This window comes from Strix uralensis, chromosome 7 (genome assembly GCF_047716275.1).
Source record: "Strix uralensis isolate ZFMK-TIS-50842 chromosome 7, bStrUra1, whole genome shotgun sequence".
NCBI lineage: Eukaryota > Metazoa > Chordata > Aves > Strigiformes > Strigidae > Strix > Strix uralensis.
Window position 1 is genome coordinate 35,858,581 of NC_133978.1, and position 144,179 is coordinate 36,002,759.

Consider the following 144,179-nt stretch of genomic DNA (forward strand, 5'->3'; position numbering starts at 1 on the left):
CATTAGAGTAACCTTAAAGGAAACTGCGTGTCATTATCAAAGTATCACTATATATTAGTTTGAAATGTAAAAATTACCTAAGGTTAACTGTAAAATAAATACTTCTGGTTTTAAATTGCACTTCCAATAAATTTGCTTTAACCAAAGTAAAAAAAAAAATGTTGTTTTCCAACTAGTGACTAAAATTTGATAAATAATAAATTTTTCAGGTTTTGGGGATGAACTTTGGAAAATGGTTTGTCTCCAAATAAATCAAACTTGAAATTTTTCTTTTCAAGTTGTCACTGAGACAAGTAAACAAAAACACTCTGCTTGGAGTCAGCCTACAAAATTGTTTGACTTGAAAGGTCATTTAAATCCATTTACTAACATTTGCTGTTGGATCAAATTTTAAATAAGGGAAGCTGTTCAATAAAAAGTCAGTGTTTCAAATAAAAAGAAAGTCAGGTCTTCTAAATAAAAAAATGATTATTTTTTCCTCTCAACTGAAACAATCCACTACCTTTTCTCTAAATTCACAGCACACATCCATTTTTTGGGGTCGATTCCCTCTGTTGAAAACCCTTCACCTAGACTTAGATAAAACTACTTTCAAAGAGATTCCTCACCAGTTATCTAAAAGCATTGCTTGAGTATCATCCAAATTGAATGGATCAGATGAGCGTGGTGGCTATAAACCTCTACCAAAACACAGCGTGTTTCTCATTCAATAATGGTACCCTGTATTTGGCTGAACATCTCCTAGGACACTGCCTGCAGCAGAGGTGAGGGAAGTGAAGGCAGAGGGAAGAGCCAAGAGCCCCAGGGCTCTACCCAGCCCCTAGCCAGAAGGCTTTTCTCCACTGGTGCTCACTGCAGCCCAAAGAAGCCAGTGGATCCTCCTGCAGACATTAATCAGACTATAAAATCATTAGACTGCTTACTGCTCGGTAGGCTTGCTACAGAGATAGTCTAGCAGGGGTGTACTGTTGGCTGTCAATACTTTATGTAATGACAAGCGCTCATAAAAATAAATTAATATATTTAGAATAATTTTATAAATACATATGGGAAATATTCACTGCACCTGCTCTCATGGAATGGAACTGCACTTAGCAAACATCTTCTGGAATCACATTTTCAGCCTAAATGGATTAGTACTTAAATTTATTATCTTCTTAGTCCAGACTGGACAGGACCAGACCTGAGGTCCCTTGGGGAAACTTGTCATCCCCAATCATCTTATCAGCCAAGAATAAGACAGAGTGCAGATCTCAAACTAAATGTAGCTGCACAGCATCCCAAGGACTGGTTTGCGTCTGACTTCAGGCCTGACAATCAGAAATACTCACTCTCCTGTTTCCTGATGAAGCAAGCTTCCAGCAGCTAGACAAGCCCTGGCTAGTTTCCTGCTGCTGTGAAAATTGACTCCATATTCACATGCCTGATGAAAATGTATTCTGTCCTTGTGACAACCCAAGGTCAGTGAAGGTCATTTACAAATACCGATGACTTAATATAAAAATTAAAGCAAACCTTGCACTGAATTTGCGTAAGTTTGGGGCTTGGGGATTTTCAGCCTGTTCCATGAAGCAAGATTCCCTGTAAATTCCAGTTCAGACAAGTTCCCTCATCAACAGTACCATCCAAAGCCATGCAGGATTAGAAGCAAAACAATATCTGGAAAGCAATGTTATTCATCAGCATTCCCTGCAAACATTCATATGTCTAGCTATTTCCAAATCACAAGCCTTATCTACCTCCCAAACAGAAGCCAGTCATGGCCAGCATGCAAAAGCTGTGGGCCATTTATCATCCTTGCATTATTCATCTGGCTTCCTCCTTTGAATAGAGGAACTCCAAAGCTGCCTAACACTAAAGCGAGGACTGTAGGCACAGGATCCACCCTGTGCAGGAGGAGCTGTTGTCACCACAAAGGTGAGCTGCTTTCTGACTCCAGGAAGGTGAGCCCACAGGCACAAGCAAACTGCACAAAAACTTCCCCCTCTTCTGTTGTTCATCCCCTTTTTAAGAACTAACTTCAGTCTTCAGCACAGGCCAGACAGGGTCTGCCCTCTGTACCCACTGCCAAGAGGAAAAGGTCTCGCACACTTGACCGCAAAAGCCAGCCCACAGCCAGAGAACAAAAGCCCAAATCAGACCAAAAGTACGTGGGCTGGTGGCATTAGCCAAGCCTGGCAGTTCAATGCTGTGCTGCCACTTACCAAGTCAAGAAGAGGAGGAGGTGTCTGTTTTGAACAGATAAAAAGACCCAAGAGGAAGAGGCAGCAGAACACTGTTCCTTGGAGCTTCCCTCCAAGCTGCTGGGTTATTCTTCCTGCAGGAAGAGAGGATGCTCATGGTGTAGGCATGGGTCCTCCAAGCGCAGCAGGGAGGGGTTGTAAAAGAGTCCCTGCAGGGGCAGGGAGCACCACTCACCCCCACCCCACCTCCCACCCCATGCCCCAAGGAGGAACTGTTCCTCCTTGAGCTCTCCACAGTTGGGTGCTGCCATCAGATGCTCCCAGCAGGGGCACAGGGACAACACCCGCAAACGAGCACTGTCTGGGACGATGTCAGATCATCCACCTGCACATTATTGGTAAAACCTTTGTGATTATTCATGCACCATTGCACCACCTCATTTGCATAGATCTATCATGGCCCTGAGGTCAAATTAGGGAAAACAGCTCTTTGCATACAAGACTCCCCAGGTTGTGTGTTCGAGAGAGAAGAGCACCCAAGGCAGCAAAGAAACTGGAACACTTCACAGAAAATGCAGAAGAAATGAGAGACTAAAATGAGATGCAAAACAAAAGAATAAACGTGCACAACTCCTTCTCCTTTTGGGTTTTATAGAAATACCAGGTTTGTCTTGCTTTCAGACTCTGAAATATTCCTTACTGCCAAAGGCTGTGGCTTTTTCTTATTTGTTTGTTTTTAAATAAGGCTAGGGTTTTTTCAATGCCTACATATCCAGCCATACATTTATATGAAGTGTTTAAGTGAGAGATTTTCCCCAGACTTTGTGAACTTGTCCCATTACCTCAGAATCAGGAAGCAGCTGGGTATCTAATGTCTTCCTGCTTGAAAATGCATCCCCCTCAGACATGAAGGGCAGCAGTCAAATCCACTACTTGGATTTGACACTGAGGGGGTCCTCCAATTTCTCTTGGCTTGCTTTGCCAGTGAGAAGTACACAATATTGATGTTAGGCTGGTCTTTGATTTTTGAGGCGTTACATCTATTTGGCTCAAGCAGATGTTTTCGTGTTAAGGGTGAGTAGATGATCTTCTCAAATACAATGCACAAACTCATGAAACCTTGGGGCTAACTTGGGCCTTTGCTTTCAGCTTGGTTGCATTCCCAAGCTTGGCAAATAGCACATCTTGTGTTGTGCTTTTTGCAGTTGCTCAAGAGCTCATTGGAACGGTCCAGGCGCTCTGCCAGACCTAGGTGGTGGGAGGGAGAGAAACAGGCAGATGCAGAGTCATTGCCCATCTGTTTTCCCCTAGTAGTTTCTACTAGATGCCTGGAAGGAAAACACAAGGCAAAACAGCTATCAAACGTGATGTTCTTCCTTCCCCTCCTCACCTGTAGTCCACCATCTCCTCTTTTGTTACCTTGAGAGTCATCCCCTCCCTCGAGGAATCCTCTCTAAAATGGGGGTGAATAAATCCACTTCTCCAGCAAAGTCAAGGTGTGCACTAGTTGCAGACTCACTGCCACCATTCGCACCCCTTGTTGAAGCCACTGGATCTGCACGTGCACCCAACCTGACTCCCACCAGAACCCCCAGCTGCTGAGCATCACGCAGAACCGGTGAGCACCTCCTCTTTGCTGCACCCAGGGAGCAGGCAGCAGTCCCAGGTCTCCTTCATCTCAGGAAAGCTGTGCAGACTTTACAGAGTGCAGAGGGCTTCCTACTTAAAGAAGGGAGGTCAGTTGTTACAACTTGTCTCCAAGTCCCACACCCTGGAGAAACTCCTCAAAAGCAGAAGACAGGTCCTTGCCCGGGGCACAGGACTCTTCACATCTACCCCATTCCCAGCACAGGGATTTTCTGCATCAGCTTCCCATGCCCCACCACAGGGGACAGTTGAAGTCTGTTGTACCAGAGCTAGACTTCATCAGTACCACCATCCTGGTTTTGTACACACCCAAACTGGGCACTGCCAATGTAAATGTCAGTGCAACTCATCCTCCCCCTCAGCACACGTCTGCATTCCCAGCGGAGGCACCCAGCTGCAACAGGCTGATCTCATGCTTGTCTCCTCTAGCTAAAAAAAAAAATAATTATCAATCAGCATCAACACCAGTAACAGGAAATTCACCTTAAAGGATCAACAACCTGATTCAATACCAGCCTTAGACACCTCACCCATGTGACACAGCTCATTAATTACAATTCGCATGATTGCTATAGGAATTTCACTATATATGTCAATGCATGGACCTACGCAGAAGCCTGTAATTTGCCATATGATTTAAAGCACAGGAATTTTTTACTAAAACATCTAAAATTCCTCTTGGATATGGTTTTTTTTTTTTTAGTAGGATTTGTGGGCAGGACCAAGCTCTGCTACAAGTTATTCCTGCCTTACCTGGCTTTGGCCCATTGAGATGGGGGGGATGTTTTTCTAAGCTGATGCTTTAAAGCTGAAGAGCTGGGTTTGCTGCAGAGAAAAGCTGTTCCCCAGAGCCAGTCCCTAAGCGGGGCTCATGCAGCACCTGTGGCCAGGCAGGGGTGGTGATCACACAGTCTCTGCTAAAACACCCTAACATGCAACTCCAGCCTGCCTGAGTTGGAAACAGAAAAATCTGCATCTGACTGAAGCACAGTCTTTGGCAAAAGCTTAATTTCTTAACAAGAGCCAGTCTAGACATGGAGACATCTGGATATGGAGAACCTGCTGACCTCTCAGCAGCTTCTTCCAGCAGTTGATATCTTAAAAAGAAATTGGTCTTAATTTGTCCAGATTCACTTCTAATCAGTACCTCTCACTATTACTTCTGTTGCTACATAAAAGAGCCCTTTTAACACCAAGAATCATCTCCATGAAGGCATTAGCATGCTCTAATCAAGTACCCTTGCAGTATTTCCATTAGCTAAACAGGTGTGTCTGCTTGACTCTCTTGCTGCCAAGTTGTTTTCTTGTCTCTGGTGCTTTTCTACCTGCTCTCTACTTTTTCTACTTTATCTTAAGCACACAGATGGTGACCCTCTCCCCAGTGGTGGTCCTACCAGCAGCATGCACAGGCACCACACCTGCTCCCTGCTCCCTCACCTTGCTCCCCTGCTCAGTCACCCAGGTTTGCCAGTCTGTTTTGCCAACTAGTTTGCATCACGATTAGAAAAGAAAAATAAAAGACACCAGCAAGAAAATAAGCACTGTATGAAATATTCCTGTTCATCTCAGCACATTTCTCTGCTTTTTAGCAATTCATCTCTGTATTTACAAAAAAAATGAAGTAATGACCATTATCCCATCAGTAATTGCTTTAATCCATCTGATCAAAATTCCTGTAGTTATCAGTCATTACAAGTTCTCATTACCCTTTTCTCTTTCTGATCTGCTATGCCAGAAGCATCTCCACCACCAACATGCAAAATTTTCTTTTTTTCAAAGAGCCTGTTCAGGACCTGAATATCAGAGTTACCTATTTACCAGACATACAGCAAAACCACACATTTTCATGAATGCTGAATCAATCACCTCAGAGCACTTCCAATGATCAATTAAGGTTCATAGCTTGTGTGCAAGATAGTGAAAAATTATTGTTTTCCACTTTAATAGATGCACAAAAAGGTGTGAACATCTGAACATGACATTCAGATAGCAACAGATATATCTAAGGACTCCTGTCTTCAATTAATAGTTCAAACAGTAGTGCTACGCTCCTAGCCACAAAGAAATGTGTTACACGAATAGTTGCTGCAGCCAGATTGCTGGAAAACTGGAGAAGTTTATGAATATTTGTTTTGGTGAACTGTATCCCTCAACAGTGTAACATGCCAGGCTGTAAACAACCTTCTTTCAAGCAACAAGTGGAATCTTCTATGAACTTATGACCGTGGGAAGGGTCTGCTTTGCAGTGTGTGATGCCCACAGAGCAAACAGAAAGGGATGCAGTATTCTCAGGAGTCTCCAGCTCAGTGCCTTAGCTGGGACTCCACGAGGCTGCCTTTGCAGAGAAACACTTGCTAACAATAAAAACAAAGCCCACAGATTTTCTCGAAGCCTGTCCTGGAGAGCAACCACTTATTCATGACTTCGAATGGTTTTATCGTGGCTGCAGCAACAAGCCCAAGGGCGTGGATGAAGGTGTGACAGTGGCAACCTGGAGGAAATGAGTAAGTACAAAGGAGCTGCATACAGCACAAAATTTAAATAGGGGAGAGACAGTGGGAATGACCCATCCCAGACAGCCCAGAAGCTGACTTCCCACCATCAAAAGGCATCTTTAATCTCTTAGTGCATTAAGGGATTCATCAGTCCTTGCAGCTGTCTAAGCATTTAAAGGTTAATTACAACCAAGATCTTTCAATGAAGCTATGCCAGAGAATAAAGGTTCCACGAAATGAAACCGCTGTATTTAAGAGATTGATATTACAGATTAACATCTCCCAGAGCTTTATACAATGCCTAACACCGACTCTTCAGTTTTTCTCTGGGATTCAAAACAAAACAAATAAATACATGTCTCTGTGAGGCTGAAGGTTTCAAAATCCAACAGATCCTTCCTGCTGGGTCTAGTTACTAAACTCAGGGCTATAGTTGGAAGACTCTAGCCATTTCTTAAAACTCTTGTATGAATAACAGCACCCCAGATACACATATTTGAATCTTCTTTCCTGTGGCTACTTTGTTAAGAGCTTTACTTTTGCTTCTCCTGCAGATTATCAAAGTCCCACAGTGACCCACAAAGGGGTATGCCATGAAAAGCTACATGGATTGGGAGTTGCTTCTCTCTACAGCAGACATGATTCTGGTTTGGTCACTTGTGGTAGCAATTGGCTTCATCATGCCTGTAGCTTTGTGGTTCTGTACTGCCTGGGTTGGTTTGTGACAAGGCCCTTGTCTGAGATTAAAGTAACTGGGAAAGACATAGAAAACTCCTGGATGTGACAGGAGAAATTGCTGGACATGATAGATAAGAGTGTAAGAAACTGATGAGCGTTAGCACAGTAAGGAATGGATGGATTCACAGGTGGTGGCAGGGGAGTTATGTGAGAAATGGCCAAATTTCACATAATTGAAAGGGAGTACCGAGAGCCTGGTGGGGAGCAGAATCTTGCAAGGCCAGCACTGCCTAGGTAATCACATCAGTAATATCAGCTGCAAACCCGATAGCCATGACATTTCCAAGCAGAGCCGCATAACAATTTCATGCCTTAGTCCCACCAGAATCAACTCATTCATTTAGTTTTCAGCCCCTTTTGTACAGGGGGAGTTCTCAGAAGAGAGTGTTTGGGAGCAAAGCAGTCAAAAACCAGATCATCTGCAGATCTGCCTGCTCAAGATAACCTCTGTGTAAACCTAGAAAATACTCTCGTAATCAGCTGGTCTCACAGCTCAAAGTCTCCTACTTTGGGACAGCATTTGCCCCATTGAACGGAGCAAGGACATGCTGATGTGTGGGGCTAGCATCCCAAATCCAGAATTTATTATTTCTTGGTCCAGTCTCTTTCATATCAAGCAGCTTCAAAGCCCAAGACCATTTTAAGAGCAAAAAGAGATGTCCCAAAATGGACACAAGAAGCAGCTCTTAGCCAAGCATACAGGATCACTTGGACTAAAAGCTTGAGTACATCAAGTCCAGTTTTTTCCTCCGCTGTCTTTACACAAGTGTCTAACAAGAGACCAGAGAGGTCGTAGATGCTCTGTCCCTGGAGACATTCAAGGCCAGGTTGGATGGGGCTCTGAGCAACCTGATCTAGTTGAAGATGTCCCTGCTCATTGCAGGGTGGGGGTTGAACTAAATGACCTGTAAAGGTCCCTTTCAACCCAAACCGTTCTGTGACTCTACGTAAACCATTCTATTCTATATAAAATCAGAGCTTTTCTAATTCAAAATAGTAGAATACCAAGAATGTAAGGGAAGGGGAAGGAAAGAAGCATTGCTATTCTACAAAAAAGCATGAGAGTTGGGCCAGTGACATTTCACCTGGATGGAATCAGATCTTTGTTCTATTTTCAAATTGAAATCAGAAAGCAGGGTTAATGTCATGCCAGGAACATCTATATTTTCAAAGCAAGTCAGGAAATAAGTTGAATTTCCTCAGGAATATTCATGACTCAGAATCTTTCCTTTGACATCCTCTGTGCCAGTGGTTTAGGACTCTACATATTTCAAAATGCTTTAAAGCCCAATTACCATGGTAATATGTAAGTGCTTTGTTCCAATTTCACATTGTAGGGGAAGAAGAAACTAAAGAGGTAAGACCTTTTCCACTACTGAATAATCAACTTTAGGAATTGCCCTTTAAGATAGGGATTTTTTTACCTGCTTTACACAGTTTTGCCTCACTGTCAAGTTCAGTGAGTAGCTTAAAACTGAAACATGAAGGTACAAATGCACCCTTGCAACATATTCTCTTACTAGAAGCCAGGCGGTTTTCCCCAGGTCTCGTAAGACTCCAGACACCTTCTGTGTGAAAACTGCCCAGATGGCATGAAACCAAAGTCCTACTTTTTACTGCTTATTATAGTGAGTATTGGTCAATTTGTTGTCCCCGGGAGGAAAAATGCTCACTTAGTCTCGATCTCATTTCTCATTAGGAAGGTTGCTAAGTGAAATACCTGACTTCAGATCCAGAAGGACCAGCTGCAAAGGGAAATAGGCTGATAAACAACCAGCAGGAAGAGTCCTCAGTCCCTAAAGGTCACAAGGCACATGCAGTGGAAATCCCAATAATGATGTGGGCTGCTGAAAGTTAGGATGAATCTTTAAATCTGGGAGGCATCAGAGAGGGAAAGAAGCAGAAATGCAATTTGGCTGCTACATTTGGCATTCAATTCACCACTCACACAACAAAGACAAGACGTCATTCTTCCAATTAACATTGCAAGTAAAGAACCAGTGATTAATACTAAGTGTTTGAATGTTCTGTTGTACGATGTTAACAACCGTTTAAAACTGAGAATTGGTTCCAGGCACTTCAGGTACTCCAGACGCTTCTTCAGAGCTCCAGAGCGCCCTGTGAGAGATATCCAGATCAAACTCAGGAAATTAGCTTTCATCTGTAACACAATAGGAACACAAAAAATGTATTACTTCAACTAAGCCTGAAAAATAAATGCCATTCCATTTCACTAGCTTTTGAAAAGTGATTAGAGCAGCATTTTGGAGCAATGGGTTCGTGGAAGCCCCATTTGAGCTCAATTTTAGAAATGCAGATGATCACACTATGAGAAGACAGAGCACTAAAAGTTAAGGGTATCTATCTTAAAAGACACCTATGATGAAATCCAGCCTAAGTTCAAATGGGACAAGATTGCTTTTATGCGGCTGTTTGAAGTACGAGACATCTGGCATCGTACACTCACGCAGCATCACGGGGAACAGCGTCGCTCTATACAATATACAAAGCAGAAAACTGCTTCAGCAGGGATTGCTGGGAGGTAAATAGGAATGGCACAGTATAGAAAGAAGGTATGAAAAAGACCGAGACACAACAAGACTGCTGCAACATTAATTTTACCTAGCATCTGTGGAGAATGTCACATCTGCACACCAACACAAGGAGTCCCGGCTGCTCGGCTGATAGGGGAGAGGCTCTGCCATGGAAAGAATCTGCTTCACATACGTGTGCGTGCACGCAGGTATACATAGGGACTGATGTACGAAACTCAGTCTCTTTTCTGTAGGGGAGCCACCGCAGAGGGCTCTCCCTAAGCTCAGGCTTTGGGGTGGGTGGGCGAGAAGGGAGCACAGCCCAGGCAGCATTGCCTCTGCAAAGCTGGGAGCAGCTGCTGCCGGCAGACTGAGCTGAAAGGCTTCATGTCCTGCAGAGACACATTTGCCATGAGTATCAGAACTCCACAGGCTAGCAAAGGTGAACCTAAAACTTCATCTGTGCAAGATGGAAATCAAGAAGTGTTTATGCAATCTTCCCCTGACAAACAATAGCAAAACAACCAGCCCATGGCAGACATGAGAGATGCTCCTTAATGCACTTCTGGAAAGTGCTCTGCTATTGTACCAACAGTACCTGCTCAGCTCAATAACTCACACAGAACAGAAAGCAGGCAGTGGGAAGGTCATTTGGAAATTAAATTCTAAAAGAGACACTGCACATTTAAAAATTTCCAGCCTCTGGAGGACAGAATTGAGTTGTTTATTCAGGAGGAAGCATGTCTGGCTAACGTTGAGTTTGCATTTAATTGGCACTGATGAACAATAAAGTTGCAAACTCCTTTCACTAGTGCATGAATGTGCAGAAAACAATCTGCCACGGAACATTATATAGGAAATATTGTCCTTCAGCATCATGCAGCCTTCTGCCATGTGAATCACAGCCCATTTAACAATGACATTGATGCTAAGTTTCTCAGAGGAAGGAAAGGCAGCTCTGACCATTACACACCACCCAACATCATTAGGGTCAATTACCCTATTAGCACTGAAACAGACCTTATGCGTGAACAGGGACCTTCAATGATCTTCAAGTACCGCTTTCAACTAGAGATCAAAAATGGGCACATGAAAATATTCAGCTACTAACAACCAGCACTCAGCACCTAGCAGAATCGGGTCCCTAATTAGGATTTAATAAGCCGGTAATTGTAATGGCAATGGTCTCATTAGCCTGATGCCTCATTACTGTGAGCACAGATCAAGTTGAGAAAGCCAGTCAACCTTGTAAGCCTTTCCAAACAACAAGACTAGAGCTGATTAAAGCAAGCACTCCTTTTGTGGCAGTTCCTAATGAAAAGTGAATTCATAGCCAATGGGAAACCAACAGTAATTTGTGTCACTCTTTTTAAGAACATCTTTAGTAAGAGGCATGGGACCAGGAAGTTTGTTAATACTAAATAAATGCCAAAAATAGAAAGGAAGAATTTGTAGTCAGCACTACAAAATCAGGAACACTGGACTGGAACAATGTTTGCTCTAAAGACAGTTCATGGAAATTACTAATGACTGCTCATTGTAAAATCTCTAAAGCAGACCAACACGTTTCTGAATCACAAAGAACTTAATGGCTTTTGGTTACCCGTTATGTTTATTTAAGCTGTCACTTCAGGTATACACTTGGGCACTGCTCAATAGCAGGTGAAATCATGATGGATTTTCACGGCAGTGTTCAACGTGCCTTTGATCAAACAAACACCTGTCTAGTGATTCTCATCTGCCTCCGTTTGTACAAGATCATAGCTACAGGTCAAAGATATAGTTGTGCATTTATCAATAATAGAATTGCAATGTGCTTTATAAATATATTTTCTTTTGATTTCAGAAATTTAGATTAAAAGTCAGACAGTTCCATGAACAAAATTGGAGTATAGCTGCCATCTCATGCCAGGCAATCCCCTAGGTGCCAATCAATTAAGTATTTCTGAATGCAAATCAAGAAGGCAAGGCCTCTTGGCTCTATTGCTCACCTTCTTTCAATCAAGAACATTAAGTTTACTGAGGCTAGGATTTTGCAGCAAGTCATTTTACATCACCTTTCCACCACAAGGCAGCAATGTGAGCAGAGAGCTGGTAAAATGAATTCAAAAGAATTGACTCATTAAAAATCAATATTGAAATGGCTTCAGCAAAACCAAATCACTAACAAAAAGGACACTTCTGGGCTTGATTTCTGTGTATTCAACTAGAGTTTTGAAGCTCCTGCATGCGGTTACCAAGGCATAGACATATATGAGAAGTCTTGTACAGAAGGGAATTGAAACTCTTCAAGTTGATAGTGCTGTAATGGATTAACCTTTTTTTTTTTTATGGTGAAAAGATGCCTGCGGAACAAATCTTTATATAGACAGCCTTTCAGTCAAAAACCGCAATGACCTACCACAGAGAGCAAACTGTGCTGTTACCCTCGTGAATCATTTAAGGCTGGCACAGGATGTATTTGCACCAAGGCCTTGGAGCAGCAGATACCAATTACACACCACATGGATCATCACCGATATCACTCAGCAGCTGTTATGTGACTGTTCAGAAAAGTAGCAATGCTCACGGCCACCAAAAATGGGAGAAATCCCTCAGGAGCTTGAAAATGTGATTTTTCAGCAGTTAAGGGGATCTTATTAAGCTGACTTTAGCACTAGTGCTCCCAAGAGCTGTTCTGCACAGGTGCTGGTACCTACCCAGTTCTGGTTCAGGGAGGGCACGAAGGGGAAAACCACTCACTTGCCTGGTTTTGCTGGGCTGTTTCTTTGTTTGTTTAGTTTCCTGAACCAGCTCACCTCAGGATCAAAAAAAAGAAAAAATAAAAGCACCACCAGTGTCATCACTTTGAACGTCAGTCGTGTGCTTACAGAGTTGACAGTGAATAAAAAGTACCACTTAAAGCTGCTAATATACACAGAGACCCTTAAAGATGGCCCAAGACCAGTATAAGAGAGTAAACAGGAATTTCACACAGGGAGTTAATACAAAAGAGGAACAAAGAGCCATGACGCGAGGAAGCCTTGCTGCCTGCTGTTGCCTTTACAGCGAAGGCAGTAAGAAATCCGGCAATGAGAGGATTCAATGAGAAAGTCTTTGTGAAAGGTTCAGTCGGCTTTCAGAGAGCTTGTTTCATCCAAAGGTGCTGCAGCAACCCCACGACAGGTCTGAAGAAGGGATTCCCACAGTGAGCTGCCCTAGGCCCACGCTGCCAGACCAGCTATGAGAGCAGCCCCCACGGGCAGCGAGAACCCCGGCTGCGGCAGGCAGAACACCGGGGCACCCAGGCAGGCTCGGTTTCTGGTCTGCCTGTGCTTTTGTCTTGGGAAACCACTCATTATCTGGGATGATCTCAGGAAAACACTCATTGTCTAGGATAACTGTGCTGGTTCAGGCTCTGGTGACCAGCTTCTGTTGGTGTCCACATCTCAGAAGATGAATGTCCTTCTCCTCTGGGCAGCTTCAGCAGAAAAGATTCGGGGGGGGGGGGGGGGGGTGCAGGTAGGGGTGCATCAGGGGTGCTGCCTCTGCAGCAGTGCACCCCCAGGCCACCCTTTACAGCAGAGATTCCATCCCCAGTTCCTCAGGGTAGAGAAATGCAAATGTTACCCCACCTTTCTTTTTTTTGTTTTAGCACCACAACAGCTGAGCGCAAAGCTGTAGTTTTGTCTCCTTCGGCTTCTCCCCCCAAACCAGAGGGATGGAAACTGCCACATCCTCAAACTCCCACCCACACTCCAAGAGCGCTCAGATGAGGCACACGGACCAGGAAGGCTGCCAAGGCACCAGAGGTTGAACATCAGGTGATGTGACACCTCTAACAAAAACCTTTCACTGGGTGTTGGAGGTCAGTGCAAGGACCTGTCACGTTCCTCATTCTTGGTGGAAAAGGAGGAGCTTCGTATACAGTGCCTTCCTCCAGCTACGGAACAAGAGGCTGCACTGGTCTGGCCCATGAACTGACCAGGATGTGCCCATCAGCCTCTCTGGTACCCTGCCCACACGTTGCACATACTTTTCTGGAGTTTTACTAGTGGAAATTACACCCAATCCTCTTAATTTCCTGCATTGAACAAAGCAAGGAAGGAGCAGCCTGTATGGCTTAATACCTCCTCCTGGTGTCAGGTGACTGTTTTTTATTGCATTGGTATGAAGCCTCCAGGCAGCAGCCAAATCAACTGGGCAGCACAGGAGTGGTGAGAGGAACATCCGAGTCAGGACAGGATCTGCACATCTGGCAGCAGTTACCACCTCCACATCCCTCTGTGAGGCAGAAACGCAGAGGAAACATGATCCAAGACAATTCCAGCAAATGAACATGCTGTATGGAACACTGCCAGCTGTGCTACCCAACTGCTCGTTTGAAGGAAATAGATGCCTCATTACCAAAAGCACCATTTCTAGAGACCAAGCAGCACCAGCCACAGCTGTATCTGCTGCAGTATTTAGAAGGTGCAATCTCCATCAAAACCCTGCTGTGCATCGGGGAATGCACAGCCTAAACCAGACAATGTGATGGATAGCAAGGCAGAGAGGAAGTCAAAATCCAGCAACGACTACCTCAAGCTTGTAAATTATTTAATGAAGCAAGAAGAGCCTGCATTTGTACTCTGTGCAGCATCAGCCGAGGAAACAGAGCTGGTAGGGCTGATAAGAAGACAGACAGGTACCCTGCTCTGTGAAAGATCCAAAACTGAGATGAGGAAAAGCAATTATGTCCTCTCTGTGGGTCAGGAATGGAGGCTTAGCATGACTAAAAGTCACCCTTTAAAAAAGTCCCTCAATACATGGAAAAGCATCTAGACCACTAGAGAAGAGGGCTGAAAAGTATCTGGCACTGATTTCAGCAGCATTTCCATACTCAGATGCTTTTTTAGCAGTTGAAGCGGATACTGAAGCAACTGGTTAGGCTGAGGTGCATCAAGAAGGTAAATACAAGTTTCCAAAATCACTGGCATCCTCCCTCTTACCGTCCCTTACCATACTGCAATTTCTCTCCAAAAATTGTATCGCAGCCTCACAGTCTGTGCAAATTCAACAGTTCAGGGCATGGGGAGCTCTCACATTCCCAGGCTCCCTCAATGGCCAAAGAAATGGAGAAGGGGCAGCAGAGAAAGAGCAATTTGAGAGACTGCAACCATAAATCGGTATCACAATAACAAACAAGGATGGCCCAGAAAAGCCAACCTGCAAATAAAACCGGGGGCAGCAAAGAGCAGCAGTAGGATTTACAGCCTTTGTGGGTTCAGCTCTCCGAAACAGTCCAGACTTTCACCCAGGAAACACAATACATGCAAATATCAGTGTACAGCAGCTGGGAAGCAAGGACCTGAGCCCACAACACCTGATCCATGCACTCCTCCTGCGCTTTGAGCACTCCTGATGGCTTCACAGCAGGTAAGCAATCATGGCAAAACCAGGACTTGCCTTACTCCAAAAGGATTTGTGGAACTGTTGTGTGAGGCACTGTCAGAGCAGCAATCTGTGTGAGGAAAAGCAGAGCTGGGGTGGTTTTTTTTAAACTCATAATTCTGTCATAAATGTAAGTGCTGAATGCTTTTTTAAATTGCTCATAAATTGTATTACTCGAACACTAACATTAATTTTGATGTTAGTGAATAATTGTACTTTGTGAAGTTCAGTGAATTACACCAAGCAAAATCTGATTTTTAGCAAAGGAAAAGATCTTGCGACTGAGTCTTTATGCTAAAGCTATAAACTTATTTATCAAAAGTCACTGGGGGTTTTCCCACAGAGGTATACATTTCCTGATACAGAAGGTAACAACCAGCTTTTGACCTTGATGCGGTCACTGAAACTAGAAGCAACTTCTGTTAGTTAACTGTCCCTCAAACTACCCCCAAGAAGAGCCAGCCCCTCCAGCTGGAGCACAGCCCAAAGACGCGGCAGAGGTCAGAGGATCCCTTCTTGCAGAGCCAAAGCTGTATTTGCAGAGGGAGTTCAACATCCTTTTGAGGGCCAGGGCGTTATGGCAATCTAATATAAAACTTCACCCATTCTAGGTATCTGCCACTGTACTTGAAGAGATGGGGGCCAGGAGGGGACCGATGATGATCATGTTCAAGAATGTAATCTAGAAACACCAGCCAAGAGTATTTCAGCGGTGGGAGGGAGGGCCTAAGAGCATGCAGGAGGGGGAAGCTTACAGAGAAGAAAGGTGCTTCAAGGCACAAGCTTTACACTCTGGAGATGCAGGTTCAGATCCCCACTCCCCAGCAGAAGTCCTCCATGAACCCACAAAGTCAAGAGTATGTTTCTCCCCAGGAGATACTATCACCTCCCAGGTTCAGGGATGTGCGGAAATGCTGAGAATTACAGAAACATCTTAACAACAAGAACTCATGTTGTCCTCCCAAAGGCTGCCCCACACCATAGCACACAGGCAGCCACTGCATCTGGAGGCTTGCGAGGAGCGGCTGGATTCTTGAGGTGGTTCAGACAAGCAGAACCAGAGATACCAAACCTGCAGCTTCCCACACATAAAGACCCCTCCAGCCATCCCGACTCACTAACTCCATCCCTGCAGACAGCACACCACCGCTGTGGGACTGACATAATGGGCAACAGTAAGTAGCCTTACTAACACTCGCAAAGTTGCCGTTAAGCTCGTGCTATAAAGCTCCTGCAAACAGCACTGGTCTCCTTCTCCAGGCTCTATAAGAACACATGCACGTGGAACAGAAAACAAGAGGAAAGACAAGCAGGGTCAGGCTAGGTGACCACAATCTCCTTCTGGCTGTCTGCTATAAAAACACTACCATGAATGCAACTGATGTTTCCTGCTTCCTTCCATCCTTCCTCTCTGAAGGCACATCAAGCACAGTGCACACTCAGCACGTGTAGGTCTGCACGCTGCTTCTGCTCGCTAGAAAGAGAGCAGAGAAGTTTCCCATGTGGCACATGATTGGGATTTTTGTTTTAAGACTAGACAACAGCTCAGACAAGTAAGAAAGCAGCATCCTCTCGCTGTTGAAGAGTATGCCAGGAGGCCTTGCTCTTCCCAGCAATCGTTGCACGAGTTCAGGTCAGACAGTACATGCCTATGTTAGATCCGATGACCTTTAACAACATTTTGTGCAACACTAATGCTATGCAAACCCACAGGTTCCCCTATATTTACCCAGAGGCCAGTCAACTCTGTTAACCTGATGGAGAAATCTATCTATTCATGCACTTTGAGGCCTGACAAGATCTGATAAAGTTTGCCTCTTCTGCCCAAAGCAATTTGCTCCTCAGCAGCACCATATTTGCTGGCGGGGAAGAATAAATAGCCAAAAGAGCACCTAACAACCGAACACGCTGTGTTTGGCAGATATCGCGCACTCACCACTCGCACTGCCACACCGTGTATTTTCTTTAGCCTTTTTGGTACTGCCATCCCTCAAAGGGCCATTTGTTTCGGATGAGCTTTTTCACCCCTCCACCACCAATGCTCAGAAAACACTGCAAGCAAACTGAGCCCACACCATTTTCTTCACCATTTTTTGGTAAAGGAAATGATCTGTCATGAGCTCTCCGAGGTCAAAGACCCCAGTAGACTCTAATATCTTGCCTAATTGATTGTCTAACCAGTTTCTGTATGCCTGGATCCTTCACTTAAGCCAGAGTTTAACACAACATCCCTATTCGGTTTGTGCATAATTTAAGGAACAGCTGAATGCCGTTTCCTTCCTTGCGCAAGAGTGGATGCAGCCACATGTCTGAGCACTTTGCTGCACGAACACCACAGCCCTCGGTATTTTGCAGGGAATCTCCTGCCAAGTTCAGCGGGGACAGAACTTCAATCTTTGTACCATCAGCATCCTTTACCGCTCATTTTGTGCGTCACCTTGTTTCACTGTTTTCCTTATAACCGCTGCTTCATTTTGTGGTGTGAGTTTTATTTGCAGCTCTATGATTTAAAGAAATTTAAAGTAGTTCTTATTAAAATACAGACAAGAAAAATGTTACTCTGCAGTGAAACACACCTCTGACATACTGAAGTAACATCTGGCACTGCCTGATGTCTAGATTCATTCAACCAATCTTCCAGCATACACACATTCCCCAAAGAATCACTCTTAGTATTTTTCAGTAATCAGGCAGAAATCAGTTTTTCATTCTTTCAAGTTCCAGGAATTTTCCACCAAGTAGTAATAAGATTTTTTGACAGCTCTGACTCAGAGTGAAAGGCAGAAGTGACAGGTTTGGATGGCTTGAGAATAAAACCAGAGACAACACACCTGCAAATGCCATCAACTTCAACATACTGAAGTAAACTACAAAAAAGTGACAGAGAAAATCATACACTGTAGGAACCCATAAATCAGGATAACCTGATTGGCAGCATAGCAACACCTAGAGAATAACAGACTACAGTTGCTGGTAGAAAATTTAAATATATTTAAATTAATTCCCCCATTCCTGAGAAAGCAATTATGTTGACACTGGAAGTACCTAAGATTTCCATCTGTTTTGAAACATCAAGCTGCCAATATTTTCATCTTTTCTGCAATACGACCATTAAGGAGAATTAAAACGCAACGCTGCTAAATGATTGCCAGTACATCATCCAGACAGCAGAGAGAAATTAAAACTGCTTTGACAACTGCAGCCTCACTCAGCTGCAGGAGAACATTGCTTACGATAAACGGCCAACTCCTGAGCAGCACTCAAGGACAGCAGCTCAGAAGGCAAAGGGTACAAACAGCTCTAACACAGTGCAAAGGCTCTTCAGAACGCACGTGGACAGCCAGAAGCATAGACTGCCGAGTGGTTAAAACAGGCAGGATTACTAAACCCAGGGGAATTCAGGTGACGCTATTTCTCCTTAGAAAGGGACAAAGGGACCACCTACCTGCATTGTTGTCCGTCCTTAACTGAGCAGTCATGTCCTGTCCTACCCTTTCTCCTCACAGCATCTGCTTTTAGAGATGCACAGAGCAGCCCAAAGACCATTCCCTAGGGCTAGGAGGGAAGACGGGATTTGAAGGTGTTCAGCATCTCCAAGTCAGAAGACACCGGATAGCCAAACTATTTAACAACCACATGAAAAAACATACATTTCAGACACAATTCAGGCAATACACTAGAAAAGCTAAAAGATGCTGAAATTGTGCATTCAGCGGCACACACAGGTTTTGCACAATCTTAGTATAGGATCAAAGACAAGTGCTTCCAGGCAGTGAAGTGCTCCCTCCTTTCTGTTCATGAGTTGTCATGTTCAACGTGACCTGGGAGTTTTATTATTAGTTCTTCACGATTCTGAAAATCCTCAGAGATTAGTATCTAGGGCTGAGCTGTTTTCTGAAATTTATCTAGCCAAGAGAAGAATTATTTCTTCTGTACAAATATGACTCTTTTGCTTTAAATTCAGTTTATTAGCCTTCATTTGACTGATACAAAGTCACAATTGCTCAACTAAAAGCAACCAGATATGTTGGGGTTTTTTTCTGTGCATATGTAGCCCATAGAATAAATAAAGACAACAATGTAATAATGGCCAAAGCATTTGTTTGTATTCAGCACAAGAGGAATTCATCAGACTAAAGTAAGCTTGAACTAAGTCACTCTGAGGATGAAGACTAACAGAAAGTTAAATTAGCTCCACTGGGAACTAACTTCACATGCATTATTTGTCAGGATGCTTTTAAAAATCAATAATGCTCTCGAAATACTTTAAATACAACCAAAGCCTGGCTGCAAAGTAGCTAAATCAATTTAAGAGTGGTGGTTTATTCTGCCCTGAGAATTGCTAAACTGAAACACAAGCACCATTTGGTGGTACAAATAATAAGCTCCTCCAGACCCAGCACACCCCCTCAGCCTAGGCATGTGGCTAGCAGTTCTCCTACCGTCAATACCTACACAAACACTGGGGAATCCTGCTCTCCGCAACATCCTTTTTTCAGCACATAGCTCTACACTTTGGGACATGTGGAATGGTGGGTTCTCTTAGCCAAGGGCACAGTCACTGCTGCTCTGGCAGGGGACTGGTTTTGTAGTTTGGCCAGAGTGAGTCAGCTTTCTACTCCCCTCTTCCCCAGTGTCCAAGGGAAAGTTGTCTTTTCTGCTCACTTATGAAAATACAGAGCAAAGGACAATCTTTTGTTTCCCTGTTTATTAGACAAACCCTCTATCAACCCCAAAGGTTAGCCATGGGCCAGACACACACTGTCATTACATCTTTAATTAAAAATTTGACTGCAATGCACAGGGCACACGCATGAGGCCCTTGGGTACCACTGCACACCCAGCCCGCGCAGAGCTGAGCAGAGACCCTCGGGGCAGCCCTGCCAATCCCACGCAGGTTTTAGAAACAGAAAGCCACGATTTTGTTTTCTTACAGAAGAGCTCAGAGATTATATGCTTCACGAGGGGCACAGGGGCTTTGGTAAATATGACTCAAAGGTGATTCCTCAAATTTGCAGATCACTGACTGTGGTTTATTTTAATATAACAATCAAAGAGGCAAGTGTCACAAAGGGCAATTTCAATAACAAGGCATTAAAGAGCCCTGTAGAGGAAAGAGACCATTCTGCAGCAACAACTGCAGATGTTAAACCTCAGCCAGAGCAGCTGAATTGCTGCCGGACAGCTCTGCTCAGTCTCCTTTGCTCAGTTTGAATCTTCAGATGCAAATAGGTTCTTAGAAGATGAGTAGCTGTGCTGGCAAGCAGACAGGAGGACCTGGCAAGTTATAAGCTTGCTTGCTTTCTTCTCCTATTTCAGTAAATCATGAAGTGGTTGATGACCAGTTAATCTGAGTTCAGAGAATTTACAGCAAAGAAATGGTCACAGAAACTCTTTGCTAAGTACAATAAATATTATCATGCTAAAAGTCTTTCTTGTTTCATTTTACCCAAGGAAATAATCTTGATAATTCCCAATTCATCAGCAGGATCAGAGCATGACATCACAAATCCCCATTTAAACTCTTGTCATCTGTGATGTCAAGAGTTCAGACACTTAAGCAACACCTATGTGCTAAAACGGTGAGCTATAAAATATGAGTGATAAGGGCTTCTCTCAGTAGTTTATAGCATGGACACATGGCTTCATACAACAAATGTAGCTGAGTTACACTAAGGCAGATCACCCAACAAGCATGTGGCAAGTGTGATCCTTTGATACAGATTTCCACAGGGTGTTTGGTGAGCTCTCTCATCAAAAGCTCTTTACAAAGCTACCATGAGATAAGGGAGAAGCTTTTCCACATGAATAAATTGCCGCTGGAAAGCTCACAACAGAGAGGTCACCAGCAGAATGCCACAGCGCTGGGGTCATGCTAATTGCTGTGTTCATAAAAAGCTGAAAAGGAGGTGAACAGTGAAACCCAAAGTTCATGTGCCATCATCCAGGGAAGTAAAGAAGAGAATTGACTACAAAGAGCTACAGGACTTCATTTCACTAAGCAATGGGATGAGAGATCCGTATTATCTATGTTTACATTGACTGACAAAATGATGCATTGGGAAAACACAATCCTAATTTTAATTTCATAAGGAGGAGCTACTATTATCCACAAATGACATTTGGGATTATAGAAGATAGCTCCAAGAAGTGTTAGCTTGATATACAGTGGTTATTAAGAAAAGGCAAATTCAACACTGGGAAGTATTAGAAAAGAGATAAAACATTATTATGCCAAAACATGAACAAGGTGAAGGATTGTGTGTGCAGTTTTTCAATTCATGACACATCCCCGACGGGAAACATGAAACAGAAGTATGCATGGAGAATTTCATTTTGCTCTATGGGTCTCTCTCCCCTGCATATCTGTACTCAGTAACTACAACATTCTCTGAAGTAGAAGATTGGAGCCATAACTGGAAAGCATATTACTACTTGAACAGGCTTTCAGAAGTTGTAACTGAGAGAGCAAATAGGATGATGAGATTATTTAGATTACAAGTAGATAATCACCAGGTATGATGCATCTCTGTATTTTAAGGGAAATGGTTTTATAGCTCAGATGAAATTCTGCCCAAGATTCATTCCAACAGACTAAAACATCAAAACTGTGTACCTTGACTAACTCAGGCTGTCCAAGCAATGGAGAGCAGCAGGTGCCTGTTCAGTAAAGACTTAATACAAAAGTCATTACGAGAAAGAACCAACGAGGCCTGTTCTTCCACTCTTGCACAGGTAGGACAGGTCCTGTCTGGCAAGGTCTGCTTCCAGCGCCTTTGATGAGATGGGTTTAAGTACCAGCAGGCCATGGCCAGTAACAGAGACCCAAAAATGGAAACCTTGAAGTATATCCATTTAGCGCTGTGCGGTACCTGCTGGAGAAATCTTTTGCTTCACGTTAACCACATAGGGAATTTAAGTTAGGCACCTTAACATATAGGTAATTGTAAGATTTCATGCCTTGACCCATTCCAAATATGAGTCGTATGTCACTGCTCAGCCATTCCTGCCACAGGAAGAGGTTCCTATGAAGAGAAGACGTGAATTTGTAGTCCCTTAGCTATCCCATGGTAATTGACCGTGGAGACTTTCTGGGTATATGCTCACAGCCCAATTCAATTCACAGTTGCTGTGCGCTTCTACAGGACAGCAGCATGAACCTAACTAGACAGACCACCTCTGAAGAGGTGTTCTCATCCTGACAATGCACCTCATCCACTGGGTAACATCCACTGGCCATCTTAAGATATTAATTTATGAACTGTTCTCCGTACAAATCCTTCAGTTTGCTGATAGATGACAAATGGTGCAAAAAAAAAAATAAAATTACCTGCTACCCTCTAACAGAAACCAGTGATGATCCAGGTCATCTCAGAAACTGTAACAGTTTTTCTTAAGGAATGACTAGTTGAAAAACAATACTAAAAGAGGCAGTAAGTACTATTACTAAATCCATTCTGTTGTCATCATTAGGGGAATCAACTTTCCTGTTCTGTGCTAATTAGATCAGTTAGCAACAGCTCATAAAGAGGAACATTAACCAAGTGTACCTGGGGCATCTCAGGGACAGATGGAGACAGCCCGAAGGGATTTGTCCTCATTGCCTATGAAATTTTGGAATCACCTTAAACCAGGCATTCAAGTTAGGTCGAGATACATGGGTTTAATCCTTCCACTCCCTCTAGCAAAGTACAAAGCGCTTTGTCAAGGAGCTTTCAACTGAGGCCAAATCAGCAAGTTTGTCTTGTTTTGCTAATGCAGTAACACTGATCTTCTGTGCCTCCTGACAGAGGTAAGGCTTCCCCTCACACGTGATTCTGCTGCCCATTCAAAGCCAGTGTGTTTCAGGGCTGATAAAGATGAAATTTAGATTCTCCAAACTTTTTCTGTTAATGGGCACTACAGGTATAGAAATACCTTGTTGGGCCAGTGTCAAACCAATTTCTGCTATAATAAGTAATGTCCTCTGGGACTAAATAACTTCCTCTGACTTGCAATTACTAGAATGGCACCTGCCAGAGTAAGTCCACCCCTGGTTCACTCCTGTGATTACCAATACCTGAAGTTCACAAGCCTACCAAAAAGATCATTGTTTATCCTAGATTAAACCCAGAATTAAAGTCTTGCAGTGCTATAAGCATAGTGCACTCTAATATGATGGACTGTCTTGCACCACGTTGTCTTGGGAGACCAGCAGACAAAAAACAGAGACAGATGACCCATAGTCCTTTTCCTTGGAGGAAAGATCCCTCTCCTCTACCAGCCAGCGAGCATTTCCCAAAAAAGCTCCAGAATGAAAGATCAGACTCTACCTGCAAATTCTCCTTTATGTTACCTAGAAATAAAAGATGGAATAGGGCTGAGACCTCCATTTCCTTTCACAAAAGTCATAATAGTTACAGACTGAGATCAGATTTTGTGCTGAGAATGGGCATGAAGGGACACAAGTACGTGCTACAGCCCTGACATGACTTGAATGCTTTGGCCTAGCAAAGCAACTGTGCTGCAGGGCTTCACCCTCTCCTGCTTACTCTCAGCCAAAGGAACAGCACAAAGGCGGCTTAACCTTGTACTAGCGAGGCATGTGTATCTGTTACTGCAGACAGAGAATGAGGTACACGCAAAGCCTGACCATCTATTATATTTTTCCTGCCCAGTGGCAACGTTGGGAGCACTGTTTGCAGCTCAGTATTACACCATGTAAGCACCTCCACAAAGGCACATCAACTTTTAATGTGCATTTAAAGGTTTCTAGTGGAGGTGCTCTAAGAGCAGCGAAGGAACTCTCCAGAGCAGCAAAGCAAACACCACCAATGAAAGCATGTACTATCATTAATAGACTTATATGCAGTGTTCAGCTGTGAAAAGCTATTTCAAGAGTTAAACGAGTGGTCAACACAAGACAACCATCAAAAAAAGGAAGCTTTAACTAGAGCGACATCACCACAGTGACTATCCCCATGTCATCACACAGTCCCAGAGGAGCAGAAAGGGAAGTATGCTAAGCCAGGCAATGACCAATCCTCCCTAGAAGGACCTTTTCATTGTGGTCAAGGACTATATTGATCCTAAAGGTACCATAATTTGCACCTTGTGAACTGAACTAAGTGTCCTCTGTGTATGTGGTGCATGTCAAGCCATCAAAACATCTTTGTTTTCTCTCATCTGGAGCTGGGTTGAAGACAGGAGTCAAATTCAAGCAGTTGGTTTTTATTCCGTAGTTCTACAGAATAGTCCTTTCACTGGGGTTGTCATAGCATACATGGAAACATTTTTCAGTCACTCAGAACATGGCCTTTGTGGTTGGTTTCTATGTTGGTTTTTTTGAAGCCTGCAGAAAGTAAACAATCACATTAGGGAAAAATTAAAAGGGATGAATCTGGATCATCATATTTCTATCAAACAACACAAGTCAAAAACTTCTGCTTCAAAGTATCCATCCACAAATACTTCCTCAACAATTGCAGAAAGGCATCAAGGAGATTCAACTGTAGAAGAGTTGAGTACTTTCCTAGTTAGACCCCCTCCATTTGTGTCAAAGACCATCTTGACCATATATTGACAATTGCCTACTATTACAGTAGTCAGCAGGATGAATTTAAGTATTTTGACTTTCCAAATCAAGAAATGAAATTAATCTAAAAATATTTTAATGTAGCAGGTTTGGCTATGGAACCAGTGCAACGTAAAGAAGACACCCATTGTATAACCAACTTTACTGCTTAATCTTAACAGAATAAGCTACAGATGCAATGGATTTACCACAAGTTGTTTGGTTAAATTAAATACTGCAGTTAGGATCATGCTGTTGGTAATTGTGGCTTTACAGTACCAATGCTCAAGTTGGCTGAGTTAGTTTTACTGTAAGTAAAATGCAAGTTTACAGAGAAACAAAATAATTTAGTATAGTACGCTGTATTCTGTTTCATGCTCAGTCACAATGATAACGTCTTTGACAGATCAACAATATTTCAGCATTATGTTAATAATGCCAAAACATACAGGAATTTTAATGCCAAATTTACAAGATAATACAGTGCTTAACAAGCAGATTTCTCAGGTATGGTGGCCAAGTGGGAATGCTACACAGGACTGAGAAGCATCCAAGCACTACGCAGTGCGTACGAAGTGAACCACGCTGACAGGAATCCTTTACCTTTTGATGGAATTATTGTTCTAGAAGTTTGTGTCCCAAACATAATGCAACGTAAAATGAACGTTGAACCCTTGCCTCAAACATGAAGCAAAAGCACTACATGTTATTTACAAACTTGAACCAGTAAAATCACTTTAAGAACAGAAAAAATGTTGATACTTGACAAAGATGACAGAGCTTGATTACTGTATTATGTGAACTAGAATGGTAATGAAGTTGTAAACATACTTTAACCAAATTAGGTTAATGCATCTATTCTTAACTGAAGAATATTGTCATTTCAGCAAATAGTGATTTTTAAAGCGAAGGAAACTATCAGAGGTTTTATTTTTGTTTAAAGCCAAAACTGATAAAAATCTGGAAGCCAGCAAATCAGTTTCGTTCCCTATTAGCCTTCATTAACTTCACTGCGTACTTCAGCAAAATTTTCAAAACCCCTGTTTTTATCTAATTCTGCTTCAACTGGAGTAGCTGGTAGCAAAGTTGAAGCAAACGCTATCAACATGAAAAATCCCTACTCAAGAGTGGTTTGGTTTTCCACTATTGGGGATGAGATTAGACTGCTAGCATTGTTCTACATAAGAAACAAAACACTAAAGCATTCATTTTTGATTTTAAAAGAAAAACTTCCTCAAAGTTAAATAAAAGAAATATATAGGTAAATCAGATTTGAATCTGTCAACCACAGCATCCTCCTCCTCATTCTTCCTCCTCCCCACCCTCCAAACTAACAGCATTGTCAAACTGGCTGATGTGAAACTGATAGAATTAAACTCATTTATATGAAGGCTGGATACAAAACAAAAAGAAAAAGAAACTTTGTCCCTGCCGCATCTATTTTTTTATCCTTTTCCTGCATTTTGTAATGAACTCATGAAAGCATAAAGGGGGTTGTGTTGGCTTTTTGTGGGTTGTTTTTTTTTTTTAAACAGGCATAAGAGTTGTGCAAGACAAAACTGAACAAAATTTTGTTTCACTTCAGAAAAATTTTGTATTACTAACTCATGTCTCTTCATAACTAAAGGTGATAAAAAATAAATTCATAGTAATAAAAAAACCCAAACCTGTAGTCAAACTGCTTTTTCAAGTATGTTTCTCCCCTCACAAAAGAATTGCATTACCATACTACTGATTAAAGACCATGTCACAATCATTAGGATTTAGACCATAGGTCCAGATTTCCTGGACTGGGCTCCGCTGGATCTCCAGCTGAGTTTATACAAGACTGGAAGCGGGAGGCCGATGGGTACACACGCATGCATTACACCACTCCTCAACTCCCCGATTCTGACTACATCCACTACCACACCCCCATCACATCCCCGAAACAGGAGAAATGGCACAGGAGCCACAAAGTGATCTTGGACAGGTACCATTGTTTGCTGATCAACCAGGTGCAAAGCTGGTTCGTGCTGATGGAGATGCACTTTGCAGACCTACTGGACTGCAGAATTTTTCCCACAATGTTTCTACACAGCACAGCATAAAACACATCTTAGTATTTCATTCAGTCTGGAATTCACATCTCAATCTATTGCAATTATGGAAGCCAATGAAAAGTCAATGAGAAAGGTTCTACAAGAGTTGGTCCCAGCATTAAACACTAATACTATGAAAAATAAAAGGGGACAAACTTCCAAGTCACTATTAGTGATGGTGATAGGTTCAACTTTTCTTCCTTCCTCCTTAAATTCACCTCCCATTAATGCAAGAGAAAAGTGCAACTTTGCAGCATGTTTGTTCACATCAAGTTTTTCCTCAAGAACACATTTTGCAGTAACAAAATATGGTCTATAAAGTTGCAAAGTGCACAGCTGAAGGCACAGAGTACAAACACACAGGAAAACAGATTTCAAAATACCAAGTAACAAAAAAAAGATAAAAAGACAAATCTGGAAAACTCCCTGACAGAAGATATGTTTATATGGGACCAACTCTTAAAAGGTGACAATTTTTAAACTAACAAACAAATACTGCAAAATAATGAAAATTTATTCTTATTATTTAATTAAAAGCTCCAGAAAATACCTTGAAGTTTAAAAACTAATACACTGACGTGTTAACTAGTTTTAAGAATGTCCTTAATATTAAGAAAAGAGTGCAAAAAAGATTCTTCCATTCTAATGCTTTTGGAAGCTGCTGATTTCGGCTGCCCATTTCCACTTTGAAAGGATTGTTTTTCAATGTGCATTCCTCACAAAAATCGCAGAACATGAACTTGTTGATAGGCTAGACCAAGGAATCATGTCTTTCAAAGTCATCCCAATTGTAGCAGCAACTGTCATTTTATTATATAAAGAAGAAAGTCCAAAACTCTTCTTTGAGGCATAGTTCATGTCAGAGCTCGAGTATCAGCAGTTGCCAAAGGAGGCTCCGGATACCACCTGCGCTCCTCCAGTGTCTGTTCTGGCTAGGAATAGAAGCTGATCCAGTATATTCACTATCTGTACCCCCTGGAGCTTGCACAAGCTGATGAGCCATCTGAAATTAGAGAAAAAGTTCAAGAAATTCTCTTATATTAAACTTCCACCTTATGTCCTTTGCCCCCCTTCCCCCCACAGCCCAAAAACCAGCATTGCCTGCAAAACATTAACAATGTAAACTGATATACCATGTAGACATCCATTCATTCATTTCAGATTGTAGTAAGAGTTCGTCATAAAACTATATGACATTTTATGGTAGGAAATAAAGCAAACATACTCAGCTGAAAGCACAGGAGGAAACTTGGTGGAAAGAATGCAATAAAATGAACTAAAGTCAACAACAGTACCAGAACAGATACTACTCCCCAATCCCCAAGGCTATTTAATGACAATGAGGACCCTGTACTTTAATCTAGAATGTATGAGACTAGATTCTCTCCTGGCCAAATATTGAGTCAGCACAGAAGATGGGACCTTTGACTGACTGCACCCAAATTAGGGCTGTCTGGAGTAGAGCAACCAAGAATGGACTTATCATTCCTCCCTGTGTCTCTTCCCCCGACTCCCTAATCTATACTGGGGGAAATTAAAGGAGTGACAAAGTAAAGAACCTAACAGTTAAACATGCAGCAAGAGACTTCATCTACAAACAGAAGAGAATTTCCCTGCTGCATGACTCGAACATTTGTAGCCAAATACTGCCATGAGGATCCGGGGTTGTATTAGACACGTAACTGAGGGTTCCAAGTTGAAAAGCACAACCCCTCCAAACTCTCTGTTCTGTCAATAGACAGAAACACGCATCACCAGTGGGAGATTGATATCAGAGGTGGACTGGCTCATCATTTCATTGCCCGTTACGTCTGTCCTGATCAGGGAGAGACTTAGGACAACTATGTTCTTTTTCCTCAAGACCTCGGCTTCTGCTTAAATGAAGTGGAAGTATCCTGGCCTCAGTAACTAGGATATCTTACTACCTTACAGGCAGCTGTGAGACTCTAGCACAGTTAGCCAGGTTCTAGGTCCAAGAAGTCTGTATTATTACTTAGAATGGTAAAGGTTACATTGGCAGACAGCTAGCTACATGTGGAGATGCAGTCTCTGAAACCACGCCACGCCTGAGAACCCAGAAGTCCACCACTACCTGTACGCCCAACCCATCAGGGACTGCAGCACACTGGAGGGCAGGGTTAGATGCATACTTACTGTAAGTTAACTCTTCCCCAGCTCTCTTGCGTGACTGGTCACCTCTAGAAAAGAAGGGGAAGAAAGGTATTTTCATGATAAACTGAACGAATTGAAGACATCCCTGCTCACTACAAGGGGGTTGGACTAGATGACCTTTAAAGGTCCCTACAGACCCAAAGCATTCTATGATTTTAAAAAAAGAAAAACAGTGAAATACCTCAGCAAAATCATCAATTTTTACAGACATTAGAAACAAAATGCAAACATAGTAGCAATAACACATGACTGCAGGACTCTCAATTTACTAAAACAGAAGTATAGTCTGTATTTTATAGATTTATTTAGTTCATCCTTTTGTTAAAGATAGTAGGTTTGATTTTATAGGATAATTTTTTACAAAATTAAGATGAGGACAACTGCTCATATTCAGTGTAGTCTCAAGTCATGTACAAAATTGTCTTCCTTAATTCAAACTCCTCAACCAAACTTTACAAAACTGTGAAAACTTTCCATCTATCAGTCTAAAAAGCTAAGATGCTCCTGAAACCCAACAATCAGACTGTAAGCAAGTCTGAGCTGACAGCACTCACTCTTCAAGCAGAGGATTTAAATAACTAACTAAGGTTGTATAAACATCATTTGACATCATTGCTCCTGAAAACCCAAAGTCAAATTCCCATCTATTCGGAAAACATTTTTTTCCTTTTACTCTTGTGCACACAAACTCTTAAAGCTGGACAATCTTGCTGCTTCAAGTTTCTCGTAATGATAGATATACTACTGATACCATTATATAAGGAAGAGAGATTCCAATATATTTTCATCACAGTGGTTATAGTTTCCAATTTATCTCCTGGAAGTTGGTAGAAATTGGGGGTTTTTCTAATAATACAAAGTGTTCTTCCCTGAAACCACTCTTAAGGTGATGGACTTGCTGTGTGTGCCTTGATTAAGGTCTTTCACAAGAGAAATATCGCCAAGCAACTGGCTTGTGTTCCCACTTTCTGCAACAACAGTATTTAATAGTGCTGATAAGCTGACTATTTCAACTAGAACCTGACATGCCATTAATGCTGCTGAAGACACCTCACTGCGCTGTGTTCTTCATGGTTTTCGTTGTAGAAAATGAAGCAGCAAAGACATCACCATTTTTGGTGCAATTAGAGGAGAACAGATGACATTTCATACGAACCCAGATGAGAACAGACTTGGCACACTACTTGGTAAAAGAGAAAAGCAAGCCTTTCATACCTATAAATATATACATCTATACGTGTAGGAATATAACCTCAGAACAATTCTGAAAAGCTATAAATAAATATAACCTATGTTCATAAGACAGGAAGAAGCATATCACATCTTGAAATACATTTCAAGGAAAAATGCATTTCAAATACCACTGCAAAATGCCATGTAGCAAATATATTATCTGTACTTCATTTTTCTTTTACCTCTGTCCTTTTAATGACACTAACATTTTATATAAACTCCATGTTTACCAGACTGCACTGACTCCGACGGTACAACCACATAAATTACGTTGTGCAAAACACATTCATCAGAGACTAAATGCCATCAATCAGTTATTCCACTGCAAAGTTTTATTCTGCATTTTTATTTAATAAATTGAAAGCAAGCTACGCAGAAATGGCAGTTGCACAAAAGCATAGGCTAGGGTGGGCCAATTTTCTAAACCTACAAGGCATACCAAACCTCTTCATATGTCTCCCAGAAGATCCCATACTGCAGAAAGCCAAAAGGAAGAGGAACTTTTAGAAATTAGACTCTGCAAACACCATGTGACACAGAGACCTTTACTTAGTTCTTCGTTGTATGACTATCCTCAAGCCCTAATCTCCTCTTTGTTCCCACCTATTACACAGGACAGAAAGAGTTTCCTATGGATTTACATTAGTTCCAGTGCTATAGAATTACTTTTCTGCATAAAACAGTTGCTAAAATATATTGTGAGGATCCCACCAAGTCTCTGACAAGAGAGCACCACAGAGGCATCTAGGCTTTGCAATGGTCAGGATCCCTCCTACTACCCCTCCTAGCCTTCTATACATTACCCTCCTCAGTACCAGCCAAAGAACTTCACAGTCAAGCTGACAAGCCTGTCTTATTTTCAGGTACCTAGGGAAAAATGTTTTTGAAACCCACTGTTTTTGTGGATATGAACTGTTACTACTTGAAGCTTCATTTTTAATTATCTGTGAAGTGTGAAACAGGTAAAATATAGTTGTAAGCAGAACTATTATAAGCCACATGTGGAATTAGTAAGATTGAAAGTTATACAAAACTAAAGTGTTCCTTTTTTTGTTTTATTCTGTGCATTACATTCTTTTGTCAGCATTATATGCCTACTCAGTCTCAAAATTCTATTTCTTGGTCCAAATGCACTGCTTTTCTCAGCCTAAGCTCTTATGGCTTTGTTTTTAGTGTCTTAACTTAAAAAATTGTTTTCCTCAGAAAGCCTTACAAGGAGTGAGTCTACAATACCATTTGCATTTGGGTCAGTAGCAGAGTTTTGCAGCTCAATAATTTACCAGGATTTGAAGAGAGAGATTACCTTCGAGAAAAACCATAGAAGAGTCTGAGATAAAGGAGTAGTACATCTAACACTAACCATTCCCACATCCAGTGGGTGTTCAAACTACAGGGCCAGATTCTCAGCATTGCACAGGTAACAGGAGAGATGAAGACGTATTCAGTTCATGCAGAAACAATCCTCTTGGGAACAGAGCACGATAGCTTCCCCAGCCTGATCTTGGTGTGTCAGACTACTGCAAAAGCGGTACACTGTTGCAATGAAAGCGCTGTGCGCTTCTGTCTAGGCAGTTAAATAGAAGAGCAGAGAGCAACAGGCACAGCCCAGAGTGAACAATATAGGTTATGAAAATTTTCCACTGTCTTTTACAGTTTGTTCTTTTTTTTCCCCTCAATTCAATACTCGGAAAAAAGAAATGCCTATTTAAAATAAACACCTTAACTATATAAATAGCTCTAAAAGTGGAATAAGGAGAAGTCATCAACTGACATTTTCAGAAGCATTATGAAAAAGTCATCTTACAGAAAATAAACAGCCAAGATAAAGGCTGAACAAAAGCATGATCATGTAGCAGAAGCATAATCAAAACACAGGGAGGCATGAACTGTAAGCCATCTGTTTCAGGAAAATATTTCAAGACTTCCGATCATCTACTTTTTGGTACCATCTGCAGGGTTGGTAGTGCTCAAAACATGTGGAAAATAAGGCCATATTTCAGATACTGAGTTGTGAAGGTTCTTTATTAACTCTTAAATTATTTCTTCAATATTTTTAGGTGTATTCCTTGTTACCATTTCAGCACTGTCCAGCACAATGACTACTGAAGACTAATAATTATTACCTAGTAAATCCATTCTGCATAAGCTCTCTTTGAAGTTTCTGGTCTTGAGCAGCATATTCCTGAAGCTCAGATTCCACAGCAGGGGGTAGAATATTTGGGATGAATTTAGAAAATAAAGCTGGTGCCATCTGTACCCATTCTGTAAAGAGAGGGAAAGCAACAACAAAACATGTACTACTCTTTGACAAATGTAACTTTGCTCTATTTTAAATACATTTTAGGATCTTGAATTAAAAAAAAAAACCAACAAAACAACAAAAAAACAAAAATCCAAAACCATCCCCCAAAACCCATAGAAACTAAGCCTTAAAGCAGAACAAATAATCAGACTGTTAAAATCAGATTTTACATGTAAATAAAGGAATTATTTTTTTGGTCGTCAACCTCATCATTTGTAACACTTGTAACACTCTGGGAAGCATATTCACAAAAATTTACACCTCTCTTCCCTGAGCCTTACTTCTAGAAAGCACAGTAATAATCACCATACAACCCTGCTTCTCCATCCCCCATTTCAAATGAATTAATACAATTCTCTCACTGATCTTCCAAAGCTTAGATGAACACTTTTTAATGTTCATTATATAATTTTAACCTGTATTAGCTCGGCTTCAGGTTAGAAATGTGCTTTAATTTCACTACACTGAACATTGCCTTACAGAAGCAAGAAAGCTGCTTCAAGGCTGATGATAAGAAACACAGAAGACTGAGCAAAAGATGAAAATTGCGTTTCTAGCAACTGTGTAAGTTCTAAGAAAATAAACACTCCTCAAGTATTTCTGAAGCCAGATTTTCCAGAGGTTGTAGCAGTTGCCTTAAACTTAATCTTTACTTGGAAAAAAGGGGTGCTTTTAAATATATTCACTAAGGCACATCATGAGTTTTTATCCAATTCCCACATATGATTAGTTGGTACATACCAAGCTTCAACAGCCTTGTCTTTAATCAGCAAACTCACTAAATAACCATTACTAGTGTACAGGTGGTTTAATCAAAAAACAATGCAGTAACCTCCCTCATCATAGAATCATTTAGGTTGGAAAAGACCATCGAGTACAACTGTAAACCCAACACTGCCAAGTCCACCATTGAACCACGTCCCTAAGTGCCACATCTACACGTCTACCTCCAGGGATGGTGACTCAACCACTTCCCTGGACAACATCTTCCAATGCTTGACAACCCTTTCACCGAAGAAATTTTTCTTAATGCCCAATCTAAACCTCACCTAGCACAACTTGAGGCCATTGCCTCTCATCCTATCACTTGTTACCTGGGAAAAGTACATCTACCTCGCTACAACCTCCCTTCAGCTAGTTGTAGAGAGCGATAAGGTCTCCCCTGAGCCTCCTGTTCCCCAGACCTTTTCTCCAGCTGTTCCCTCAGCTGTTCCTCACAAGACTTGTGCTCTAGACCCTTCACCAGCTTCATTGTCCTTCTCTGGACACACTCCAGCACCTCAATGTCTTTCTTGCAGTGAGGGGCCCAAAACTGAACCCAGTATTCGAGGTGCGGCCTCACCAGTGCCGAGTACAGGGGAACAATAACTTCCCTAGTCCTGCTGGCCACACTATTGCCGATACAAGCCAGGATGCCATTGGCCTTCTTGGCCACCTGGGCACACTGCTGACTCATATTCAGCTGGCTGTGGACCAACACCCCCAGGTCCTTTTCTGCCAGGCAGTTTTCCAGCTGCTCTTCCCCAACCCTGTAGCACTGCGTGGGGTTGTTGTGCCTCAAGTGTAGGACTCAGCACTCAGCCTTGTTGAGCCTCATACAATTGGCCTTGGCCCATCGCTCCAGCCTGTCCAGATCCCTCTATAGAGCCTTCCTACCCTCAAGCAGATCAACACACCCACCCAACTCGGTGTCATCTGCAAACTTACTGAGGGTGCCCTCGATCCCCTCGTCCAGATCACTGATAAAGATATTAAACAGAACTGGCCCCAATACTGAGCCCTGGGAACACCACTTGTGACCAGTGCCAACTGGATTTCACTCCATTCGTCACCGCTCTTTGGGCCCAGCCATCCAGCAAGTTTTTTACCCAGCGAAGCATACGCCTGTCCATGCCATGAACAGACAGTTTCTCCAGGAGAATTCAGCGGGAAACAATGTCAAAGGCTTTTACTTTGTAAACATCATCCATAGCCTTTCCCTCATCCACTAAGCAGGTCACCTTGTCATAGAAGGAGATTAGGTTAGTCAAGCAGGACCTGCCTTTCATAAACCCATGCTGACTGGGCCTGACCACCTGGATGTCCTGTATGTGCCATGTGATGGCATTCAAGATGATCTGTTCCATAAGCTTCCCCAGCACCAAGGTCAGACTGACAGGCCTGTAGTTCCCCAGATCCCTCAAATCATAGCAGCACCCGATTAAAAATAAAATAAAAAAAAAGCAAAAACCAAAAAAACCCAAAACAGCAACGAAAAAAACCCACAAAACAAAAACCACCCCACCACACTACATTTTGTAAATGGAGAGTCCACCACATTCCTGGCTTGTACACATGCGAAACACTGCACTACAAAAAAGGGCTTTTCTGTAAAGCTTTCCCATCCTCAGTTCTATTTCTATAAGGGAGGATTGAAAAGCAAAACCAGACTGAAGCTCAGACACAATCCTTCTCTCGGTCACACCAAGGTAAGAAGAAAGCATCAGTATTGCAAAAGGAAGGGAAGCAGGTACCATTTATTTATGGATATTTTGAATACTTCCTGTTTCTAAAGTCTTTTCAAACACAGATTAGAGCTCTACTCAGTTCTCCAAAACTTACAGAACCAAACATTTTGGTACAAAATTGATTAAAATCTGCAACACCATTTTCCTCTCAATATAATTATTGCACAAAATGTCATGATGTACTCATGAGTTAAATTAAGCTCTTCCATTAAATAATACCAACCAAATAATGGCTTCATAGAATAAACAGTCATTAATCTCATGTCAAAGATCTGGCTGTTTGAAGTGCAACTCACAACATAACTTTCACCATTTCAATACTTCTAAACTTCTGCCATGACTGACTCATTAAACATCCTTCTTTCTTTATTTCTACAGAGCAAAAAAAAATAGGTCTTCCCTCTGTCTCCAGAGTAAAGAGTTGGGTTGCTTTTTTTTTTTTTAAAATGAATTTGGTATTCACATGGTACCTTATGCAGTTCACAGATGGGCAACAAGAAGAACCAGGGCCTCTGCACAGTAGAACTAAGCATTATGAGGGACAAAACACAATGCAAATTTGTTTGTTAAATGTGAATTAGATAGACAGTAACCGCATACATATTTAGGAAAACATATCACAACCACAGTATGAGAGACTCCTAGAAACATTCTTCTTTTTTACCTGGTCGTAGTGTATACAGGCCTTTCACAATATTTGCCATGGTTGAAGGAGTTATTTGAAACGGCGTTGACTGAGCTTCCAAAAGTAAAGCTGAAATAAAATTAAGAGAATTAGACGTTTTTCTAATCAAGAAACATAGGCTCTTACACATACATTTTTGTATCAAAGAAATAAAGTAGTTGTGCTTTTTTTGTTATTTGATGTCCTCACAAAGGAAACAGTCAGGTATCTGATTGGCAACTATTCTCAAGAGTAATAAAACATCACCTTTAAATAGAATTATGTATGATGAAAATGTGAAGTAACTTATTTTTCATCCATTTTCAGACAGGCAGCAGTTCTGAGGAAAAAACCAAGCAAGTGATGGCTCTAAGTATTCAGATGCAGAACTGAAGTAAACAATTTATTTTTAGAAACACTGTCATATTGAGTGTGCTAAACACCTGGAGATCCACAAATCCTCACTTCACAGTATTTAGCATCTTGTCCACAAAGAGAAGGCTGGATTAAAAAAAAAAAAAAATCTATGAATGAAGTCCAAGTAGTGTAAAAAGAAGTAAAAATCAAGTAAGAGAAGTTGTTTGTTCTCTTAAACACAAGTGAACATTTCTATTTCATTTTTAGTCTCTCCTGTAGTAAACACTGAATAATTGCATCTTCCTCTCATTGAAAAAACCTGGCAATAGCAGATTTACTGCTTATATTACAATAGCCAGGCCTTTAGCCTGCCTTGTATTTATCTGAGGTTTGTACATCCATCTGAATTACAGGGGGAAAAAAAAAAAAAGTCAATAAGGTTTAAACCAACTTCCACCTTTCAGTTTTTATTCCTCTACAAAGGAGTTGAGCAGTATACACACCTTTCTGTACCCACTACGTAGAGGAGAAATTACTCTTACAATTCTGCCTAAAAGGAGTATTTTTTGTGCTTACATTGCAGAGACTCTGGTTTTTAAACCTCAAAGTTTCTCCATTTCTGTCTTCAGCATCTGCCACTACAGCACTTACCATAAAAAGAAAAATCTTCGGTAGCATGTTCTTCTCTCAGTGAAACTGTTTAAGGGGCTCATGTAATAGATTAAAAAGAAAATTTTTTTTTCTAATCTTCAGGTAATCAAAGTGGTTATATTGAACTCTTATAGATTAATTTCTTCTACAGAGAACCATCTTAAAAGTGCATGCTCCTTCCAGCTGAAGCCTTGAGGGGGTGAGAGCCTGTAATTTGTTTTGTAATGACATATTTACAGCCTCTTTCCTAAAGATTTTTCAAACAGCCTCTTGGCAGCCAGGAAAGTTGCAAATCGTAAAATTAAAAAAGGAATAAAGCTTTGTAAGGAAGATATGCAGACAGTAATGCACAATTCATACAATGTGTGTGCATATACATATATATATTTGATTAGACTCTAGATACTTCATCATAAGATTCAACAACAGATTTATAAAGCAAACAGAGAATTCTAAATTTGTTATTCATGTATAGATACCAAATTATGTTCCAAAGCTATGTATAACAAATTATTTAAAATGGAATAAGCCTAAAAATTAATACTGACTTAAAACACCATAAAGTCTAGAGTTAAAATCCACTTGAATATTTTAAGTAATTCAATTAGCAGAGTTTCTTGGTTTTATTCCTGATACACTGAAAACTGTGCTCTCCCGTAGTATCCAAGTTATAACCGGCAAAAGCAATTTAAAAATATTTCAGAAGCTACTTATATAATTGTGTATGTACAGGGCATACCATGGAAAAGAAAGAAGCTATTAAGAGTTGCTTTGGGGACAAACCCAAGCATTAACAGAAGCTGCCCACAACTACATAATTAACTATAGGGCATCTGACTATTTGGATATCTCTGAGTAAATGGAAAATTGCAGGTCACACTTCTTCCGCCTACAGATGAAATCTGAAGTACAGTGCCTATACCCTGAGCACAGTGTCATATGTACTGTCACCTTTCAATTGTATTTTTTTCTAAATAACATAGAACAAGTAGATGGCAGAGACAAAGAAAAAAATTTATTTTATGGTATGTAAGGATTAAAGACAAGAGGTGATGAGCACACCAGACTGGCAGCCCACCTCATTCCTCTCAGCCTGTGGTACTGGGGCATGCTAGGAGTCCAAGATGCTCACCCTTTCTCCTTTCCTTCCAGCTAATGAAACCCCCACAGCACTCCCACAAGTGGTCCCTTAACATGTTCAAGGTGCTGACCAACAGAATTACTTGTATAAGCAATAGTTTAAGAGGATAGTCCACATCTTGAGTATAGTTCACCATTATAAACACACAATATTATCACTTTTTCAAGGTAATATTCACCCATGAAGCTCATTTCAATTATGATCCTTTGAGGTAATGTGAACAGATGTATTTGCAATATAATGCAAGTAAAATGAGCAGCCACTTGCTTCTGTTCTAGATTACTGACTACATCACCTGGCATTAGAAAGGGATTTCATGAATAAAATCAGTGGAAGAATTCACCTGGAGAACAAGCCTACAGAAATATCTTCATCACTACACTGCAGCTTCAGAAATTAACATTTCTTATCTTTGTTTCTGCAACTGCTTCCACCACATGCTACAATATGAATGTAAATCACTCCTGATTTACAGTCAGTAAATACAAATATGATGGTATTATATTTAACAACAATATAACTAATGGCATATATTTCCCGTTTCTCAATAAAGAAAACTAAAAGAATATAGTATTCATTAAAACCATAGAGTATAAGATAATCCAGCCTACAACTTTTCCAAAAGCTAGCTATCATTACCTGAAGAATAAATAGCATTGCTGTAGGATATGTATTTTCAGACTGATTTCCATAAGAATGAACAAGACTTCTTTCGTTGAATAGATCCAAAAAACCTCAATGCAGGTTTATAGACAGAAGTAAATAGATAAAAGATGTAAAACTTTTTCGCACACAAATTCATCTCCTGCTTTGCAATGAAACCTACTTAAACATTCAATCCTATATTACTTAAGAAAGGGTCACTTAAACTCAAGGAATAGAAACAGCTATGCCAGAAACACTGAAGTTACCTCTGTTGTTATTTTACAATCTTACAAAAGACCTCCAAATATTAAGGCTTTGGCTCTTGCGTTATTAGAATAATTAATGAGACTCTACAACACAGAAGCTGCACAGACTCCTACCTACTCCCAGAAGCTCTACCTGCGGCATTTACAAAGACAGAGAAGGGTGAGGCAGAATAAAACTAAACCTCAGGTGAGTGACAAAGGTAATGACACTATGATACTATCTGACCATCTCCACAGTGTTTATGAACTAATATTGCATTTGACAGACTAAGTAACCAATATGCAAAGAAGTTAATTAACCTGCAAATAGTCTTGAAAATAACTCGTGGCAGAATCAAAGAGAAGTGTGGATTCCCCTGATGAAATGCTTTAATTGCAGAAAGATACAAGATGCTTTGAAATACTGTTGAACCGAGATAAGACACAATATCCAGAATGGCCTCAGGATTTTTTTGAGGAATGGTGGATGTTGGAGTAAGCGAGGTATGAACCAGCAGCACTCCAGCTACCCTGCAGTAACTGAGTTACTCCATTATTGCACAGTAACACTGAAGAAGCTTGTCTCTCGATGGAAGGTTTAAGCTACTTCCTAATTCCAGTGGGGTACCTGGGGCAAGATCCAGGACCCCAGTAATTCCAGGAGTGGCAGATGATATCTTACAAACTCACTTATTCATAATGCAAGATTCAGTTACAAAAACTAAGAATTAGCTATTCTAAAAAAATCTTCTTCTATTCTTCAACATTCCTTTCAAAATAAATTTTTTTTGCTTGGCAAAGATGCAATTTTTCTGTCAGAACAGTGAAACTTTTGCATGTTAGCACACAAGATTTTTTTTCCTCCCTTTGCAATAATCTAACTGAACTTCAAAGTAAGATATTTTAACAAATCATACATAAGTATGGCTTAGGCAGAATTATTCAAAGTTGTAATAATTCAACAATGCACTTAAAATTATAAAGTGTATTCCCATTAAAAGCAATACCAACAGCTTCCACAACTAAGATACTAATCAGCTGTTGATCTCCAGTCTGATTGCTTAACAAAGTTACAAAGTAAAATAAATGTATTCTGGAGATCTTTATCCCATTGTACAAACTGTGCTCTTTAGTACTTTATTCCAATATATATGCAATATTTATATTATTTTGCAGAACAACAACTTTGATATCTCCACAGAACTTGAGCCCTTATACAACTGAGGGAAATACCGGGATGCACAGCAGTAACGATGGAGCCATCAGCAGTGCACAGCCCGAACAAACCTCAACAGCACAGGCTTCCCTGGCAGTTCCACCCTTTAGGAATATCATCACATCACAATTAGTCAAATTTATAGTATAATAAATTACCTTTCTCTCAGTTAAATTATATCTGGTCCATCTGACCATATACACCCTTCTATTTCACTGTGATAACATCGGGTTCACCTTCTATATGGTTCCTGTATCCCAGTCTTTACTCCCAGATCCCGTCCACCCAAAGCACTTCATTGAAGCCCATGTGCCAGCTGCAATTAAATAGGAGAGGAACCACTACAGCTGCCGTCCCCAAGATATGGCTGTAGGCTTTTGCTGTCATTGGTTTGGGTTGAGGTTTTTTGGGAGGTTGGTTGTTTTTCATGGGGTTTTTTTGTTGTTTTTGTTCTTTGGGGTTTTGGTTTCTTGGGTTTTTTTACCTGCTGCCTATTTTATTATTGACTGATGAAGTTTGATCAGGTATTACCTTTTCATTACTTTAATCCAGGTACAATTTGTACATGTTAACTATCGATCTAGAACTTCAGAAGCCTTTTGCATGAAAGCTGACCTTCCCTCTCGCTTAACCCTCACATTTGCAGTTACAAACTCCTCATGAGTCTACATTTTTATTTTCTTTTAAACAGAACTAAAAAGAAATTCTTAGCAAGTTAAATTCTTCAAAAGCTTGTAATGAATTAAAATATAGGTTAGAAAAAGCCATAAAAAGTTGTATTTATTACTAAGCATTTGCCAACAGGCATTTAATGAAGCCACGGACTACTTTTGAAATATTCCAAAAGCTTTATTAAGTATCTAATAAAAATGCAACAAAATAAAAATTCCAAGTCTTAATTACATGGAAAATATTCAGTGTTGTAACAAGAATAAATAAATATAAAAACCAAAGCTATAAATACAGAAATAGAGACTTTTGGATTTCTATAACTGGAAAATAAGGTGATATTTTCATGTTTATAATTTTATGAAGGTTTATTGAAATAGGAACATTATTCCTATTTCTTTACTAAGGAGCCAATTAAACTTGACAGTCATAATTTGAGACTGTTTTCCAATTTAAAAAATTCCCTTACTTTGAGGTGCTGCAACTTAATCAACGTGAAACAAGAAAAATAAGAAGTACTGCTACAACATTTTAAAATAACTTAGTTCTTTGATGAAGAGTTTAGTTCAGTGACAAAATCTGTGTGGAGATTAAATGTTATTTAAAGAATAAGCGTATTCTAAAATACTTGGTAAAAGTACTGTTTCCAAACATGGTTACAATACAACTATTTAGCCTTGTCAAATCACAGCTACCACTTCAATATTAGTGATACCACCCTTAAACCGGTGACTGTGTTATTCTTGACTATTCCATCAGATCTGCAGAGCACAGAGGATGTAAGAAAGATTAATAACTACAAAAGATATCCTATACAGCCCTTGAGAGGGTAGGGGTACCTGCTGAGGTCTAAGAACAGACTGATATTAATGTGCCAATTCAGTGTTTTGAAGGATGAACGGCCGATTATCCTGCAATAGCAGCATCCCAACACACTCCCCACACACTGGAAAAGAAATGGAACATACTGCAGTTGACGTGCACTATCAGTTATCTCTGTCTACCAATACTCGGAATGAAAACAGAAAGGAAGGAAAGGAAGGAAAACACTGCTTTAAGGTTAGAATGGAAATCTGAAGTGGAAGTAATAGGATTAAACTATTTGCCTATGTAGAGTAAGCCAGAAATTCAACACTGAACAGATTCACAATCTTATAGATGCACAAAAATATTTTAAAATTACTTTTAATGAAGAACTTGATAATAAATGCATTCCTTCCCTACATCTCAAAAAGGACCCTTATTGCTATAGGACCATCTTGCCTCCAAAAACATTTGCTATCCAAAGCTAGTATTTCAACAGCTTTATAGCTGGGGGAAAAAAAAAGTAAATTAGCTTTTTGTCGTAGAGGAATTCTAACAGAAATCACCCCATTTTAGTCTGGTACAAATACACCAGAATGAATCAATATTTTCTCCTAGTTCTCTGTTACCTTGCTTCATTTTTAAGGCCCTCAGGAAGGACTCTTCTCATTTCATTTTACCTATCCAGACACAGGCTAATTCTAAAGACAGAGAGCAAGTCACTCCACAGGCAAGTAATTCTGGCTTTTTTTTTTTTTATAAGAAATATACCATTTTATTTTTCTGCACCGTTCTTAAACTTAAAAAGCAAGAAGCATAGCTTTATGAAGGTGGCAGAGTAAGGTTGTGCAGGTTTTTTCTCATACTGATTTTGCATACTTTAAGGAAAACAGTAAGTGAAGCTGCGTCTAGGGGCTGAGCAACATCCAATATATTACAGAAGGAAAGAGCCTCAGCAATCAAACAGGACTTTTTTTTAGCAACATATCGCTTCTGTCATCCCAGTAGTCACTCTGTGTCTCAAAGAAAAAAAGAATAGTGATTTCAAATGCATAAAGCCAGATTATATATTAATGCTTTAGCTCAGATTAGAACAGTGCTTTTGAAGCAAATTCACTGATCATCCCTACTTACTGCTCCTTGGTACATAGGACAGAGCTGCCTTGGAGCATATTACCTTGATTCCTTTGGGGCAAGATTAAACCAGATGTGTTCAAACTCTAACTGGCATTCTGTCTACAGGACCAGACATTAGCAAGCATGAAATAAAACTCTCCAAAACACGTGTAAAGGCGAACACTGGGTCCTCAACACCAACATGTACATCTTTCATACTCTGTAGATCAGCTCCCTTTACACCACACCACTTATTAATGCAGACATAGCCTAAACCATGCAAGGAAACCTTGAGCTCTTCCTACAGGGCACGTACCTTTCAAGATACAAAGCCACGGTCATCAAACTTCTGCTGCACCAAACCTGTAATGATACTCTGTGCATTTTTGCCAAGACCTGGGCTACACTGACTTTTGATATTAGTACAGCCATTCAAGAACAAGATCACTTACAAAACTAACTCCTATCTCCTTATGAAACATAAGCATTAGATCTGACATAGAAATGAGAAGCCCAAAGAAGAACAACTTCTTGAATGTAAATCCAAAAGGGCAGCATACAAAAAGGGTGGGAGCAATGCTTTCTGTAAGAAGCTGAAAGATAACAGCAGTGTTTTCCCCTCTTTTCAGAGGATTTTCTCTGCAGTTTGTGGGTCAAGGCAACGACAGCTTACTTCTCATATGCATTTGAGACAGATGTCAAAATGGGGGGGGGGGGGGGGGGGGAAGAAATGCCAACTAGAGCAGGGAAACGTCAATCCAATCCATCTTCTTGCCTATCTGTGCCAAAGGGTGAGACATGGGGAGTGAATAAAAAAACCCAACAAATCAAAATAAACCCTGTGTTCTCTGTTGTAGCTGTACAATCAGGCTATAAGCTTGGCATCAATCACAGTCCTTCTCTCGGCCTTTTGCACTGCTCCTCCCCCGGGGTATTCACAAACAAAAGCTAGATATGGAATTTATTAATGAAAGTCATTATGTCATAGCAGTACAGAGCCAAAGAGATGAGGGTCCCTTGCTTCACTGAGATCAACACAACAAAACACATCTGCTAAGTATGTAGGCCTGGGTGGCCACAGAGCAACACACACTCTCCTGCTTACCCACTGCACAAACAACAGGAAAATCTCTGCACAGGAGACATGCTCCCTGTTACATTTATCAACCTCTAACAGTTCTAACTTGATTCATTCTCCGTAATTTTGCATTAAATTTGTACCTGCTGCAACCAAAAAAAGACAGATGCAGAACTTCATTGTCAGAAAGCAACCTTTTCCAACTTTCAAGTTAACTTTCCTGGTACTTTTCAGAAAGCATCAATGCACTGCAAATAGGTTTCATGACATCTTTACAAATGAGAACCTTTTCCAATATAAACAGCCCTTTCACTGAACTATAACAGACCTCCAGCAAAAAAATAAAAGTTAAGAAAATATAGCAGCAAGATCTATTTACCACAGCTGAATCCAAGTGACATAACTGGGAAGAAACAAAGCTGTCATATATAAGAATCTTCAGAGAAAAGTTTTTCCCAGTAACTAATTAGAAACTGCAAACATAATGAAATAGGATGTGATTCCTCCCCCTCCTCCAGACTTTTCACAAATAATTTTTTCTTGGAAAACCATGAGAAAAGCTACTAGTTTTACACGTGATACATTTTTGCACTGGGTTTTAGCTCTGAACTCACACAAGCACTGACCTGGAGAACTACATTCAACCATTGCCTACATGCTATTAGAATCTACATACAGATAACTGCTCTGTATGCTCAGGTTTCAGTAGCTAATTCTGTAAGTATCTTGATATTATCATGAACAAAAATCTGAGACAACCAGAAGCTGAGATCCAACACAAATCCTCGATAATAATTTTGCCTATATTTCACATGTTTTCAAGTCCATGCTCTAGTTCAGAAACAGTAAATTTCAAGGAATTGCCTCTTTCACAGGCCATGTTATCACCTTGGATCCTGGTAACAATTTTAAGACCCATGAAGTCTTGGGCACTATTTATCCTATAGCACCTTCACCATGGCCCAAGAAGTTTCCTTTCCTCTGGATAAAAAGGACCTGTTTCTATGATCTATTCTTGACATGGTAGATCAAAGATAAGAACACACAAATATTCACTGCTTACCCCAGTCAACAGGAACAAAATCAGAAGAATTTCTGTTAAAGAAAGAAGTTTTCCCTCTGATAGAGTTCATTTGACTTTCTAGTTGAGTAACTTCCACCCAGAAGTACAGGCCGATGCTCCTTTGGGAAGAACCAGCATGCACTGAATGATATCTGCCAGCACATTGCTCCTACAAGAGTAGAAACCACTTCCTGACCTCAAAATACTAACATGGAAAGAAAGAAACAGCTCATACACACACAGATACAAACCGCTGAAGTACTACAGTGACATGCTAAGGCTATCACCTACTTGGAAGTGCCGTAATCCCACACTTCCTACAGTCATCCTATTTCCCCCACAAACACCATTGTATGCAAAGAATAAGGAGAATTCTCTTCCTCAGATTGCCTTCTAAAACTGCTTCCACCTTTTCTTCTCAATATCGAGATGTTGAGAACCTCATCAACCCTCCCAGAGCAGGGCTCCAGCCTAGTGCTCACCTTCCTTTCTTTAGTTTCTAGAAAGAGAATAGGTAATTGCAAACTCTTGTAATTGGAAACCAAGTGATTATCCACCAAGCAGAAACAACAGTACCCTGTTAATAGCTTTTCTCTTTTGTTAGATTCAAAAGCAAGCTTGTTTTAGGGACTAAACTGCCAATATCCAAAAAGAGAAGAGTAGCAGTTACTTGCAAATACTCTCTGCCATTGAATTTTATGTACTGCAAGAACTAGAAAGTTTCAGGAGCTATTACTCATTTTCACCACTGAAGAGAGTTAAGATTTGCAATCACTGCTATTCTTCTAGACACAAGAACAAACAGGCAGGATGTTTCCAGGGCACTGAGATTACAGTCCAGGAAACCTAGGTCTGACCTAGTGGAAGGAACAGTGGCTGTGTAAGGAGAGAAAGTGCATACTTCTGAATTTTACTGCTTAAAGTCATCTCACGTAGGACTCCAGCAGGAACAAAGATAACATTCTCCACCACTCTTCCTACTGACAACGGGGTATTATCTGCATCTTCCCCACCGCCCGCTATTTCCAAAACTTCTTGTAAATAAGATGCTGTGTCTTTGCTTGTCACATTCAGTTAAGTAGTTCTGCACATAACACCTCCCAAGCCATTTAAGACAACAGTCTTATGAGCAAGAGCCACCTTTGGCTTTGTAAGGACAATAATCAGGTTATATTCATTTTGTTCAAATGTATCCACTTTAATTTGAAGAGCATTGACTTGATAAACATGTGTCAGTGTAAAAGTGTTTCAGAAACACAACCGTGTTCATGGATCTGTGTATTATACAATTTTTTATGTAAAAAAATTTAAAATTTAACTGTTCATAAGTGCTCTAGATAGTAGAGCTTTTTTTAAAAGAAAAAAACTTCCTCTATTAAAAAATAATGGAACCATATCTGTGTTTGTGCAGGCAAAATTTGTCCATGTAAAGTTCACTTTAGGCAATATTTCTTCTGTAAATAATGAATTCCCACCTTAATCACTATTTTCTGCATCTAAGTGCTCAGATAAATGCTCCCACAAGAGACCACTGTACCAGCAGCTCATTTTGCATCTTCCTGCCTTCAACCACAGAGCACAGGACAAGGGCCGACTCAACCAGTGGGAGTTTGAGCAAGTTCAAACGCTAAGGAAGAGATCTGTCCTGCACTTCACTTCTTTTTTTTTTTTCTCCATCTTTTGAAGTGGAGCAGGAGCTTCTTCTTAGATCAAATGAACCTGAAATGTACTTACAGTCCTTCCTGAACACAACTTCAAATAGAAATGCCAGCTTCCAGGCTCTGATAGAATGACAAGATACTACAAACAAAAACCCCTTTGTACAAAAAACATAGCAACAAATTTCAAGAGCAAGAGCAGATGTTATTCTTGTCCTCCAAGTCTAGATCACAAATTCATTAAGCCAATTTTTTTGTTTGCTTTTTAAAATAGAGGGAAGGCATGCTTCTTCTCACTGAAGTGGCAGCTGCAGCATCTCTTTAAAAAACAGCCCTAGGATTCCATTTCTCTATGTAGACCACAATTTCATTGACTTTAATTTCCTAAGCACACCCACTCAAAACCTTATTTTTCTTCTTCCTCATAATACAAAAAACACTCTTCTGTTGAACCAAATCTGTATCAAATATCAGGAAACAGTACCACACACTGACAATGACATCAGGAAGTAATTAACAAACACTGACTTATACCCTATTTTCATAGAGCCCTTACACTGCCAAAAAGGTAATATTCTTAAATGTTATGGTCAGAATTCCAGGAAGCTAGAAAGAACAGCTGAGAATGGCAGAAAATGATACAACGCTAGAGCTTTTTCAGCACCTTTACAGTACTATATCATGTGCTATGTGTCTTCAATTACTTCTCAGGAATCTGTTAGCAAGTTTAGAACTTTATTTAGGCATACTTTAACTGAATTTATAGAGCCTATTATCCAAGATTTAACCAAGTCAGACCACAGTTAGGAGTTTATACATGTCAGTATACATTATCTTACTGACAGCGAGACTGAAATGAAATCCAAGGAAGTTGCTTATTAAACAATAGCCCCATATACAACACCACAGTTGGCTACAGCTGATTTTTATCTTTCAGTGTTTTCTTTTAATTTTACTTTTGCAACTAACACAGAGCTGGGGAGAAGTATTTTGGATTTACACACACATACAACCACAGGTCTTTTCCTTTCAATAGTTCATCTGCAATTTCTATCTGATTCTCATATCATCCACATAAAACAAATTAGATAGCAACACACTTCTGACATTACTTATGTTCTAAAGATTTGACTGGTGTTACCTTTGCTTTGTCATTTAAAAAAAAAAAAACCACATTAATGTTTTCATTGCCTGAAAAATGCATACACTTAAAATTAAACGTATTTAACTAAATATATTTAATTTTAAGGCAATATCAGCTGAATTTTCCATGATCCTCTTGCAGCAATCATCTTACCAGGTTTCATGATACCATTAAACTACTTTGGCACAAAACAAACATCAGGGCCATGGGTTGGCATTCCTCATTGTCCTACTATTTCCAAGGTGATCTGAACTGCTACATGGCTAAAAGCTCCTAGGGAGACTTTTCACAGATGGGAAGAACAGGATGGCATCAGAGCTGATGATCTCCCATCATTCTAGTACCAGGCTCCCTGACTCCAGAGTAGTCACCTAGTTCACCCACCCTTCTCCCAGGATGCCAACTCACAGTGACACTAAAAAAAGATAACAAAGCTCCTTTCCCCCAGTCCTTTGCTGGAGAGAGAAGGGCATTACAACCCAAGTAAAGGCAAAAGGAGAAATACACTCAACAAAATCACCCATCATTTGGTCTCCATTTAGCATACTGATAGCAACTGCTTCAGAGAAAAGAGGAGAGGAGCAGCTGCATGAAAACAGAGACAACTGCAGTAGGGCTGCTTCACAGAAAGGCGTACACCAGGCTAGATACTGAACTCAACATGGGGCTCAAACTATCCAGCTGTGCAAACCACCTATAGTTGCAATTCTCCCAGCATGCTGGTCAACTGCTCACCACGCTGGAAACTTTTTCCAGTTTGAACTCCAAGTCTGATTATCTCTGGCTTTGCTAACTGCCCCCTCGAGAAACTAACCAGGCCAGCAGCAGGGTCCCTACACTCACACAAACACACACTGATGATGGTGGCAGGCTGTAGTGGCTCACCACAGGAGTTACCCACAGGAGCACTAAGCAGGAAGCATATCACTTAAAGTATATTCTATTTGCATTAACCCATTAGCTTAACAGAGAAACTGCTGTCGGCATTATGCAGTTCATTGACTAGCAGGGAGTACTCGAGTACACCACAATTAACTCCAGTGGTATCACAATTCTTTGACCACACCACATTCTTAATGATACCTGTCAATATTTTGATAAAGAAATTAAAGAGTAACAGCATAAGCAACAGGACAATAAAACATTTGTTATGTGATAATCACAAGTCATAAGGGGAAAATATACATTGGTTCCCCCAGATACTCAAGAAAACCATGACTTCATACAAAGTCATATTTTTGAAAGAAATAAGTTGAAGTATGTCACATTTCTTCACATGGATGCCTTAAAAACAAAATTGTATTTAAGTTAGCTAATCATTTGCCATTTTTTCCCTATTTGTCATGGATTTCTGCAATATCTGAAAGCACTGAGGTTTTCCAGACTCTCATTATAAGAAAAATTCAATAGGTTTACTTACGCATTAGGTTGTAAATGTGCTTTTCTGCAACATGTTCCGTAAACAGCTTTATAAGGTCATCTTTTAAGTCTCTGTTAAGCTTGGTTTCTATGTAAAATTTATTCTGGAAAATAAGACAGAAGTTTAAGTTTGTTTTTCATAATAGCAAATAAAGTAAACTTATTTTTTCCCTGAATAAAAATAGTTCACAATTTTAAAGCTGTAGAATATTTGACCTGTAAAGTGCTTCCTTGGTGACTGCCATTTACACAAAATAGAACATTCTTGTACAACCAAAAAACATGTATTTAAAATTAAGAATGCATTGGTAACAAACCTACATACAGGCATTCATTTTTTTTTTCCCTGTATCTATAGATATATCTCTACATTGATCCAGACTGGGGAGTTTGTAGAAAAAAAGACTCCAATTTAGAGCTTTATAAACACTCTAACACCAAAACAGGGCTGGACATCACGTTTATTACAAGAGAAAGCATTTTTACTAATGTCTAAAAGTGATTAAGCCATTAAAATAGGTATGTTACAATAATAAATCATCAGTACAGCTATCCACTTCTGTGGTTCATTGATAATCTCAGAGGACAGCTAATCAGAATTAATCAGCTGTGGAAATAAGTGATATATACAAATCTATACAAAACAGAACTACATTAAAATTTTTAGGATTCAATTATCTTGACACACTCAGCATTAATAATAAATTCACCTCTTCAGCCCTCAAAGGAAATTCTATTCATGAGTTCCTTCAGGGCCTCTATACTTAATGCACTATTTGGTGTTATTCCTCAGTTCCCAGCCTGCAACAAATAGTAAGATTTCTTGCCTCTATTTTATTCACAGGTGGGGTTTAAATGCTGGAAAAAAATAATTGTTTCAAGATAAATCTCCTATTGTTACAACACTAACATGGAAGTAGACCAATTGAATTCATCTGAACAACTCATGTAAAGAGTTAAACAGATACCGTAAGAGAAAATCAACTTAAACAAAAATAGTGTACTGGAAGACTTATCTGAGAGATTTATAAAGGGATCTCTTAAGGGAGAAAGGTTTTTCCACACTTTAAATCAAGTTGTTCTCCTATTTACTAAAGCATTTAACATAATTGGAACAAATCCTCAGAACACTATTAGAGCAAACTTTACATTTTTTTTGTGAAACCCATTCTCTTGGCCATTACCAAAACTATACACATACCATAATAAACTGTCCATGCAGAAACCACTTAAATTTTCAAGGCAAGCATTCAGCAGCAGTTATTTACCTTTAACTGAACCTGTTAGAACAAAGACAACCCAAGGGCTGAATACATGCCCCTACTGAAGTTTAGGTTTGTTGCACTGATGGATAACAATCTTAAGAAGTTTTAAAAATTTAGTAACTTCCTACCGCCAGTTACCTCCCTGAGCTATCCTACCTGTAGAGGTTTTATCAAGGGCTGTTACTCAGTTGTTTCTCCCTTACCTGGGCCCGTTCTTTGAAGCAGACAGAATAACCTGTTTTGTAAGAAACAGACTAACTTCATTTGTAATGTTTTTTATCAATGGTGAATTGCCATTGCAACAGAAATTCACATCTTCTGGGGAGTGGTAAGGTACACACCATACTACATCTTTCATCAGACCTAACTTCCTAAATGGTTTCCACCTCAACTTCCTGACCCCATACTACCATGCACCCACTGGTGCCACACACAGGAGTGACCAGAGCACCTCAGCACAAGTCTACTGACCCAAACCAAACCTGACAATGTCAGATTCTTATGACAACAATATCAGATTCTTATGACAACTTCTGATTCTTATGAGTTGACAGATGAAATGCACCCAGCTAAGGAACCAACTTACTCCGTTCTTTTCCTAGCCTCCAGACCTTCTTACATTAAAAGCAGCTGACGACATGCAAACTGTGACACTTTCTTTTATTTAAGAGTTGGAAAGCCTATACCTTAAGTGTCATAACTAAAAAATAACAAAAATACCTCAGTAGTTTCAAGGAGAAGAGTTACAACACAGTATTACACACAGAACAACTCTTCACGTTTGCTCACTTGGAAACACCCTTCCAAAAAGATGTTACACTTGCATGCATTTAAAGAGACACTGAAAAAGTGACCTAACACAAGTATGTCACTTCCAATCCACAGTGCTGAAAGGACACAGCAAAAGAGCTGTCACCTTCCCCATTCTTGTTAGTGGAAAAACAGGAATATTTTCTGTAGATATGTCACTACCCACGCTGTATCAGTATTTCTTGAAAAGTGTGTCAAGTCACCTGAAGGCCTGACAGATAAAAGATAAGCAGATATCAATAACTGATAAAGTCAGATATGATATAAGCATTTCTTCTGCAAACCACCATATCATAAAGCAATCTGGCAATCATTATGCTAATATTAAGAGGAGAGCAATAAATACTTGAAAGACAAAAGTCAGTATGAGTGCTTATAATTCCATCCACATATACTCACATATATTTGTGTACAGACACACACAAAATGCCCTCTAGCTCATAAGCAGTGAAGTGCAATACCACCCAGTAAGAATAGTAGTATTTTAGAGGCACTGACAAAATTCTTAATTATCTTAAAACCACAATGCTCACAAATGTTAGGCTCATTTAATGCCACAAGCTAACAGATTTTCAGCTACATATCTAAGTATAATTAACAATTGAAAACCTATTAGAAAGAAGTGTATCATCTAAATGCTGATTTTTATTTTTCTTGAAGTGGAAGTATGATTTTTATTCATTCATGTGTGCAGCATACTGTGATATGTAAAAATCTGTAAGTATCCAGAATAACCTCATCTAGATTTACAAAGCAAACAGTTATTCACTAGGAATTATTCTTAGGAATAAAGTACCGTGTGCTAAATTGACTTACAGTTTAATTTGCTTTATCTGCAGTTACATCCCAGGACCTTTGAAAGAGCTTAAACCCACAGAACTTTGAAGGGACAAAAGTGCTTTGAGTCTCCACACTTTCTTAAGAAGTCCAATGTAGCAGCGTAAGACTGGAAAAATTCATCACCAGGTGAAAAATAAAACCACTAGTGCTCTTAGCAAAAGGAGGAAAAAGAAAACTCCCTCAACTGCAAAGTCAGTCCTCTCAACCATCACTCAAGAAAAGCTTTGAAACACACCTTGGTCACCACATACAAGCAGGTTAAGAAATTAATATGGTTTAGTACATATCAAGAAAAAGAAGAAAAGTGCTGCTGTTGGTATCAAAACACACAGGACTAATCCTAAGGCAAAATACTATGCCTTTTTTGGCCACCAAGGCACAAGAACGTGTTCTAGTTGTACAAAACATCTTTAGGTTTTCCTCGGCTTCATAGATTTTTAAATATTTAAAAGCATATTAAAAGTTTTGCTAAGCAACAATATAATTATCCTTTCAGAACAAAGTTTGTCAGTGCAGCAAAACAGCCTTGGAAACTCCTGATTAAAGCAATCACATCACTCCCAAAAAAGGAGAGCCCTGCCATCTCTGATAAAAAGGCAGAGTTCAACAACTTAGTCCTCTTCAGTTAAAAATACACTGAAAGTATCTATTAAAGTAACTGCAAGGCTATAATTTATACTGTAGAATAATTGGGCTTTCACCTCTTGCAATTGTTTTTAATTGTATTTTCTTGTCAAAATAAAGGAAACTGCTGCTGCATGAGAGAAAACTCGATTAGCCACTTCAGTGTAAAACTGCAAGAGTAGCTGTACATAAAAGTACTTCCAAATGCATACAGAAAAAACTAAGAGACTAACATTCTTCACCCTGACTTCTCTAGAGATATTTTCCACATCATGCACAATCACTGATTAATGATTTCACAGAAAAAGTATGAGACTTAATTTGACATTAGTCTTCAAAACCAGCTATATAGCTGAGCCAAATCAGCATTGCGTTTGGCAGCAAGAGGAACTAACACGTAAGTCACTAACTCTACTTGAAGAGGGCTTATAAAAGATGGGGACAGATGTTTTAGCAGGACCTGCAGCAATAGGACAAGCGGTAATGGCTTTAAACTTAAAGACAGTAGATTTAAACTAGATATAAGGGAAAATTTTTTTTTACAATGAGTGCGGTGAAGCACGAACAGGTTGCCCAGAGAGGTGGTAGATGCCCCATCCCTGGAAACATTCAAGGCCAGGTTGGACGGGGCTCTGAGCAACCTGATCTAGTTGAAGATGTCCCTGCTCATTGCAGGGGGGTTTGGACTAGATGATCTTTAGAAGTCCCTCCCAACCCAAACTATTTTAGGGTAACTCTCAGGCCTAACTTGAATTAAGTCACTTAAATGAGAAAGTGTTTGCTGGAACAGAATTTTACTGCCTGAACAAATCACTAGTCATCCTTTAAAGAATCTTCTCCTTTAAAATGACAGAGTACTTTCACTTCGTTCTCAAAAAAAAAATACTAACTACTCATTCTACAGGTCTGTTTATTACTCATTAACTATTTCCACTATGTTCAGATATCAGTTATACTCGAACTGTAAACAAGAAGCAATGGGATATAGAGCACTCCTCATCTGAAGATACAAGCACCACGTCACAACTGTGTATGAAGATAGATATGGAAATCTGTTCAGCAATTATACCTTGTCTGATCACATAGACAAAGCTTATAATGATAAAACCTGTGTGGTTTTATGTCTATCATGAACATTTTTTATATGTTAGTTACTGCAGTCTTAAACGTTAAGGATAGATTTTGACCTCTGTGATGGAACAACCTCAGTGACAGATTTGAGCACTTGATAGAAGTACACACCTGAACAGCTTATCTCCATTTGTAAATGGATATTCAATTATGAGGTTGCCTAATCACCTGTCTGCAATAAACAAGTCAAGCATACACAGGTGAAAAAAAATGGCTAACATCTAAAAATATCTGAATGCAATAGGGGGGAAAAAGTCTCCTCCTAGTTTTTCCCCAGCATTTCATAACAGGAAGCAGGAGAAAAATAAAAATCATGACCAGGAACACATCCCTTAGCTTACAAGTGAAGCTGTAGCAACAGACTTCATTCTGTATTAACTAGATAAAGAGTATATTAGAAGACACCCAGTTCAAGAAAGGCAAATCCCTCTTTTAATAAGGTGACACTATGCTGAAAGACTACAGAACATTATGCGTTGCAGATGCATTCACCAAAACATAGTAGATCCTTCTAGAACATACTTCTAAAACTCTGGGAAGCTACCAATGAGGATAATTTTAAAGAGTCCTAGGTTTCTTTCATTTAAATCAGTTTACATCTTTTTTCTTTAAAAAAAAAAAAAAAGGTGTCTTTCCCAACAATACTTCCTTTAGTTTTTATTTCTAAGTGATGCCAATGCAAGGACGGTTTCTGGGAGAACGGCAAATTTCAAGCTTAGAGTTATTCATTACCATAAAAAAAAAAAAAACACAACAATAAAAGCGTTGGCACTTTGACAAAAACAATGCAAATTATGAACTTCTTCAGAGATATAGAAGACTTCATACATTATAAAATCAGCATGACAACCACTTATAGCCAATGGTTTCTGAACCTCTGCAAGTATGCCTGACAGTGCCATGAGTGTTGTCTTTATCCAGTCAACGCTCTCAATTGCTTTATCAAGTGACACAAACATTTCCAAGACATTTCTTTCTGGCTTGTCTGAATCTGTGCAATTTAAAAGCAAGAAACAATCACCTTTGTAGCCTGTCCAAACTACCAAGCCAACATATAGCAAGTCAATAAACTATCCCTGTTCAAAAAGATATACATAATCACCTAACTATGTGGGAAGGCTTTTTTATAATCAAAATAAAAACCATTCCCCCCACTCCCAGGAAGCAAGTATTAGGGCAGAAACCAATTGCAAAAATTCTAAATTTAAAAGCATGGCTTCCCCTTCCTCTCCCCACACAATTTGATCAGTACTGTTATGCAGGTAGCAAAACCAGGCATGAATCGTAAGTTCTACAAATTAAAAATCATTATAGCTGCATTTTATTCTTTTCACTTTCAGTCAGCATCTTGTGTATGGACATACTTTATTTGAAAAGAATTTTCTAAAACTTACCATATATATGAAAAGAGGCACAATGCTCTGCAATGCTCCCATATACTGTCCAAGAGCTACGTTAAATCTTTCAATATAGAGATCTGGAGGGCTGGCCTGCAAGAAACCGTAAAAGTCAGGTTGTAATTTGAACAAGAGAAAGATCTGGAACAGTATGGGCTATGCTTTCATAGCAAACTCAAAAAACTACAAAGTATTTGATACACTAAGTCCACACAAAGCAAGCCACACATCATTCCAGAGTTTCTGCTATAACTCCCTCCAGCAAAAACAGTTTTCTTCAGTAACTGGTTTTTGCCTAGGACTATATGTCAGTGCCCAGCAAAAGGCCCATTCAATAAGGAACACAGTATGCCTGTACAAACTAGCATCTAGCATATGCAAATAAAAACACTTATGAAAGACCAGACCTTCATTTTGAAAGCACTGTCACACCTAGAATCCATAACCAAATTTCAGCTGTGGTGTGTGCTCTGACCCCCCTGCAAGATTTTACTCCAAGACAGTAGGGAGGCATAAAGCTGCTGCTTTGCATCTGAGCTGGCAAGCAGCACATCCTCCAGCTCCAGGGAGCACTGTCCTACACAGAAAGCATTTTTAAGTTTTTGCTGGGTCACCTAAGGCAAGTCAAGTATTCAGGGTGTGGAGCTGGTGGGACTATGAAGCAACGCCTTCAGATAGAGCTCCGCATCTGGCATCCTGCACTCCAGATCAGGCCCACGAAAAACTACTGCAGTGCTCCAACACACAGCATTAACCTGTAGCCCCAAGGAAAACTTTGCTACACAAAACCCAAATGTGCCAACTTTACAATAGGCCTTGTAGAGCCCACAGTGACAGCTGCTATTTTCTGTGTACAATACCACCTTTCCCCAAGAAGGAAATAAGGAAGCTAAAAAGATCTGTTCTGCAGCAAGCTAAGTTAAATTGAGAAGGGGACCAGAGAAATGGGAAGTGCTAACCACTGTTCTTTTGTAAGTATTTATTAGGAGGGATGTAGGGGAGCTGCATTAGAGCATTCAGGAGTGCACTTACACACCCAACGATTGAAGTGGAGCTGGGGTAACATGTTACACCACTATTCCCCTCTCCATCCCAACCCACCCACGTACAGTGCTCTGCCTCTGGCCCAACTCCTCCTGCTTTCCCTACTATGGTCTCTTCACAGGGGGGTGGGTAGATGCCCAAGTTTCTACTGTTCATATACATACATACACCTATACACACCCAAAGACAAAGTGTTGCTTGCTAATGAGAAGCAGAATTTCTCTTCCCTTGCACCATTTTCCTCCATGACAGCGCCAAGCCAAAAGAGGATGGAGAATGCAGCAGTGGCTGGGACCTTGCAAGAAAACAAGCTCAAAGTTTTTTATAAAGCCAAAGCATCTGTGATGTGAGAAATGCTCAAGGCTAGCTGCACCTTGACTACCTTATTGGAACTTAAAGCTCTTATCTTTACGAAGCAGATTTTTCAACCTTTGTATGTATGTTCACCAGGGGCTCTGAGAGAACAGTTAGAATTTATGTTGATTTTTTGCTCTATTAAGAATTCTAAATTTCTAAAAGTTTTTTTTCCTTTAAACTAGCTTCTTTTGTCTCCCTCCTTAATATGCTTAATGGACTCATGGGTAATTTTCACAGAAAACACCGATACAGAGCAGATGTTTCAGAAAGGAAAGCAAAACTGGCAGAGGAATAAAGAATGTTATTCCATATGCTGTTGCCAAAGGTTATATATGGTTATTCCTCATTTTGATCATAAATTTATAATCTTATTGCAGATGCAGTTCTCAAGGGTGGCCAAACAAATTTTTGTTCAAAATGCCAACAATGTATAGAAGTGGCTATGAACTCCAAGGACTCCCTTTCATATATAGTTACATATATAATTTGTGGCAAATAGCATGCAATGAAATCTGCATTTCTAAGCAGTATTTATTCCTGCTTCACTCCTTTTTAACCTCAACTTTCAATATGGTTATACTCTGATTTGTAAAGACTTGGTACACAGCTTCCAAGATTAAAGAAAAAGGAAAATTCTACTTCAAAGAACATGTCAGACAAAAGGAGACCATAGCCTGACACAGGGCACCACTCTCCTCCACTGACAGTTTGCACTTCTCAAAAAAAAAAAAAAAACACCCCACCAAAAAAAACCCACAGAGAGAGAAGTCATCTGGACAGTGTGTGATTTAACATGAACAGACTCTAGGCAATGGTATACAGCCAGGCTGCCACTCTTTTTAAAGCAGACATTAAGGATTGGTATCTTTTTCTTCCACTGAAGATGAAAACTGCTAGCCCACCTCACGAAGCCTGTCGCATTAAGAGAGATGTTTTAAGAGGGGACAACTGCACACCCAGCTGTGAGAACAACCTCAAGGGTCCTTTAATGGAAGGATACCTGGAAGCTGTTAACCACCACCACCTTGCAACCAAGTGGAAAACAACTGCTCTAAAGACAAAAAAGCTAAGAAAAGTCCTGACAGCTTCAGGGGACACACTCACTAGTGTCAGGAAAGTATCAGGCCTTGGTCTTAATCTCAGGAATGCAAAATCATAGTGTTAACCACTTTATCAGCATAAGATGTTACCTTTCAGTCTTATTTCCTGATGGTGTTTCATGTCGAGCCTCAACAGTCAAGACACTAACAGGAAAGCACATACTGACACTTCTTGTCTCCAAGAAAAAAAAAAAAAAATCTTGACAATCAAACTGTCCCTACTTACTGCTTGACTTGTAAACTAACAAAAAATCCAAGCCAAAGAGAAATCAATAATAGTATTTTCACAGCTCATCTATGAATTATCGTAATCTGTGTGGGGAAAACAGAACCATCTGTTTTCTGCTCCTTACAGTGTTACTGTATGGCTGCTCAAAACTGCTAGACAGAAATCAATTACTTGGTTGAGCATAGGAACTCTCTCTACATCTCTACATTCACATAAGACAGCAACTGGAGTGGGACTAGCTTTATATAAACTACGTGAATTTTACAAGCTAGAAAGCAGTGCATGGCATCAAATTGACAAGTAAATAGATCTTGCTAAGATTTTTCTATTAAATAGCCATCATTAGAGTAGAACTTACATTTAAAACCTATATTTACTCAGCTATAGCTATTATTAAAAAAAACCCCAAAACTGCTTAGGCTGACATTTTTCACTCTTGGTCCTAGTCCAGAAAAGTCAGCATGTACATTCAGCTACTTTAATTATGAGGGAAGGGGTGGAATTAAGCATGACATTTACTTCTTACAACCCCTCCAAAAAATATTAAGTATTTAAATCCACTCCTATCTTACCTGAGGGATGTATTACAGAAGCTATTCAAAGAAAGAAAAATATACTGCTAGCCTAAGGTTTTCCAGGAAGGAAAAGGACCCTTCATTCCTTCACGCCCCATCCTGAATCCTATCAAAATGTCAATTCAGTTATTTTTTTTTAAGACACTTTATACAGGGAGACAGCTTAAATCCTCTCCTACATTTGCTCTCATCTACCATTCATCAGGTTAAGAACAGTTTTCCAGTAGCAGCTATACAGTGTGTCTGTCCACAGGAGCACTGAACATTTGGTCAGGTTTCTCAAATTGTGATGCAGTTGCATTTGCTTAACATCTTCAGCTTGGTTCTGAGTTGACAACTTCTTAGCATAAAATACTATGGCTGTTGTTAAAAGTTGACGTTAAAGACATCATTTAATCTCACACACCATAGTGGACATCTCAGCACCAAGAGAAATGAGAAGTAACAAGAAAACACATTTGAGAAAGGATGACATGCAAGACAGGTATCTTCAAACAAAACAAGCAATTAGAGACCCAGTATACTAAATTACCCTTCCCTTATTTGAAATCTAATATCTAGGCATTCCAATGAACTTGTGGGCAAGAAACTGTATACATGAAAAAGATGTGGGGTTTTTTCAGTGTGAAAACCAGTCTGAATATCATTCTTTAACTGAACATACATATGAAACCAGAAGACATGCTGTTGGCTCAGGACAACTCAGAAATGGCTCACAGGAAAGAAACAGTGACAACAGTTCTTTGCTTGAGGAACACAAAGTTATTAATCTGTTTATGAATGGTCATCTGGTACAATCAGGAATATATTCAGTAAAGCTTACATTCCTATGTTGAATGGGCAGTTCCATTTTCCTGGGAACATGCTCACTGCCAAAATGCCAGCATACATGCTGCAGCATCTCTCCCAAGCCTGCCAAGTGAAAAGGGAGAACGGCTATGACTACACAAATTAACCTGCTATTCATGTAAGTGGTCTGAGTCTTTTAAACCAGTTTCTGTTCTCTCAAGAAAATGTAATTTGTTTACTTTGCCTTGCAGACAATTTATGTGATGCCCAGGTCTACCACACTAGACAAGGGTACTATTAAAACTTTTTACAAAAAACAGACATTAAGCCAAAGTACAATTCATTCAAAGGCTGTGTCTTCCCATTCAGGCCTGCACACAAAACTGTTCAAAGCTCTACCGCACCCTGACACAGCCTCGTATAATTGTCTTAGAGCAGCATAGCAGACATAGGCCATGTTTCCATTTCCATTCTACACGTTTGTAAAACAAAAAGACATTGCATCTAAGGACCATCAAAACTCTGTTTAATAGTAAGAAATCTTCAGAATCTTCTCAATTTAGTAAACACATTAATTTGTACCATTTTTATTTATACCTTTCTGTACTTTTATCGGGGTCTGCAGCACCCAGAGTAGTGTGGCAAGGAACTAAAAAGGACTGCAGGAATACAAGCCTTTTCAAAAAGCTGCAGGCAAGGATGCTTTTCTCAGGTTAGCTTGCGCGTGACAATGTCATGTTTGATGGCAATTCTGGCAATATGATGACCCCTACCTCCACCTCAAGTCAAAAGCCATCTTTTTGATGTCCACACATGAAGATGAACACATTTCTAGCACTTCTGGTTTCTGCCATCCGAGTTCTAATACTGATCATTCATTTGATCTGTTTGACAGCAGTAAAGGCTTGTTTCACACACAATTAAGCAATGTTCCCCCAGCAAAACTGATAGATAAATGCCTATGGCACTGGATATTGGGGTTGTTGGGGTTTTTTTCACTTTTAACTATTATGGACCAGATAAATGGCCAGTCTGAGTCTCCTCTTTAAAAAACTATCGATATTAACAGACCATGCAGTTGACCCAAATGGACTTTAAGGAAACACTAGTGATTTAACATATTTAGTAAGAAAAGTTAGGAAACGCACATTCTTAATTTCCATTTTCCACCTCTATTTCTGGTCTTTTCTATAGGCAGAACATAGGGGAGGCAGATTTGTTTTCCACATAAATTTGAGAAACTACTGCAATTATGGAAATTATTTCAGGGAATCAACTAATTTCAAATTAATGAGCGCTAATTTGAGTGTTATTTCTATGCTACAAAAGAGGAGACATGAATCATGAAGAAGGCTCGCTATTTTTTGTTTAGCTACCATGTCAGACAATGCCCAAACGGTGTAATGAGAATGGGCTCCTTCACGTGGATGGAGTATATAATCTGGCCTCCCATAAGTACATTACTAAAGTCTAATCATAACTTCATTAGTAATCTGATTTACTAAGTTTACACAAAAAGCAGACGCAGATGATGTTGTCAAAAGTTCTATTTTACAGACTGGCATAACTGTTCAATTACAATATAGCACTATGTGATGTAATCCTCAGTGTACCTTGGAAGGAAAGCAAAATATATCTACAAAACAATCCAGGGTAAAATTACCTTGAAGTATAAATATCAAGAACTACTATGAGGTGGTACCCAGCACATAACTCTACCCACAGTCAGAAGTTCAGTTTTACCAGTCCCTCAAAGCACTACTTGGATGCTTTTTTATACCACCCTGACTATATGCAAAGCTCACAAGGTAAATGTGACAAGCCACTTAAGCTTCCTGCTGTTACTCCTGTAATCAGGAGAAATGCTGAAAGTTACACAAGTGTTTCAAAGAGACAAATAAGGAAGTTCAGAACCTAATCTGAAGTTTGGAGTAAGGCATCTGTATTTATCAGATTAGTGTTTCAGAATGAGTTGGGACAGGAAACGGCAGGCTCCTCACCACGGGATGGCAAAATTCCATACAATCACAAGGGACAAGTGGAAGGTAAATGCGAGAGAAAAGAAGAAAGGAAAAGGCAAGGAAGGAACAGATTGTCCACAGCAGATATTGCTGACATTTTTAAGAACAGATGGCAACTGTCAGTGACGTGATATAAGGCACTCAGTTCCCAGAGATTTGGCAGTCCTCAAAATAGCAGAATGGCTTTTACAGTAACCTGACTCCAAAGCATATTCTTCCAAGGAAACAATAGGTGAGAAGATATTTTCATACACTGCACCGACTGGTCTGAGAGCTAACAAGACAGAAGGCTGAGAAGTTGTAAGGACGAATCAGTAAAGCTTTCTGGCATTGCACAGTTCAGACCCTGAATCTGCAGGGCCTGGGGACCACACAGCAGCCATGCAAATTATTTACCAATACCACTGACCCTTCAGTTCAGTCATCTTCATTATAAAAAAAAAAATATATTGTTCATAATAAAAAACCCCACACACATACACATTCATACATAACTCAATACATAATAGAGGAGAAAAACCCCAAGCCCTCTGGAGTGTTCAAAAGCCAAAGTACTCTATCAGCAACTGGCTCCAAATTTAATCCAATGCTTTTAGACAGATGGAATTTAAGCAAGAAATTCTGGTGTTTTAGCGATACCACTTCTGTTTTATTTAAAATAGAAACAATACAAGCAAAACAGTGCTTATTTACTTAGAGAAAGACTGATTCTCACTTATTATCTTCAACGAACATAAAAATTACATGCACTTAGTGAATTCAACTGTTTCTGGTCAAGACAAAAAAATGACACACACACAAACAGAAAACAAGAGATCCATTTTTCTCTTTTCTGTAAATAAAAAGGAGGATGCAACATGACAAAGAACTGTTGTTCTGCTGTCAGTTAATTCCTGGAAGAATTATAGAGATTATTCTAACTCAAATGAAAGTATTCCACTGCACTTGCACAGAAAAGCTACTGCTGTCATGGGCCAGCTCAATGCCTCAGTGCATTTTGATTGTCAATGCTTAAAGTACTTTCCAGTGTCTTTTGCTGAAGAGATATGTAATGGGCAGAGTACTTGATTTTAAATTACTTTATCAGAGTGCATAAATTAAGCCAGAAACACTAGTGCCTAATGCAAATATAGTTTTATTCATTTTAAAATAAGAGATGTATTTAATTTGAAAACATACGTCTGTGTATCCACACTACCTCATACATCTGAATGACTCAGCACTTACCCACAAAAACAGCTGTCATTATTTCAAACCACAACATAATGGGCTATGTCCATTACCAATAAAATGTTTCCAAATAAAGCATCTTGGAAAAATCACCTGTCTACTACAGGCTTCACAGACCTCAAGACAACAGGAAATACGTTCATTTGTGTTTTCTGCAGCCACCTTTTTTTTTTTTTTTTTAGGCACACAAAATCCAAAATTCTCATCAACTCAAGAATTAGGGAAATTTAATTCTCAATTACTGGAAGCTCCACATGGCAAAACTCAGTCTTACTGATGCAGAGAAGCTGGTCAGACACTGATTGAAAGAAAGGAAGGTAATCCTTGCTCGGAGTCTTTCCATAACTGAAACAGCCTGAAGAGAAGATCATTTACCTACATACATAGTAAGGAGGGAGCTAGAAATGTCTTGGGATATAGAAGGCCCTATATCAAAGAGCTGATGGTCTGATGATGACAAATTCATCTCATCTAAATGTAGCACTACTCAGCAAGCAACATTCACTGCTTTTCACCCAACACCTAACATGCAAGAGCCCACCCACATTTTCATAATACCTCTGCCACCACTGAAATTTTTTGGTTCTAGGTGAAAACCTGTGAAGCAGATTTTCGGGAGCGCACGTGGTGACAAACACCAACACCACACAAGGTGTCCTGCAGTCTGGAAGAGCACAAGTCATGCAGGGGATGACCAAGGAGTATGTTCATGCCCCTGTGTGACCACGGGGCCCCAGCAGCAGCATCTGAGACACGCAGCTCAGGACACCCCAGCACTGACTTCTCTCGCCACTGTGCTGACTTCAGCTGAGGCCAGCTGGTCAGGCAAGCTGAGGGCTAAGCATACAGGGGGGAAAAAAAAAAAATATAGGGAATTTCTGCAGTGAATGCCATGCAGAAAGACGCCAAACTCCAATAAGGCTAAAACCAGGCAAGAGCAAGTCTGACTGGTCCCCTGAGATGCTCCCAGTTCTACTATTTGGTATCTGACAGTTTTACTGCTTTTGCTGTTGATGAGCAGCTCTTGTAGGAGACAGCTTGCTCTGGCACGTTGGTTACATGAAGATATTCTGCAATCCACCTGCTATTAAACTGTTGCACTTCCACACAAAGAAGTTGCTCAGCTTGTCCAGAATAAGACATTGCATTTGCCTGCCATTTCAGTTTTCATGATCATCTGCTTTCTCACACAAACATTCCTGCTTATATTGGGCTACATTTGCATGTCTGCATAAAAAAAAATAAAATTATCTTGCATCAAGTCACAGCTTGCCAGTTAAACAGAACTCTGCAATTAGATTAAATATTGTTGGCAGGTGGAATAAGTTTATGTGAGAGAAAGCAAAACACCACATTGTGCATTAAAGTGATTCACATATATACAGGGGTTTTTATTGTTTGCCTGGGTGAACCAGAAACTTCCAAGTGACCAACATCTAAAAGGTAATTTGTTGTTATGCTAGGGTAAAGATCTAGCATGCATTTTCAACATAAACCCCAAGTGACTGTTACCAAAATGTATTAAGATCAAAGAAGCATCAGGATAATAAAATATATTGTAGTAAAGTAAATTTCATTATAGTAAATTTCATCACAACCCACAGTTAAAACAGTTTCTTTACAGGGCAATTTTAAGGCACATGACTTTTACTTCAAGCAGCTCAAAAAGATGGATTTACCATCCAAAATCACGTTTGCATCAGACAAAACTGACATAATACACTCAAAGATGGTATCATGTTATATTACAGTCCTCTTGCCACCTGCCACAAGGCGTGTCTAACCTACGTAAGGAAATTTTTGCAAGATAAAGATTGCATTAAATAGTTGTCTCAATTATCATTTCAAGAGCTGATGTTCAGAAGACAGCCTTGTTTTTACGCAGAAGCATTTAATGCACATATGTGCTAAAGCAAATTTTAAAAGCAGCTGCCTCACTCAGTTTTGGAACTTTAGAGGAAACAATCAAGGACTACCACAGAGTATAGAATCTGGGGTATTCCCAAATTCAAAGCAAAGTAATGCAGTACACTACCGTGGGATGTATCACAAGAACTGGCCAAACCTGTACAGCTGCAATGATTCGTAGTTCTCACAAGCAGAAGAAAAATGTACAGGCTGCACCAGCTCAGCAGAAACAAGGGAAAGCTTTCTTTTAAACACTATGTCCATCTACTCTAACCATTTTTTACAGAACAGTGAGGCTGTCATTCCTCGAGAAATGAAGAAATTGTAAAAGAGGAAAGAAACAAAGAACATAGCTCAAGATGACCTAGATATTTTATAGTCAAAGACTGTGCCCATTAAATGCAGAGTGGTTATTTTTCTTTGTAAGGAAAGCAACAAGGGGGAAACAATGAAACAAGAAGGACATCAGAGCGACACCAGTGCTATATATTTTGATGGGAATGCACGCTTAGCCAGAAGTACCCGATGCAGTTAAAAGTAGTAAGACTGCTTTTGAATGACAGAAATTAGTTATTGATTGTTAGAAGCACTACAGGAGCTGCTGTAGTTCAGAGTTCCTTTGTATTTGGCATCTTGACACACTGCAAGTCAGTACAGAACTCAAACATCAGTTATGGAAGTGACAAAAGCTGTAGGGAAATAAATCAGTATTGCTGCTACAGCAATGACAAATTCAAGAACTTGCCTGGAGATTCTAGCCTAAAAGGAATTTTCAACAAGGAACAGACATGAAAATAAACGTGGATGCACAAATAAGATGCAGAGGATAGGGATATACAAACTGTATTAGGACTGCTGTAAACCACTGACATCTAGAGATAGGCAAGAAAAATGCAGAATAAACTGTAGCACAAAACTTTCATATGCAATAATTCTTAATTTATACTTCACAATTCATATTTAATTCACTTCCATTTTTTCCTTTAGATTATCCCTTTTGTGCTGCTTGTGATGCACAAGGACCATAAACCATTTATATAGATTAACACAGTAATGCCAGACATCCACGTCATGCTCAGATCATGTTTGACTGAAGCATTTACATCCTAGATTATACTGTAGATTTCCCGTACTCTCATCTTTGATTCTATATTACATATTCAAGTTCAGCCACTGCTCTCCACGTGGTTCAGATCTCTAAGGCTAATCAGTGCCATTCAATCGGATCTAGTAGCTGGTATACTGTCTGACAGCCATTTAGTGAATGAAGTAGTCCACAATTTAGGAAGCTAGTGTAAATCAGTCTTAATGGAAATCCCCTCCATGTGCCACCTACATGCTGCTCTGATATAATCACAGATCCCAGGAAAGACAGAATTAGATTGTGCAGCTTCTTACCTGCAGCTCCTTTGAGACTCTCTCTAAGTGGTTAGTTATCTTTTTTATTAGGTCACTATACATCTGTTCCGAATGCTGCTGGCATACACACTTATACACACAACTGCAGAAACAAATATAGGAACAAACAATGAACTTACAACAGTTTGCAATGAAGGGTAACAGACTTCAAAATATTTTGTTCAAGTCTCAACTTAGAGGATAATAATCGAATGATTGCTGAACTTTTAAATACAGCTCTAAGCTTGGAATGAGCTCTAGCAGACTCTTAAGTCTCCCTTGGAGGCCCCAGTGTGTCCGTCCCATTCCCCCTCCCCGACCTCACTTAACTTACAAGTTCTCTGACCAGTGCACTTCAGAACAGCCAGGATAAATCTGTCAACAGCACACTCCTAATCCTGGCTTTTGTCTCTACTATGTGAATGAAGTCTCCATTAAAATAAGCAGGTTAAATGACTATATGCATATTCTAGGGTAAAACCCTTTTTAAAAGAAGGGCAAAACTGACAAGCAGACATAGAAGTTGCACCAAAACTGTGCTGGCATTTTAAAAAGAAACAGGAAAAGTTCTAAAATTGCAGACCCAAGCACGTTACTCCATCCTTTGTTACTTAATTTCTAAGAAAACCCTACATTTTCATAATAAAGATTCAAAGAGCAGCAAAACTTTAATTTTACATTCCATGGCTTGGCTCTATTAACTCCGATCTTCAGTGTTACCTTTGTTTTTTAAGAACATTTTATTGCTTTCATACTGCAATATAACATATCTGCAAAATAAAGCTATGTATTGAAAACATATCTACCACAGTTGTAAAACAAATACATACATATTACTTTCAGCAAATAGTTACATTAAGGTAGTCATCATCGTCGTATCTGTACCAAGCAGCTTTTACTTTTCTTGAGTGCTTTCATTCTTTGAAGTCAGCATTTTGAAAGCTAGCTGCCAAAAATCAAGGGGCACAAGGAAGAGTTCACCTGGTACCCTGGGCAAGACAAATCTCCTCCTCATAACTCTGTTCTGCTCCCCTCTCCCTCCATCCCTCTGCACAGAGTACAGCAAACAGTATAGGCCAAAAACTGCTCATTAGGTCATGCGCAAACAAACTATTGAGGTTCAGATCCCAGACCTGAATTCTGCAGGTTTTTAATAGCACCGAAAACCTAAAGCTATGGTACAGCAACACTGTGTCTCTGTAGGGGAATTATGACGTTTCAATTCTCTACTGAGAAGGTGGTACAGTGACAAACAAACTGCAAAAATGGGATTAAAACAACCGTAGACTGCAAGTTACTGGAATTTTCTAATGCAAGTGAGAGGTCAGGCACCAGCTTCAAGCCTCCAGGGACCAAGACATCACTTCCATTCAATAACTGCCACCCTCAAAATCTTCTGGAGGAAGGTTTTACAAGTGAATTACCAGTAACTTTTAGCAGTTTGTATTTATTCCCTTTGACAACTTAAAAAGCCCCAAAAGTACAGCATTCATCCTTATGCAGTCTGCTCACTTGGCAAACCATGCTATTCCTTAAAAACCAAAAGACACCCCACCCTCTCCTACTATTCTATTTTTAAAATAATTGAGTATCTGTAGCTTGATATTATTTAAATAACAGCCAAAGTCATCCTTGTTTCTTTCACATGAAGTCTACCAATAGCAAATCCTATTTTGGAACATGCAAGTGCAAAATACATTTTGGTATGATGCAGTAACAGCAAAAATATCAATTTAATTTGGATCAAAGAGAGAAACACTGATAAGAAAAGCCAGACTGATTTTTGTGATCCCTTTCAAACCAGTCAGCCAGGTAACCCCAGCAAATGGCCATACATTTGTTTGCTCCATAACTAACCAGTATATAGCCACTTCCACAAGTTGGCCACTTCATTTGCAACGATATTAACTAAACTGAATTTTAAAGTACACATCTGCTTAGTGTTACATACAATATTGCTATACCTACTTCTGCAACCCATTCTGCAGTCAAACACCAATCTTCCCATGTACGTGCAGAGTGTGTTTACATTTTATTTGAGCACTTCTATTTAGAGGTTCCTTCCCCATTTTCAGATCCTGTTTTCAGTTCCTGATTGCGGGCTGATTCTGTGAATCATCCTTGCCCTGCTATTACCCAAAAGAAGTCAGTAGCTTGTTAGTCCTTTAGCATAACCAAACACCTTGGGGAAAAGGAAGACCCAAGCAGGACATTAGAAGGTAAGCATTTATTGAGAGGGATGAAGATCTGAGATTTTTAAGTTATCTTGAAGAACAGCGATCTAATTGCATTGTACCTGGAAGGCAGCTCTAACGGTTGCCAGAAGTACAACTTAGCTGTTCACATTTTCCTCATCTCAAAGTTTCCTTCACATCTCTCTGTCAATATGTTTAACGCTTTTAATAGGAAGTGACTATGCACAGGCAGGCTTTGGACTCAAAAATGTAAACAGTCTCTAATCACATTTTGATACCTTATGGGTAAACTGATCCATAGTAAATATCTGCATACACACCTTTGAAGTTATCTCCTAGCTTTCACTGCTGTGGAGTAGACAACTACAGTTATCACTGATCATGTCAAATACAGTAGTTTGGGTATCTAATAATATATTTTGAGTTTGCATTATGGAAACCTTGATTCCTTTAGTCAGCTCAAAGACGATCAAAAAGACCACTGTATTTTCAGCTCAGTTTCACTGTAAAAAAAATATAAAAAGATATGTAGCTGTTTGAACCACTTCAAAAAACACCCCATTTTCAGACTGAAGAGCTAGCCTAGGGAAGCAAGAGGATCTAAACCTCAAGTCTGCTACAGACCTTCTGTAATACTCCAGCCAAGCATCATCGTTAAAGTCAGCAAAAAAGGAGTTTTTCTTCCATCCTCAATCTGTGTTGTCTAGATTATAAATCAAGCAAAGGGACATCCTTTAAAATAAAATTAAAAAACACAACTCCTCCTTGGAAGAGGTTGTGTCAGAATAATTACATCCACAGACATAATATTTAAAAGAAAACTTAAAAAACTGACACACTAGCTTTATCAGTAAAACTAAACTACAGACAATCTTTTGGTTTAGTAAAATACATGCAACAGACATCTGTGCGTCATTACAATACTATATCAAGTGTCACCCTGATGTATAAGGGTTATCTATGAGAAACTTAAAACCCATTATTCCTTTAATAAATAAAACTTTTGAGCAGTAAAAAGATGGCAAATATAACCTGCAGTTATCTGAAAATCGTAACTAGGTACAGATCTACTCTAGGTATTAAAGCATTAATTTTGCATACCTACTCTTTATCAGAGATGACTATGAGGAGATGTTGGCTTAACTCTTACTAACGACTGTTTGCACACTGGGGATTTCAAGCTAGGAAAAAGGATTTTGATTACTTACACTATAGCTGCAAAATGTCTCCCAATTCAAATTTACCATCTCAATTATTGATACACATGCTGATGTGTGAGTCCTGACAACAGCAGTTCCAATTGTTTGGAGAGGAAAGAGGAAATTTATCAAAGTTTTTAACAGGAGTTAAGAGGGAAGGCTAAACACCTGCCATTCTTGGATCTGGTCCCCTAATCCAAAATTTCAAACTGGAGAGACAAAGGGGCTAAGAGCAAGCAGGCAGGAGACAATAGAGCTGAAAGTCTCTAAAAATGGCAATCGGTGACTGAGTTGCCAGTGTTATTTCATAGAGTGCAACACTGTGGTGAAGAAAACCACAACAGCAGTGCTACTAGTTGTGTTGCTGGCAAGGGCCAGGAGTTCTAACAGCATTCTGGCTAGTAAATGCAGCAGCAGCTACCCAGCTTCCATCCTATTTACCAACACCCTGGATACCTGCCACCTGCAGAACAAAAATCTCCATTTTAGTCAGTCTCTTAAGAAACCATCAGGTCTCCAAAGCATTTAGCATTTTGGTTTGGAGCAGCAGCATGGTTTTGAAGCAAATCCCCTACCATCCCCACTACTGCGCACTAGCTTAGTCTGCACGGCAGTTCTGGTGTGTGACTAGATCCCTTTTAAAGCAAACTGCAGCTCCAGGCCAGGTACAAATCAAATGTTCTCCAGCCAAGAAAGGAGACATAAAGGACTGAACCTTCTCTCAGTCCTTCAGTCAGCATCTAACTGCACATGCATCAGGAAGGCTGGGCAAGGGGGGAATCAGACCAATTCTACCTGATGCAAAACATACAGCTGACAGTTTATATGGATGGACCTTGGCATCAGTTGCTTCATTTACTTCTGCACCTCTACTGCACCAAATTGGTTCCTATTAGACATGATAAAGAAGCCTTTTGAAACGTTAAGTCAAATGCCTACCATGCCACTCTCTTCTTCCCCTTGGAGGAAGAGGATGTTGAGACTTTAATACGTTTCTCAATATATTACGCTAAGCCACTGTGGTGGAGCTTACTTTAATGCTGATGTTTTCAGCACTTATGCATTTTAATTCTTTAGCATTTATTCCTGTTAACGTGAAATGTCAAGATATGTATGTACTATTCACTCATTCCAAACATTTAAACAATATTGTACTTCACATAACCTTCCCACCTTCCTCTTCATAAATACAAAACATGACAGATGCATGAAACAAACATTTAACTTTAAAGAAAAAAAAAAAGGTAACGTAGCACTTAAGATTTCCTTACCTGTATATTTGTTCATAGGAGATAGGGATGTAGTCACCAGGACTCTGAGTTAAAAGCTGATCTATGGCACTGTCCAACTTTGGCCAATATGTGCTCTTATAGTCTTCAATTGTTATAACATTCATTACTACAAGAAAAAGAGAAAACTACATTTAGTAACTTCAGCTAAAAGATTAGAAGCAAGTAAATGCTTTGCAATTTCAGATCACACCAATAAACTGGCCAGAAAAACTGAGAACAGTTCATTTCAACTAAGATAACCTCATCTAAAACTAAAACCCAGACTTGAATTTGTACCTTTTTATTTACAGAAAATAAAATAAAATCAGAAAACCTGCCAAATCAGTGCTTGCATATTTCTTAGAGGCCCAAGTAGCAGGGAAAAAATCAAACTCCTGCGAGTTCTAGCATGACAACGTAATAATTAAAAAAACAAACTGTAGTCCAGTAGTTAATCCAGATTAATAAATTACACAGCTTTGTGGGAGTCCAGAATCAACAATTAACACTGGGTCCTCACATGCAGGAAAACAAGCTTTGGCCAAGACCCAGCAGTTTTTTGAATTCTCCTTCCCAGCAGATGTATTAATTTTACAAGTCTCAGGTGGGACTGCAAGCTTCCTTGGCCTAAAAGCTTGTGCAATTCCCTCTGCCTTCAACAGCAGTTAGGATCCCGGACAACTTTTTTGGATTTGTATTACAGTTCCACTTCTAGCAGGAACAATAATACTCCTTTTCCAGATAAGAATCAACACAGGGAAGAATAGGAGGCATTTAGTGTTCCCCATCATTCCCTGATTTTCCTCCTGAGCTTCTCAACTGCACCCTCTTGTGCGAGCCACTCAGCATGCCTTCACAGACACAGAAGAGTTTTAATCTGTTTTTTCAGGGAGGATTTCTGAACTAACCACACGTGACTCAGTTCCAATAGCAGCCAGGGTAGAAGGGTTAGCACCTTCCCTTCAGAGACATACTCACAGGACTACCTTGCTGGCTTGTCACACCACCGCAGCTTCACAGCAGCCACTCAAAACAAAGCCCTCAGTAACTAAGAGCACTGGGTATAGTTCATATCAAAACTATCCAGACCAGTAAATCTAAAGTCATTTCTTCTTTTGAACTCCACATGTGCATCTGGGCTATATGGAACAGAGAATAAAGACAGTTCCCCACCCCTAACAATTCAGTTTAGACACCAGATTGAAAAGAAATATTTTGAGTAGGGCTACATTTTAAATACACGTGTAAATGTAGATTCACTGGTGGGTTTGTGGAGCAAGATTTCTGAAACATTTTCAAAAGGGGTTGAAAGGATCTGGGTAAGTCACTTTCAGCAGAATTATGAAGAACAACTCTAGGGAAATACAGGCAAAACAGTTAACAGTTATCATGAAAAAAAATAAGAGTATAAAGAGAACGTGGAATAGAGAGGTGCAAGACAAGAAAGTGTTTGAACACTATCTGTAAGAGCGGGTATTACAGATTCCTGTTGTGTGTCTTTTTAGAGTATTTCAGCCAGAAACCTTGCTTAGTGAGGAATGTCAGTGCAGTACTCCTAGCCCTCTCCTCACCCAACTAGCCATTGGTTCACTTTTGCTTCATACCCACTACAGAAACAGATCTAGTTAACATAGTATGTGTCTGGCTAGTGAGCAGGTCACCACCACCAAACGCTGCAGGATGCTGCTCAACAATCCAGCCTGCAACCTGGAAGTATGACACTTGTTTGCTAACAAGTTGATGAAGGTTATGGGTCTGGGTACGCAACTACTGGAACATAAATGAACACGTCCAGCAAGTCAGCTCCACGATGTAAAAGCATCCCTGCATTCAGGAACAGCGCAGCACCTGTCTGACAGTAAATCCACCCCTTACTCATCTGTCTCACAATAACTTGCTTGAGTTCTTGTCCCTTACAGAGCCAGGCAGATGTTCTCAGGAACAGCTTCCATGTAGGAGCTTTACTATTCATGCCTACACTCAGCAGCAAAATTTGAGCATTTGTCTCTCACTTTGTTACCCAAAAAAGGTGAGTCTCCACAAAAGTGCTCTGTTCTACAGAAAACATTAAACTGAAGTCAGCACAAATATTAGACTAAGTCTTAAGATTTCAATGTATAACCACACCCACATGTGGTTTAACATATTAAATAAGCTCTACTCTACTTGAAAGAAAATAGTCAAGTAAGAAATGACAGCACTGCAAAATAATTTTTTAAGAGGCTGTTGAGATGTCAATTTATCTTTTTTACAATACGGAAAAAGAAAGTAGCAGCAGATGGGAAGGCCTGCCCATTAGAAATGCTGCACAGGTAAAGGACAAAATGCTTTTACAAACAGCCCCAGGAGACTTGCATAGGAAACACTGATGAGTTCAAAGTAACATTCTAAAAAAAGCTTCATTTTTATTCAAAAGACTCTTACAAGTATTATTTCATTTGATTTCCACACTAGTTCTGAAACTAAGCCAACCATCATATTTATATAATTAAGAGTCCAAAGACAACACACTGAACAATCATTATTTTTATTCTTCTAATCCAGAAAGCTAAACACTTTAAAATTTTAATAAGTGTCACAAGTTAGTAACATCCTTTTTTTCTGGCTTTGCTTACACACACACAAAAAGTGAAGGATGACTTAAAGTAGCACCCTCCGAATACAAACTGCAAGAACAACCTCAAGACCAGGATGGAAAAGAATCACACACATTCTTGGAAAGAAAAGACAGACTGCCCTTTTAGACACTTCTTTAATTTTTTACTCTTCCATCTTTTAAGGATGTCATTCTTAAATGTTTATCCCTACATTAGGTATTCAAGATTTAAAAGGATCTGTCCAGCAGTCTCCATTTCCAAATCACAAGGAAAGGGTGATCCTAAAAGATGATTTTAATTTTGTGAGATTTATTAAGTTTCTGGAAAATGACACAGGCGTTTTGTAACAAAGTATGCTAGAATGCATTATTTTATCCAACTACAGCAAGTTTGGAGTGGGGCTGGGAGAGAAATCAGTCTGATCGAGTGGAAAGGAAGCCAGTATTTTCCAGCAAAATATAAAAGGCTTCACAAGTAGAGCTTGAGAAGCAACTGCTGCTTTTCCATATACAGTAAAGTTCAAAAGAAAAACCATTTAAGTCAAATGCAGCAGTGAAACCATTTAAGTGAAAAAGAATATGCATGAGCTTCATATCATAACCTAGATATTTCAGTATCTGAGCCATAATTGAAACACAGCCTGCTCTAAGCTAGCAAATTCTGTGGTATCAACTTCAATCAGAACAATGTCAAAAAACACCAAGATTTTTAAAAAGCCCATGAGTAGGTATACATCCCCCATGAAACTGATAAGAAAACCTTACAAACACACATAGCTCAAAAAAGATGCTGGAACAGTAAGAGGCACAGAACATGAAGAACAGAGTAATAATTTTAAAAGAAATAAAATGATAGTGTAGGTTTTGTTATTTAGATGAGACAACCTGAAAAGCTATTCAAAATGCTTCCTACGTTCACATATAAAAAATATTCTTCTTTTAAAACTATAGCTAAAAAAGCAGAGGACAGAGCAGGTCAGGTAATCCAACCTACTGTCAAGGAAGCAGACATCGGTCTGACAATTATCTGTCATTTTTTCTGACAATAAAAATCAAAGAAAGCAGCTAAGCATCTTTCAGAAGCTTTATTTCATCGAACAAAGTGACACATATGAAGCTTTACTGCTTAATTAGCAATGCACCCTACAATCCTAAAATATTTTGCCAAAGTGTATAAACTCTCCAAGCAGATGTCTGAGACTAATCTACAGACTTGCAGCTATTGCTGTGGCTCTACACTCTCCCTTTTCTCAGCCATCATGCACACGTTTACACAATAGATTTTGCTATACCCCCTGCCTGACACATCCTAGCATACATTAGCAAGTTTACGAGTTTGCCCTGTATTTGCTTTCAATTCTATTCTATTTTTATTGCATGTTTCTCAGTCTGCCTTAAGACTGGTGAGTAAAAGTAATGTTAAACTTTTTCTTCATCAGACAATTTGCCTACGCAGCAAGGCACATACACTGCACTGAGCTACATTATGCAACAGGAGAGTCAACAGATTTAATGGATGTGCCAACGCTCAGAGCCACATGTGCCCACCCTAAATGGGACTGGCATCGAATACATTTATAATCATCCTTGCTTGAAAAGGATAAAAAAAACAAGAAGGAAACCTCTCATTTTCATCACAATTCAGACACACCAGAACTACTAGTACAGAAGAGTTTTCCTTAAAGTATTAAATGCTCTTACTCTTATTTTCTCCCTTATGGCCTTTGAAAAAATATTTTTCATAACACTATTGCTCTAGAAATCTATAACTGTGGCTGAAGCTTATCAATTATAAATAAAGGTTTAATTATAAGTTTGCCAAAACATGGGAAATTTTCTTAAGGTGCTTTACTAGAAGAAAAGCTATTAAATGAACCACACATTATTATACCTTTTTAGTTCTCAGTCTCACCTAAATCTCAAGGAAGGAGAACTGGATTTGGCCCCTTAGAAAGATTTAAAGGGTTTACATCTCTACTTCCTTCATTATTCTGCCAGCTGAATTAGACCAAAAAAGGCGCACCAGACAGCTTTAGTCTGCAACTACGAACATGAACAAAACCAACAAGCTGCAAGTAATCATACAGGCATTGGAATTTTTGTTTTGGAGGAAAGAATCAAGAGGGAGAGACCCATCTGAGTATCAGAGGCACTCCAATTTATCACAGGATTGTTGGAAACCATGTATCACCCACATTTTTGAAGGTCACCTGTAGGATAACCTGTCTAAGACTAAGTCTCTGCATCATGAAGCAAGCAAGGCATGAGTCCTTGCTCAGTCAACTCAAGAAGTTCTTCATGCAGCAGAGAACAGACAACTTTCCCATCAAGCTTAAGGCTGACAATCAGCTTCTCTACACATGTTCTGCCATTGGTAAGAGAGCAGGCAGGAGGGGATCTAGCACACACCATCTCCCTTTTCATTGTACTTTTACATCAAAACTGACATTTCTCCCTTTTTCTATATATGAAAATTAAACAGAGGAGATTAAGGGATCCTCTGCCAGAGCCAAGATTAGAACAGGCAGGATCCCAACTCAGCCCCTGTACTTTCTCAGTCCATACGACTTCACTGGACTTGTTCTGTTCATATACATGTATCATGAAAATCATCCAGAACACAAAGTTGCAGAAAAGTTCTAATGAACTTAACTCAGATAATTTTGTATTTTACAAGAATTTTAATCTTATTTATAACAATACTTAACATCAGTAACACAGATGTTGTGTTGGGATACCAATGCTTGAGAAGTGAAAAGAAGAACTCAAAAACCACACTCTAAGCAAAAAAATCATGCACTGCTGCTTCTTCTCCCCCTCAGACATAAATTGCAGATTAGCTGGAAAGTCACCTTCCCATTTGGTGAAGATCCAGCTTGAAAACCACTTTCATTCTGAAATAGAAGGAAAAACTAAGACTCTAAATTTCCGGATTGGGAATTCAAGAGCTTAGTTTAGCAAGGCCAAACGACATTTCATTTCGTCTGTCTCAAGTGTTTACCAGCCACCCCAAGGTACCTGGAGCCCTGACAAGCAAGGCAGGCACAGAGCCAGAGAGCTCATGGAGTCTGGGAGCCACAACTTCAAAGCAGCCAGCCTTGGCAATGTGCCTAGAGCCATGAAACCCAGGCTACCAGAGAAGCAGGGATCCAGAAGTCTGAACTTCAAGCTTCTGATTGGCTCTGGAGCTGAGCTGCTGAGGAGCTGGACAGGCAAACTAGCACCGAGGAAGGAGTGGAAACAAAAAAAAAAAAAAAAAAAAAAAAAAGTGTGTTTCCCATCAAAATTTCATCATGACAGTTACATGGATATATTTCCAGGAATACTTTTAACTAGCCAAATCCAAGTTTTCCGACAGCCATTAGAGAAAAGAACGTATTTTGCCCAGAGTTGTGACTTCTGGAAATAAAAGTAGAATTGAAATGAGCAGAAAAAAAAATCTTATAAAAAAAAAATTTCCTTTTCCTCAACCTTAGCTCAGCAAAACAACTGCAAAATTTGCCATTTCCGTTAAAAGCTACATGCAAAAAATGATTTAGAAAATTTTGGGGGAGAGGGGGGCGGTGGTAAATTCATCTCCAGTTGGTCTCATCAGGCCTGGGCAGAAACGTGCCTCCCAGGATAGCACACCCCTTCCAAGGGCTCTGCACAAACTGCCACCCGCCGTCACAATCACAGATTTCACCTTCAGGTTTGGCAGGAAGAAAAAGTCTTCAGGAAAACATGACTTGAGCTAAAAGCTGCAGGAAAAGCAACAGTGCCTCTGTAGAGCTGAAAACCCTGCCTACACTCGCTCTCCCAGTTCTACAGCCAGATCTACCACATCACCGTGCCGTGACAGGAAAGCAGCAGCAGAAGTTGGGGTGTGTGCACGAAAGGTTATTTTCTCCCTCCAAGGCGCCTTAACCCATTAGATTTCGCTCCGAGAAGCCTCTCGGGCCAAGCCCCACGCAAGGGACCCGTCGCAGGACCGAGCCCAGCCTGGCCGCGGGAGAAGAGGGCTGGGGGCAGGGAGCGGCGGAGGAGCGCAGGCTGAGGAGGGAGCGGGGGCCAGAGCCGCCCGGGGACGAAGCCCCCCCCTCCCGCCCCATACGCCCGAGGCCCCCGGGGGGAGGGCAGGGCGGTCACTCACGGAACTTGGAGGTCGAGGCGTTGATGTTGATGGCGGCAGCGATGGCTCCGGCTCCCCCCTTGCCCGCGGCGCCCCCCGGCTCGCAGCCTCGCAGCACGCCGTTGGCCTCGGGCACCGCGGGGAGCTCCGGCCCGGCCGGCGGCCCGGCGGCGGGGCCGCGCAGGAGGCGGTCACCGAGCGGCGCCGCGGTGGGGCCCAGCAGGTGCCGCCCGTAGCCGCCGGCACCCCAGTTGTTGTGGTTCTGGTCGTCCATCATGGCCTCGCAGCCGCCGCCGCCCTCCTCCTCCATGCTCTCCTCCTCCATGGCGGCTGCCTGCCTGCCGGCGCGGCGGGGAGCGAGGCGAGGCGGAGCGAGGGATCACCGCCCGCCGCCCATGGCGGCCGCTCTCCGCCCGGCGGGGCTCGCCGCGGCACGGCTCCGGGCACGGCCCGCGGCCGCCAGTCCAGGCTCCAGCCGCACAGCGCGACACTTTGCGACAGGCGGAAGACGGCAGGCGGGCCGGACGCTCCCGCCGCGGGGCATGCCGGGGAGTGTAGTCCGGCAGGGCGGAGCGGCGATTGGCTGGAGCGCGGAAGAAGGCGGGGCCGCCCGCAGTGCATTGTGGGGCGGCCGTAGCTCTGTGGGACGAGGTTCTCGTTTCCCGGTTCCTCCCAAGCCCAGGGATTAATTTTAACGGGAGAGGAGGGGAGGCTGCAGCGCGTCCCGCGGTTGGCTTCCGTTTCCCGCTGAGGGGAGAGCCGCTGGCCTGCCCCCCGCCGAGGCCGGGGCCTGCGCTCGCTCCCGGGCCCTTTGGCTACATCCCCCTCTAGCGGGAAAGCGCCCCACAGGCAGCGGCGTCCCGGCGGGTGACGGGCACTGCGGCGGCGAAATGTCCCTCAGAACAACACTGAAACACCACGCTTCCCACTCATGCCCCAATCCAGGCTGGGCGATGCGTGGATTGAGAGCAGCCCTGTGGGGAAGGACTTGGGGGGGATTAGTGGATGGAAAACTGACTGTGAGCCTCCAACGTGCGCTCACAGCCCAGAAAGCCAACCGTCTCCTGGGCTGCATCCAGAGAAGCCAGCAGGTGAGGGAGGGGATTCTCCCCCTCTGCTCCGCTCTCAGGAGACCCCCCGGCAGTGCTGTGTCCAGCTCTGGGGGCACCAACATCAGAAGGACATGGACCTGCTCAAGCAGGTCCAGAGGAGGCCACAAAGATGGTCAGGGGCTGGAGCAGCTCCCCTGTGAAGACAGGCTGAGAGAGTTGGGGGGTTCAGCCTGGAGAAGGCTCCAGGGAGACCTTAGAGCGGCCTCCCAGGACTTAAAGGGGCTACAGGAAAGGTGGGGAGGGACTCTTGGTCAGAGGTGTAGGGATAGGATGAGGGGTCACAGTTTTAAACTGAAAGAGGGGAGATTTAGATTACATATAAGGAAGAAATTCTTCCCTGTGAGGGTGGTGAGACACTGGCACAGGTTGCCCAGAGAAGCTGTGGCTGCCCCCTCCCTGGAAGGGTTCAAGGCCAGGTTGGACGGGGCTTTGGGCAACCTGGGCTAGTGGAAGGTGTCCCTGCCCATGGCAAGGGGGTGGGACTGGATGATCTTTAAGGTCCCTTCCAACCCAAACCATCCTGTGATCTGTAAAGTGCCTGCACAATGTTGCTATTTTACAGTGTTTCTTTTCTCATGTTAATGGAGAAAAGTCCACGGAAATAATATATAAAACCATTTATCTTGTTAATGAACAACATGACAGTTAAAAACAATTTTTTAGTAGTATTCAAGTATTCAAGCCTTCAAGTATACTTTAGGTTTTATTTTCATTTGCAACTGGCTACTGCGATGGAGGAACAGAAATGAATAGTGAGTTTTTACTGAAAATAGATTGCCACTGTGTGGGTTTTGCTCTTGCTTGGCATACAAAAAAAGTGAAAAACATAGATAAGAGCAGAGGTGCCTAGCCTTCTTTCCAGAATGTCTCATGAAAAGTGAAAAGAGTGTCATTTGTTTTGCAAATAGAAACACTGATTTCCATTTTAGCATGAGACAAAATTGTCCTATTTTATAAAAGCAGAAGATGCCGCTGATTTCACTGCACTGTGGAACAGGTCTATCTCGAGTTGCTTTGATAAAGGCAAGCGATGACAAGAATTTGTCCCTATTGCATTTTTGCCTTACATATTTGAACTAATAGTGTTTTTTCTTAGATGTAAAGATCACACTGTGAAAAACCAATACACAGTTCTCTCCATTTTCTGTCTTGGTAAACACCAGCGAGTCACAGTTTGTCTCAGAGACCAAAAGCTGATTTGGAGCACCACATGTAGATCTTAGATTATGGATTCAGCATATTCAGACGCTTGCTTTGGCTGTTGATTTATTTCTATCTACACCTTAACCATCGCTGGAAAGAGGACACAAAGGACATTTTTGTTCATTTCTGCTGCATCTCTGCATTTGCTGAGTGGGATGTCTAATATAACATTAAGTATCAGTAGCATCGTTTATAACGGATATTAAACTTGGAAAGCTAAAGCAACACACCATTTTTAGCTTAGGTAAGTGTTGTAATTTTCTGGTAATCACAAAGAAACATAAGTTTGCATAACTTCACTGCTTCAAGAAATACATGTTTGTGTTCTCAACGTGTAGAGCAACTCTGTCGTAGCCTCCTACTCACCCGCTTCCACTGATCTCAGGAGTGGGTCTCAGATTCTTCGCCAGTATTTAAAAACAGCGTGACCTGAGCAGAAATCAGGAACTTATCAGCATAGCTTTATCTTTGTCTTATTAATTTTGTAAGTGCTTATGTTAACATCTAAGAGCAGTGGAAAAGTAATACAAACCCAGCATTTTCCAGTTCTAGCATTTCTTATTTTCTGTTTCATACTCTCTTGTTGCACACACCTATTTTTGTTGCCATCTCTGTAATTTACTGAGCAGCTGGGGTCTTTTGGGGGGTTTTTGCCATGATCTTTAAAGGTATGTTTCCTTTCTAATCCCTTTGACAATGTTCCTTGCACTGTGACTACGCTCACTGCACTTCCTTGTGGCGGGAGTCCAGGAAAGCTTAGGAAATACTTCGCTGTGGAGTTCTCTGCAGAGTCTCCTCTGTTGCCTTGCGCAACAAGCTAGCTCATCTTACAGATCAAACAAGAAGCTCTTTCTTGCCTCCCATAAGGCAAATGACAAGCTGCAACAGTCATCTATGGCTCATGCCATTTAAACACGACTGCATGCTGATAAAAAGGAACTATCAAATACTTCATCATTAAAGCAGCACTTGTTTTTGCATGCACTTCAGAGACTTCTCTGCAGCGTTTCCTTTTTTCCTCGTCAGCATGTGAAAGTTTGACTCAGGCTTTAAATACCGTCTTGGCAAAATTACATTTTGCAATACCACAACTATAATTATTTTCCATATTAGTTGAGAATACAATGCACAAATGCCATTCTGACAAGACCTGAGTATCCTCATGTCTCCATAAAATCCCTGGAGACTTGAGACTTGTCTTTACTGTAACTAGCTCATCAGTAGACTGTAGTACTTTCACCGACAAAGTAACATGCAGATGCCACACTTTCATTTTAGACTCCTGGATCCATATTTAATTACCTAGGCAAGTATCAGAAGCATTTATAACATTTACCTTTTTTTTTGTTTTTGGCTCGGCACTTTTGATAACCAGGTCACAGCCACAAGCTTTACTACAAATTAAAAGGGAAGATCAGGGTTTCCTAACAGTACCCACGGAAAGTATGAGCCATTAAAGAAGTATTTTCTACACAGAAATTTGAATAAAGGAGGCTACAGGGGAGCTGTTCCCTCTGGGCTCTCAGAAGCAGAGCACTTCCTTCTGCAGGATGTTTTTCTTTTGCGTAGTTTCAATTTTATATGAACTTCTCTATCAATCATATAGGGGTATTTTCATTTTCCTCGGATATTTGTGTTTATAAAGGAGAATTATTAGGTACCCCAGACCAGCTGTTGCTGCACTCCATGTCACAGCTGGGCGTGTGTAGGTCACAGTTAAATGATATATGAAGCCTGTCGGGAAAGGATATGCATAGTATGTTTTGTTTTATTTCCTGCTACTGATGATAAACATTATGACATGGATACAATTCTTCTTATTTTAAAACAGACCATTATTCCTTATTTCCCAAGCGCCCAGTCCACTGAGGTCAGTAGGGAAGCTTTCATTGATTTCAATGGGATTTCAATCAAGCCCTAACACAGCACGTAAAATGCTTCCCAGATTTATAGCTCCGGTTCTAAAAACCAAATGAAAAAAGAAAATAATTCTGACAAGAAAGAAATATGAACACTAAGCAGAGCCTTAAATAGCAGTCTGTCAGGAGGAGCATGAAACATAGCTCTTTGAATGGCAAATAAGACAGCCGCTTGCAGAATACTGGCGGAGAGCAGATAAACCAAAAGGGAGGTTTGAGTGCTCGTTATTTTTGAGACATATTTTGACAGTTTCCAAGAGATAACTTGCTCAAGCTCAGAGAACTGATAGTCCCTCTGCAGTCTGGCAATCTGTGGCATACCCCTTCCAACAGCAACTACCGCTCAGGGCAAGCGGATTAGTGTAAAGTTTTCATGCAAATGTGCCAGTTACAGTATGGAGAGGCCACCCTTAGCGTTTCTTGGCTATATACAGTCTGCAAACACAGAGTATATACAGTCTGTCTCATTATATTACAACCTCTTAGTTGGTTTCTGCCTAGGGGGAAAAAAAAAAACCCAACAGCTTATGTGATAAGTCCTTGGGAACTAAAGGCTGTTAACACGTCCTATGAGCAGTATCGATTTCTGGGAGTTCAGGAGAAGGAAACACAGCACAAGCAGAAATCAGCTGTCGGGAGAGGAACAATCCCTGCATCTTCCACAGGCAGAAGAAAGCAAAAGAAACAGTATATACTGCAAACATAAGGAAATCCCAGCTACGCCCAGCAAGGCAGCAGGAGCATGCTCTTGCCAGGTGCCAGCACGGTGCCTTTGGTGGAGAAGAGAAGCACATGCTCGCCACACAGCCAGGGAACAGCCGAGTAAATGTAAGCTGCTGCTCAAAACCAAACACAGGTGCTCTAGACATGTTTGTTCTTTCTCATGCTCTTGCTGTGCAGGCACAACAAAAATATGTAGTCAAATCAGATCGTATTCTCCCGAAACTAATAAAAGAGTCATGGGAGACACACCACAGTCTGGGCTCTGTTACTGCTGGGTGCATATGCAAAAACTCAGCTGGATTATTTGCATTTAGGGTAAATGGGAAAGTTTTACATTCAGTTCAAGTGCATACCTGCTTGTGTCCTTTAGCAAGTAAGGCTGTGTTCCTCTTCTCCAGCCTAACAAAGAGAACAGGACCCAGAACTGTGTGAACTGCCTGAACACCATCATCAGCAACATATTAAGAGCACAACAACTACAATAGTATATCCACTGACATTTTTTCAACTTTCCCACTAGTGGTCACATTCCCTGCATTATCTGTGGCTGATGTGAGGGCCCCCTCCCCCCCCCCAGTGCACTAATTGGCTATAATTAACATGACCAGCCTCACCTAGGACCCCCACCCATAACCCAGCTGCCCTTTCATCCAGGAGCTCTATTTAAACCCAGAGTTTGAAGTTCACTCCTTGCCTGTGCTGTGTAAGTCCTGTTACCTTTCTCTACCAGGTCCTTGCATGTTACTCTCTCCTTCATAAATTATTCAACAGGATTATTTCAAGGTCTGTGTCACTCAGTTCCTGGATATGAGGATAACGCTGTATTTGGCCCATGGGAGACAGCCCTGCACAGCCGTGATCCCTGGGCCAGAGCCTCAGCTGAACATATGCTGGATGCTCTGTTATGTCAGTCAGGCACATAAAGCAACGCCCTAACCTGAGCCCTGAGGACAGCAGGATAGGTGATGTTTATCCTGTAACTTTACAGCACATATATTTTGCTCATATGGATTTGGTTTTGATTTTACAGCATCAATACAAAGCACAGTTCTTTTAGCATAATTACACTACAGGTATTTTTGTGGCATGTGATGCGGGTTAATCCTTCTAACTATGGGCATGACCAGACTATTCTGTCCCAGAAGCCAATATCAAAAGGAACTCATATTTAAATAATAAAATGTATTCATTAGTAATCTCATTTTAGTTGTTTCTTGGGCCTTTGGTCAGCCAGTCTAATATGTCTGGATGACACTGGGCCAGTGCAAGCAATAGAAAGGAGTCTCTAAAACTGTTCAGCACTTTACAAAACCAGCCGCTGGCCTCCAGCACACGTGAAAAATCTGGGGTGCGATCTATCGGTACTTGTGCACCACAAAATATGAAGACAATGGAAGACAATTCCCTACCACCAGGGAAAGCTTCAATCATCTGAAAGTCCAGCATGCATGCAGGCAGCCGGCCACGGCTCCTGCCCAGAGCGTGCACCACATCTTGTGTGCAGTGACACAAAAGACAAGGTTTTGGCCATATCTGAGCTACCCATGGCAGCTAATACCATGCTGGAAGGTCACGTGTATTTGGCCATTGCATGACACCACCAAAGGCATCACCAGCCAGGCTGAGCCATCGCCAGGGGTCTGGGTCCAGCCATGCTGCTCCCAGCACAGGGCCCTGGCACCATGTGGTCCTCATAGGGGACGTGATGCCACTTTAACTCAGCTTTTTTTCAAACCCGTGGCTGTCAGCCCCTGTGCTGGGTGCTGCTCATGCAGGTTCTCTACCGAGGGTCCCCACCAAGACTGCCTCCATCCCCCCACCACCCATGTTCAGCAGCTCAGCTGGCACCGGGGCCAAAATGGATACATCGTCTGGCTCCCCGATGGATTTGGGTTCTTCAGGAGGCCCGACGCATTTAATGTGGTAAAAAGCTGCGGAGGCTGTTTCACTGATGCTGTTTTTACAGCCCGTCATTAGATGTCAGCCCGCTCCCCTGGGACCGCGGGGCTGGGCAAGTCATCAGCCGCACAGGCGAGTCCAGCAACACGTGCTTATAGGGTAGCGTTTGGAAATCAACACAAAAGCCCCATTTTTATTAATGGAAAAGGAAGAAGCAAAACAGCATGTAAATTTTCTGCTGTTTCATTATGTTTTCTCATTTGACTTGCTCCATTATCTCTTGGTAATCTTCCGCCGAGCCTCCACCTCCGCTCGGGTGTGCAGGCTATTGTAAGCTCTCTAAAAGCACCCCATTTATCAAACAAGTGCTTCTTGACTAAAAGCAAAAAGGAAACTCTAGACTTCTCCGAGCAGATTTTGTTTATTGTATCATTAAGTATTTTATTTCTTTCTCACAGTGTATTCAGAGAATATTCCTGAGTCTGTGAAAACTTTGCTTCCAGTAAAATAAGGGCACATAATAAAATACATTAAGTAACATTTTCGGAGAATCTGCCAAAGCCTTTGTGGTTTAATCTTCAATGCAGGTTCCCCTTTCCATTTCTTCAGCTGAGAATGCAAATACAAACATGTGTCAGGTATAAAAGCACAACAATTTTAGTCATTTAAAAAAAAAAAAAAAGTGAAAAGGATTTTGATACTAACTGATGCCAATAGGATTTTCTCAGTAGTGAGGAACTTTTGAAAAAGGGACATTACCAACATATTTAGGTATAAAAATTTAGGAAATAATGAAAGTTTTTCATAATAAACAGAGTGAAAACTTTCGTTCCTCCCAGACATTCCTCAGGTAAGTAATAGCAGCATTGTGCCAGTTACTGAGAGGCATCAATGTAACAAAACATTCTGGTTTGATTTTTCCAAAATGAAAATAAAAAAACCCAGCATAAACAGTGATGGGCAGATCACCCTGTAAAGCCAACTGTCATTCGCCTAGAGGTGGAGCCAGTCATCTGCAGGGCTGAACACAGAGGAACGACATTTTCTGAGCAATAATGCAGGAAGACTGGAAAAAAAAAATAACGTAAGTCATGTATTTGCTTGAATAATGGTTATATGTGGGTGATACAGCCTCACCAGTAGCGAGCAGCAGATTACTGGAAAGTTTAGAATACATTTGTGATAGCCACGAGAGAATTTTTCAGGGAAAATCTGGGAAGGGAGACTGGGGCAGGGAGGAAGAATCGTTGCACAAGCGAAAACAATATATAAAGGGGAAGAGAACAAGTAGCACCTCCCTTACAGAGTAATGCTTTGCTGCCCTACCATGTAGAGCCCTACTACTGATTACAGTCTCACACAATGCTTTTAGGCATTAGGCAGCACTTCTCTTGCTGTTTCAAAAATAGGCCTTTCTAGAACAGTTTAATCAGATAGCAGGAAAGCTTTCTCCATCACATCTTTCACTCGGTTTCACATCTAAGGCATTCTGGAAAATAATCTGCACAGCACATATCTGGCTGGCGTGAACCACCAGCATGCAGCAACAGAATGACTGGCGCCCAGTCTTTGTTTTGTATTAGATACTGGATATCAACATCCTCATTATTGGTATTTTCTCAGAAAACAGAAAAATAGCATCCATATTTCCTCCTGCTGGAAGATAATACATGAATTCACCATGTCTTGAGTTTTAAACTGGACTGCTATCTTTCCATAGCTATAAGAGAGGAAATACTGGTCCATTAAAACTTCTTTTTTCCAGTAAGCTATCACGGTGGAAAAGGCTTTAATGACAGTCTGTCGTGTGGTTTCTTGGTTTGCTTTCAATTAAGTACTTAAAGGAAGATCCACCCATGTATTCGATGGGACCCAGTGCCACTTCCCACTTTCCATTCTGCATTGTCCAGGTGTCCAGAAGTCGACATCTGCTCTGATCCACACCAAAATCTCAGCTGGCCAAACTAATGTCCCCTTGGTAAAATACTTCAGGGTGAAAGGAATTACACAAATGTAAGAGGTTTTATAGACAAACTTCAACACAGAAATAACAAATGCAAGAGATTTTTAAGTGGTATTAGTCAAGGACCAAAGACTCACAGATGCCAGTCTCTAGCTCTCATGATTACTGGTCTTACCAGCGCATCAAGTGGCCTTATCTTAATCAAACTTCACAATCAGTGCTCCAGCCTCATCCTCCTCAATCTGCCCAGAGCTTTGGCATCATTCACCACCCACAATCTTGTCTTGCCTGGCTTCTTTGCTCAGTACTCTGTAATTTTCTTCCTACTTCTTAAGTTATTTCTTCCCTTTGGTCTCTCTTCCCCTGCCCAGGTTGTGTTTGTGTCCCTGGCTTAACTTTCTCTCTTCCTCCCTTCCTTTCTGGCAGTAATACAATCTCAACATATCAAAAACTCTAAGCTCAACTTCAAAGAACGCTTTTAATTTCCCTCCAGACTCACTACCTTATCTCCTTCCCTTACCTCTTCTCTTGGGCACAGTCCCATCATCCCACCTGGGTGCTGCCCTGGCTTGGACCTTCGTGTCCACATCCTGCCATTCTTGGAAATTGGTGCAAGTAACATTCTGGCATATGCCCTCTCTTACCCACCCAAAGCTGCAAGTCTCCTGAGCAGATTCTCTCAGTTACACTGACCTTTTTTTCACTTCCCCTCAACAAATGAGGTCATGTTCCCCTCTTATCCATCAAACCAACCATGTTACTAAACCTTCTCAGTCCCCTCTTCAGTTTCTGGACCCCCTTCTCTGTCACATCAAACAGAAGCTTCACTTTCAAGGTTCTTTATGATCCAGTTCTTGTCTTTCATTAAGTATCAGGAAACCAGCTCTGTCCTCCAATCCCTTCAGGATAAAAGCCCTTATCTCCCACTTGTTAAAACACTCACTCAGGCACCTTTGTGCTTTTTCCCAGGCAGCTATAAGTATCTGTGAAACTATCCTCATTATCCTTAAAATTCTCCTTTGACATCACGTCAATAAAATCCTTAAGTGTTAGGCTGCCAGTGAGCTGAAACCCTCTGACTAACAGTGGCTCATATTTCCTTCTGCCTCCCTCCCTGCCTATATCCATTCATTAGTTCTTGTCTGATAGTGAGATCTCAGGCTTTGAAGGACAGACATTGCCTTTCTCTTTCACAGCCCACCCCACAACGGGGTCTTGATCCGTGACCAGCTGCTGTATTGCAACAGTAGGGGAGTAAATCAGTCCATAGCCTTTTCCCATCAAAATTATGTTTCAAACTTTTTTCTAATTGATAGCACACTTGTCCCAAGTTCACCACAGACAGAAGGAATTTAGGTGCAAACAGCAAATATAACATTGCACATTACAAGGAAGCCATGAACCAGAAAGAACATCGATTAACATTATTGAAGACTAATTCTGACTTCATATGAGAATGAAAGATAAAATAAATATGGACCTTCCTGAAAACACATCAGCAGAAAAGTGATAAAAACATTCAAAAGAATTCCTGGGAGTTTTTAATATGTACTATATTTTAAATTCACACCTTTGCTTCTGTCAAGCATTTATATCAAGTATTTGTAGACCTTATCAGGAAATGAGAATAGAAGGAGGCTTTGAAAGGATTCTAAAATTCTAGCACCTTTTAAATGTCATCTCCTGATGTTGCAAAAAATATCAAATCCCATCCTGTTTTGGGGTTGTTCTGTGGTAATAAGTAACATTATCACAATATGCTTCAGGACAATTAGTTTCTCTGCTCTTGCCACTCCTTGCAAGCTGCTCCTTCCCTGGAATCAAAACTGATTCACCAGGACAGATTTTATTCCTAAATCAGAGACCTATCCACTTGGCTTCATAGTTGTCTCTCTTGAAGTCAAAGCCAAATTTAAAGAAAATATTCTTTCCTATTCATATGGTCAAAAATATTGTTTTCCTGTTAGACAACAACTTCTAAGCATAGATCTTTTCTAGGGCAACTTTTGCTGGCAGAATTATAGTGGCAGCAGAGCTCGCATAGCATTCCTGATGCTTTACCCTGAAACACTACCAATGCCTAAGTCTAGAACAGAGGGACTGAGCTTTTAAATAGCTTAATTCATTGGTGCAATTTATTTGATATATATCAGCTGAAAATGTCACCCAGGATCAAAATCATAATGGAGATGCTACAAAACAACAAAGTGAATGGAAAACAATGCAGGAGTAAATATAAACAAAATAAACTTTATTTACAGTGAATAAAAGGACATGGGACAATAACATCACTTCTCTTTATGTGTATTCATTAGTGTGACTTAAGGCATGTGGAAATTTTACTACAAAACTCACTGCTGCAATGCCTAATTAAGAAAAGCACAGGGACTGCTTATTGTTACAGCAAGAAATCTCAGCTGAATCTAACCACCTTTCATACAGTTCTCTTCAAGCATTCTCTGTTGAAGTGCAATGAGGATTACCATATTGTAGGTAAGCTTCTATGTGCTGCTTTATAAAGGAAATTAACTTCTATGCAAAAAACCCCAAATAAATACATCACTATGGAGGAACTGGTTGAATTAGACAAAACAAATGAAATACTTAGGAATCTGTTACTTAAAAGAAAAATAAATAAAAAAGGTAACAAGTAGCCTGTGATGTGCGTTACCTTCACAGACAGGAAATGACTTTAAATTCTCTTTAAATGTTTCTTCTGTGAGTTAAATAGCTAAAGAAAAGCCCGTATGACAAAAATAAGGGGAATTAGGTCAGCTTCTGGTCTCATCCATCAGTGTAAATGCAGCACATCTCCAACTCATACAATTCCAAAATCATTTAAAGTGATTGTTTTCAAGTCAATCTTTCATCGCCCACCTTTCTATTCGCCAGAGGCCAGAAATAGCACCTTATAATTTATCCTCTATGTCAAGCTTTGCAACAGCTGCCTCCTTCTGAGCCACTGAACTCAGTTTACTGCATCTGCTTTCAATATACACACTGGAACCATATTTTCTCTATTGCATTCACCTGTCAAATATGGTTTAAGAGAACATGCTTCAGATAATGCTGAGAAATGCTAAACCCACAAGACTACTCCTGCGCTTAGAATTCAGTGTGTTCGTGAACTGTCTTGAAAAGCTTGCAGAACTTCACCAACCTTCAACACATTGCAATGAACTAATGCTGCTAATTTATGGGTCGGATGCCAGAGAGAAGTTGGCTGATCATTTTTAAATTTATAAAATTAGAAGTTGCCTTGAAACCAAACGTTCCAAATTTCCACCCCAAAAAATGGTGAAACCTTTCATGCTCTTTTTCCAATCACCCTGTATTGTGACCAGCCTGGGACACTTACCTCAAATGAGTTCCCGGAGCCTTTCTCAGTTCCCAGGTCAGGATGTGAATCCCCTCCACACTCTAGCTCTGTGAAAATAAGACTCAGGCATGACAAGCCTTGTCCCTCTCCATCTTGACCTTCATGCTCTGCTCTAACCAGAAGAAAAACTTGGGTGCATGGGTCAAAAGCGAATGCAGTTTGGGCAGGGGCATGTTCTGGGCAATCAGGAGTAAGACTGTACCATGGCTTGTGCTTGCTATTTGGCATAGATGTAGCATACTTCCTTTTATAAAAGCTGATTACAAGATCCCAATGTACCCAGGCTGCCATGCACAAGTTCTTTCTTCTCTGCAACTTGCCAGAAAGTCTCTCTGGCTTTTCACATTGCCCTAATGAAATTTAGCCTGATCCAATCAGAACAACACTGGTGGAAGGGACCGCAACGCTCCTGCCATTTATTATCGGTTGTAGGAGGCTACCTGGAAGCACATGCCCAGTCCCAGGGCCCTGCTGTACCAGGCACTAGAGAAGAGACTGATCTAGCAACAAATCTTTGCTCTGCACAATTTACTGAGCAGATGTTGGACAGGATAAAAAGATCAATCCAGACAATGGTAGGAGTCTCCTGAAGTTGAACCTCACCATACTAGGTTATTTATCTGTTTCCACACCCTCAGATTCACAAGTCCTGTATGAACGTGCACCGTAAGATTCAAGTAAATGGCAATTGGCACGTGACAGTTTGAATCCCTTTATGTTGGTATCTGCTTCTTCATCTTTCAAAAAGTGGAAGCAGCAGCCAGTCCAAACTGGAATGCAACCAGCTTCATGTTGAAAAGGGAAGAATTCCCTTTAAGAGGTTAGTATCCAGCCTCAGCTTTGTTCAGCACCACCTCCTGAATAGCAAGAATTACGTTTGAAAGGTATGTTCTTTTGAGCAGCTCCTGAATAGGAAAAACTATAGGAGACTGCACATTTTTACAAAGAAAGGATGTGCTCTTCTCCATTTACTGATCCAATGCTCAAAGAGCACAGAAATCACCTCCTGCGGGTGCCAGGCTTTGAGAACAAAACAAAACAAACCAAAAAAAAAAAAAAAGGATATTCTGGTAACTATGGAGAGGCTAAAAAAACGTTTTTCTAGGTCACTGAAAGCAGGCAAAACACAGGAAATGTTTTCTATTGCCACTCCACTCTCCTCTCTGCCCTCCCCAAAGCAGAAATAGTCTGTGATTCATTGGAAAGCCGCTCTTTCCTTGTTGAATCCTGAAAGAGAATATAATTGCTTTTTCCATATACCAGTAATGATGAGAGAGGCCAAGATGCATTTTTTACATAAAGCAATGTGTCATTCATTAAAATTACTACTGCCTGAGTTGGGGAGTTTCTAGCAGAAGTGCCATCTTCTCAGAACATGCATTGAAAGGAAGTCAGATAAATAGAAGTTGTCTCCTCTTACTTTTACTCCACACATCAAACTCTAGTTTGCAGCTTAACAAAACCTGTCTTTTGTGTTCTCATAGGAGTTGTGTGTTTGCTAAAATACCAGCCCAAAGCTGGTGTGTACATTTATCTATGTATATATAATATTAAAAAAATTAATTCTCCATTATTCCAGCTGTGACCAAATAGTGAAATATTTATCTTTTCTAATTCTTTGCATTCTAAGTGTATAGATTTAAACAATATTGGACTAAATATATACCATTTGTTACACCACTGTAATCAACAAATGGAAAGCTATATTAGGCTTAAGAGATACATTTTCAATGGTGAAGGTAGGTAATTAGGAGATGTGGCCAGTGAAGGAAGCAGCAGACTCTCTGTTACAAGCATCATCACCCAGTAAATCGGTGATGCATTCTGGCTTATGATGCAGTGGTTCTTTCTAGCTGTAAAAACTTCTAGAAGTTCCCTCTGCTGATCATGTCATCTCCCCACCACTACCTGGCATACACTATCAGCAACAGACCTGCTAGACCTCGATGGCGTTCATTCCCAGAGACCTTGTATCGCATGAAATCCCAGAGCTCTCATGCAACAAAAATAATGGTATGCCCTTGGTCAACAGCAATTTGTTCACTGTCTGTCAGTTCATTCCCGGTGAGGGCGGCATCGCCCAGCAGCAGACCCGGTGCCTGTCACGCAGGGGTGCGTAGCTGGGAGATAAAAGTGAACGTGCGCTTTTTTTTTTACAGCAGAGTTACAGAGTCAGAGTGACATCCCTTTGCCTAGGATGCACCTAGCTGTACAGCAACACATCAATTGCTGATGTTATCAAAGGAAATAGCATTTCCAGCCACATGGGAAATATGTCAGCAAAACAAATGGATTCAAATAAACAGCAGCAGAAGGCGCATAGAAATATTGATTCATGGCTTTTTATCCTCTGTCCTTTTCAAATGGTCCCTTTCCAGCACTCAAGCTGCTGTGATAAATACCTCCTCCTCTTCCTGTATTTTTGACTACTGAGAATACACTTTGTGTGATTTTCTGAGCAGAGAGGAAAAAAGAAAAAAAAAAAAAAAACAAACAATAAAAAGAGACACCTACGCTTGTTAGAGATTCTGGTTTTGAGCCATTAGCTTGCCCTGCAGTATCAGGCATTGCTTTGAACATCTCCCTAATACAACAATAGCTGATTTGTATCAAGGTGCTTCTCAGTAAAGGCAAGGTATTTGAGAAAAAGACTGAATTAAGTGTCATTAACAAAAGATTAGCAGTAGAAATGCATCAAAGGAAGCAAGATCAAAATCACTATAAAGTGAGCAACTGAAGCAACTGCAAAAGTCCTTCCCATTCAGACAGGTCACCTATTCAAGTCCAGCCTAATTCAGAAGTGAAAATGAGTCTTCTGTAGATTTGGAGAAATGAGACAAGAGGTCTCTCCACTGGGTTGACATTTGATAGACAGCCCCATCACAAAAACAGTTGCTGTCAATTTTAGCAGAGGACAATGCACAGTTGTAGGTTTGCCTAACTCAAAATATTTGTAAAAAAAATATTATGCTCATTTATTGAATAAACACCACTACCAGAGTAACATTTATGCCACCTAACCATAAAAGCACAAAAAAGGTGTGTGAATGGCTTTTTTTAGCTGCTGGATGTGAATGGAACAAAGCACAGGCAGCGTCCGAGCGCTGGGAGCCTTCAAAGCCTTGTGGTGAGCGTCTCAACTGCAAAGGGTTATCAGCTACCAGCAGAAGTGCCATCTCCTGCTTTCCTATCCCCGCCACCTCCAGGGAAGCACAACTTTCTTCAGTGCTTGCAGACAAACAGGATTGTATCAGAGTCACCAATGCCACCTCATCTCAGTCCATCTAATGCCTAAATTAAATTAAGCATCTGAGGAATACCAAGAACACTTTAACTCCTACCCTTCAGCATACCTAATAACCTGGCTTCTCAAAGCAGAGCAGCACTGCCAGTTCAAGTCTTGCCGTCCCCCAGACAAGACAATCTTCAAAGTGGAGGCAGCAAAGAGACATTGCTGGTGGGATCCCTGTACCCTGAGGGCACTGCTCAACGGCTTCATGGGTACAGGAAGGGAAAGAAAGCCTTATAAACATAAGGAATTGTTTGTGGTGACCTCAGCCTGTTGGACTGGTTACCCTAGCTGGCATTGATCTTGTGAGAAGACAGCCCTTCCTGCTCCAGGTGAAGGCACAGGCTAAAGCCCCTTCTTAAGCACCAGAGTTCATGGCCCATAGCTCAATTCTTGGGGAGGAACATGGGGTTTTTAGTGAGTTGGTGCTGTTCTGCTAAATGATCTGCAAGTGCTTATTGCCTTCCTCCTACGCTAGTTGTCCTTTTTTACTGCTATAAAACTGTTAGTATGACTGCATGAATAACTGCCCCAGATGAATTTCAGGAGTTTCAACACATACTTTAAAAGCAGAAGTCATTAGCAAGTATCTATTTGACCACTGACGGCTGAAACAGTGAGAAGAGCAATCATTTAATAACAGTTAAGGTTAAATATATTCCTGTGGTTTATCATCATTCACTTTCCTTAAATGCATGACATCAGGTAGTAAACATTGATGAGAAGGACAGTGAGAATTACACGGTGTGGCAGATATAACCAGCAGCAGCGGGCTTTAACATCAAACCAATTCAAAAAAGGAGTCTGACAAACAATGCCAGGGGATCATTGTATGACATTAAAGTCCTCATAATATCATCCTTTCATATATGTAATATATTGGAGACAGCTCTCGGGTAGTCCATAATGGCCCACCTGCCACCGCAGTGATATATGCACTGTATATTAAGGAAATGAAACAGGAATTATGCACAACGCATCGTTTCTCTTGCTAGGATCGTTGGGCAGGGAAGACTGCAGTACCCTGATTCTTCACAATAAAACAGGATTCTTACTGCTTTATTGATAGAATAGAATAGGAATATAGAATAGAATAGAATAGAATAGAATAGAATAGAATAGAATAGAATAGAATAGAATAGAATAGAATAGAATAGAATAGAATAGAATAGAATAGAATAGAATAGAATATTTCATTTCAGTTGGAAGGGACCTACAATGACCATCTAGTCTAAGTGCCTGACCAGGGCTGACCAAAATTTAACACGTTATTAAGGGCATTGTCCAAATGCTCTTAAACACTGACAGGCCTGGGGCATCAACCACCTCTCTGGGAAGCCTGTTCCAGTGTTTGACCACCCTCTTGGTGAAGAAAGGCTTGCTAATGCCCAGTCTAAACATCCCCTGGTGCAGCTTTGAACCATTCCCACGCATCCTGTCACTGGATACCAAGGAGAAGAGCTCAGAGTGTGATTTGTGAATAAAGGGTTTATGACAGTAGGAGAAAATGGATATTCAAGTTCACCCCATGGGTCAGTGAAAGGGAGGAGCACAGCTCATGTAGCCCCAGATCTTAGCCAGCCACAGGCTAATACAGTAACAAGCTTTTAATCACAGATTTCAATTGCAGGCCTATGGATTGTTTTGCAACGGAAACTCTTCCTACAAATTACAAGTCTGAGGGTGCTGTAAGACCTTGGGCAGCCAAGCTAAATTTCAAGGTTCCTCTCACAGTCAGCAAAGGCAACTTCAGTTTCTCCAGGGGACTGGTCACAGAATTTCAGCTCCCTATATAACCAGCAGAGAGAAATAAGTTTGATATCTAAAATTAGCCGTGAACACTCTCCCACATACAGAAATGTTTAATCTGGAAACTCTTGTGTAATTTTAAATACCAATTCTATTTGCAAATAAGCAAAAGGACTTCCCAAAGAAGATTTTAAACTGTATCTCTTCTCAGGACATGTTTCCTGTCCTAATTTTATAGGAATGAAACAAGGCCATACTGTTCATCAGCCAGTGATAGCAGTGGGAACCTGTAACCCAGCTCCCTGTCTGCAAAAAGAGAAGGGGAGGAGTTTTGACTTTTGGCTCCAGAGGAGTGGAGTAGTCATGCTGGGCATGGGAATCCGAGCATCCCTCTGAGCAAAATGTCAGACCCACCCTATGCCATGTCCATTCCCTGGGGGAAAGCTTGGGACTGCTTCCTCCACCTTGGCCTCTTCTCTATTAGAAAACCTCATTTTGTTGCCTATTTTGGCCACAAATGCCTGAGCAGATGATTAGGACACAAAGGCATTACCCAACATAACGGTTCATCACCTTAATCACACTAAGCAATGCTTTTAAAGCTAACCACCCCCGCTGGATCACAGACTTGACTTGGGAAGCCTGGCATGTCTAAGTGTAGAGAAAACTACGTGAGCAAGGTGCAGATGCAGGCCAGACGCTGAAGGCTTATCCAGGCAACTCCTCCTGCTGATGGATGAGAATTCTGTCTGAGGACAGACTGACAGCTCAGTCCTGCTGCTGGCTTCGTGTAGACACGCCCGAGGAATGTGGAGTCTCCATGCGGGACGAAGGAGACATTTGACTTCCCTGGCAGGTGCCTAACTGGTGTTGCTGTTTACAGACCATGCCCTCCTTGGTCACTTCTTTTTGGGGGAAGGTGAGCATCACTGCAAGCTGCATAAGACTTCAGGATTAGGAGGCAATTCATAGCCTGCTCCACCCTTTCTCCTAGAGCTGATCCGATATTAACAATGAAAATTCTAGCTGTGTTTGATTCAGTTCTCTAACTTCTAGGGGGCTTCCAGAAGAAGGGAGAGAAGAGTGGATCTCAGTTCAACTCCGCTTGTCACACACTTTTTTTAAGCCTGTCTCTCCTCAGAGTCCGACCCACCACTCAGCTCAAGCAGCCTGGAAACCCGGCCACAGCACAGGTGCCTCTAAGAGGCAAAGCTGGATCAGCTTCCAAGAAAATGGCCTGATTAGCCTGGCCCAGGGGGATGGAGAGGCACCTCAGCAACCTGACACGAACAGGGTGGACCCATCTTGTTTCAATATAAAAACATGCAAGGTTTGGATTGCCAGAAGGCTGCCTTGTCTGGATATTTGCAGACAATTATGCGTACTCACCAGCTTTTCAAGGAAACAAAAATAATAGCGAAACCTGTGGCCTTCTGTTTTGGGTGGCTGTTTAACCTGCAAGTTAGGAAGTAAAACACTAGCAGAGCAGAAATCCTCTGGGACTTGCAACGAGAGGATCTTGCATCACTTCATGCAGGTGAAACAGACCCAGCAAATGAGAAGACACAAATCCAGAAAGACAAGATCTGCTTAGAAAACCATACTGTGTGTCATGAAATAACAGCCTGTTCCTTTCCCAGTTCTACTACCCGAAGGCTAACTTTACCAAAGCCATCCACCAAAACACACACTTTTCTTTCCCTGCTCCAAGCTCTGCTCCATTCCCTATTCCAAGGATGAAGCTGGAAGAGGAAAGAGGTTGCTGCTACTCCTTGATCCAGAGCCTTCCCTACCCTGAGCAGGTTGGAGCAGCTTGTGGATGCTCTAGCTCACTTCCTTGCAGTAAGATAACTGAAGTACCTCATAGCAGTAGAGAATGAGGAAAATTAAATACTAATCTAGAAGTCAGCATAGCTTTTGCACTAGAATGCCAGTGCACAATAACAAAGCAAAAATAACAGCTATGTCTGTCACCTCTGCAACAGCCGGCAGCTTTTCAGTCCAAGTTTCCTGCGTAGTCATTTATAGCAGCACAGAGCAGGTGGAAATCATTGCTGTTCTGATCTGGTGGCATTTTACACCCACTCTGGATCAGAGAAAATCGCTATAAAGAGGTACAGTTTAAGAGAGGCAAATATATAGCACAGTCTCCTTAAGACAAACACTTGGCAGCAGCTAGTTTCCATGCTCACCATTGCATACCTGCAAATAAAATTAGTCTGCCTGGGCAAATGTAATTGTGAGATGTTCTGCCGTGCTGACAGAAGAGAGGAATCAGTTTAGATGCTAACAAGCACCCATCTGCAGCGTGGAGCAGGTGATAATCCCAGCTCCAGCCTGCACATCCCTTCCCAGGTCGCCCACCTTTTGCAGGTTTTCTCCCTCCCTGGGGAGCAGGGGAGGCAAACTCACTCTTCCCGCTCCAAACAAATTTGCATCTGTCATTCAGAATCTATGTTTTCTTATTACAAAGCTGACAAAGTGACAGCAATAATTAATCTTACTGTGTACAGAGCTGATTGATATCAAGCAGAATTAAACTATTATAATCAAGTTAGTCCATTGCAGATGTGTGAAGTGCTACAGTTTATCAAATTCCGCAGGCACACAATTTGATTCTGCATAACAAGGGAGAACAATACTGACAAGATAGCGGAGAGCCAATAATATGATGCAGGATTTCATTAATGCCTTTTTATAGCTCTTAAAAAGTGCCACACTTATCAGCTGTACAAAAGGTGCCATGACATGTTAATACATGTCGTATCAAAATTGTCAAAGGAGGCTGCATGCTGGCTCCGTGGGGATGTGCTCTGTGTTTCAATCATGCACAGACTTCTTGTGAGACACCAGAACTTCACAAGCTGAAGGCTCCTGAAATCCAGTAATGGGAGTAAATGTGCAGATCTATAAATGTGTGAAAAGATGCTGCTAAGGGGGGGTGATGAAATAGAAGTAAAACTCAACAAGGACAATTATCTCTGTCAAAGGCTTTTGGTGATCAATGTCAGCTGCCTTCACAGTAGGATGAGGGAAAACCACAACATGAATATTTGATTAAATTAGGCCAACATGAAGTCTGCCAGAGCATGTGATGCGACGTGTTTTCTATAGGATGGCAGGGTTTTTCTTTCACAATGGATTATATCTTTGTCTTGCTTCACCAGTTTCTTTTTCTTCTTCAGCTGAAGTGCTTTTAGCACTCATAACAAAAGGTATGGCTTGTCGGCACTGGGGACATCTGGCATCCCATGCCAGCTCTGCAGCAGACCCACTCCCTCCCCAGCATGGTCCCTGCTAAGCTGAGGTGCAATTGTTGCAAACAGGCTGAGGGCACCGTCAGAGCAATAAGACAGGCTGAGCTGATCTAGCTATTGGCTGCCTGCAAAAACAGGCAGGCCTGCTCTTCACCCCACCTCTCCCCCCAGTTTAGGTCTGTACATTACTGCCCCCTTTCTTGGTGCTGGCTCTTATATTGACCCCCAACCCCTCTGAAGCTTATTCAATGCACTAAGCAGGCAGATGTCAACTCCGGGGAACAAAACCAAGTGAAGTTTCCTATGCCACAACCAGTACAAGGCCAAGGGACAAGAACATGAGCAAGGATGCCAGAAGGGGGGAAGAGGCATGACCCTTGTGGCAACAGCAAGGAATTGGTTCAGCTCTCCCAACAGCCAGAGGAGCTGTTGTATTCAGAGGGAGCAAGTGCTATCAGGCCTTTATTATTTGATGCACCTCCGGCAGCTGAGACAGCCAGGGACCAGCTACACAGAATTTACTAACCCCTTGGCATTTATTCCATTTTCACTCATGATGCTTTACATCTAGCCTAGATGATAAATCTCCTGTACTCGATCCTGTTCTTTATTCCCTTTAGAGAACTAAGGTGCTCTGCACTCTCTTAGGCACTACGTGCTGTTAACAAATCACTCATAGTGTGGATGTTTGCTTGCAAAGACTAACCTGTAGGGAATGGCTTATTTTCATTAGCAGCCTGGCCTATTGTTCCACACAGATCCTCAATCTATAAGATGTACCCTGACCCGCCCACTCAGTCTCCTGTTTCAAAGACTTTTTTCGAGACTAGCCGGTCTTTTCCGGCAGATGCCACCAGAATAGGAGCCCCTTGGTCCCTCAAGCAGCTCCACAGACCATGCTGCCAAGCAGTCACCTCCCCCTGCCCCAACCGTGCAACCAAAAAGAGGGACATGTCCACCTATCCTGCTGACACCCTTCTCCCACAGCATGGAAGTTTCTCATCCATTAATGAAAAATTAGCAAGCAGGAGTGGGTCAGAGAGAACTGGGTATTCCTGCCTACGGAAAAACTGTACATGGCATCATTTACTGCACGTGGCTGTGACTGTAAGAGCAACACACTAGTGCTGGAAGAGACCTTCCAGGTTGCTAAGACCCACTCCTGCTATTACAAATATCTCTTCCATGTAAAATTGCACATAAATTGATCAAACTCTCTCCTTAAAGTAATTAAGTCTGTGGGATGTGTTGCAAGACCATACTCCCCTAATGCCTAAAAGCTCTCTGCCAATTTCCAGCCTCTGTTCATTTTGCAGCTGGTTTATACTCATTTTCTCTGTTTACCTCCTATCAATTCCATTGACTGACTCCTTGACCTCATATTACTTAGTGTTTCATTGTGTTCCTTCATGCTCCAACACTAACAAAAGGAAGCACAAACACAGGAGAACACATTCAGAGCAGCAGGAAGAATCATACAGCTTTAAACAATTATGAAGGGATGGGGCAAAAGGTAAGGAATAGCCCACAGCTGAATCTTGCAGTTTTCTGCACAATAAATAAACAAAGAAGGACTAGAAAATTGGACCTATGAGTTTGAAATGAAACAAGATTCTCCATGCCGCACGCACGTGGAACAGCATTAATAATTTCATACAATGGCCACTTCTGTGTTAGATCTGTATTAATGGGCCTGAACAAACACAGCTGCAGAACCAGCTTTGGAGAAGAAGGAAGACTTGAGAAAAAGAAACTCAATTGTTGGAAAGAGCCAAGAAGGCAAATTTACTGTTACTGGAATAACATGGTAGAACACACCAGACAGTCCTTGTAAATAGATGTGGGAAGTTACGCTTCCTCTGCTCTGGAAGATGATCATGAAGAGTTCGTGTCTTGCCCCCAAGCAAGGGCATTTGATTCCATGGAAGAAGGATCAAGGTTCAGGAGCTGGGTGGTGCACGGGTTGGAGCCAGACAGAAACATGCTGGGGTACGTAAGTAAGCATGGCCCTGCAGCAAACAAGGCTTCCTCTTTTCAGTGATTTACTCTTGCCTGATAGAAGGTTATTCTTTATTCATGCTTCTCCATTCTCTCCAATTAATAGCACACACGCACCCAAAATTACCAGAACAGACAGTACACAAGAGCAGTTAAAAGAGAGAGAGCGAGCTCTTAAAATAGAGCAGTTTCATTTCTGTGAAGCTCTCAAGGTTATCTTTCTTGGCTTTTAAGACACGTGTTTGCAACACTTCCTCTTTCAATAACCAAGATCCAAAGTTTCCAAAGTCTTTTATGGAAAATCTCCTAAAATGTGTCACATCATGGCCTTTCAGAGAGAACATCTTGAACTCAGTCAATGGAAAACATTTTCACAGGCAACAAGCAAAGAGGTAACTTAACAAAGGATCATTACAGGACTGATTAGGCTTTCTGCTGGTAACATCAAAGCTTTTATTTACTTGATACAGGACTGGAAGAGAGACCAGAAAATGTTATAAAATGTTCCAGCTCATCTGAGAGCAAGCACAAAAGTTTCGTGTACAGTTGTATCACCCTTTCTAAGCTGAAAGCAAATAAAAGCCTTGTGATGAATTCCATGAGTACAAAACCATGAAAAGCTAGGGGCTCTGACCACAGTGCATTTAAGTGTCTACAGAGATGTAACTTGGTTTCAGAGAAATTCTTGTGAACAAGTAAAACCATTTTCCTTTTTATGTTTAAAAAAGTTTGAGAATTTTTGAAGATGCACTGAAAAACTCAAAAATTGATCTTCTTTTCATTTAAAATCACAAAAACTTAAGTTTTAGTTGCTGGGAAACATTCTTTTCCACATTTTTTCTCAAATAGAAACTTAGAAACAATCTGCAAAAATGGTATTTTGGGTGTAATTTCCATTTCTGTCAAAGCTTTTGCCACTGAAAATTCTGACAAAGATATTTTGTTGTTTCTGGCACTACTGCTCATTTGTAAAAAACAGGTAAATCACTAGAGACAAGCACAAGCAATTAATGGTCTCTGTATTGCGCTATACATTAGTCTCTTGTTTAGTTTGAAGGTACTGCTGGTTTGCACCAACACAGGAGGTTCAGGAGCAAAGTGAGCAGGGACAAGGCAGCCGTGACAGCTTTCTTCCCAACTGAGGACAACAGGATGCCCGTGGTCGGGGAGCCCAGCAGAACCAGGCACTGCTCCTGAGCAGGTTGTCCCTGTTTGACGATGAGCTGGCTCTGATGATGACCCACCAGAGTTGGGGTTTGGACCTTACTCATTCCCAGAATTAGTTGCTGAGATGCCTTGTGGAGGAGTCTTTGCTGCTTAGGAATGACAGAGCAAGTAGGATCAGATGGAGCTGCAGGTATTCACATCCTGATAATGAAATAACGTGAAGAACACCACAACTTAGCAGGGTGGTGGTGATATATCACCTAACACAATCAAAACAAACTCCAGTTTAGGCTCCAGTAGGCACATTAGGTACAGTCATTCATGCTTGGCCTACCAGGGCACATAGCAGAAATGTCTACATTTGTTAGGAATGAGTACACGAGAGAGAATATTTATACCAAAACACAGTGCAGAGTTGCTTAACTGAAATAGTTCACAAATTCCAGTTTTTCACTGGAAAACATACTGTTTTTTTCTGGTAAAAGCATGCTAGGCCATTCATTTTCACATTTTCAGGACAACATATTCTGTTCTATGTCAAAGAAATGCTTGGGCCAACACAATCATTTCTAGCTTTTTTATTTTACATTTCTGTGGGAAGATGAAAAAAGTTGGGGGGATCAACCCACAAGCATTTTCCTCACACATTCCTAGTTCAGTCAACAAACCGAAAAATCAATTCTTCACCCATTTCTAATGCTCAGGGTCACTAAATGTGAAACACATTCTTTACCAGTAAGTCATTCCTAATAAAGGGCACGAAACTCAGTGGGCAAATGGCTTTCATATAGACATACAAATTGAAATTAAACTAGTGTCCAGCATCCCCTTTTCTCCACAAAAGAGGGGTATTGAAGGGGAATGATTTTCTAGAATCTAGTGGATTTGTGGGTTGAATTGTTCAGTAGGTTTTATGATGATTTTGCTATCCATTCAGCATAGGCAGCATTTTACTATAGTGGTTTCTGTACAGAGAGAGGTATTGGATGTATTTCAATGAAACATTTTGCTAATCATCACTATTATGATGTTAGTTTAATAAATAGATGGTAGCAGATGAATGGTCTTGCTCTCAATGTCCAATTTTCTTTCATTCCTCTCTTCACAGAAGGAGCATTTACATTCATGTAGAGAGAGGGGAAGGCAGCAGGGTGAGCAGGTCCCTTGCTGATCTAACATTTTCTTCTCTGTAGCTACTCAATTCCCAGTATGTCTCTGCAATAAAAAATTCTAGGTCTTTACACAGCACCTATCAGCATGGTGGGATGGGGACAGCTTGATTTTCACCACAGGGACCCTCTTGCATCCATTACAATACAATTTAATAGTGATACAAAAAACAAAGTAAAGCCTCCAACCAGCAGCTCTCAAACCCAGCTCTTCCCTCCTTTGTCTATCTCCCCCTTTGCCCTGGCAGAAGCTCCTTGTCTGGGTGCAGCCCAGCTCTTATCTTCGAATTTGGAAAGTCTGATATTGCCAACATGGGTCAGGAGCTGCTAGCCAGGTCTTGGAGCTGCACACACAGATCAATGAGAGATGCAAATCCTGAAGCTGCAACACAGATTGTCCGTAGCAAATCTACAGACCTCTGCCTCCACAAAGGCTCAGGGACAGCATCCAAACACACTCCCTCCATTTGAGGGTTTCATATATACTTCCAGGAGTAATTTTCTCATGCCTTCTAATATTAGGAGGTACAGAGCTGGCATGAGGAAATTACTCCTGGAAGTTTGAACAGAGATTTACAGGGTGGGGAGAGACTGGCTGTATTTCTTGCTTTAGTACAGCCCACAGTGTATTCACCCTGTAGCTCGCTCACTCTAGAGCATCACTGTAGCTGCACAAAGACATGACTTTTCTGTACCCACAGGTGTGCACATACACACACACTCAGGATGAAGCTGGAGTTGTAACTCCATTGCTTTGTCACAGCTGTCACCAGTTCAGGAAAAAGAGTCATGAAACTCCTCTTCCATTTTGAGCTATCCACTGAGCAGTGTGTTAATTTTCTGGGTCAGCATCCCAGGATTTTCTTTCTCCTAGCATGCTGTTCAATACTCTCCACTCTTTGACATCATGTACAACTTCTATAGCAAGAGAGTGCTTAATCCTCTCTGAAGTAATTTCTTTCTTCTTTTATGACTGGAGCCCTGGACAGTCTGTTATGCTTCAACCCCAGCGCTATATTTAACTCAGCCATCTTGTTCATTCTTCCTCTCGTCTACAGCTTGGCTAAAATGAAGAAATTGCAGTCATGAATAAAATACCAGGAAGAAAGTCAAATTGTTCAACGTGCTTTTAAGCAAATTGCAGCATCTGGATTTCTACAACATTCTTCATTCTGTTTAGGGACGATTTCCACACAGCTCACTGCTTGGAGGTGAAATGCAAGAGTTAAAAAGATGTGACCTTATGAATATAACAAATGGGACAGAATTTGAGACAATGGGCAGACAGCGATAAAATTACTCTGGTCACAGAGAGCTGCCTCAGACCCCTGACCTAAGTTGAGGACTTGCTTCTGCAAGGCAGGTGACAACACATGCAGTGGGCAAATGTAGCTCCCAGGGTACATATTTCACAGAATACTTTCCAGCAAAATTTGGCCACCATTGTACAGTCTTGCTCAAGCAAAACCAGTTCAACACGGCATTTGTCATCACTTCCAAAGTAAGAAAAATCCATTTGTCTGCATTTAGATGCCACCACACTGTTTACTTTCCACGTTAGTTCTGACACCTGTTTCAAGACACGCGCCCTCTCATTTTGTTATACCCGCAGGACACAGCCACAACACTATGAAGAGAAAGAACATGAATTAGGGCTGCCTGATTCTGGTATTGATCCTATGGCTGGCCTGCCTCAGCTAAATGATGTGGATACGCCCTTCACCATCTCATCCACACAGCAAGGAATGACCACAATTCACAGTATTGACAATCCTGAAATGTCTTATGCACAAGAATTAGGTACCTTTGTTTTTTTTCTCAGTACCAATCTTCAGCATCTCTACAGCTTATTTAATACTGCTTTGTTCATCTTCAGCAGAGGCATATTTTCCCAAGGCATATAGAGCTTGCATTGGGGGAAAAGAGGACAGCTTTTCCAGATGTCTGTGCCTAAAATGAGGCTCCTACCTACATGCAAAGGCACATGAATATAAATAGTCTGATCTTCAGCAGTATGGTAGATTCAGATAATTTTTTATGACCTGGGGACAAAAGTTGCCAATTCTGCCTCTATTCAGTCACTTGTCTATATATGACATTTTTATTTTCTGTTTCGCCTGAGCACCCACAACTGAGAAGCTCCAGGTTTCAGCCTTTGAAATGTTAGTACAATTGTGCGGGTGGCAGCCCACAAAGCAGACACCAGCACACACACGTGCTTACAACACAAATCTTCAGATAAGTCTAAATTCACAGAAGCATAATGTACTGAAAAAGTTCATCAGCAGTCACATTTTTAAACAATTTCATTCTGCTCTATTTCATACGTTTCTCTTGGTGACAGCAAAACCTCATGCAAATCTGCTGCATGTTCCCAGCAATAGAAGGGGCTTGCATACACGTTGGCAGCAAATAATGAATTTCACATTCGGCTTTGAGACCTAGAAGCAACTGAACTTAAAACCCACCTACAAAAGCATGGCACACACGTTAACTAAGTCTCCATTCCCAATGTATGAAGCAAGAACTGCCTTTACCCTGAATCTAGACCTTTTTTGATTGTTCCCCAAAACCAAAACTGATGCCAAGATCACAGATAAGACAAAAGCACCAATATTTGTTTAGTAGTCAGTTAAAGAACAAGCTCCTTTTACATTTCAAACTTCAGATTGGTCTGACAAATGAAGCAGGAAAAAGATGAGCCAGGAGAAACTGAAGCCCTTAGCCTGTGACATCCTGCTCTCAGCAGGGATTTCTATCACAGACAGATGCTCCATATCCCCAAGCCCTCTTAACGGCCCTACTTCCAATCACAGCAGAAATGCTATTCTCCTCTGCACCCGTGGCTGCAGAGAGGACTGGGGGGAGATGATGCCTCCAGCCACCATCCAGCGGCCAGGAAAGTTGTCCCTATTCCCACTGCCCCTGTGATAAATAAGGGAGGTGTGGAAAGGCCAGTTGCTTTGCACCAGCCGGACAGGAGGTTGGAGGAAGGCCAACCTCCTCATTGTTCTGTGAGGCTGCTCACAAAGACTCCTTTTTTTTTATTGTTTTGTGTCCTTTTTGTTCTACCAGACCCACTCTAAATAGGCATTTCGTTTGCTATTAATGAAATCTGCTTCAATTTCAAAAGTTCTGTTTGCAGGCTGTAATCTCAGTCCCAGTCCAATTTAAATATCTGTTGGTTTTGTGGTGGACTTCTGGACTACGTCCCTCTAGCTCAATGCCAAAAACATAACGGAGAAAATTTCACCCACCGTTAGGAGCCATCTGGTTATGCTGCTCTGAAAAGTGAGACAGATAAGGAGCTGTATGATACCCATGTAAGGCAATTTGCTGGCCTGTTTATCATACCTGACTCTGGGGTGCACAGCTTTATTTTGATTTGATAAAAAGCAAAGGAGTACAGCTGCAGCACACTGCTGCTTCACTAAGCCGACAGATGGGCATCACTGTAAGGAAGCCACATGGCATTTTTTTGTTAAACTCAGCTCATTAGGTTTTATCTGCAATATGTTGCTGTATTGGCAGAAAACCTTTTAGCGAGCAGAAACATTAGCCAAAGTTTGTCAACAGATATGGGGAAGATCCTATTGTGGAAGGATATGTGCCGGGGCAGGGGTGGGGTTTGATTGCTTCTCAATGCTCAGAAGTCGGCTCTTCAAACTTTTTTTAGCTTGCTCTGTAATTTGTACTGTAATGGTTGTCCTGACTAGCATATTAATAGAGCTGCTATTCACAGTTTGCAATTGTTGGTGCATTTCAAGACAGTTCACAAATCACTTTATCTCAATAGGTGCAGAAAGTTTGTCAGCAAAACCTGGAAAGTGGGAAATTTTCCTTGCCTCTAACACATAACAAAAACCTGGATGCCCACATTTCTGTAAAGTGAAAACTGCATTTCTAAGTTGAGAACCACGTCTGCTTTTACAGGCTGTATTATTTTCAGACGTTTTGAGTTGTAAGCAGTCCTTTCCTATCTTGGGTCACTGGTTTAATTCCAGCAGGCCAGTTTAACTTTCTCTGACAGAAAAATGAGCCTAAGTTCCATGCGTTAATAGCAGCTTTAGCTACAGATTGGTAAATTTGGAAAGAAAACCAAAGTATTTTCAATTCACAGAAGAAATATCAGAAACTTTGGAAAGTTTCTCCTCAAGGAAAGAAGTTGAATGGGCTACTCTGGGGCCTCCCAGGCATTTCAGTGTCTGCGCATGTGGGAGCCCCAGTACCAGCCATTTCACAGAATGGGGCCCAGGTGAGGTATTAGGAGCTCTCATGGACGCTTCTGACACATAAACATGCACCAACTTATCAAAGGCCATTTAGGTAGCCAGGAGGCAAACGCATCTGCATCTTAGTCCAGGTCAGAAGCATCCTTTCAAAGCAACTGTCCTGACCATTCCCACTTTGCTTTGGGTGACACGCACGAAGTGGTCTGGGAGCACACACTCTGGGTTCCTCTTGGATGAAACTAAACCACCAGATGAGCTGCAGTACTGCCCCAATCCTTAATGGGCACTCAGTGCACAGGACTGACTTAATCTGAAACAACCCCCCAGAAACACACACAGTGTGGACATCAGGGCCTCAGCACCATTTCACCCTCAACATCTACAAAACCAGATTACTTGCTAAAGTAAAAGCATTGAAGAATCTGTCTTGTTTTAATTTACGGGTGCTAAATTTAATTTTACAGTGGGGGCTTTCATTTACTTCAAATTCAAACCAAATCAAATCAAACTCAACTAAAATTTAATAACTCCTGCTTAAACCAAAGTGGGAATATCCACACAGTTTTCTGGTTACTCTAAATTTACCAGTCTAATATGATACCTTGAATTAAACCATACTAACTCAGCATCTAAATGTAACCTTAGTGTCTCTAAAAGAAAACATTTTTCAGTAATGCAGAGAGTTGAGCTGTGTTTTCCATTAGTGGAAAATGTGATCACATTCTGAGATACTTTGTATTTTTATACTGGCTTTTATTTTTAGCTGTTTCTGTGTTAGAGCAGTGCCCATTATCTTGCTGTAATTAAAGGTCACTGCTCCTGTTACTATCTATAGCTATAAAACTTCATGGTAGGCTGCCACATCTTGACCCAAAATTAATAGATGTATCTTAGATCATATATTTCCCCTTTTTCAGTTGCCTAGCCTGTGTGCATAAAATAGACGCTCCAGCTCTCGGCCATTTTAGGAGTGTATCTGAAAGATACTGCAAAAGGGTAAGATCACTGTTTCTGGCAAACGCGGCTGTAACCCCCACTGGTATCAATCACTCTGACCAAGGTTTCACCAGGAAGGAGCAGGCAAGCTCCCACAACGGGGAACATGCCAGCCCCGCTGTTTTGCTGCCTGTTTACCAGGGAATACTCGAGCCCTTGGTCTCCTCCAAGGAGACCAGCTGCAGCGTTGGGGGTGGCAGGGAGAGCTGCTGCCTTTGGTAATCAGAGTCCTCCTACAGCAGTGGTACCTGAGCAAACTAAGTGTGGGAACCACTGGCTTAAAACAAAATCCCTTTTGGGTGGATTTGCCTTTTTGCTTGATATCTGCAGAGCAGCCAGCAAAGTGGAATGCTAACCATAAGTAAAGCTCACTGGTGTTTTTGTAATTCAAATACAGAGTACCTTCAAATTATTGCCAGCTCTCTCTAGCCTTATTTCTGCTGCCATGCAGTCACAGCTTATTTTACCGTGGGTAAAATGGACTCTATGAAAGCAAAAGGTGGCTTCATGTGTAGAAAAGAAGAGATGTAAAGTTTGCTATATGCTTTTGACCTTTTTGTTGTCAAGATGATCTGAATCTGCTAACCAAGAGTGCAACAGAGACTTCAGAATAAGAGAAACATTTATTCCCTCAGAAATAGTCCTATTTCCCAATAGTCCGTAAACTCCACTCATTTCAACACCAGATGTCTTCCTCAATTGTGAGCACTAGAAATTTTTCTGTCCTTTTAAACCTCAGTCTTGCTGGGGAAAAAAAACCCCACATTATCTAGTCACACATGAAAGAGATATGCTCCATGGTAATTGAACAGCAGAGTTTCTACACTCCAAATTCTGCCCGAGAGCTTGTGTGGATATTGCCTTTCAAGGGCAGAAAGGGGAACGGCTTTTCCTAATAACCATTGTATATACAGATAATACAGAAAAAAAGCAAACAGCTATCGGCATAGTGGGAGGTAGTGGGAAGAAGAAATGGCAGGCTTGACTTTGGAAAAACGCCCCCAGGATTTACCTGAGACAGGGTCTGTGTAAAGAATTAGGTCTTGACTCTGCTGAAATTAAGAAAAATCTTCTGGCATCCAAGTTGTAATTGATATTCATGAAAATGTGTGAGATTAATGTACTCACTTGGCACTGCCCTTCAACCTTATAATGAAAGCAGTCAGGTCTGAGAGGAGATGGCAAAGAATAAAGAGAAGTGGGAAAAGTAGATGTGAAACAGAGAAGACAATTGAAATATTTCCTTTTTATGGATTTGCTGGCCAAATGCTGGTCTCTTTTGCACCACCTAACACTGGGGTTACATAAGATTTACCCTGGTGACCTGAGCCACTAACACACCATAGAGCTGTACTCTTTCCAAGTGTGCATCAGAACCTGTAACGAGCTCCTCTCCAGGAACCTTTTCTGATCCTAGAAGGGGAGCGCTGACCCTTCGCTGTTTGGTCTTAGGGACAGAACACTGGACAAAAAGGACCTAGCACACTGTCAGATTTCCTGCAGCTGTACGCAATGCTGCACTAGAAGCATCAGACAGGAGGGTCTCCAGATCTTGGATGTGATGTGCCACCAAAAGCTTCCTTGGTACAAATCTAGGACATAGTACATTGCACCACGGGAAGAGCAGAAAGATAAAGGGACCCCAGACTGTAGTTTTTGTTACAGTTACTTCCTCCCTCAGTCGTGTAAACTGGCAGCCCTAGGTGCTAACTCCTCATGGTGCTACACTGTGCAATGCAGCAGAGAGGGTCTCTCAGTGCCTGCTGCACCACTGAGCTGCGTTGTCTGGCTGTACCCCGAGCAGCCTGCCTTCTCAATGGCCTTCCTCCTGCCAGCCAAAGGCCAAGGCTTTTAGCAAGCAGTCTGGATGTGTCCAAACAACTGGAGCTCCCTTCTTCTTCCTCAGCACCTCCTTTACACTAATCTTTTTTCTGACCATCTCGTTTTCTGAAGTGCTCCATCAGGTAATTATAAAAGCCCTTCTGTGGCATTTCATTTCAAGAACCAGCAGGTTTTGTGTGCTGGTACTGTCTTTGCTGCAGAAAGCAGGATCAAGAACAAACATTTCTCAAGGAACTCACCTGTTGAACCCCAGGAGACTCCTTTGTCTCTCCTTATTCACTTTAAGACAGCAGTTTCATGCACCAGACACACTCTCTTTACAAGCTCATCAAAGCAATCCTTGTCCAATGTGATGAAATTTCTCAGAAGATGAAGCTGTCCAATACCCAGACATCCTGCCACTCGCTTTTTGTTTGTGCTGTTCCCTTTATCCTGCAGAGGGTGATCAGTGTTGCCTTGTCCCTCATCTTGAAAAAAACAGAAATGTGTGTCCTAAAATCATTCAGTCACTCTTTGGAGGGCCTTGCCCTATCCTTGAACACTGTTACTCTCCAGCAGAATATTTTCAGATCTTCACATTTTGATGATTATCTTAACAAGACTTTCAACTCCCTGTGCTTTCTAGGTAGAGCAGGAGGAGGCTAATTGAGAGATAGCAGGTCATTCTGTCCTCTGCCAATCTCAAGAGACATTTAGTCCAGTGTTGGCCATGTCCTGGTCCTGCCTTTTCATTAACATCTTTGCAGGAGGACAAGACCATCACGTGGTACTAAGTGAAATGTAATTGCAGAGCCAAAGAAAACCTTCTTGTTGACCTCTATCTATGATTAGTCTCAGTAACAGTGTTTGCAGTATAACCTGTATACCCTTGCAGAAATGATGTTGTTCCTCTGGTGTACCAGAAAAATGCAAAAATGCAGCTGCAAGGACTGTAGGAAGGACCTTATTCAGAGGCAGGGAGCTCAGTGAAACCATCTTAAGGAACAAATTTGAGGTGATGCACATCTCCCTTGTTTATAACCCCTGTCTGGCTCCACCTACACTGTAGAGTCTCTTCTCCAAAAACTGTGGTGTAGCTCAATGGTTGTACAGTAGATAATCTCCTTCTCTGCTCAGCTTTGTTGGCATGCCATAGCAAATATTTGTACAGCACATTTGACATTAGACTGCTTTACAGTGAAAAAACCTCTTGAAGCTTATTGTGGAAAAGAAAGAAAGTGAAAACTTAAATATCACTACTGAAGTACTACCATAGAATCTCCTTGGAGTAATGTGCCTATACTCCAAGTTTCTCCAGAAGCCATGTAACCCTGTCATATTATATCCCCATGACATACTACAAAATATTCTCCAGGGTGAGGAGACAGCTGTTTGTGGTACATGAGGGAGCAGGCCATCCATCTGGGACATAAAATTCCCATAAGACATCCTTCAATATTTCTAAATAAAATGTTATTCTCAGTTATCTGACTTAAGGGGTTGGGGGGGAGGTAAAAGACAAAGTAGGGACTTTTCTCAAGAAGTTTAACTTCACTGAAGGTCCAGTTTGTTGTTAAAAACAGTGTTAGAGGATGTTTCAGCCAAATCTAACAGGTTTCTTAAGGCTCACAGCTGAGTGTGCTGGAGGGCACTGTGGTCCACAGGCTCAGGGCAACACGGCAGATGCAGTGTTTGGGGAGGAGCTGCTGCCAAGAAAGTGGAGCAGCTGTGCAAACCGTGGTGCCTACTGAAATACACTTAACAGGAATTTTTCATTTTTGGTAAGGAAGTCTCACTTTAAAATTAAATCCCACTTCCTCTTAAGGATCATAAAAGAATATGCCAGGCCAAAACTTGCCTGTACTTGGGTATGGTGCACATTTGATTAAAAACAAAGAGAATATCACTTAGGGCCCCACTCACGCTTACTGTGTAGTGACCTCATTGCTACACATGGGTGTTGCTGCAATAGCTGCATCACTGTACATCCACGCTGCTGTCCTTTGACCTCCAACGCAAGGAATATGCAGGTGGATTGAATGTGCTCTCACCATGAACACTGCAGTGATAGCTGGCAACATGCTGAAGACTTTCAGTTCCTATTGACCCTGATGGGAAGGGAAAGCATTCAGAATCTCCTCTGAGGCCCCGCTTTGCCATTGTATCTTGTTTAAAAGGGTTGTTAGTACCATTATGAAAGAAGTAGGTCACAGATAACCCTTACCAGTTCCCGTCTACCCTCTTTGCTACTGATGTGGATTAGCACAAAAAAAGTAACGTTCTTTTCTCACATAAGGATGATGCAAATTACTTTCTCATGTTTAATTCTATCACATGAAAAAGGGACGGCTGAGCTGCTCACATGTCTATTTGATTTTCTTCTGTACATTTTTTGCTGGGTTACTAGGACTTCCCTTCATCCCTTTCATATCAGCACAGAGACAAGACCTTGTTAGGTTGCCTCTTTGTATTTAAGAAACCAAATCTGCCCCTGCTGCTGGCATTGAAAACCCCAGGGGAAGGAAAACCACTTTCTGACCTCCAAAGTATTTTCTGAATTAAGTGGATCCTTTCTTTTTCACCAGAGACGACAGAACAAAGCTTCTAGTGATCAGTCTTTATGAACTGAAGAGATATTGGGAACTGATGCAACTCAGCATTCAGTGTGCCATTACTCCAGAGACGAATTCCCTCCAATTTACTTTCCTGGTTTTGTTTCTCTCTTCTGTGGCCACATTGTCCTTCCTCTACACTTATCCCAGTGCTGAGCTGTGAAAGCATCGAGGTCCAAGCTGATAAACAGCAGATGAATTCCACTGCTGTACTCAGTGGCTCTTTCTGTACTTTAATTGACTTCTCAGGTCAATAAGGACTTTATAGGCCAGTTTTTCCTTATCGCGAGAGTAACAGTGCACATACGGAATGGAGACATTTATATCCAGCTCCAGGAACAGCATGCTAACTATATTCATCTTTCCAGGAGATTGTGCCAGACTCATCACCATGGTACCTGCAGTGCACAGACTTTTAGCTATGGCCTTTTGATACAGGAGCCATTTGGAAGCCCTCACCCAACTGCTGGGAGCCACAAAGAGAAAGGGACCATTGATGCTGCTCTTGAGTTATTTGGGGAGGAGGGAAAATGTTAGACTTGTTAATCATTTCTTACTGTTTGCATCATAGTACACTCTGGTACACTAAGTGCCTTAGCTCTCCTCCTAGGCTGAAGGTTTGTGGATTATTAATCATCCCTACTTTCAAATATATAAATCATGATAACAGTAAAGGCAAAGGAGGAGAAGCAGCAATCTGCTGTTAACCCTTACAGCTCAGAGGGTGTACTCCTGCCAGATACATTTTCCTGATCTCACCAGGAGTCCTCAAACCCACTCAACACAGTAATCTCACATCCACCAATTCTGAGGCTGCAGGCCAGGCCCAGAAGATGATGGGGAGGTCCCAGGTGCCAGGCTGCTATAATGAGGGAAAGCAGTTGGCTGGACATCGGTCCCACTTCATTCCTCGCATGAGGGTCTGGAGCAAAAGCACACAGCACTGCTGCAGACACAAGTATCACTGGGTGAAGGGAGAAAAGAAGACACATTGGGCATTGAAAAAACACAGGGAAAATAAGCTTGCTAGGATTCTCAGGTCCATAGAAATCAGGCTAATTTAACAAAGATTCACAGGTGACTTGATGCTAATACAATTCTCAGATTGAAAAAAAATAATCCCTCCTTCCCCCCTCCTGAATCATTCTAGCCTTTGCCTAGGCTAAACCAGTGGTTTTGAACTGGAGCAGACCTTTCTTAGCTGGTCTAAATGTTATATCCAATAAATACTTATTGGAATAAGGCTGCATCTAAGCCAAGCCCACAGGCTAGACAGTCTTCTAGTCTACAGGAAATCTGTCAAACTGTTCAGACCTTTGTCAGTGCCAGAAGTCTACGTCGACTTCAGTCCCAGCTAATGAAGTTCTCAAAAGCCAGAGCAAACCACTGCTCAGGCTGGACTGTCTTTCAAAGCTACAACCAGATCTGTAATCCAGGAATCACATCTTCCATTAAGCTCCAGACAGTGCATAACCATACTATGTAATGTATCACTACAATCCTCCACTTCATCACAGCTAGGAAGAGTTTAAAAATAAATAGGTTTATTCTAAATAAATTTGCAATAAACAAATAGGCTCAAAGTAGGGTTATTTTCAAAATTTTCATTTTTCTTAAATAAAATCTTTACAAAACACTCTGCTATTTCAGGGAAGGAGGGAAAAAGGAATGGCTAGGAAAGGTTTTGGGAAAAAACTTTCGATAAGGTTAAGATTTAGTACTGGAAAAAAAGGTATTTTGTGATTGAAAAGACAAAATTTACAAACCAATACCACCTGAAGTGATTTATCTCAAGACAGCATCATGGTCTGCTCACAGCAAGACTCATCTCAAGACAACAGCGCCAGCTCTCATCTCTCCCCACTTCAGTGCTAGGGGATCCCTGCCAGCCACAAAAGAGGATGATGCTCCCTTCACCTCTGGGACCAGCCTCAGTGTGTGAGAGAGGTGCTGCGCTGTGCCACACTGCTGTGACCTGCCCAAAGCCAGGCCTGCTTACCCAGGCCTTCAGAAAGCAAGTCCCTGGGTGAAGTAGGGGACTGCCTAGATCATTAGGGTAAATCTACAGCACTTCTATCCACTGATAAAATATTTTATTTCAGGTAGACCTCTCCTTGCCCAAGTTTGTGCATAGACATGAGGTTTGTTCATGCCGAGCATCCTAGGCTGGCTCTGGGGAGAGGAGAAGGTGCTGCTGCTTAGAGCAGAAGACAGCTGTTGTAACAACACAGCCACCGTACATGTGCTGGGAATATTTTGTCCAACAGTTCGGTCATTTTAAAATTAAATATAGCACAGAATGACAAATTATTTCTAATTGTCATGACTTGTGTGCATGTTTTATGCTATGGCACAGATTAACATTTTGGTTTTTTTCTGTTGTGCTACAATGTTTATGGCTAATAACAGTAAATCTGCTTTTTATGTCACCAGTCAGCCATAATGCTCTAAAGGCCTTGCAGCAAAGCAAAGCAGCCGAAATCCTAATTACAGTGATGATGACTGAGAGCTGTAGTTGCAGTATTTCTAAACATTGGTTTGATTTCAGGTTTAACTGTGTCCTAACTAGGCATGTTTATAAGAGATCACAAAAGGCTGGTTTGTAAGTATATACAGCCAGATTTTCATGTAAATCTGCATAGTCCCGTTGCAATCCCCTGGGCTCCAGCCCCAGGGAAAGGGCTGATGTCAGTGGAGCTACATCATTTTACAGCAGCAGAGCCCATTACATTTAAGAGTTTGCAGCACCAGAGTGGGTCTTAAATATTGAAGGTTTTATCCTGCAATAGGCTAAAAGGATTCGCATGTCCTTGGAGCAGCAGGCAGTTAGTGCATCTCTGGAGAAACCCAGTCCTCTGCGTAGTCATTTTCTGTTATCATCTGAGCTAGGCTATGTACGTACTGTCACAGTGGGTGAAGCTCACCCCTGTGAAGAGTCTGCACAGAGCACACCTTGGTTCGAAGACCACTTCAGCCTTTGAAGTGAATACGAATGCATTTATGCAAGGGAAAAATGCCATCCTCCCTAAATTATCCTTTTTACAGCCCTGGAGCTACAAACCCTATGCACAGAACTGTCTCGTGAACATACATTCAAAATCTCTGCAGATGTGATAGGGTCAGAGCAATACCTCTGCTTAAATTTAGACTGACAATTACAGAGAGCAGCTCTAGCATTTCTAAAAAGAAAAATATATCTGATTCCCCTCTGTGCTAAGACTCAATGTGTCCAGCATAAAGTGTCTAGAATATCAGCAGTGCCTCAAGAGACATAATAATCAATCTTATCTGCATAATTTATTCAGGTATTTATAAATAGCTAATAAAATTGAGAAACTTGTAAGTGTACGAAGCAGGAACAAAAAGATGTGAAGATTGTTAAATAAATGTAAGCTGCTACTAAGCTTTCTCACTTAGCTGTGATTAAACCACAGGAGGGTTTGGCCCTTTGTGTTCTGATGTGAAGGTGAGGATGAGCAGAAGCACTGAGGTCCCACCTAGGGCAGCCTGGGAGGGTGCAGAGCCAACGCAAGTTCTTAGCAAAGGGTACGTTCATTATGCTGTTGATGTTGATAGGGGAAGCCTCAGCTCCACTCACGGGGATGGTTGGCTAGCCTAGCTGTAGCCGATAGCAACTGTCACATGGACAAGCTCTCAACTCTCCAGGCAGAGGAGAGGGGCTGCGATCCCAAGAGCTGCCTCAGGGAACCTAGAAGCAAAGCCATTCTCTAAGTAATTATGCCAGGAAGAAGTTAGCTTTATCTCAGAAGTTACCTATATCTGAACATAAGAAATACTCCAGAATACCTGTAGAGCTGTAGCTGTCCCAGAATAGCTCAGGCAATCAGTCTGCCCACACAACCAAGCCGTCAATGATTCATCTTGCAGAATGACTTTTCCTGGAGGGAAAAATGAACAGTAAGGGTTTGTGGCCTGGCTGAGGCTCAAGTTACATGTCCTATGCTCTCTTTGTACAATGAACTTGTCCAGGGCTCTTCTGAAATGCTCTCACAGGCAGAGGGGGCAAATTTAGCTTTCTGCTGCATTGGTGTCAGTGGCTTTGCCCTCACATGAGCAGATATTAGCCCAGTTTGTTTTTCATCTTTTTCTCAGATGCCAGCTCTTCTTTTTTCTAATCTACCTAAGAGTAAATATTGCCAGAAGCAAGGCTCTTAGAACAGCTCTTGAATCATCTCTCCTGTTTTCTAAAAGCATTTGAATTAGACCGAGAAAGCCACCCTGTAGTCATATAAACTATATATTGAGTATACTCATTTGATTACAATCACTTTGGTTTCCTGGACTAACATTTAAATAGGAAAATACATCCAAAATGAACCAATATTAGATATAGTCCTTGCAGGCAAAACACTTATTTTGCTGAAAACTTGGAACACCACAATACAAGACAGGGGAAAAAAATCCTGTCTGTTTTATGCAAATTTAAGTAAGAAGAAAAAAAAATGCCAGAAATACTACTGAATCCACCAACTGGATATTGCTTTATGGGCAAGTTCTTAGGCAGAAAGCAGTAGTAACTTATATTTTCCACAATGAAATTGAAAATGCACTTATAGTATAGTGGATTACAGCTTTGTGAAATATTACAGTTTTCTTTACTTGCTTTTGCAGGTAGTTAAATTTAAGTGCTCCTTACATTCCCCCTCATCCCCAAATTTAAAAGGCAATAAATTGCTTTAGTGTTTTCAATTTCTTTTCCTTCAAGAGATGTAAATTGATTGCCTGAATCCCTCCACAAACTTTATTATTATGAATAGGGGAGAATAATTTACAAGGCCATTGGCCCCATCTAATCCCCCTTTAGCTCCAGGTCTCCTTTCTCACAGGCCACCACTACAACACTTCATGTCCAGCAAGACAGCAGAGCAGCCCCCGTAGCCCCACATCAGTGCCACTCCACAGCCTGGATGAGAGGGATGGGCACAGGGTCTGTTGTACCTTTCAGCTCAGTGGCATGGAAAATACAGCAGGACCCAGAGAAGCAAAGGGATAAGGGACACTCCTGAGAGACACTCTTGGGATGTGCCTGAAAAGTAGCTCTTTTTGGGCTAGTAAATCACTTGCATATAAACCAAACAGATTGGTTTTCAAACTTCCTGGCTGGAATCAACTACAGAATAGGCATAAAGTAACTTGACCAAATAAAAAGCCAGATGTTGCTAACTGGCACAGTTTAACAAAGTGAAAGCTTGGGCTCAGGCCAAGAGCATGACCTCTTCAGGCTCCAGCCTCAGGAGCAGCAGTCTCTAGTAAACCTTGCTGCAGTGCTTTGAGGTGCTGTCACAGGGATCTGTGATGCTCCTCTACAAGAGGTGACCACCTCCAGAACACTGGTAATGGCACGGGACATGTCCTGCACCTCTGTCTCAGTTTTTCCAGGTCAGCCTAACCCATAGTCAAAAGAGCGATGAAGGCAGGTCTGCACAAACCCACCCAGCAGCAAGCTGGGCTGGCTGGCTGAGGCAGAGGCCAAAGCAGAGGCGGGGAGGAGGACAGGAGCAGCTTGAGTGCCTGAGGCTACCTCGCCTACATTACTGGATGTTCATGGCAGGCTCTGGTCACAGTGAGCAACAGGCACACAGCATTGGTGGTGGCACCCTCCCATAGACATGCTGCTTGCCACCAGCATGAACTGCCAGGCCCCTTAGGGCTCAGGAGACCTCGCTGCTGAGTGACATGGCTCATCAGGACCACGCGGCTGCCCTGGCCCTTCTCCTTCTCCCACATTGGCACATGCATATGGAGGAATAAGCCTGTATGAAAAGCCAAAATCTATATCTAAAAAGGCTTTCAGTCATGCACAGTCATAAAGTTGCTTCCACAGCTAAGATTACTGAGACGAGAAGTTTGTTTCAAGTTTTGGATGGGGGGGTTCGGCTTTCTTCTGCCCCCAGCACAGCGGGGATCCAAGCCATGACTGGAGCCTTACCAAAACTACCTATTCCTACAAAGACCAGAGCAAGCACGAAGCTTCTGTCAATGCAGTTTCAAAACACATTATAGAGACTACAGTAAAGTCCTTAGCAGGCCAATAGCATGGTGAAAAAAAGGAAGCTTATTTCAAACAATGTGTACCTTTGATTCTGCCTTCTGGAAAATAAAAATATAGCAGCATGGGGAGTGATGAAGGGGAGAAATCAACTCAAGGTGGGTACCCTCCTCTACACGGTTGGAATTTTCCAGGAATAACAATCATTCCCTAAGTAAAGCCTTGTTGCCATTCATTGCACACATTCCATACAGCCTCATCAGCCATCCCGCGTGCAGTGCAAAGTGCAAGCGTGCTTACTGTCAAGTGACAGGAAGAAAAATGCCATCACCAGGCCAGTGCCTGCTGCAGCAGATTCACAAAATGGAAACCTGCAAAGCCTTAAAGGGTAAAGGGCTGGCAGCGTGGCTAATTCTGTAAATAACTTACACGCCTCAAAAGGGAGGCACATCTCTTAGGAGAGATACCGAGATAAGACAGACAACCCAAGAGCTGAAGCTGACGTGCACAAGCAGCAGGGGTGCTTGGCTGAGAAGTGTTGGCCAGCAGAAAGCACGTCCTCCCCAAAGCCCTCATTGTGCTCTTTCTCTGCCTTTCACTGAAGGCAGTGGCTCTTCCTGGCTCGCTCATTTAAAGAGCTCCCTAAAAGGTGAAGGAAGCTGTGAGAGAAGTGAAGCATTTGGCAAATGCAGCCACTTGAAGATGTTACATGCACAGAAAGCCTGTAATCCCATCCCCAACCTCATCTAATGTCTAATGACAGCCCATCAAATGTTCCCTCTTCATTAAATTCAACTGTGAACAAAATTAGCAAAGAAATATGGGGTTTAATTAATGTTTGCCTTGACCATAAATGAAAGAGAACTTTAATTTTTTTACTGTATTTTACTAATCAGAGTCATTCAATATCTTGGATGCTAGTAAATTAATTCTGAACTAATGAAGTTAAAGGAGGTCATTTGTTAGAGAAAACTGATTACATACCGGGATCTCCTGGGGACCTAAATGAGAAAATCTCTATAATGAAAAAATATTTTAAATGATGCAGGTCAACCAAGTAGATCATTAAGGATACAGGGGGCTGGAAATATTAATGACACCACGACAGGGAAATGCCAAAAGGGAAGTGGGCTGACATAAGTAAGCAGAAAGGCATTTACAGTGCTAGCTTGGGGTTTTTTCCCTTTTAATAATTGAAACACATGAATTTCATTGCTTGCCTCAAATTAGTCACCTGTGCCCAGATATTTCAATGACAGCGTAACAGCAATGCACTAATGTGCATTATGTACGTAAATTTATTTGTGTAGAACAGAAACCCTTTTAGTAGCATAAATCACAGTGGCACCTAAAGACCCAAGCCAAAATATGGGCTTCATTGTACAAGACATGGGAAAAAGTCTGCAAGGGGAAAGGAGGGATCCTGACTTCTCAGAGGTTTAATTTCAACAAGCAAGCAGCAGTCGAGGGATGGAGGCTTACATGGCACATTGCAGTATCCAGTACAGAAAGTCAGGCTAGTGCCTGAGCACGGCTAGCTAGAGCAATGGGAGAAGTGTAGCCTGGATGAACAAGAAACACTCTCAGAGGCTGGACCTATGGTCTGTCTAGCCCAGAAGTCCCACTGCCTTGGACCACAGCTGTGGGAGATGCTATTTAGGGAGAGCACGTGAGCCTGACCACTCTCTTCAGCCTGTTGCCCCTGTGGCTCCTCCAGCGGCTGTAATGACTGCAATAGGGATGTAGAGAGCACTGGTCTACCTCCACTCTTTATATTCACTTCCGACCCACTGTCTGAAATTAAATGTGTTTAGTTCTGTTTTGAACCCGCTGACACCATGAGATTCTGTAGCCTCCTGTGACAACATATCCCAGAAGTTTGCTGCCTGCTATGAAAAGGTAATTTCTTTCATCTACCTTACATTCATCTCCTACCAGTTTCAGTAAGTTCCTCCACCCAGAAGTAGTGCAGAACTTGGTGAGAAACAGTTTTGCATTCACCTGATTCATGATTCTACTAACTCTGAAGATATCTTCCTCAGCAGCAAAACAACTCCCAATGCTCAGGGCCCTTCCTGAGGACACCCAGCACTGTGCTCCATTCCGTGGCTGCCACTGCACATGGATCTTGTGATTTCAAAGAGCCATCAGCGATGGCTCATTCCTAACCTCTAAATGCCAGTTCTGAGTCTGGCATTTTGTGGGCAGGATTCAGATTATTCTTTTTCCTTATGCATCAAGTACTCTGAGAATCCCCAAAATATCCCTCTCACCATGTTCACATCAACACTGAGGATGTGACTGAGCCTAATCCTGCATGGCAAAGCACATAAGCATTTGGCACAAAGGGAGCATCCAGATAGCATCCGTATTCAGGTTTGCTGAGTTTTACTGAGCCAGTTTACAGAGCTTCAGGATACTGTCAGGAAAAAAAATATAAAATTAAAGGGGTGATTAAAGGTAGAAACCAAACAAGGCAGGAGGTACAAGCAACATCATCCCACGGGGAGTGGTAAACGTAGCCCAGCAAGGAAATTTGCATGGCATAGCTAGAAAAAAAAAAGAAAAAAGAAGATCTCCATTCAATAGTACAAGGATGGGAGGATCCTCTCATGAATTCAGGAAGGCAGAAGGAATCTAGGGAATATTAGTGGAGAAATTAATATATTGATTAAGGAGAAACAAAGCAGCACCAAGAAAATTAGTTGAAACAATCGTTTATGAAAAGGGAAGTAAAGCAAGTAAAACACTGACACATCTGTTTACAAAGCTTTCAGAAAGCAATTTATTCAGAAGAAAGGAGAACCAAAAGTGATCCTAGATCCACTAAATCCACTTTTCAGGATGTCTTCACCAAATTAGGCATAGAGAAATATGCTAGTCCTACAGAGCAGATGCAAAGTGTTTAAATGAGTACATCAGGCAGATCTATCACAAAGGGATGTAATTAGATTTGAGGAGCCAATACCTCAAGCAGAGCCTGAAAGGGCGATCAACAGTTTACAGCTTGGAAAACTCCCAGAACCGGAAGCCAAATTCTTCAGACCATTTAAACAAAAACTCATCCCCTCATTAAATGGAGCATTTGCTGAAATTCCAGGAAAGACCAGGATGAAGCTACCACACTATTCCCACACACAAAAAAAAGGCAAAGCTATTAATTATTGAGGGTTCTTATGGTTTATTTCTCTTTTAAATATGTGTATTAAAATTAGTGCTAAAAGGCTGATGACAAGATGGAGATTGCTTTTTTCAATAGTAAGCATTTCTGACCTTTTAGTTACCAGTTGTTTAATTGCAGTCTCCAGATGAGCAGTAATAGCAATTGATTTGTGTTCATTAAACTCTATCATAGAACCAAGAACTAATCCTGATGTTTTACAATGTAAAGACAACATTAGACTGAGTTAAGTAACTGCATCAGTTAATATTATGATGATGATTTGGCTTCAAAGTAATTATGCCTTGTATTGAACCGAAAACTAGAATTCCTGTAAAAGCTTCTTCATTAAATAAATATTCCTCAACAATGGAATTAGCTGAGACTGTTTGTCTCTTTTTAACTGCTCTTTCAGTCAAAGTTTTCTGACCACCTTCAAAGGAAAAAGCCCAACAGTTATAAAGCAAACATTGTAATACTCTATTTTCATTTCATTATAAGTATCTCTCTCTCTCTCTCTTCATTTATACCTGTTATACTGAAATATTATGAAAGCAGGTATTAATTAAAAAAATCTGGATTTATCAACTATCTGACACAAAACCCAAAAACCTCAAATCTTTGCATATGTGTTTAATACCTAGTAGAAAGGGCTGACATAGTGAACTGAAGATGTTAGTTCAGTACAACCAAACAACAGGAAAAGAAAATGACAGTTCTACCCAGCTGAAAAGAAACAGAATGCTAACACAGTATAGGGGGTGGGGAGGAGCTTTCATTCCTCCATGAAAGCAGAAATCAGGTTTGAGGTAATACAACATCCAGAAATGTAACTGTCACCTTCCTGGAACCTGAGAATTAACTTCTGTATCCCGCCGGTGTTGCTGTGTGGGTGTCGCCCATAGAATTACTGTACCACAACAAGTGTGAAGAAAAAAACCATAAGCTTGAAAGAAACTTGCAATATATTTGCTCTCACCCCAACAGAATGGAAAATAATATGACCAGAAGTATCAGAGTGATATATTTCTCACTGCACTACACTTGTGTGCAGGACTACATTTATAAAGCAGCTAATTACAGTTTGAATCATAAGTAAGCACTGAAGCTGAGTTTCATTTTACTGAGATGCATAAATTTTCCTCACGTATAAAACTTTGAGCAGATGTACAGTGGTTGTACATGGCTGGTGCTATCATTCAACATGGTTGATCCAGATGGAAAATGAACAATGGTTTGCCATAACTCGTATGCACCTTTTGAAGGCAGTATATTATCCATGCAATGTTGAGCAATAATTTCTCCATTCCTAACCATATTATTGTTTATATATATATAATATATTGTTTATATATATATATATACACACACATATTTAATTTAGAGCACAGATTGTCCTAAATTACAACTGTGCAAAATAAAGCATTTATGCTCCTGTGAAAGGTGTTCTTCACAGTTTGGCATCACCACCCAAATTTCTTAAGACACCTTCACCTTTTGGCACAGCAGTCCTTGGAATGTACAAATTCCAGCATGTTAACATGCGTGAGTTGTGTCTACAGAGATGAATTCTGGTTGTCGATGGAAATTCAGACTGTACAACGTAAGATGTGCACATGCTCAAACTGGAGGAGGACATTTGTGAAATCTGCTCTGATTGTAACTTGAAAAAAGGGTGAAATTTATCATCAGTGAAGCACATGCATAAAAAAAAAAAAAAAAAAAAAAACCAAACTTTTTTTACTCATCGCTGGCCGAAAAAACAATGGATCCATTACTAAAGCTCAATAATAAAAGGAAATTATAACCAAGTGTGTTTCTGAAGAAGCCAGCTGACACTTGCTGTTGAGGGATTCCTCAGTACCATTTAACACAAAATCTTGCAAAGTTTATTTCTCATTTCTAAGACAAGAATGAAGTTCAGGAGATTTATTATTAAGACAGAGCCAATAAATTCCTTCATTTATTTTCCATTCAAGCATGCTCACAGGGTTTCAGCCCCATTGAGAGTTGGCGGTAGATCTTTGTTCTCAGCTGCTACTACAACGACACAGTGGAATTCAAGTGAAATGAAGCACTGTTTCAAAATAAACATCTCTGCCTCATGTCCAAACACTGTATGACATTGTATCACGAGAGGCTAAAGTAAGTCTGGTAGAAAACCAATCAGTTATTCTAACCGCTATTTCCTACAGCTGCTAAGTGTAGCATGGTAATGAAAACATGGGGTTTTGCACAATCCTAAAATATTGCAATGTCTTGGCTGTGAAAGAAGAGTGTGGCTCAAGATGAAGCAATCTACTTCACACCAGTCTAATCTTGGTGTAATTAGAGGATTGCTGCCAAATGTAAAGCATATGCTTTGTCCAAAATCTCAATGCAAATGTCTGTGTGTGTATATATGTGTTGAATTATTAAATTCAGAAACCCATAGCAACATCTATGATAATATATACTGCTGCTATTATTATACACAAGCAGCTCTAAAGCCACTTTTAATCAAAAAGGATCCTTTTAAATCTATACCTGGTTTTAGTGACATTACTGTTAATGCAGCTGATGAAATATTAAGCATGCAATTACTGTACATGCTCTATAAATGGCTTTCCTGACATTCAGACTATATAGAAGGCTGTGTCAAAATGGGAGGGAAGATATTTTTCTCCCAAGTATCTTTTTCCCACAGAGAGATTCAAGATTAGGTTGAAAGCATTTTCTCAGAAGAGATGAGAGCCCCAACCAAATGCTGCATTCATTATGAAAAAAACAGACTGGAAGAGAGAAACCAGCAGAACTCCCAATTGCTGTCCTGAAAGAAGGTGAGGCAGCAGCGTTTAAGTTCCACACCTGGGGCTCCCATCTGGTACGTGTTGAGTCGCTCACAAAAGGCAGGGAGAGTCAGTCAATCTTCTCAAAAAAGCTCGTTACAGCCTTGCAAGCACAAGGCACGTATAAGGAGCACGGGATAAAGGTCACTTCATGCTCATTTTTTCTAGGAAAACAGAGCATTCAGAAATGAGAGGCAACCACAGTCTAATCCCCAACACAGTTCATGCTCTATACAGTGTAAAAACGGAGGTTCATTTTGCAGGCATCCTATTGCCACCCCACTTCTGAAACTGCAGCCATAACCAGTATTGACTGATGGTGTCTAATATGGATGTGCTAACGTAATAGTATCTACACAGGAGGCGTCAAAAACGCACTCGCATGAACATTTGGAGAGCTATAGTATCTGTCTGTCAAGTACACAAGTCTCCTAGTAAAACCCAGTATAACCAAAACATAATTCCTCACTACAGTCAGCACACTGCATCCTCTCACTGCATGTGCGTGCACACACAGAGTCACTCCAGCATATGCACTGATATGACTAACAATTATTAGCACAAATAGGTAGAAGCCCTACAAAAACAGTTTCACTGCAGGACATTTATAACCCTTTGTGATTAGCCCATTAGAAACCCATCACATTGTTGCTGATTGCTGTGGTTATGGGCAATCTGCTCATTGTTGAAACAACATGCACAGAAAAAAAAAAAAAAAAGAAGTATGTCCTTTTACTGTTATAGGGACAAATATTGCTTCTTCTTTACATAGAGCATCCTTCCTCTTGGACAACACGAACAGCTGCTGCAAACTGAGGGAGAAGTCTCCTATTCTGGGGCACTGTCATCTGTTCTCCCCATGATTCTTCCCTATGAAATGAAATTGGCTGCCAAACTGGGGAATCCTTTCAATTCAACACTCACCCTTACTAGTTTCAGATCTGTGCCAGAAACCCTCATTCTCCCTAGACCTGAAGCTCCTTCCTACATTCCTGGCTCCTGTAGCACAATTTTCTTTCAAAAAGAGTATCATCAGTCCCCTTCTATTACACAGAAGCCTCTTCAGGAAAAGGCATAGCTGGAAGGATCCCAACAGCTGGTATTTATCCAGGAGACTGATAATTATATGCAACATGGGCCTCAAAAAATGATTAGTGCAGTAGAGACAGCTCCTGCTTTATAAAGATGTGATATAGAAGAGGTCAGGCTAAATGCAAGAATCCCTTCTGAACTTAAATATGATGAATCTATGAAAAGATCATTTATTTTATTCAGTGTCTCATAACTAAATGATTATGCTCACCCTTCCTCCTAACACATCACTATTGGTGACAGATTCACAAAACAATACTGCCCCAGACAGAATGAAAGATAATATGCTCCAAAAAAAAAAAAAAAAATCTACAGTATTTACATGTTACTGCCAGGAGGCACAAAGATATTATTCATTTTGGTCTTGTATTGGACAGCAACATCTGCATCAAAACAGATGCATTTTCAAAATAGCAATAAAAAATTACCCAGCTGATACAGCATCTGACATATTTCTGGTGTACTGCATTATTTCCATGCAGCTGGAGTTCTGCATTCAATATCCTAGTCCTCTGGATGTGGAAAAAAGTTCTTTCCTTTTGTTCCTTTACGAGCCTGAATCTGGGATACGGGATGATAATCTAAATATTTAAACTATTATTCAAGTCTTTGATCAATTCTACTAAACAGTCTTTCTGGATATATTCCAATATAAAATAAAATGCTTTGTGCTGTAATGGAAGAATTACTGCTATTAAAGGATTTAATCCTAAATATACTACAGTGCATTTCTTTATACATCAAGCAGAGTCTGAAGGGCTGCTATTTTTATCACATTTGTATTTTGGAGATAAGCATTAACTGCAGATTACAGGATTGGTTCACACCAGGTTTCCCCACTGTACAAAGGTAGAGCTTTACAGAACCAGCAAAGCTAAACAGTTCTTAGTTAAAAGTACTGCAGGTTTAAATATCATTACCATATTTTCATACTTGTCTCTCTGATTAGCCTTTTCACGGTAGCAACTTACCCTGTTGCTAGGACAGATCCACTGGCAACCCAAGGAAAGGTCTATAACAGCTGGAAAGACAAAAGGCAATCCCAGAGGATGGGGATGAACATGCTGGGCTGGGTGATACACCGCCTGTGAGAGCCACCGCCCACAGCACCCACTGCCCCCCAGGACACAGCACAGCCCTGGGCAGGGAGAGCAGGAGGGGTCTGGCTGGTGGGACGTTGCTAGAGGCACGTCCAAGGACAGCAGTGACACCCGTGTTGGCAGAACCACCTATTGCATTAGGATAGAGGAAAACAACACACCCATCAGAATAGCTGCCGTAAAATAGAGCTAGAACTTCTCTTGGCAGCATCCTGGAGGGAAGTATACAGCAAATGCACCCTCTGAAAATGAAAGCTGAGAGAAGAGGGAGGATTTCACTTCAGAGAGGTGTTCGGGGCAGAAAGCAGGGTTATTCACAGCCCTTGTTCGTCTTGCTGGCTGCCCATGATAATCAGAGAAGGAGGGTAATATGGGAAGCTAGAAAGGATGAATGCAGCAGTTTGAAAATATTTGCAAGCATCTCCTTCAGTCTCACTAGGAAATAATTGTTGTGGCAGTTTGGAGCTATTTGGGAACAGAATACATTTAAATGAAAGTGAAAGGGAGGAAAAATTATATTCACAAAGCTATCTAAGGATTCAAATAAGAGCTCTTGGCCTATGTAGAGAACTGATACCAGAAAGCAATAAAGAAATGATGGGAAGAGAAGGCACTGGGGGGAGGTGAGGTGGGAAATAATCAAAAACCTCACTAAAGGACTGGAAGACAGGAATCTGGTTTTATGAAGGAATCACTGAAGGAGAAAAGAGCAAGCCCAGAGGAAGCCACTGTCAAATATTTAAGAGCAGAGAATGATGGATTGAAGATTCCCGATGGATGCAAAAGGAAAAAAGTCCTCAGATGTTACTTCAGAAAGGGAATATACAGCTGAAAGTAGATGAATCTGCACCACAGAGGAGGGGATGGGATTAGTTCTGAATCCTTCTGCAATCTGCGTTTTTAAGGTAGCAGTGAAATACTTGACTGTAAACAATATGTCTCACAAGCAAGACACTAACAGGCTTGTGTTTACAGCGATGTTTTTCAGGACATCTCCCTTTGATGCAGGCTGGTTCCCTCCTTTTTAAAGCAGCAGGAATGCTTGCCTATAGAGACAGCTGAAGACATTTTTACTGCTCTCTCACCCAGCTCTGCTCCAGTGAGCTCCAGATAAGGTACAGCAGCAGCAATGACAGTTCTCCCCAGAAGCACAACTTGCACTGGGGACACTGGAGCCAGGTTTGCTGAACTGGCTTCCGAAGGAAACGCTTTGGTTAGGGACCTGGCAGAATGCACTGGTGACAAATTAAAAGGAAATTACTCTAAACTGCTTCTTCAGAGAGAAAGGACAAAATTGTCCACCAAGTGAAACTAAAAAGCAAATGAGTCACTGGATGAGATGAGTGTTTGGTTTAATTGCCCATCTTTCATATTCCAGAGGTTATTTCTCTCCAGATGAGAGGAACAGGCTTGTGCTGAAGCACCAGCCCGTAACTCTGAAATAGTGGTTTCAAATCCTGGCTTTGCTGCATGGTTTTCTCAGAGTGGTGAACATAATTCAGCTCACCGTATGCTTCATTTTCCACACGCAAAAATAAAACACTCACACATCTATGTTTACATTTCACAGCTCTGGGAGGAGGTTGGACACCACAAGAGGGTTGGGATCTAGAATCTGATGTCCAGATTGACAGAAAGCCAAGTGAAGGATGGATGTAAAAAAGCAGTGGCCCTATTTGGGTGGATCAGAGTTGGTGCTACGGGAATGACTTATTTTTCATCTCAATGGCAACACCATAAAAACCTTCTGACCAAGCCAAAGCTTTTGATTTTAGAGTACCTGGCAAAGTGTGCTGAGTTGGAAGAGCAGTTCGAAGAGCAATTCCAACCACTAAAACAGTTTTACCCCTCCTCATCCATCCCTTCCCAAACAGGTTTTGAAGAGGAACTCATATTTCCACAATAGAGAATGCCTGTGCCTGCTGCTAATAAATTCAGGTCCCATATTACAAATGGGCATCAGTTCATAAGTAATGGTCTGACACCAACAAGATGAAATTCAGTAAAGACACAAAGAGAAATCAAAAACATGAGTCAGGGATAACTGATTTGGCAGAACCGCTGAAGAAATAGAGATTATTACAGACCAACTGAATCTGAATCGCTACCATCATGCTGTACACACAAGGTTGATCCTGCTGTGGGATGCACTAGCAGATGCATTACACGCAAGACATGGGAGATGAACAGTCTGCTCTACACACAGTTGAGAGATCTCAGCTGGAATATTGCAATCTTTGTGCATCACACTAGAAAAAAATTTTGAGAATTTGGAGATGGTTCAGAGAAGATAACAAGAATCATATGAATTATAGACAAACATGATTTACAGGGAAAGTTTGAAACAACTGTTTTAATTTTCACTATAGAAGCAGAGTCAGGCATTGCCTGACTGTAAGACAAAGAGAGTATCAGCCTCTGAATAGGTAAAAGCAGAAAATAATTGATAAAAAGACTAGATAAACATCTTCCTAGGCTAGACAGACCTGTTTCTGCCATGGAGCAGGCAGAGGGACTAGCTCTTGACCTCTTAAGTGCACTCCAAGCTTAAATATAGCAACATATTCATAGGACGTACTAGTGAAATAAAGTGTCTTATTTGTTAAATACTGTGGAACAACATAAAGTAAATCTTAAAGTTATTAATACAATGTAAAAAACTTACCAAGACAATATCTCTGTACATGTTGAGCATACGTATTAGGACATACAGGCACACGTCTTGCTAAAACATCAAAATCAATTACACTCAAAAATACTGTTTGTCTCAGCAATTGCATTTCTTGTAAGCACGTTTAGGGATTGATTCAATAATCAATCCTTGGATTCACCCAATGAAGCTGTAGCCAGGAATATGCATGTTGGTCACAAGGAAAGTTACTTACCCCCATTCAGCTAACAATTGCTTTCTAGCTTGGAGCTTGATATGTTTATAAAATTTTAGCTAGCAGAGCAGCAGATGATATTCCTACTTCCACGCAAATGCATAATCCTTTTCTGAAGGCTACTAAGCTCTTTGCCACCAAAATAAGTGAAACTCCAGCTGTTTACATCGGATCTGTGAAAGGCTTTGAAGATGAAAAGAACTGTGCAAGTGTTAAGTGTAGCTATTTTGGCAAGGAATCTAGACCAGAAACACAGGCTGTTACACACAGATCCTATTGTTTCCTGTCAAAAGTCATCTTTATCAGCATAAAGGCAGAAGCCAGCAAAACCCAGGCAGTGATAAAAAAAGAGGGGAAAAAAAAAAAATCATTTGAGATCCAGTAGTCATTTTCCTAGGATACTTTCAGAGGCACTCTTAGCAGAAGGGTACACTAAAACTTTGTGTCCATTAATCCTTTCTTGTATCAACTCTATTTTTTTTAATAATTATTTTTATTTGTTCTGACATGGGTTTTGATCAGTCACTAGGTCAGGATACTTTTTGGGGGACTCCCCAGCAACATCAGTTTATGCAGATGAATAGGAGAGAGGTATGGATGTTGAGGTGAAGAGGCTGTTTGTAAAGAAGAGCTCAAGGTGAAGAAGCAAAAATACAAGAAAAGAGTGGTCTGAAGAACTGAGAACCCAGCAGATGAAAGAGCCCTAGAGAAGCTTCCTGGCACAAATAAGAGGGAGCAGGTGCAAAGTTGTTTGTTTTGGTCTGGGGGGTTGTGCTGGTTTGGGGGTTTGTTTTTTTCATTGGTTGGTTTTTTTTTTTTTTTTTGACAAAGGAGACAAAGTCTCAAGGTCTTGGAAAAAAGTTCAAAAGAGAAAAAGGTAGAAAAAAAATGGCCTTGGAAACATATGCTACAGACAGGCAGGGAAACCACAGATAAGGTGCTGTACAAACCAATTCCTCAAGAAATGTAAATAGAAGCAGAGTAAACAATGAAAAGAAAGAAGGGCGTTGGAGAAAAGGTGAAAGAAATACCTGCAGATAAACAGGCTGGGTTTAGGGCAGTACTCAGGAAAAACATACCAACATACTATTTTAAGACAAATCTCAGAAAAGGCTGCAGGACTCAACTGAACCTGCTATAATAATTTCATAAAACTTGGGCAGGCTCTGACAGCATCGTACAGAAAGCAAAAGATGGTGAATTCTGCAAACTTGTGATATCTCAAGAGATTGATCAAGCTGACAGAAAACATTTACAGCAAGTCATCGCATGTGTCAACAGTGGACAAGATGATGATGGAATGGCTAAGGATGCCTACAGAAATCAGACAAGGATGCAAGCTACATCCAGATTTATTTCTATTGGTAGCTGAAGCTACAAGGCTTTAGCATAACAACAGCTTTAGCCTGGAAAGAAGAAACAGGAAAAAGTGAGCTGCATGAAAAGGCTGTTGATCCATAAGTAAAACTGACCTCATGCCACAGATCACAGGGACTTTCTATAGAATCACTGAAAAAGGGGATGAGAAGACCATAAAACTCTATCTAAGAATTATCAAAGGGCAACAAAAAATATGGCTGTAGGTTCAGGTATCCCAAAACCCTGCAGGCTCTGAGGAATCCAGGTGGAGAATGGGAATCACAAAGATGCTGGAAAGAGAAGGATCATAGCTGTTGCTACTAAACTGCAAAAGAATCAAAAATATTACAAAATCTATGAGATTAAAGCTATTTTTTACAAAATTCATAACTGAAGCAATTCAGCAGGCTAGAATATGAGGGAACCAAGTGAAGAAAAGTCATTGGCTGCAGAAATTACTTTAGGGGAATAGTAATGAATTACATGGAATAACAAGGTCTAATGACAAAGTGGTAGGATGTCTTATTTCATTTCCGTTGTTGCTGTTGATTTAATGGACACACTTCACACCCAAGTCTGTGGAGCTCAGAGATAAGCAAACTAACCAAGCAACATCTAGCTTAAGCTTTCCAGTGTATAAAATAAAATGCAGTATCACAGAAACATGGACTTGAGCCAAAGCCCCCTGGGGCCAGAAATGCTCCGCACACTCCTGCAAGACTCTGCAAACCCCAGACCCAAAGAGGAGCACAGAGAATCTGCTGTCCTGAGAGAACTGACCACATTAGTCATTCGTGGATTCAGACTATTGCCCAGAAAAACAGGCACTGCACACTTACAGAGTCTTCATCACTTCCCATCTTATATTTGATCATCTTATGTAGTGGGTCAGGAGAATTTCAGTGAATTCCCCTGACAGCGGAAGGCTGAGTTATTCAGTATTGACCTCTGCAACTGCTAGAAACATGGACCCAGTTTTTCTAAGACCAGCTTCCTCTTCTCCATGTGTCTCATGTGTCCTCTCCAGTTTCCTTATCCCTTCCACCCCATCACGTATTTGCAGGCTGCACAGTGTGGTGGGGTGCAAGGGACCTAATGTCATCCTGCTTTGTCTTTCTCTTAGATCCCCATCTCAAAAAGATGCAAAGGGCTGCCCTGTACTGACATATCCTGACAGCTCTTGCTAAAACCAAATAAAACAGGGCGGGGAGAGGGGGGAAGAGTGAACTTTAAAGCAAAGGCTCGCTGCTATGGTGAATTTCCAAACACTATGTGAGTCACTTAGAGGAAGTTTCTACATGCTTATATCTTCCAGCTCAAATACTGTAATTAAATTACCTTAGCTACTGACTGTAAAAAGCTTTATTATTGCCATAGCTAGGTCTGAAGATGAATCACGTTGCCATTATACACCACAGGTGGTTTATCACAGAAGTCACCCAATTGCTTTTAGGACATTTACTAAGAGAAAAACACACTTTTTAATGTCTGCCTAAGCAGAAGATGCAATCTTAACTGTTGTCCATCCTCAAACAAATACAAAAAGAGATGAAAAATCTAACAGCCCATTACTGATATCTTTTGCAGTCTGAATTAGTGTTGTTCACAGTAAGATTTTCCTCAAGCACAACTGAAGAATGGGCCATGTATGATCAAAGATGTGGCCATACCACTGTCACAGACTATGCCATAAAACAGACAAAAAATAAAGGCATGATGCAAAACTATGCATTCCATTTTAACAAACATTTCTGAGGGAGGTTTTGAAGCAGGCTCTGCTTCCATGTCATCAGCAAAAGCAATATATTCACTCAGCAACCAGAGTGTTGAGATCTTTTGTTATTCTGGCCAAATTAACCCAAAAGAAGTTGCTGGGTATTGAGCACTTTTAAAAATGTGGTTAAGGGATCAGAATGCTTCTCTCATACGCCTTTAACAGAGAAAGGCTATGACACCCACTTTTACAAAGGACCAGATGGGGCAGTCCCTACAGAGAGTAGGAGTTTTGTGGGTAGCAGTGCTGAACTTGGGACTAGTCAACTGAGCCCTCAATCAGTATGAATGAGGGATGATAAATGCTGCAGTAGGTCAAAAATGGGTTTTTTTCTTCTTGCTTCACCAAAGAAGCCACAGGAGAAAAGACAGCCCTCGGTGTTCTGATCTCTTACCCATGATTTATCTCATGTAATGGTACTTATGACTGTTCTTTTTCTTTCTGCAGAGAACTGATATTAAACCAGATCAAGAACAAGAACAAGTCATGTACAAAAAAGTTCCTTAAAAAGGCAAAATTAGCCACCCTTGGAAAAACAATAAGAGAGGAATGTGAATAACACAGCATTTCCTGTGGCTTGTATACTTATCTCATACCATAATGATCAAGTGGCTTACTTGTCTCTACCCGTTACAAAAGGGATTCTTTGCATTTTCACGTGGTTCTGCTGTACAACCAACCACACAGTTTTATTACTTTGTCTTAGCTATTTTGGTGCTTAGATACTCAAATCCTTTCCCCTTCCCCTCAGTAAGTAAATTTTCCAGGCTAAAGTTCAAAGTAAATTCCAAAGTGATTATATAAACACATGCATACTGTAGATTGACATCATACAATGCTATTCTTTGTTGCTGGATTTTTTTTTCCTTTTTAGTTTGCAACAACTTCTGTATGCCTGGCTTGCTTCCCTAATATAGTAGCTTATTACACCCTACTGAATAAGACAGCACTGTATTTATTCCTCTGACAGTTTGGATTTCACAGGAAAAAAAAATCTCATGATTTAATTCATAAAAATAGACTTACAAAGGAAAAATAAGAGTAACAGACCTTATGAATCTCCCTGTTTATTAATGCATGTGATTAGTGGAGTGGAGAGAAAGCAGGTTTATATGTTTCAGTCCATCATGACTGTGAAATTGAACTGTAAATGGTACCTAGTGCAGTCAAGTGAAACAGACACCATGCAGGGAGTTAATGGAAATGTGGAGAGCTTTTCTTTTTAACAAAGTACTCGAGCAATTATCCCAGCACACCCACAGTGAAATGAGATAAAGTTAGTCTGTGCATTACAAAGGCTGTTAACCGCAAAATAAATTTACTGACAGCCATTGGGAACCTTTCGTTCATTGTTCCTTTTTCTGCACCTATTAGCCAAAAATGACAAATGGCGTCGGTGGGAATAAACAGCCAGTGCTTTGTGGGGTGGGACATTTGTTATGGGCATACACTAGCAGACAGCCATTTGCTTGAGGCTATAGATATTACTTAACCCAGAACACAAATAAATAGTTCAAGAAAGTAATACGCCCCATTGTCATGCTCACCTGGAAAAGAGGTGGGGTTTGGGGAGCAATCTGAAGTGGCCTTGTTCTGCCACTCCAGTAATGCAAGCACTAAGTGCTTCTGACAGCCCCGCTTTGCCGTCAGGGCTTTGTATTGACATTAACCTTTTACAGTAATAGTAAAAATACATCAGAGCTCCCTCCCAGACTCAGCTTTCCTATCACTTCCCTGGCTGCCTGTAGCACCAAAGAGTGAAGGTCATGTCTGAGGCGTTAGCTACTTCAGCGTAGTATTGAACTCTGGGGACAAATAGGATGAACAGCAAGTCCCACTTGCCCTCTAAAACCTACCCTCGTCTGCTTGCTTAATAAAGATCTCCTTCCTCCAGCTCCACCTGCTCCCCAAGCAGCAGTGCGACAATACCAGCGTGTCCAATGGTAAATATTGATCTCCTGGGGCAGAACTCACCCCCGTGTGCACGGTCAGGCAGAAAGCCCTGCCCAGCTGTGTGCAGTCTCTCAACCCCCATCCAAAGGGGGTGAACCATGCAGGTGAAAACACAACCATTCCTTCAGTAAGGAACCTGAAAGGAGCTTTGCTCCTAAGCAAAAAAAGAAAATCTCAGATACTGAGTGAAAAAGGCTACCCATATAGAAGGTATTCATCAATGATCACAATGGTTTTCTATAGATTTTCCGTTTAAGGGGAAATCCTTCCCTTTCAAAAGTTCATTAGAAAGCACCACTGGTATGTTACAGGTTACATACCACAGGAGACCAACCTCAATGTTTTATGAGAAACCCACTAGAGAAGCTGATATAAGAATGATGTTAAGATGTTTTGAAAAAGCAAGCAACTTAGATATCAATTGCAACCTGTGTTTTACGAAGTCCTTTATTGCTAGTGAGGACTGTGCTTAGGCCTCTTTGATATATCTTGTTGTGATACCTAAAGTAGCAACACACTATCTGGTTTTTATCATGCTATTTTCAGAGCAGTTCAAATACAAGCCAGCATCAAATACAGTACACTGACCCAAAGTCAAGCCACATTTTATGTAATACCAACAACATCTCTTACTCCTATGGCAATATAATCTAGTTCCTATTTGCATTTCCAGTGCAGATGAAAGACAGGGCTATTTACTCACAACCCTTCCATTGCTATTCCTGGTCTCTGTCCTGGAGCACCCCTCTGTTCAGCAGGTGTATTGATGCCCCTAATTCTCTCTTCTGGAGCTCATTGCCATGGTTTTTGCTATTAACCTCAGTTACTCAACTTCTGAAAGCATTCCTCCCTTCTTTTCAGGGAGGGGATTTGAAGATCTGTATCTCTTAGCCTCACAGCTATTATTTACAGCTGTCAGCCAGACAACAGAAACTGAAATCAAAATAACCAATGCTATCCTCCATAACAGACCCATTACTGTCACTTTTTCCTGACTTCTATTCAACATAACCATAATTTATTTTATTTCCCCTACTTACATGACTTATATAAGCATCCTACACAGCCCTAGCACAGCTGCATCACAAACCAACATACTTTCCATACCCTCCATAACCTTAATCCCAACCCCAGCAAATAAGACCCTGTTAACTCTAGGAACAGCTCTGATTTCAGCCCTCCCAAGACACACAGAGGCAAAGCTGTCCTCACACAGATCCTTGCTGCAGAGAAGGGACACTGTATTTTGCAACAATGGTTAGACATGAAGCCAACCTGGACCCTGGGGGAGTCACTGTTTCGTCCTGCCCAGAGCTGCTAATGCACATGTACTGGCTCCTCTCTCTGCCTTGCAGCATTTCATTTCTCTGCATGTCTGCCAGATTCTTTCCATGTTGCTTTTCCTTTGCTGTGCAGCGTAGCAAGATGTCAGCTTTCTATTTTTTGCACTGTGCATGCTCTGGATCTAACATTATGCTTAAGATACTATCAAGTAGCCAAACGTGACACGCTTTCAAGGTTGGCCTCAAGGTAGCAAACTCAGGGAGTAAGCCTTTCAATCACAATCAGATACCAATCAAACAAAAATAGATGAGGGCTGACAGCGGGCTGGCGTTATTATACTGTCTATTTCCAGCTGGTTTGGTTCAGGATGTTTTTATCAAGTCAGTCTCCAGATCACCTCACTAGTATGCAAGGAAGACAGGAGAGGAAGTGGTTGTACAAAAATGAAATAGTTTGTGATTTATAGCTGAAGGAAAACTAAGACAATGGTTTCCCTGATTTATTAGATGTAATTGTGCCTCTAGCATCATCATAAAACAAAGCAAATCCTAAAGATAAAATCAATCTGGGGGAGGAGTGGGGACCCACAGCTGCAAAGACATCAATTCAAGATGCAGATTTTCTCCTTCCCCTTGCATAAACATTACATCAAAACTTTTGTAAACCTGCAGCTACCCAAATGGCGCTCATTGTGTCCTCATGCACAGCACAAAGTTCAAAGGAACAGAAAGATACTGAGAATTTTTACCTTTAGTTTGCCATGCTGATATAGATCAGGGAGATTTGTAGACTTTGATCTTCCCTTATTTAATTAAAGTCAGATGGAGCCCAGTTGAAATTGAAGTTTCAGCTTCAGCAGGAGACTCTATGGCCCAACAGAGTTTTCACCAGTCTTTCATCTCCTCCGATCAAAGCTTCCTATCCTGACCCAGCTGATGTCAAATTATTCTGATCAGATCCTGGTGAAGAACTGTCTTTTTATTTGTGATGAGGACTTCCTGTGAATATCACAAAGGCATCTCACATGGGGGAGCTACACTGTTGTTCACCATGATAGCTTCAAAATACATTTAAAAGAAAACAGACTTTGACAGCTCTACAATCCAGTAAGGACCACAGCCAGAGCCTTTTAAATACAGGGAGAATAGCATATAACTTGGATCAAGGTCTAATATAGGTTCCAATCTTTCACTGACTTGTTGCTAATTTTTGCACCTGTGAGGAATTAAAACAGTGATTTTGAGTGTAGCTGGCCTAAGGATAAGTGAGAGGGTAAATGAGTTTTAGATTCTCATTAAATAATTGGGCTCAGCTTTCAGAATTTCATCATTTCACCTGAACATATAGATGATTCGAACACTACCTGTTCTCCAAAATGTTACTCTACGTGTTATGTGTTCTGTCCCACTTGTTTGTCTCACTTTCATCAGAGATAAACGTGTCATAGGGACAGAACTGTTGTAGTTACAAAGAATACGGCCTGATCACAAAGCAATATTTATATCTTTGAAAAGAAACAACACCAACCTGTAGGTCCCATGCAAAGCCCTGAATTCACAAAGAGCTCTGCAGAAATTGGCCCCTTTGCCCCGGCTGCTTGTGCAAAGTCCCACTAATTCAGGGGGAATTCCTCACGCAGAGTTCCTCTGGGCACACAGATAAAGTCCATGTCTCATGTGCAGTCCCCTCATTCTTTAGTGGAGGAGCACAATCCTACTACTGTGGCTACCAAAACCCACCAAATGTCATGTCTGTGGCTACCTATGGCTGAAAGACTACCCTTGTGATCCAGACTGATTTACCTTCCCACTGGAGAACTTGCTAGCGTGGTCTCAGCAGGCTTCTAACAGCCTACAAGGGTGATGGGGACCTGGGGTGGGAAGGACACTTGCATTGCCAACAACAGCCAACCAACATTCAAGTGCCTCAGGATCTTACACGTTCCAGTTAATTACAGGGAAATTAGGAGCACCTTATCACTGCCTACATGCGAAGGCAAGGATCCTGTTGAAGGTACCAAAATTACCTGTCTTGTTAGAGGGTCTGAAGACCACTTGTTACAAGTAAGGGTCTGTGTCAGTACTGCTTTAACTAGGAGGATTTGGACTTAAGTTTGCTAAGGATCTGACAACCAGTCCTCTCTTCCAGGGGCAGTATCTTAGAGTTTCCCTAAAGTAGATGCATTGATGGGAGTTAAATGTCACCATCTACCTGTGGCTGAATAAACTATGTTTTTCTACATCTGATACAATTGTAAGAGTGCACCGTGCTGATCAGGCATACATTTTGCACAAAATGTCATGCATGTTTATTATTAGATTAAGCTGCAGTAGGTTTAATTTTAGAACTTTTGATTCAAGTGGTGCAATGAAGATTAAATGTTAGGCATTATTAAAGATGCAGATGTGGTTATATTGAATTATAAACCTCATTAAGTGCGATGTCCTAGACAGGCTTGTGAGATAAGCTACAAAGGACTTCCTTACTTCATACTAAAGTTATTAAAATATTAGAAGGTAAATCTAATCATAAAAATATTATGATAGAATGAAACTGATACTTTAAAAACATTATTACAAAAGACTGTATTTCTTTCATGTATAATTACTTCCCTCTCAGTTTAGATTGCTGGATTGATATTAAAATGCAAGCATTTTTCCTCTTTTGAACACATAAAAAGCAATGGAGCCAAATTTTGTCTTGGCTTTCGGTGCCTGAGCCTTGAAAGGTCCTCCTCCTTATTGTCAAGCTTTTAGTTCTCATCAACATTAAAGTTATCCACTCATGATTGTATCTGGTAGCAAGGCCATCCTCACTTGCGTGGATGAGTGGCTGAGACACAGCTATCACAGGAAATATATGATGAGATTCTGGAATGTCTGAGGTGGTTGAATTTAGAGAAGAGACCAACAGCATGGAACAGGGCAGATACTCATGTAAAAATAAAGGTACACAAAGAGGGTTCTCACATCTTCTCAACTCCTTTAACATAGCCTTCTCTTTTGTAGTAGAAGAGTAGGGGGTACACAGTGAAACTTGAAAAGGCAAAAGGAGATAAGTTTCAAACTAATGAAAGGGGTTTTTTTGTTGTTATTAAGCATATAATGAACCTGGGGGCCTCACTGCTATGAGATATGTAGGTTCCCTATCATCCCACTTGAAAAGATTTCCCATCGGTATGGATGGGAAGAATTTCACCATGTCATTGGTGAGGACAAATGGTCTACAAGAAATAAAAGCAGTGCTGGCTCAGACCATCAGCCAACCGGTGACTGACTGGTGGGGAGAAAACTCTCCTGTGGGAATTCCATAATTGCACAGCCTAGCACTTTCCTTGCAAGGGTTATGCTCTGGCTCTTACTATCAAGACCAAGATGTTGCTCTGAGCCAGCCGGCTAATTGCAGCTCTTTCACCCCATGGGCAGGTACAAACCATTTCACACCACATCAGGACTTTCATAGATTCTGTCAAAACCTACTGGAATGCCATATCCAAGTTCTGGAGGAGTTCTCACTGCTTTTGCTAAGTGTTCCCCCATTGCAAGGCAAGGCTGAGCTATGCAAAAGCCATTGCCAATTCTTAGGTTTTGCAGATGGGCAGCTTCTCCCTCCCAAATCAAAGGACATAAACTGTTTGTCCTAGCCTGGACCACCTCTAAAACAAGCCCATAAAATCCTACAGTTCAAGATCCATGTTTTCTAAACAGGGCTTTCTTCTCTTTCCTCATTAAACTGTGGCAACTCTTCAACTGCACTAGATAAAGGCCCTTCTAATACACTGCAAATCTAGAGATACCAATACTACTTCTTATTTGCTAAACAATGGTATTTGTAAAATAACGTAAGAAATTAAGAGCATTTTCTATAGGTACATTATGTCAATGAATGAATTTAGTGACCGCAATGGATTTGATCCATGATAAGATATTTGAATTTGCTTGTTTGCAAGACTTGCTAAATCAGATAACCTGATTTGTCTCTCAGCATACAGAGCATGTCTCTTTTCAGATAAAGCTGGGAAAAAAAGTACCAATTGATTTGATTGCATTATATTTTACATCAGATGTTCCTTTTGGGATTCTTGTAAAAGCTGGCAGTGATTTATAGCTATCTGTCATTGACTTGAGGCACTTGATGTCAAAAATGGCAAGATAAAAAAGCGTGTTTTACAAATAAATCTTTAAAAGCAGAGCTACAGCAATGATTTTTGTAAAATAGGCAATCACATTCTAGTGTGTTAGAGTTTGAATATTGCAGCTGTTATGAGAATTTGAAAATAAAACATGAAGATACCTCACTGCCACGAGGAAGGGAATAGAGGAACTGGGAAAGCAAGACTTGTAGCAAAACATCCAAATCCTTTATTATATTTTTCCAGTAGAAACTTACAAATTCTCCTGCTTCCTTTTGACTGTTCTTCTGTGTGACAGGCTAAACATTGTTAGGAAAAAGGAGTTTCTCCTATACTTAAACCAAATCGTGTTTAGCACTAATTTTTGTATCAAGCAGAATAAAACAACAGGATTTAAAGGGAAATATTAGATTACTTGTGAGGGTTTCTGAGAAACAGCATGGTTGGATATTTTTATCTTCATTTCCTTGTCTTTTGCAATTTTAATTTGAGAAAATGCACACACTGTGAAATGTTCAGTTAAATATTTCATTGTTAGTGCATGCTGCAGAAAACAACAAAAAAAAGAGATATTAATACTGTAAAGATCAGTTCCCCCTGTATTTGGTTTGGTGTGTAATTTGTTAGTGTAAACTGAAAAAAAATAATCAAGATTCCTACTGAGAGCAGACACTCTGAAAGAAGGAGAAAAGTAATAAAGCACCATAATTAATTCAAACGCTGCAGACAGAACTACTAAATAAAATACACAAATGGGGGAGCCAGGACTGTTGTTTTTTCTTCTGCTCTATAAACATAATTCTGCAGAACTCAGATTGCTTCCATAGCTGGAAGTAATAGCAGCTCCTATATCCTCGTTGAGCAAAACCAGTCATGACAACATGATCTCTTGCACAGCCTGTACTTTTTAGCACATGGACAATTGTGAGATGACTCACCACACTTTTAATTGCAGCTTTGATCATTAAATCTTTTTTGAATTACTGAAGCCTCTATTTCCGCTTTTCAGTTACAAAAAACATTAGAAAAGGATTTGAGGTTTCAGGTTGGAAAGTTCAGCTTTTCTTTTAAAATCCCAACCTCATTCAATGAGCATCCATAAAGTGATGCAAGACAAAAGCATAAGATAGACCATACCAAACTGAAGTCCTTAGACTTTAGTGTCCTACATTGGCATCCACCTCTTTATCTTGTCTGCCATTTTGAGGCCAGAATTTTTGTTGCTTTGGTAACCTACCCAAACTCTGACATTTCATTGTAGTTGGCCTATTTCTGGCACTAACCACTCTTTACAGATTAATCAGATGACGTTTATATTTTTCCATGAGACCTTATATTCAGTAGTCAAGGCAGGCACCACTAGATGGCTCAAAGGACTAGTAGGCTGCTTCTGCTTCACAGAGGTCTCTAGACAGGGCACTTGGTGGTGGTCCCCAGGAAGCGTGGTCCTCCAAACCCAGCCTCCCTTGGCCACAGAGGAGCCATTCAGGCAGCAGAAGGCAGGACCCAGCTTTGCCCTGTTTGGGGCAGCCATCCAGCAGCGAGGACCCTGTGGCACCATGCACTGACACCCCTCCTCAAACAAAACCAGCTGTCTCCCTAGTTGTACCCCATGCCTCATGAAGCAAAAGGGCAGATTTTGCCTTGTAAAGGGCCTGTCCTGTTCTGACAGAGCCCCATTTCTGTGCGATGTGTCAGCAGTCATCAGAGGAAAAGGATGATCCCCCACTGGCACATCTAGTTTGCTCAGAAATGCTCATTCTGGCTTTTTTCCCTTGCATAGCTACACAAATCCCAAAGCAACTTGTCAGTGACTTTTAATTCAAGCTGATGATTAACGCTGTTGGTAGTCATAATCACCAAATGTTTTCTTACTGATGTAAATCCCTTCCCCGATGGATACCCAGGACCTTGCCACAACCCAGCTTGCGAGGACAGTTCCTCTGTGCACACTATGTGCAAAGAATGAATTTAGGCATTAGCTTAATGGACTTTTATGTCTCTCTGGTCATCAGCCGCAGAGAGGTGCATCCAACTGGCTGCTTCTAATAGTTAATTTGTTCCACAATTGTAGAGGGAATTTTTCTCTTTAACAAGCTCTTTAGTGGGACCATTTCTCCCCTAACCAACGTCAGATCTTTTCGACATCTACAGAGTCATTTTAGATTTACACTGATACCAGGGAGGTAAAACTCAGCTCTTTATTATACAGCTGAGCTTGTCTGCTCAGGGAAATGCAAAGAAAGGAACTGTAAGAGGAAATTACAAATAACGTCAATAAAAGCAGCAACAGAATCATAGTTCTTGTCCAAGTGTGCTACAAAAAGTTCTCCCAAAACAATTCCACTATTCTATGGTCTTTTCCTACAACAGCACTTATTTCATCTGCTCCCACTCTTTGGCAACCCTCAGGTGGACAGTCTTGCTTAAGTCATTTTCTTACAGGGGTGGGTAGGAATTGTAGCATTTTTAATATTTCCACAAGTTTCACACACGTAGTAAATATAGATTGATAAGCTACAGAAATCTGGTCAGCTTTAACTAAAATGCAGCAGTACAGTAGCCAATTTATCTGGGATATTTAGAAATGAAAAATGGGTCAGTCCACTTATTAACAGAAACCTTCTAGCTGCCAAGAGAGCTTTCGGGCAGCCAAGAACTCATTGGTAGGAGTTTCTACAAATCTTGTTTTTGTCAGACTTCTTACAATAGGGCAACATAATCAGGTGAAATTAAAATGGCCCTGTGTTAGAGAGTCAGCAAAAAAGAGGGCCCAGCCTTCAATTAGTGTCACCACTAACAAGCCATGTGAAAGATAATATAATGGGTCTTGGCTGATTTCCTGCCAAGTTTTCCAGACCTCATTTTGCTTTTTTGACTTTACACGCAGTATCATATTTAGCAGGACTAATGAGCCTCTAATGGGCCCACCCCAGCATGTGAGTTCTTTTTTTTTTTTCCTTTGTTGATGATCTCCCTTCCTCAAGAAATCAATGTTTTGTAAAAGACAAAGAATAAGGTCTTTGCAGCATTATCATTCCAAGGTCTCTGCTCTACCCTCACTTTTAGAGCATGCAAATCATTTTTGCCTAGCAATTTCAGAGGAAATTCACAAAAAATATCTTTCTGCAGGATTGCAAATGTTTCTGCTCCTGATGCAAGGGCCCAGAGCAGCTCAAATTGTTACACTTAATTGGGGAAACTGATGGAAGGAAAAGAGAAACTGAAGAGAAATAAAAGCAAAAGATCAGCAGAATTCATACAAGAAACCCGTGCTCTGCTTTCTCAAGGAAGGGGTATGAGTAAAAGCCATCCTTCACCAGCGAGGCATCCTCAGCATCACCTGAGAGTGCTCTGCTGGAGATATGATGGATTATAACAAACCTTCCCTGAGATCAGAGATAGTGCAGCTCCATATCCTGAAACCTGGAACAAATGCGGTATGTGGAATTGGGGATGCTGAAAGCAACCAGCCTTTCAGCTCTCTGCTTTTGGAGCATTTCCTGTGGTAAGTCTTCCAGGACAATTTTGGTGGCACCAGGGGGTTATCCTTAGCAGCACAGTTCATCAGAAAGCAGCCACCATCACTCAAATGTGACTGAAAGTTCCTCCCCAAGGACACAGAAAAGGCCAAGATACTCAATACCTTCTTCATCTCAGACATTACTGGCAAGACCAGCTTTCACCAATCCCAGGTCCCTGAGACCAGTGGGAGCCTGAGCAAGGCAGACCTACTTTGGTGGAAGAGGTATCTGGATTCAGGTTAGGGAACATTTAAACAAAGTGGACATACACAGATCCATGACAGCTGATCATGAGGTGCTGAGGGAGCTAGCTGATGTCATTGCAGGCCATTCTTGATTGTCTTTGTAAGGTCATGGTGATCAGGAGAGGTTCCTGCAGACTAGAAGAAAGGAAATGTCACTCCTGTCTTCAATAAGGACAAGAAGGAGGATCCAGGAAACTACAGGCTGGTTGGGCCCACCTCAATCCCTGGGAAAGTGATGGTTTCCAGAATTTTTTGCTACATTTCCAAACATCTGAAGGACAAGAAAGTGATCGGGAGTAGTCAGTATGGGTTTATAGAAGAGTAGTTCTGATACTCCTCCCTCTCAGAGACCCCAGAGTCATGTTTTAAGTGTCTGACAGCCCTTAGCAACATGAAGAATTTGGTAGAGACAAGTAATCAACAGCAAGAGGAGAAGAGCTTCACTTTCGAACATCACAAGAATCAACAAAGATAATGACTGCTACAGTTTTCTTAAGACATTAGTATTAATAAAATTCATTCTGAAAAGGCCAAGACATTAAGTGCTAAGCAGATAATGAGCTCCAATTGCAGCAGTTACTGATTGACTACATAATATGCCCTGGTTTTTGTTAATGTTGTCCTTGTCCTCTTCTCCCTCTCCTTTGCCCCTTCAGCAACCATTAGCTAAGTCTTTTTAGGCAATAGACTGTGGAGTGAGACTTCATGTGTGAGGTGTTTTGTTTGCTGATCAGAGTTTCTCAAATTCCATTCTTTCAGTGATTTTTTTCTCCCCTTGTTGATTTTATGGGGGTATGTATAGGGTCTCTGCCCTTTATCCAGCTGTATCTTTTCACAAAGCCTGTAGGGACACAATTATCGTGAGTGCTTTTTATGCCTTTGTGAAGTAAAACCATCCAACAGGTTCTGATATGTAAACCATTGTAAGGTCATGCCAGTTTGTTTCATGTAAAAAATAAATCTCAGGAAGGAAAAATTTAGGTAAGAAAGGAAAAACCCCAGGTACACGCTCGATCTACTAGATCACGTGGTCTCAACAGATTTCTAACGCTGATTTAAGTGTTGAACCTTGCTTCATACTGCCTGGGTGGAGTGTTCCCATTAATAGTAGGAGCATGGAATATGCTGAAGCGTGTGAAGTTTCAAGCACAGAGTTTCTTGCTAACTTCACTGAGTTTGAGAAATTACCAGAATGTAGGTTTCATTAAGAGTTGCTTTTTTATGCATATGACAGAGAGAAATTGCAGCCAGTGGTGCCTTTGCTGAAAAGACTCCATTAGATTGCCATTAGTTTCTAATAATATATCATAATTATTTTTATAGGGTTAAGCTTGTCTCTTTCCTCATCCACCTGCCTTGCAGAGATAACCTCTAAGTCCCTGAAGGACTGTCAGACTCCAACTCAAAAGCTTTTCCCTAGCTACATTTTCTAAACAATTCATTACTATAAAAGATTGGTCAGAATACAGAGATATGGCCCATTTTCTCTCCAATTTACATTCTCATATAACTTCACTCAATGCCTAGT

At 41.0% G+C, this 144,179-nt stretch overlaps 1 protein-coding gene across 4 annotated transcripts; it reads right to left on the minus strand.

Annotated features, from left to right (window-relative positions):
* Window positions 1-24,203: 24,203 nt before the first annotated feature.
* On the minus strand, window positions 24,204-77,307 carry CACUL1 (CDK2 associated cullin domain 1). Of its 4 annotated transcripts, XR_012629729.1 has the most exons (10): window positions 76,839-77,299; window positions 70,111-70,237; window positions 65,446-65,548; window positions 54,792-54,887; window positions 48,729-48,831; window positions 35,522-35,611; window positions 32,172-32,310; window positions 28,798-28,841; window positions 26,539-27,646; window positions 24,204-24,340 (listed from the first exon to the last, which is right to left on the minus strand). XR_012629729.1 is itself a non-coding variant. In XM_074875394.1 (9 exons), the coding sequence occupies exons 1-9, from the start codon at window positions 77,140-77,142 to the stop codon at window positions 27,606-27,608; spliced, it is 1,047 nt and encodes a 348-aa protein (XP_074731495.1). In that variant the 5' UTR covers window positions 77,143-77,299; the 3' UTR covers window positions 24,204-27,605. The 4 variants fall into 4 exon arrangements, 2 of the variants coding, with proteins under 2 accessions (XP_074731495.1, XP_074731497.1); XM_074875394.1 differs by having other exon boundaries at window positions 24,204-27,646; XR_012629730.1 differs by lacking the exons at window positions 24,204-24,340; window positions 26,539-27,646 and adding an exon at window positions 35,328-35,382 and having other exon boundaries at window positions 76,839-77,307.
* Between the last annotated feature and the right edge of the window lie 66,872 nt (window positions 77,308-144,179).

What these genes read in the sequence shown, in the direction of transcription:
- CACUL1 (XM_074875394.1), bottom strand. Translation starts at nt 77,142, where the DNA reads ATGGAGGAGGAGAGCATGGAGGAGGAGGGCGGCGGCGGCTGCGAGGCC. An exon ending in TCCTATGAACAAATATACAG is followed by an intron (nt 65,549 to 70,110) that starts GTAAGGAAATCT and finishes TTGTTTCTGCAG; the next exon opens with TTGTGTGTATAAGTGTGTAT. An exon ending in GCACATTTACAACCTAATGC is followed by an intron (nt 35,612 to 48,728) that starts GTAAGTAAACCT and finishes ATTTTATTTCAG; the next exon opens with CTTTACTTTTGGAAGCTCAG.